This window comes from Thalia democratica, chromosome 1 (genome assembly GCF_965202585.1).
Source record: "Thalia democratica chromosome 1, ktThaDemo2.hap1.1, whole genome shotgun sequence".
Classification (NCBI taxonomy): Eukaryota; Metazoa; Chordata; class Thaliacea; order Salpida; family Salpidae; genus Thalia; species Thalia democratica.
In genome coordinates this window covers 47889471-48011366 of record NC_139165.1, presented here as the reverse complement: position 1 = coordinate 48011366, position 121896 = coordinate 47889471, and the positions used below count along the sequence as shown (strand labels likewise).

The window sequence follows — 121896 nt, the reverse complement described above, 5'->3', positions numbered from 1 at the left end:
AAAAGAAAAATTTTGATATTGTTAAAGTGTTTTTTTAAGACCTACATTATAATAAGTATCTAAATCTAACAAATGTAAGCAAAACTGTGTTTGATTTTTGTACTTACTTCAGTATAAAAATAACTTTATAGTACTATTAAAACTTGTTGTATTTCTACAGTTGGTCTATGTTAAACAATGTTTAAGAAAAATATCAAATTAGGATAAAAATTAACGTGTTTTTGTTATATTTATTAATGTTTAGAAAGAAAAAGAATGTTTTACAAACAAAATAAAAACAGTTCAAAAATATGCGTTTAGTAAAAATGGTCCTTATAAACGTTTAAGACAGCAACATGAAACTTAAATATATTTTTTGTTTTTATAACTTCCTTTCTTTCTTGTTTTCATCATCATCTGTAAAAAGTTTACTATAAAAACCCTCTTTAGTCATAATTTTTATATAGCATTTTTATATAATAAGTTTTATAAAGCAAAACTACACTGTTTCAGTATTAGAATATATAAAATACAAAGTCTGGACAAGGTAGTTTAAGTACTGCAAATAAAATTTAGTTTTGCAAATCTAAAAGTTAAGTTTTTTTCTAATTAAAATCTATAAACAGTAGTCTTTCTATTAAATTAGCTATTTGAACAATATAAAAAAGTCTGAACCAACGGGAAAATCGAACTAAAAATCATGATAAATTTTTTTTAACAAAGTGGCTTAAACATTTTGACAACTTTCAAATATTTTCAAAAACAACATATAAATAACAAAAGATGTCTGTCAGACCTAAAAATCAGGCTATTGTTACAGAAATGTTTTCTAAATCTACTTCAAATTAAATTTTACTTGTTGTTGTTTTTATTTCAAAACTAGTTTTCTTCATATTTCAAAAATAAATGATGCTAACATAAATCAAAATATTCTTTTTTGAATATATAAGTTTTATCAAGTGTTTTTTTAATATTGCTATTTACGCTTGACATGAAATATAAACTGCAATGTAATTCTTTTTTTCTGATTTTACTTCGTTGTATTAGAGTTTTTGAAAGTTTCAATTTTGTTTTTAGTATAATTTTACAAAGCATGAAAAAGCATAAGTATAAATATCTTTTGATTAACGCTTGCTTAATGATAGAGGTTTATTAAGTTGAATTCAAAATTTCATAGCATTGCAACCTTGAACACGACGTTTTTTTAGTAAAAATTGCGAACTCAAGAAGGAGACTACGGTATAATAAGCTAAGATTCTTTTAGGTAAACTATTCAAATATTTTGACAACAGTAGTTTAATATTTTCTAGAAAATTTGATATCAAAATGTAGAATAACACTAGATCTTTGTGAAATACTACTTTTATTATAAACTGAGTACAAAATGTTACATGTAAAATATACTACTAACCTTAACAAAGTTTACAAGTTTTCTTGCATGTTTTCTTGTAACTATCAAATTTGCAGAAACCTATAGTTTCTATATATAAACAATATGCGTCTGAGTAGTTATCATCACATGTACCTATTTTTTTTATTACAGTCGCATAAAAGTGATAAAACTTTTTATAATCTTGAAAGACTGTGAAGGTTGTATAAACTTTAAAGTTAAAAAAAAGTATCCTACGTGTTAATGCTGCTTTAAACAAGCTGGGTTAGAAATTTTCAATTGACTCTTTTCTATAACTTTAGTGTTTCAGCTTTAGACTTTATTAACGTTAACATGCAATTATTAAAAATAGTAAGTGTTTATGAATCTTTATATGGTTCTTTTTTAATGATAACATATGTGACAATAAAAATAAATAAACAGATCAAATCGGAAAAGAACAAATAGAACCAAATAATATTTTTACTTACCACCTTGGCAATACCCGCACGTTTTAGCACAGTATTTTTTCATAAACCAAGTATATGTTTTAGTGCAATATCCTTTTGTTTTCCATTTATTGCAGTTCCTCGTAGGTCTTATATCCTTACAGTCACCTAAATTTAATTAAAACATCGTTGCAAGTTAAAGAGTTTTTGATATTTTTTTCTTTATTACAACTAAAATACTTTGAGTTATTTCTTGTTTCAAAACGTAAAATCAGTTTTTTAATCATGTTTTGTAGTGTTTTTAGTAAATTCGTGTGTCTCGTCTAGCCTTGAAAATAACTTCGTTGTGATTTTTTCAATAGTAAATAAGTACCTTATACATTTATCTTTTAAATTGAACAACCTCATTTCATCGCTGTAATGAATATGATTAATTTTAAAAATATAGACTTAAAAAAGTAAAGCTATAAGGGATGCTTTTTATTAACAAAATTGATTTCTTAAAGTGTGAGTAAAAAAACAAATTAAAATACCTTGCTAGGTTTTATTAAAGCTTTGTAAATAAAGTTTAGTTATCTAAAACGTTTAATAATTTATAAATATTATTGCTTGAACTTTTACATTAAAAACAAATCGTAGTTATATAATGTAAAAAGATGTTTACTAAAGCTTTGAAAACCCTTACAATGGTTAATTTTATGTATCTTATTCAATTCGACTTTTACAGTTTAATTTAGCAGTAAAACTTAAGAAAATATTTTGTTAAACAGTTTTTTCGACAAAAACATTTTATATAGTTTTAAACACAACAGTTTATTTTAAACTGGTTAGAAAAAAAGAAGTAGTTTGATAAATTCAAAGGAAAATTCAAAACTTATATATTCAGTTAAATTAATGTCGTTACTAAACTAAAATTAAATATTTTTCTAATCAAACAAACTTACTTTGAGAGACTTCCTCACACGTGAATCGAGTAACACTGAACTTTTCATCTTTACGACAAATTGCTTCGTCTCGCGTTCCATACTTAACTTTGTAACCTTCTGAACATTCTACAGTGATTTTTTCACCGACTAAAAACGAATTTTTATTTTCCGGTAGTATTTTACCATTTCCATAAACGTTTGGAAGAGTGGTGCATCTTAAATCTAAAGCATGTTTTTAATTTGTTAAACAAAATTAATAATAATTGTTAAAATTGTAAACAAGGTTGTTAGTTTTGCAAATAGTTTAAACAATTAAAACTATTATGACAACATATGGTCATCTACCCATAGTAAAATGATTTGATCTCATTTTACTTGTTAATTTTTAAATGTTTCGACTAGAAGGTTCCGATTTATCAACTTTAAACTATTACAGTTTTAAATGCTAATAATACGAATCGTACACAACGCATTCTATTACTAGTTTATTTGTAGCATAATAATTAATGTTTTATAAATTTTTAAACAGTTTTATTTAATGTAAATTTAAATCATAAAACCATTAAAAACTTGGGAAACTTATTTTATATAAGTTAAGTTAACACTATTAGTCACTTTATTAAAGTACTTAAACTACTGACTTATTTCTGCTTTTTTGCCCAGAGGTTTAAACAGAAGTAAATGAAAAACTAAGTTTAATACTATAAATAAACAATATTCTAAAATAAGAAAACTTCAAATAACTGTCTTCTGTACCTTCAGGTCTAACACACACGAGTTGATCAACGGTGAACTTTCCACTGTCCGTACAAAATGCCTCATCTTCCGTTCCGTATTTCACTTCGGACCCGTCTGAACATTTCACAGTAACTTTATCGCCAATTGAGAATGAGTCTTTATTTTCGTGTGTTAGAGTGCCGTCTCCCACCAGACTAGGGAGAGTTGTACATTTGACTGTAAAAAAAAACTATAATTTTTTTCAAATTTAGTATAAGTTTATACAGTATCCCTTTGCAGGTAAAAAAATCAAGTAAGAAAAAACCAATATTTAAATTTACAACTGTATGAGTATTGTTTCTGTACGTATAGCGTTTCTTGTTTCTTTGATTTTATAAGTGCATTCTAAATTGACATTATATTACTTACCATTTTTACAATAGCCACACGTTTCATTACAGTTTCTTTTCATGTAAGGAACAAACGTTTTATAGCAGTATCCTCTTCTTTTCCAATTTTCACAGTTTCGCTTGCTTTTTACATTTCTGCAACCTATAAAAGTTTACATTACAAACTTTAAAATATTTTTATTTTAGACTGCTTAATATCTCACAAGATATTTTATTTTGAATTACTTAAGTTAATAATTTTTAAAATGCTTAGTTTAATGTTGTTTAAATTCTTATCTGTTTAAAAATATAAGGAAAAAAACATTTACAGAAAGAAATAAGTAAATTTTAAAATATTTGTTTTACTAGCGCTTTAAACAAACAATAAGCTAAAAAAAGCTGTACTATATGTTTTAATATATAACTGTTGCTTTTTTGTGTTAAAATTTTGTGCTTTTAATTTTATTCATAATTTAAATACAATTTTCTAACTTCGACTAGTTAATTCTAGGTAGTATAGGAAGTTTAAAAAATAATAACAGATTGTCTTAAACTTGTCTTAAATTGCGTTACATTTAAAATTAGTCATTTATACATCCTGTTTTACATGCATTGCATGCTTCTCAGTATTATATTTCATTATTCATTCAAATATAACTTTGATAAGCACAAATTTAACGGTACATGTTTGTAAGTCAGTTAAAAAAATAAAATTTCAATAAAAAAGAAAGAAAGAACCCTGTAAATTAAAAAAGTTCAATAGTTTGTAATTGTTGTTAAAGTACATAAAAAGTGTTAACAGACTAGTCCATTTAGTCACTTTTGTTTTCAAATTAAAGTTTTAATATAAAATAAAAGTTAATAGTACACTATGGCAAACGATATTTTTTTTTCTTAAGTTTAAAGCAATTAATTAAGTTTATTTTGTTTTAAGTTACAAACCTTGCTCACAATTCACTACTTCAGGGACAAATTTCTTCTGATCAGTGCATGTTGATGTTTCTATGGTCCCATTTGAGCACAGTACATTTACTTTTTCTCCAACATCATACTCTGTTTTTTTTATGTCAAATTCGCCAACTCCTAAAATTTTTGGAAGAGAAGAATTTGGACAACCGGTTTCTAAAAGGTATTTGTAAAATTTGAATGTTATGTTCACTTTTATTTTGTCTTAACTTATGTTTTAGTATATGAGTTTTAGACTTTTCAAAATATAAAATCTTGTTTCTAAATTTATTTAAAACTTAAACATTTTTGATGCTTCTAATAGTAAACACAAGTTAATTATATAAAAATTGTAAAATAGACAAAAAATAAACGTCATTGTTTTTACGCTTTAGAAATGTATTTTCTGAAAGCTATCAAACTATTACCATCTTCTACGCAAAGCAAAACAACTGGATCAAATGACCCGTCAGCTTTGCAAACTGAAGTTGATTTGTCATTAACAGAGTGTCCTTCTGTACATGTGACTCCAACTTGGTCATTTAATTTGTAACCATCAGTGTTTATGCCGTTCAGATTTCCTTGGCCAACTAACGTCGGTGGCTTAGTACAAACAACTGTAAAACAAAATAAGTTAGTGCAAAAAAAACGTAATAGAACAATAGTTTAAGCTCTAGTACAAAGTAAACATGTTTATTTCTATATAAATATCAGATTACCAATATAACTTACTATTATCATTTCCGTCATCATCGTCATTACCATCATCATCATTTCCGTCATTACCGTCATTACCATCATCATCATCATCATTATTATTTCCATCGTCATTTCCGTCATCACCATCATTATTTCCGTCATCATCAGAACATTTGAAATCAGCTTCAGAGAAAAAGCCATTTTGCTGACAAGTAGTAAATGATTCTCCTTCAGACTTCCCGCTGTTGCATTCAAAGTAGACTTTTTCATCAATTTCAAAATCATTTTTAGTAAAAGGATCCCCTCCATTACTCAGTTTTAGTACGCCGTTTTGAGGTACTTTTGGAAAGGTATTTGAAAAGCAGTAGTTTTTCAGATCTATATTAAAAGTTATTCTAGTTAATTGATAAAATAATTTATTTTCGATAAAAATATTACATCTAGTTATGGAACACTTTTTTTTTGTAAAAAAAAAAACATTTCTCATACAGTAAAAACAAGTTTAAATAAAGTAAAAGATACTTGGCATACAAGCTGACCTACAGTCAAATAAACGTTTTATTCATTTCTCTTCACCTTTTAAAATACTAATATAAGTTCACTAACTACCTAGGTTAGTACTGAACACATTTTTAAATAAAACTTAAAAAAAAATTGTTGACAATTATTCGACAGTTTCTATACATTTCAGTAGGATTAGGTTTGAAATTTAGAACCACCCTTGTTTTAAAAAACTATATACTTTTTACTTGTACTTTTAACTACTTTTAAGTTAAACAAACCTAGATCTTCGTTTGGTGTGCAATAGCCACATGTTTTTCCACAATATTGAGCATATTTCGTACATTTATTTCGGTCTAAAGCTTGAAGACAAAACATACTTTCCCAGTCATAGCAAGTTTTGTCTATATCTGTAAAAAACACAATAATTTTTAATAATAGGCTTCTGCTTTAAACTTGTTTTATAAGTTACTTTTTAGATTATTTAGTATACTTTATGTAGATTGTCAAACTACATTTTAAAACTCTGTTTAAAAGAGTTTTAATTTCCTACATGAGAAATATTCTAAAACAAAACTAGTTTTTAGTTATAGACTAATTGACATACATTTACAATACATACAAATACACTAGGAAAGAAAAAAGTAGGTTTTAGTTTAAGATGAATTTTTATATTTATTTACTATATATAGAATATAGATGAAAGTTACACAAAAATATCTAATTCTGCTTAAATCTTAAAGTACATAAACTTTCAAAAAGCTCTAAAATTGTTGACTTGGTTAGTTTAAGACATATATAATTACTCGGACAGTCTGTATTACTAAACCTAAATCGCTGTTTTTCTAAACTTTTGTTTATAAAATTATCAATTGAAAACCTTCTTGGCATTTTAGTGAAGATGGGAAGAAAACTCCATTTTCTTGACAAACAGCATAATCTGGACCAATTTTGTGATAGTGTTGGTAACAATTATGGTATACTTTAGAATTTACAGGCCAAAATGCGTCTCCCCAAATCTCTCCATTATTAACTGATGGCAAACTTTCGCACAACGTTTCTGTTTTTTTTTTTGTATATAAAAGTACACTTTAACCTTCTTAAGGAACACAAAGTTATCTATTAAGCTGTTTTGCAAAAAAAAAAATTGCTAAACAACTAATTTTATATCCTCTTTTAATTTAACAAATACAAAAACAATTCGTATAAGATAAGTTGCAAGTTTAACTTAACATAGCTTTTTACTACAACAATAACAAAAAAGTTATTTACTACAATACAGCTTACTTTACATTATAACTAAAGTAAATTTTAGTTTTTGAAAATGACCTGTAAGTGATGCATATTTCCTAAACAAAGTAAATATATTAACCTTTCTGTTTCAAAGCTGGACACTTGTACATTAAATTAACTTGTCTTATGTCTTCTTCTGACATCACTCGACCCTGTTAAATATTTCAATTTTTTTTTTTTATTAAAAGCTTATCTTAATACTACTAGTGATAAGTAATCTTAGGGCTGTAATGTTTTGTTAATAAAACTAGTTTTTTTTACAAAATATATTATATTGTTTATTGAACGACAAAAATAAAAACACTCAAAATATATGACCCTAGGACCTGGTGCACGAAAAAACGTTTCCGTTATCGAGTTGCACACCATGGATACCTTTAACGTCTTGTCCAGAACAAGTGTTAGAAAACAAAAAACAAAAGTAGTGAATAGAAAATAAAAACACATTGATAACGTTTTTTATATAATAAAGTTCTAAAACTAGCTAACAAAATTTAACTTTAGCTAAAAAATATTAGTTTCAAATAATTTTTGAATAATGAATATTTAATTTTCTTGCATAACTCTTGGATACCTTTTAATGTCTTGTCTAGGAACAATTATAACGGTTTTAAAGTGTCTGAGACTCTTAGAGTGTGTTGATAAATTAGCAAAAGTAAATATAAAACTTATGAGTATTATCTAGTTATAGTACGCCGATCAAAAGGTTTTTCTAAACACCAAGTCATTTAACCATGTTTTTTAGCTTGGATTTGTTTAAAGTGTACAGTAAAATTACTTGATTGACACAATACTTTTCGATATTGGGACCGTTATTTTTAATACTTCTTATTGAAAAAAAACAAGTATGTAGTAAAAACAACCGACTTGTCCGAGAGCTTCGTATGGTTCTACTATGTTAGTCATAGTGTCTTTACCGTTGATTGAAAAAATTCTCGAATTGTACTGTAAAATCGAGTTGATGTCATATGGTGAGTTTGCATTATGCCAGGTTGCTATAGACATTTTGTTAAAATTGTTTGCCATACCTGTTAAATATTATTTGAGAACCTAACAAAAGTAATACAGAATGATGTTTTATAAAAGTAAAATTAAAAACTACAAAAAGTTTACACCGTCAGTTTAATATATAGTATTACCAAGTTTTATTTAATAAAAACAACGCATGTGTTTTCAACATATCTATTTATAGAAATTATGTACTACTTTATTAATATTTGACCAGGTCGGAATATTTTTCCGCTAAAACCTAGTAATAAATAGAATATTTAATCTACATTTTTATTATTATTTAGAATTTATATGTCAACAAAATTTTTAGATTTATAATATCAACGACTTTAAAGCACATATACTAAAAACAAAAGATTAAAGTAATAATTGTATTTTAAACTAGTACCAAACAGTTTTACCGTAAACTTTTTACAACAAGTAACAAAAAAACTGAACTTTGGCTAATAACTTAACTTATTAAATTAAATCTTTAACTTTTACTAATAACAACGTATTATTTATAATTACTTAACTTTAAAGAGTTAGTCAATATCAAGTAGAATAAAGAACTAGCTATGGCATTAATAGTTATCAGTGTCTGCAAGTGTCCATTGTAAAGTGCATAGAAATTATCAGGGAGGAAAAAAAACCTCTAAATATCTATAACTTTATTTCAAAAAGTGATTTTTGAAGTTTTAAAATTGGCACGACATTAAAAAATATTAATAAGTAATTTTCGTAAATACAAAAATAGTAAACATCAAAAAATACTGTGCAGCATTTTAATTTTTTAAGGCCACTAACTTTCAGGAAACAAGTTTAAACAGTTTGTTAAAATCAAAGCAATTAAACACTTGAGTCGATGTTTTCGTAATTCACTTTAATGAAACTATCTCTGTCCGGTCGGCTTTGCTCATGGAAGAAGCCTAAAGCGTGAAGAAACTCGTGAATGGCGATATACTTCGAACCACATCCGCTTCCCATTCCCATCTAGACATTTAAAAACTTTACTCGTATCATCAAATTAAATTGGTTCAAATTTTAAACATCAACATGTAATTAACGCATTTAACATCTGAACTCAAATTCAAATCAACAGTGGGTAATTGAAACAGTTTAAATTATTAGAAACAGTTTTCTCATTTACCTCTTGTCCATTTTTAATTGCAAACCCGATATAGGACCAACAGCCACTTTTTCTTGCGGTAACATTGATGAAGTTCACCTCGTTTGCCCTCTCTTTTAGCCGTATGCACGTAAACTGCTCGAAATCTTTAGCTGCCTCTTTAATCGCAATACCAACTCTTGAGTCTTCTATTAAAAGTACGAATAGTTAGCTTCTTTACCTACTTTAAAGAACTCTAAAGTAAATAAAAGTAATCTATACGTTGATAAGAACAATTATGCAAACCAAAAATATGTTAAAAAAAAATTTAAACAAACCATGAAACTTTTTATGAAATTTTGTATTACTTATTTGCAATAAATAATATTTAGATTTAAAAACCAAAGCTAAGAAAAACAAAAATTCAATATTCTAAAACAATTCAATTTAAAAAATAACCAAAATACTAACTGACTGATTCGTGAATTTGGTATGGTACAACATTGTTACCATCAGCATCTTTATAAATGTTCCATATTCGAATGTTAATTGCAGCATCTCTTTTTTTGAGATGGTGCATTTTTTTAATCTCATTATCATCAACAATAAAGTCGCTCACTAAATATTTTTTTGATTAGAGAGTGAGGTTGTAATTAGTTATTTTTATTGTGAATTAATTAATTTCATACTCTATAACAAATTTTAAAGTCCCTTTTATTTTCAAACATAACTAGATGATAAAGAAGTTCTAGGCTATAACAAGTTTTAAGTTAATAAGCTGTAAATTAAATTTGCTTTTATATTATACTAAACTTATGAATTCATTTTGTATTTACTTTATATTTGTTATTTTATCTTTTAATTGTAAACAATTTTAAAAAACCTTTATAACTTGTATGCTTTTATTTTATTGTAAGGTGCCTAGAAGAGCTAATAGCTTAGATAACAATTTTAGAAGTGTTGTTATATAAATATAGAAATTTTTACTCACTAATACTAAATTAATGAGCTATCTGGTTTAGAAATTTGGTATAAGTTGTATCGCAATATTGTATCAACGTTATTAGTTTAATTATTTTAAGAATGTCTTTGGTTAAAATGGTTAAAAAAAATATAAATTGACTTTTCAAAACGGTTGTTTTATTGAGTTTATTAAACATTTTCTATTTACTTTTTGGTTCTGTAAAAGCATTGTGTTACTAAAAAATTTTGTATAGTATGTATATCAAATTTAAAAAACAATATTTTAAAGCTTAGTGTTTACATATACCTTAAGTATTGAGAAATAGAAATATTTTTCTATTATTCCAAATAGTTTTTAATTATTTAAGTTAATGTATGAACTTGGCGTAAAAAACTAAAATTTTATTTAAAAAACGTTTTTTACAATTACTGGCCGTACTATACTCGAATATATATTCATTAAAAAAACAATTAAAGTTATCAACTAAATCTATTATTATTTTTGTTCAAAAATTTGTTAACAACAAACTAAAGATATTAAATAAAGTATGTATAAATACTTGTTTTTTTCTGATACCTTCAACTTTTTAACTTATTTTGGTTATTTTTAGTTTTAAGTTTGTTTCACACAAAACTTATTAAAGAACACATTACAATACTTATCACAATAGTTCTATAGCCTATAGCTTTAGACGGTTTACAACACGTCGTTAGTTGAATAAAATAGTGACAATTGATTGTTCATAGACATAATATATAGGGTTAATATATAAGTAGTAAATATTATATGTATGAAAGGAATATTAAAATGATTATATAGCCCTTGTACAATTAGGCTAAACAAAGAGTTATCTTTGGCTCAGCATTGTTTTAGATTTAGATTTGAGAGACCAGAAATCCACTTTTAATAAAGTGTTAGTAATTTATGAGCCTAACTTTTTTCATGGAAAAGGTTATTTCGACTAGATAACTTGAATTTTAGAAAAAAAATGATGACCAGCTTCGTAAGTGCTTACTAACTCTTATAGAAAAAAATACATATTACAAAACAGAAACGTTAGAATTATTCTTAATTTCTTGATGTTTGGTAATATTAACCTGGAAAATAATAAAAGCTATGAACGAAAAAGTATTAAATATTACAACAGTGCGTTAATATGAGTAATTTAGTTAAAACGTTTCAAAACTCCTAAAGTAAACTAAATTGTCTAAACAAAATGGTTTTGATTATGATTTTACTTCATTTAAATAAACGTTGTACCATGTTATAACTTTTTATTATATTTTTTATTATAACTTGTCAATTAGTTTTTTAGTATTGTCTCTAATTAGTTACTTACGTAAACTTGTTTTCTGCTGTTTCATGTAAGACTTCAATGTATATAACTTTTTTAATACTTAAGTTCATTTTATTAAAAAATATTTCAATATAAAACTATTGTATATACTTTTTGTTGGAAACTGTTAAAGATAACTTTTTTAAACTTACCGGTTTTTGCTTTTTTATCATCTGAAAAAAAGTCTTCAGGTTCTAAAAAAAATTTATTTTATAAACAGTGTAATGTATAAATCAGGGTTTCCCAAACTTTTTTTAAGGCCCCATTAGAGAAACTAGAAAGCTATGGTCCCCTCTACCAAGACTACTCAAAAAACTACCATTAAAAACACTTAAGAACTTAGCCCACTTTGGGAAACCCTGGTATAAATAAATAGTTTGCTTAATGATTTTAATGTATATATTTTATACAATACTTTTATTTTAAAGAAGTGTTATGAGTTTTAGGTAAAGTAAGTATTAAAGTAAAAAAGTAGTAAAAGATAAAAGCATCTTCTCTTAAAAAACATGATTAGTTTTATTTTGTTTAGGAAAATATTTTTGAAAATGATTATAAACTCTGGTTTCTGAATATTTTTTTTGAGTATATATAACAAATCAGCAAATTATCTCAAAACTAGTTATAATTTTTTTTTTAATGAGTTTAATTAACTTGTCTAACAATTAACTTTTAGAAAGTTATAAACAGTTTTATGTACTTAAAAATAAAGTGTTCTAAAAACGAACATAAAATATTTGTTTAATTGCTTTAATTCTATTTTAGTATATAAATTTGATTTGTAACTACTTATAAAAGTATTTATTTTGTTTCAAAAAAGATGTAAGTGATAAAACAACTAAAAATAAAACAACTCATAATTAAATTTAAAAATGATAAAACATTAAAAACTATTTACATCTTTAATTTATATACAAATAATAATGAGATTAACGAAAAAAAAACTAAAGTGTTTTAACTACTTTTAAAACATTACTTTTAAACTTAGTTAGAAACTAGTAACGCATTTTTTATAATCCGACTAAATTAACACTTTTAGCTGCACATCATGAAAAAACTAAATTAGTTCATACTAGTTTTTATGTTAGTATTCGTATTTTCTTAACTGTATACTTATAAAATAAAAAGTATTTAAAATTGTCTAAACGTAATAAACAGAAGTTTAGTTTCTTTTATTTTACTTGTTTAAAGAAATTTGTTCGTTGTTAGTTGGTTTTTACTAATAATTTTTTAATATGCACAATACGTTTAGTAAAAATTAAAACCTAACACAAAGAGCTTATGAGAAGCTTACCAAAAATATATTCTTCAATATGTTGTTGCGGAATTCTTGAGTCTTTAATAGCCGTGACATTTTTTACAGCCACCAAAACTAAAAATAAATAAAATTATATATGTTCGTTTAAAACTATTATTTAGTTGCTTACCTGATATTGATAAAAAAACTGCTATAAATTGTGACATTTTTTGTAACATCGCTCACAATAGTTGTATGATATCTGTTAAAGTTTATTTTGTTTAACTTTTATAACATAGCAGTCGTGTGATTATAAATCATCAACAAGTTCGTTAAGGAAGATGATATTGACTATTAATCATATCATATACGTAAATCAATTACAAATATCTAAGTACGTAAGTTTTATAAAACTGCATTTAGAATAAAAAAAAAATTAGATAAAAAATTGTATTACAATCCAAATGTTAGTTATAGAATATTTAAAAAGTTATAAACGCAAGCAAAATCCTTAAAAATTTAGTAAATAGTATTAAACTATAGATAAAAATAAACAAAGTTGCTTAGAAACATAAAAATACTTAATTGCAAAAACTTTCAATGTTTTGAAAAGCAACGTAGCTCTAAAAAACTTTTTATAATATCTATTTTCTTCTTAATGTACAATTGAATTAAAAAAATTTCTAACATCTTCTAATTAAAGAACAACACTACTTTGTAGTAAATGTTTATAGAATTAAGAAATGATATTAGTTGAATGATAAAATTAATACATTCTGTATGAAGTTTTAAACGCAGAAAATTTCAAGTTTTTAGAATATTTCATAACCATACTTAAAAAAATGTTAAAATGCTTAATGTTTATTTACAATGTTGCTGAAAAAAATGTATATAAAAAATATTATAATTTTAAATTAAAAACAATCTTATTTGCGACATGGATACTAAATTACGAATAAAACCAAAAACTATGTTTTAGTGTTTTTCGCCGCATATATTTCTTTAATTTTGTTGAAATAACTAATAGTTATTATAGAAACATGGATTCCAGTCCAACAGGAGTTTGTGGTTTGTTAATCAAGGTGAATCAACTAAAATTTATTCGATTTTTGTTAATTATGACGCAACTAGTCTCTGACGTACATATAGTACAAACGTTTGTAACAGTGGAAAGTTTTTACTGCGTTTCTAATAAACTCAAATACTACATTTAGTCTTTTTTAAATAAATTTAAAGTAAATAAGCATAAACTATGTGTATATAACATGTATCTATAATCTAAACAGAATTAAACTATCTTCTGTGTGGCTATAAGATACAAAATAATTTCAAACTAAATCAAAAATTTAATACATATCGGTTTAAAAATCATTCAGAAAAAGTGTTTTTTGTATGTTTTTTTAAGTAATATTTCTTGAAATATATTCTCACAAACATAGCAAGTTAATTGATACAAGTTCATCTAAAAACAATAAGCTACATTAAAATAACTAAAGTCTTAGAATGCAAAGTTATTACTTAGTTCACTTGTTATTAAACCTTGTATACCTTGTTTTTTATTGACATTTTTAGTTTTTTTTTCTAACTGTTAGTCAAAAATTTTTTGAATAAAATTTAAATTTGTTTTACTAAATCGTTTTAAAGCAGTATAAACTATACAAAGGCTTAATTATAGTTATTATTACTTCAAAAAAAAATTGCAACTAAATTTTTTTTTGTTCTAAAAGATATTTAACACTAATCTTATGCAGTGGAGCGTTTTGACAGTTTTTCTGTTTCCATAGTGACCCTTAAGAAAACAAAATAAAACGGAAATAAAGCATAGATTATTAACTAAACATGTTGTTTATAGGTTTTGTTTTTATTTTTCGTTTAATTATCAAAAAAAAATGTTCAGTTTATTACATAAAAGACTAGCAAGTTTCACCTTTGCTTTTGCATCACCGAATAACAAATGAAATAGATTTAAAATTAAAATATAGTCGTGATTTCATAATTAATTAATTTTTTGAAAGAGCCTATATTAAAAAATAAATTATTTACTAAGTCATTTAAAGTTTGTTCAAGAAAATGGTACAAAATTTAAATAAGTGATGATTATGCATTGTTTGGGTTTAAACAAAAAAGTAAAACTTTACTGCAAAAAAGTTAAATATAAATACTAAATTTCTTTTACAATAAGTTGATCGTATAACTTTAGAATTGATTACACACAAAGATGTATATACTGGGAGCCGCTAAATTCCAACCCGCAATAATTTCCTACCCGCAATCGAGTTCCACCCAATCAAATCCCAGCCGGTCAATACCTAGAACCACTTACTGACCAAATTAAGGGTTAGGGGTAACAGTGATAGTAAAATTTATTAAATAACAAATAAAAATAAAACAAAATATCAAAAAATTAAGGAATAAATAAAGAAAACAAATAAAGAAAAAAATAGAGTGGAAATTGTGCGAGAGTAGGATTTAATCGGGTGGAAATTGTCAGTATACCATATGAATAAGTAGGTTGGCAAGTTTAAACGATTTAAATTACATTTAGTTTAGTAAAAATAAGAATTTTACAATTTTATTTTGTCTAAAAAAGTAGTATTCAATGCTTGTTTATTTTTACCATACTTAAAAAATTAAATTCTATTTTTTTGGTAGTGAAGGTACGTAAGGTTAAACTTTTAATTTTATCAAATTTTAAAGTAGAATAGTTACTACTATTTTGTATTATTCAAACATATTTTCATATTTTAACTTCTTGAAAATTAGTTTAATAATGAAAACTGATATATATATATTTCTTTTTTTGCAAAAGAATACATAAAAAGTACTTTACAGATAAAACTATTTTTTTATCAAAAAAATACAACCTTAAGTTTTATTTAATTAGTTTCAAAAAACACAACCTAAGGTAATACTTGTCATTATTAAAAGTGAACTAGCTGTTTAATCGAACGTTTTTATGTTTTTTTATTTTATTTAAACTTAATACGACTGACAGCAGTAAGCATTTTCATAAAAAAAATTAGGAGATAAGGTCAAAACAAATTAAAATTATTTTTTTCTTACAACTTTGCTTAGAAGCAATTTTCAAAGCCACAGTAGTTTTAGAAATAAAAAATTCATGAAATGTTCAGTGAAAATAAACACAAGATAACTCATAGAGGATCACTTTTATTTTTACACTTAAAAATTACTTGGTTTAAAAAAACACTCTTAAGGTATTAATAATACTATTTTAAGTTTTTGAACACTTATATAAAACAATAGTTCATATATACTGCTTTTTTTCAGCCTTTTCTTTGTAAATTTTTTAAAATATTCACGATACGAAACCTTTAAATGTCATAAAAATTAAAAAAAATAATACTAAGTAAAGATTATTTTTCTAATTTAGTTTTCTGTACATAAGTTTTACAACTGTAATTTTTAGTATTTTTTAGACTTAGTTGGTTTTAGTTTGTTGTTTTCGCCAATACTAATTTATAGAAATTGTTTAACTTATTACATTAAGTATTTTCTACTTATGTAATAAATTATAAAATTTTTAATCAAGTCAGTAACTTATTAAGAAATAAGCCTACTATTATCTAAAATAAAAAATATCAAAGCTCGATTTCTTAACATTATTGACTTATAATAACATTAAATAAATAATAAAGATTAAACTTCACCACTGGACCAACAAAAACAGTATCCAAGACAACCTACGACCAATTTCGTCCTTATTAGCATCAGCCAGGCAAAGTTGCGAGAAACCGCTGTTAACATCTAACCAAACGGGCTTAAGTACTTAAGTACTAACGCTTCAATTTTTTTGACTTTGCTCACAAACAGTGACGTCTGTAATTATTTTATCAATTATTAATAGCGTAAATTATCTCAACTTACTGGATTCAAATATTTGTTTGAAAAATTTAACAAGTAAGAAAATTTTCAAAACCTTACTAAAAAAGATGGTCCAGGGGCAGTGCTTAACTGAATTTCATGACCCTGAACTGCTCCTAAAAAAATAAGAGCAAAATGGAAAAAAAAAAGTTTAGCTAGATTATTTGTGGAACACGTTTTTTAATTAGAAACGTTGGCTATCTTAATAGGTTTGCTTGTACTAACTTAATTTATATTTTGAACGTGAGCAACCAAATGCTAAAGCAACATGTAAAAATTAGATGAGATATAACTTATTTTAAATTTTTTATGCACGATTTAGTCTAAATCATATACAAGTGCCACAGTATACGTACTACTTGGATGTTTTATTCTTGTTTTAAAAGATCAGTTTGTCCCACTTAATCAGGTAATAAAAAAACGGAGATAAATTTTCACTTATGTATTAGCTATATAACACTAAATTTAAAAAAAGTATCATGAGTTATGATTAAACAACGATCATGATTACATTTATGTTTTTATTTCAAACTTATAAGTAAATATAGTTACTGATCATTGTTTTTTGTACTATTACTATTTTGTAACCATAGAATGAAACAGTGTGTGTTTAAATAAACACTAACTGTAGAACTTTACTGTATTATCCTTTGACTAATTTTAGTAAATCTTTCCCTGTAGACAAAACCAACTTAGAAATTTACTTGGTATGACTAAATCAAAGCGCCTTGAAAAAGTTAATGGCAAATAAACTCGGCCTAAGTATTGCAGTGTTTTAGCTACCTACTAGAAAAGTGGCCTAATGCTATTATAAAAACTTTTAAGTATTGTACAAAGACTGATACATTAAAAAAAAACAAAATGAATTTATCAATGGTTTAAGCAATTTACAAAAAATACTTGTTTGACATAAAAAGACGGAAGAAAAATTACTATGAGTCGATCATTTCACATGTTTTGCTACAGTTAAAGTAAATACTTCCCAGTAAAAGAGCATGCAGAAAACTTATCTTTATTTTTTGTTTAATTTTGCGGGTTTTGTGAAACACAAAATGCTTATTGGTATTTGTAAATACAAAATACATCGGTTAGAATTTGTGAAAGAATCTAATTTTAAACTTGTTTGTGCTGGATGGTTCACTTGAGTCTTTTCTTGAAACGATCAGTTATAAATCTAATGTGGATGTTTTTTTATAAAAATAGCTTTTCATCAAAATAATGACTATAACTTATCAATAAACCTAGATTAGAATACGGATCTATTTCTTAAAATTGACATCCGGTAGAACTCAGATTTCAGCAAAAAAAAAAGGCTGGATCCGGTACATCACTAGTTTTAGCCAGTAAAATTTGTTTTGTATTTAATACTTTAATTAATAACTAAATCAACAACAAAAAATCAGTTGAAATGATAACAAATTTAAACTTAAAAGCTTATTTATGTCAATTTTTAAATATTTTGATAGTCAATTCAAATTATTTATCACCTAATAAACAGAGTAAACTTTTATAACACAAACTTATACTTTTTTAGTATAAAGTAAATAAACCTAGCACGTAATAAGTTTAATACGAACAAAACTTTAAAACTAGTAATTTTTAAACACAATATATACTTTTATAAAAAATTTTTAATTAAATTTGCAAAAATAAAATATGATTGTTAACGTTTTTTATTTTAATAATCTTGATGAAACCGTATACACTTAAGTTAAAAATTTTCTTAGCGTTCATAATAAATGAAAAAAAAAAATCAGTATTAAATACCAGTATATTATAGATCTATTTTCAAGTATGCTAATATAAAACTAGAAAACTATGTAAGAAACTAAATTAAAGACTAATGTACTTTTACACTAGAAATACAACCAAATTTTTCTTTCAAATTTTTCGAGACCATAAATCTTAACTAAAGTCGTAACAAAAGACTGATTTTGCAAAACCTTTGAAAACAAGTAACTTACACACGATCGTTATAACATTTACCACGTCAGAAAAGTCCCTCTCTGAAGAATTGAGGTCAATGAACTTTTTACAGATATTGTCAAAAGTTTCACAATCGTTTCGTTTATACCCAATAACAAACATTTTGTTTTTTACAATAAGTAGGTTGTGACTTTTTTTTGCTCTAACTATATTTGGCATTGGTGACCATTTATTAGTAAGAGCGTCATAAAATTCTACAGTGTTTAACGTATTATAAGAACAATCTTATACACTTGCAATTCTTCTTTCAAAAGCTCTCGAAGCTGCACGTCTTCTTGCTTGGTTAAATTTTGAAACTTCTTTCCATTTATAATCTGTTCTAAACTGCAAAAAAAGTTTTAGTAGTAGTTTGCAAGCCGCGGTAATCACCACCAGCTAGATGTACTACACCTATAAAGGCACAAGCACAAAAATGTAACAATAATAGTTTTTTGTTTTATTGTAAACTTTTTTCGCTGATTTTGCGAAAATTCTTGTATCTAGAATGAAATAAATGGAAATTGTACGAGAAAAAAAAAAAAAAAAATTGCTCGAAGAAAAATTTGTAAGGAGGGTCAATTTTGCACCAGAGTAAAAAAAAACAAAAAGATAAATTAATTAAACAACAAAATGAAAGGAAAAAAATTACTAACCTAGGATAAGGGTTAGGAGGGATTAGGGGTAACAGTGATAGTAAAATAAATATAAAAATAAGTATAAAAAAAAATAAAATAAATGAGAACTAATAAAGAAAATAAATAAAAAAATCAACCCGTGCAAAAATGTCTCCGTGCGAAACTGTCTGCTCGTGCAAAAGTCTCATTGTGCAAAAGTGACCTTTCGTGCAAAAGTGTCTTCGTGCAATTTTGTCTTCGAGCAATTTAGTCCCCTGGTGCAATTTTGTCCGCTCCTACAAATTTGACACCTACCAAGTTTTTGATGAGTTAAATTTTACCAGGAAATAAAGACCTTTTGGTAGGTTGAACTAATACAAACTCAATACAAATTAGTTATAAAAAGTAAGAAACACTTAGATAAGTAGTCTTATCAAGTCTATAACTTTTCAAATAAGTTGCTACAACAAACATTATTTAATAGACTTGATGATTACTATTTTATAATTTTTCAAGTTTTTTAATTTCTCTATTGCCTGATAATTTTTACCATTAAAAAAAATTCATGCTTAGTGTATGAGTTAAATTATACCCTAGCCATTAACTAATGTTTAGCTTGTGTTTAAATACAAATATTTAATATAAAGCATTTGGGGAAAAAATCATGGGATCACTCAGAATCTAACTCCCTGAAGTATTTCCTGAAATTTTAGGTCTTAAATTAATGAATGAAAAGTGATGAGATATTTTGTGAATTTTTTAGGGTTGCAAAAACACTGAAAATTTGGAAAAACCTGGAATTTGAGAAATTTTGAAAAAAATACCTGGGATTTTAAAGTAATGTATCTAATTAAATTTTTTAGTAATATTTGTTTAATATATAGTACATTTTTGGTATCTTATCAAAATTTGATAAAATACAAAAAATGTACCATATATTAAAAAAATATATCTAAAAAATTTGGTTATCTTTAGTTTTAAGTGCACAAATTTTAATTCAATATACAGGATTTTTTAGCTCTATTTTTAATAGTTTTTAATTTTATTCTTTTAATTTTTTAAGGTAGAAAAACTCAGAAGAACTCACTCTCCCCTCTGCAACAATAAACCTTTTCTGAAGTTCAAGTGAGAGAGTTTGAGCGAGCTCATCACGTGTTATTCCACCTGCCCTATATTCAAATTTACTAATAAATAATTTACATTTTAATTGAAAATAATACTAAATCTGTCTATAAACTGAAATAAATTCTTAACTATCCAAAATAAAAACTAATCCTAAAGCTTCATTCAAAAAAAAAAACCCTGGTGACATGCTATTTGACAAACACTCACAAGGCTAAAATCTCAACACAAAGTGTGGGAAAACAATAAAGCTCAAATCCCCAAGCAAGTATCAGTGACCCTACAACAAAAAACACATCAACAATCAAATCATGTGATCACTGCCACCAGTGTGAACTCACAATCAGCTGTTGCAAGTTCAAATAAACCAATATTTAACTTAAAGTAAGTTCTATAAAAACAAACTAGAACAAAGAAATACTGTAAGTAGGAAAAAAGAGATACTGTTTGTTTTTGAAAAAAAAAATCAACACTAAAATCAATGAAAAATACATATTTTAAAAATTTGTCAGTACTAAACTTAATATAAAACTCAAAAAAAAAAAGTATTTATATTACCTTTATACTTATACCTCTAATTTCTAATAAAAAATAAAAAATTAAATAGATAAAATGAACTATCTTCAATAACAAAATGATAAGAAATAAAATAAATTAACAACAAACAAAATTTATTTCAATAGTTTATAACAATCACTCTTTCATTACTAGGGCATTCATAAAATAAAGACCAACACATCACAATCTGATGCCCATTTAACAGGAATCAAATTTCAACACAAACAAAACATACATGCAGAGCTCATACTTTCCACTACTATCAATCCAAAATGCAGCAACATAATTACCTGGCCTAAAACACTTCAAATTCATTTTTTTTGCTTCTTTTTAGACAACTGTTCTTTGTTTAAGAAGTCTGTAATTGTAATAGATGTTTGTGAATGTGAGTTATCTAAGTATGAGATTATGTTTTTACCATACTCATCAGGCGTCAAGCTTTTTCCTGCCCTTTTAAGCCTGAAGATTGAAGAGCTTGGTTTTTATTATAAGCATGTTCTTTTTGCTAATCTGAATTCAATGTAAAGACGGTCATTCTTGACAGCATCATCAATATCACTGCCCAGTAACAAGAAAATTTATTAGATCTGGTAAAAGGGCCAGGAGGATTTTTAAATTTCCTTTGTACATATATTAAGCTCTTCCTTCTCACTGTACCCCTTTTCTTCATTGTTTTTTATTTTCACGTTCCATTCAGCACGAATGACTTGTATGTAATGTACAGGTTTTTGCCACTTCTTAGTATTTGCCAGTGCATCAGTAGGCAACAAGTCAAAACTTTTGTTTAATATTACATTCCGAGATGCAGTACTGAGATTATTTTTACGCCTAATTTGTAAACCATAGTTGACAAGTCTAACACTACGTTTCTCAGCTAAATTGTGTATAGGAACTTTATCTAGTTTTTCCATCATCTCATTTTTACTGTTGATATATTTATTAGTGATCCGGTATCAATATCAGCATTTGATCTAAAGCCAAATGTAGCTCCTTCTGAACTGCTAGACCATGAGAAAATGCTCTGAGTAAAAGTCTCAGGATAATTTCAACTTCAGTTTTGTACTTGTTGAAACATTCACTAAGAGAATTAATGATAACAACTTTTGGTGATGCTTGCTTAAATACCTTGGTTGGTACAAATGAAACAACACACTCTGAAGTCTGCAAGAAGTGGTAAGGTTTAAGAGTGATCATGTCTTTGTACAGTTTTTTAAAGACTGACATAACTGTGGAGTACTTAGAATTTGTATCAAGCAAGATTGCCATCAGTGGACTTGTTATATGCATACCCATCAAAGCTGTAGCACAAAATATTGGTTTTAAAACTTCCATATCTAAAAACCCTATATAAATGATAGATATTGCATTAAGAGTATGCTGATTTTGTTCAAGATAGTTCTTGATATCATCAAGGTGGTGTAAAAGAGCGGCAGAGCATAAATCTAAAAATGCAGTTCATATTGTGTTAACAAAAATTTATACTGTAGCTTTTTACTCAAACAAAGTTAAGTATTGTATTAGTGAGTTACTGTTAAATTTTGTTCAACTCAAATCTAATTCTGTATATATAATAAAAACAGTTTCAGTTTAAACGTAGTACTTACTAAAAAGTAAAACTCAACTGAAAAAATTACAGACAACTTAAGCATTTTTATAGCACCATTTAACTAGTTTACTGTTTTACCTTATATAGGTGCATTTAAGGCCATAGGGGGGGGGTCCGACTTTTTTTTTACAAAAAATAACTTTTGATTTTATATGAAAGCTTTAAATACAAACTACAAGCCTGTTTTTATAGAATTCGAAAATATTATTTAACTTTTGAGATATTTTATTTTTTGTAAAACGTTTCCGATACAAACGTATGGACCGCAAATTTTTCGGGGTCAATTTTCTCGGAAATTTAAAAATTCACTAAAAACCTATTTCCTCCTTCATTTTTTGACCTAGAGACTTCAAATTTTCAGGAAATGTTCCTTTTAATATTTTGAAGAATCTGAATGTTGGAATTTTTGAAATTTTGAAAAATAAAAATTTTATCCACAAAAAACTAAAAAAAAGGGTAGTTTTTTGACAATAATTTTTTTTTTACTCAAAATTAAAAAAATTTCTACAATAGATCTTTTTAAAGTTTAATGATACACATTCTGTAAAAATTTGAGAAAGATTACTCAAAAAATGAAGGAGGAAATAGATTTTTAGTGAAATAGTCTTTTTTCGCATTTTTAGTTTTTGCCTTCCATAAGGAACCTATTGAATGCCCTTTCTTTGATCGCTTATATCTCAAAAGTTACTTTGAGTTTTTTTAAGCGGTTAAAAGTGTCTGATAGCTCAGATTAAATTCTACAAAATAAGATCAAGTTGTAAAAAACAAAGTGGACCCCCCCCTATGGCCTTAATTGTTTTGTTATTGGTAGTATAATTAAACGTACAATAATTAAAGCTCAATACTAACATAAAAAATAATTAAAAGAATCTAAACAGTACTTAAACAGATAAAACAATTATTTTCAAACATTTTTTGCTAACTTTCGAACAATTTCTAGTTCAAAAGTTTTGCTGACTCAGCAAATTTTGGCCTTAAATTTTTGACAATTCTCAAACCTAAAATTTATGGTGGCTAGCTTTTGGTGTAAGACAACTCAACCAAATTTTTTTTGTGAGCTTTAAACACAAATTGGAACCTTTTTACAAGGTTAAAAAAAAACTTAACAAACCCCCCCCCCCCTAGTACTACTACTTAAATACTACTGAATAAAGGATGGCCAACTGTTATTGAGAAATTTCTTCCAGGTTTTTGAAAGTACACTTTTTGGGTCTATTTTTAATTTTTGTTTAAGGTAAAGACTTTGTCAAAAATTTTTTTTTGAAATGAAGCTGAAAAATTTCTGTAAGTTAATCAAAGTGAGTGCTCATAAAACTAAGAATCACTAAAAAATTTTTTATTAAAAACACATTTAAAATAGCTTTTTATTATCTTTTAAATATTGTTATACTGTTTAAGAAAATTTTTTCTTTTAATTTAATTCCAAAACTATATAAAAAAATTAACTTATAAAACTTGTTTTATCAAAAACTTGTATTTTTTGAAAACGTTAAAAAGGTCATACATTATATGGGAACAAGTGTAAATTACACGAAGCCAAATTTGCACAAAAACAACTTTGCACCAAGTGTCAATTTTGCACAAGTGACAGTTTTGCACGGAGGGTCAATTTTGCACAAAATAATACTAACTGAACATAACTAAATAAAAAATATACTAAAATCTATATAAGTATTATAAAAAAATTAATAATTAAAGTTTATTAGTATAATTCCTTTTAATTAAATTAGGTCTAAATTTATTAAGTTTTAAATTTATTCAGTTTTTTTTTTAATTGAAGTTAAATTAATGTGTTTAAAAGCTAATATAAAATTAAGTTTTATTTTAATAAAAATAAAAATAAAATTTTATTTTAATATAAATAACTCTTATTAAAGACTAAACATGTATTGATGTAAATTTAATTTAGATTAAAACTTAAATAAGAAATAAAACAATATTTAAAATAAAATAAAATAATATTTACATGAGTAAGTGTTAAAATTGCACAAGCATACGCACAAGGGGACAAAATTACACGAAGATACTTTTGCACAAAAAAAAACAGGAAAAAATTTAGTATCAAACAGATGAGTCGTGTGAAAATAGTGAGACAATTAGATAAATTTAGAAAGGAGAGAATCCGTCTTATGAAATTTTTATTGTGCATTGTATAGAAATTGTGGCTGTGTAGTTACATGAATTATACTTGAAATTGTTTTTGTTGTTTTATATTAAAGTTTCAATTTATATATTTTAGCTTTCTTTTAAGCAGGGTTGCCACACACTCAGGGAAACTCAGGGAATTTTCAAGTTTTAGAAAATCTCAGGGTAACTCAGGGAATTTTGACTCTTATTTTTAAACTCAGGGAAATTGAGGACAGTTTTGATTTTTTCTAAAAATTTCAGGGTAATTTTAAGATTAAAAAAAAATCTCTGGGAATTTTTTTTTTCTAGATCTAGAATGAGATTTAGTTAATTCAGTTTCAAAATTTTGTTCAATACAGTTAATTTTATTTATTTTTAAGTGCTTATTTGAAATTTTTTAACCCTTCAGCTAGTTCTTTAAATTCTTAGAATTATAATTGTAACTTTTAATAAATAATAAAATCTTTAAGGATTTCAAAAAAGCTCAGGGAAACTCAGGGAAGTTTCTAGTCACTCAAGGAAGGTTTTTTGACCCCAAGAGTGGCAACCCTGTTTAAGTGTTTTATAAATTAAAGTTTAAGTTTTAATATTCTTAAAATAAAATTATCTTATTTTTACTTAATGTTTTAATTTTTAAGATACACTTTCAATGCATCCAAAAGTGTTGTTTTTTAAAAATTGATGTGGGATAAAGTTGTGTTAGTTATAATAAAATACAATCACTCATTTTGCTGAGTTTGTACGAAGTAGAATTTATTATTTTCTAGGCTTGAATTTAGTTATGGTCAATGGTATTGATTTAATATACTACAAATATACTAATCTCTAAATTTTATTTGTATAATCTGATAGGTTTATATAGCAGGGGGGTGTTTTGATTGGTTTTCTGATTCCTGTGCAAACCTTGAAAAAAAAAGAACAAAAAGGGGAAAAAATATTTTAAATTAGGTTATTGATTACAAATAAGATTTATAGACTCGGTTTAGCTTATTTGCTAATTTTGAAAATAATGAATGTTGAAATTATTAAAAAAAGATTCACTTTTTGTGTACCACTATAAAGCAGCTTAAATGAATTAAAAATTAGATTTTAATTGTGGTATCACATTGTAATAGTTATTTAAAAGTTTTTCCTTTGATTGTTTTGTTTCTTTTTTTTTTAAGTTGCCTAAGTTTCCCTCAGAAAATGCTATTTAGTGTAAATAAAAGATCATTTTGCATTGTTTTTGATCTAGTTAGTACAAATTTATTCAAAAATGTTCAATGTCATTACTAAAGTTTAATTGCACTTAGTTAGTAGAATAAAATAAGTTTGTGTGAGTCTTTGTACTCTATTAGTTATTTTGTAAAGGTGTTGACTACTGGGTTTAAGCTTGAAATATTCTACATATTAAGTTTTAAGAATAATGATTTACCCTACATTACTAGGAAATATGTATAATTACCATTAAGTTGTGTTTTAATAAAATAACTTAAGTTTAATATTTTTTGTATATGTGTCCACCATAGGTTTTGAATTTATCATACAATTTATCATAGTAGTAGATAGTCATCAAAAAGTATTCTATTGATAATTAATAAAATGTGCAAGCCTACTGAAAAAAGTCAAGACATGCCCTTGTTATATAGCTATTCTTAATTGAAATAAATGGAAAATTTCAAAGTTTCTGTCATCACATCTTTTTGTAGCAAAATCATTAAATAAATTTTTAAGTTAATATATTTTCAAAAATCAAACATTACCTTAGTAACAGTAAGTTTTAAGTTATGAATCAAGAGAACTTAACTTTTACGGAGGTACCATCAAATGGTAAGCATAATAAAATTTTGTTTGATGGGCACTATCTTATTTATGACAGAACCAACACCAAATCAGGGAAAAAGTACTACAGGTGTAAGAGAAGTGACTGCAAGGTAATAAATTAAATTTTTATATCAAGTTTTAAGTTTAAATAACTAAGTTTAACTATAAGAACTTTATTCTAACAGTTTTTAAGCAATTTTTCTAAAACTACCTTGATCAACAGTTAATTATCCTATTACTGGAGTTTTTTGTATTTATAGAAATTTTTATTTTAAACTAAGTTTTGATGTTATATTTGGTAATAAATTTTTGAAAACTACAGGGTTGCCACTTTACCTGCAAACCTGGAATAACCTTGAAAAACCTGGCATTTGAGAAATTTTGATAAAAACCTGGAATTTTGAACAAAAATCAGTAAAAAACCTGGAATTTTAACAATTTTCATATGTTTAGTAGTAAAATTTTGTTTTGACTCAAAAAATCTATTATATAAAAGAAAATTTTTAGTCATCATCAAAATTTTTTTTTAAGAAAAAACATATCTAAAGTAGCTTCACAGAATGTTTTCAATGTTTTTGTACTATTTAACACAGTTTCTTACCTTAAATTAACTTTTTACTAAAAATAGGCCCAAAAATGTGTACTTTTAAAAACCTGGAAATAATTTTGAAAAAACGAGTGGCAACCCTGAAACTATCTTATTTTATAAATAATTATAGCCTTCATATATGTAAATTAACTGCTAATATTATTTAGCTGTTTAGTCTATTATTTTTAATAGGCAATTTATTTCTCATTTATTTTTACCTAGTTTTACAATGTTAAGTATAAAAACAGTAAAGGACCTCCTTATGCCTTAAGCATAATAGATTTCTATATTCTATACATATTTTAGTGCTTATTCAACTTTTTCCACAGTTTCGTTTGCATACAATAGGAACCCAAGTTGTGGAAGTTGTCAACTCACACAACCACTGTGCAGATCCTAAACATAATTATAGGACTGCAGTTATTCAGAACATCAAAAAAAATGCAGGTTTTTGTTTACTATAACTACCACTAAACAATTGTTTAGTAAAACAAATTTAGTTAGTATTAGATTTTTTATTTTATTATTACATTCTTAGCTTTAACTTTGGTTTTATTTTATAAGAAAATATAATATATTTATTTAATCTATGTGTGAACATATGCTAGTTTTTTCGTGCAAAGTTGTCACTCGTGCAAAAGTGACCTTTTGTGCAATTTTATCTTTGTGCTCAGGTGCAAATTAGTCTTCGTGCAAATTTTATGCTCTTGTACAATTTTGTACGCTTGTGCAATTTAGACAGGTACCCACATCATCATATGGTATTATATATATTAGTGTTACAAGTTTATATAACTGTAGTTAATAACAGACAAAAAGCAGAATAATTGTTCTATAGAAAAATGTTAGACTTAAATTAGAAAATAAGTTCTATTTTATTAGTTCTAAGTATTTTAATTTCTTAAGTAAAACAACCCAATAAAATTTATATTAGGGACAAATTGAAGTTTCCAAAATTTTTTTTCTTCGTAAGGCCCCATTAAAAGAAGTAAAAAAAAGCTATGGCCCCTTCTACAAGATTTCTCAGGAAAATTCTAAAAATACACTTAAGTCCTTTTTTTTTTGCTCTTCACCATTAACTCCAGAATAGTAAGTCACAAGTTTTGGATTCATGGCTACCCTTTTACAGCTTATGGCCCCTAAACTTCTTTAGTTTTCCCATAATATCCAGTATAAATTCCAAAATTAACCTTAAGTACATCAAAGACCTTTTTTTAGCTCTTCACCATCAACTCCTGTATATGTAGTATAAGTTTCAAATTAAAGCCTCATGGTTCCCCTGTGGTTCCTTTACTACTAATGGCCCCCCTTTAGCCCCTTTGCTGCTTATGGTCCCAAAAATTTCTATAATGTCCCCAAGAAAGACCAAATGGCTCAAATTGGGAAACCCTAAACTAGATTAATCAAAAATTATTTTGAAAAACACAATACCAATCTTGGTTAAAGTGTGACAAAATTGATCAAGTAGGTTTTACTATAATTTATGCAGAGGTGTTGTGAATTTGTTCAGCATATATGGGTCCTGTTATGAGCCACATCTGTCAAAAAAGAGCTGTTTTAAAGTGGCTTTAACTAACAGATACAATAGATATCCTAATACTTGTGGTACCTCTATGGCTTATATAATATTTTGCATTTTACTTATTCTGCTGTTATATCATTTTGTGAGTATTGAAAATAGTAAAATGCAAATGTAAAAAATAAAGTTATATAGTTATTTGTCTTAACTAAAATTTGTTGCTCGATATACTAAAATGTGAAGAGCTTATTTAAATATTGATGTGCAAATTAAATATTTTATTTGCTACCAGGTTTCGGTGACAAAAAATTATGACCTTTTCAAGTATAGTAAAATATCTGCTTACATAACTTAGTTTATTTATTATTGTTACAGTTATTGTTACAATTTTATCACACTGATGAAAATTTGTTTAAATATATTTGTGTTGAATAAAAGACCTTGTTTAAAGCTATATTGTTTTGTTTGTCTATAATTCATAGATAAAGTTGTTTGTCATGTTTTATAAATACTTGTTTTCAGTATTTTTTTAAATCTCAATTGTTATAAACTTTAAAACAATATTTTTATTAGTTTATCAAATTTTAAATGTAGAAGAATATATATAAGGTTTTCCTGTTTATTATTTAAAAGAAAAAGGAACATGAGGTATAAGTATGTATTAACAAAAGTAATTAAAATAAACAGGATAGTTTAAGATCACTCACAACAGTTTTTGGTAACTCATAGTTTCTTTTGACTCAAATAGTCGCAAATCTGATTTACACAAAGTAATTAAAAGTAAAATATCATTAAAATGATAACACTTTTATGGCCTATAATATGAGTAGTAATGTTTAATTTGTTTGTGTAACTTTTACTGTGTTTTATTTGTTCAGCATTAAGCAATATAAAACAATATTTCAGAAATATATTTTTTTCAGAAGATACTAGTATGAATAGATCAAAAGATTATTCAGTTGAAGCAGATAATTTGATGTTACGGTTAACAGAAATAATTAAGCTTCAGCAATTTGAAATTAGAACTCAAAAAGAAACAATACAAAATTTAGAAAACGAAAAGAAAAACCCGGGATGTAATATTAAAAACTCTAGTACAACTGAAAACAGTGATGGTGTTAGTCTTATGTAAGTTTTTAATATATTTATACTATGTTAATTTAAAATGTACGTTTAAAGAGTTCTAAATTATAAAGGGATATAAACAACATGAAGTTGGAAATTAAGTTTCTAAAAAAAAGTATTGAAAACTTGAAGAAAGAGAATGATATTTTGCGTAATGGTAGTAAGTCATGGACACAAAACCTAGATCAGTTAACTCAAGAAATTAGGTGAGATTTTTTTTGCATAATTATTCCAAATATATTATTCTATTGAATCTTTTTAATATGTAAAAAAATATTAGTTTGATGAAATACCTTTTATTCATATTAAATTTTTAACCTAGACCAACTTCGGTTAAAACAATATTTGTAGTTAGAATAAAAAATCATCTAATTAAAAAAAACAAATTTTGACGGTTTAGTTTTGTTAGGATCTTTATGCTCTTTTTCATGATATATAATCTTTAATTTATATAAATTGTGCTACAGCTTATTTAAAACTATTTGTAAGTAGTTTTTGATAGAAGTCTCATTTTAGTTTTTTGAAAATACATTTATAAAACTAACAAGATGTAACATAAAATTAGTAAAGCATCTTGCTCAAAAGATGGCTCAGATGGTACAGAAACAAAATATTTTATGTTGGATGACTCTGATGATGATGATAATGCTTCTTCACTTTTTCCTCAAGTTGAAGGTTAATAATTGTTAAGTTTTCTTATTTTACTTTCATTATAAATTTTATAAAATCTTTACCAACTACTAAATATAAAACTTTACTTAATAAATTTTTAGTTGTTTCGTGATTCTTTTTTTATTACTTACAAAGTAGTAATAAAACCATAAAATATTACACTGAAATAAATTTAACCTAAAAGTAAATTTTTTACAAAGTTTAGAAAATTTGTTTTAATTACTAAATATACCCCAGATAGAGTTAATATGTTGAATAATAAAAGTTTTATAACTAGAGTTTGAACTCATCACACATTGTTTTAACAAAAGTTGTACTTTTTACAAGTAAACATAAAAGTTAGATCATGCCAACTCCATCATCAGATCACAAGCCTTTGGTAGACCAGGGTTTCAGTCTACTGAAAGCTTGTGGTCTAATGATCAAATTAGTATGATCTAACCTTTGTGTTAATTTGAGCTTGTCTCATGGCATAATAAAGTCCAGGCTTAGGCTCAGCATACTTTCACCAATATTTTCTATGATCTTTACAAATAAGGTATTATTTATAATTTAGTTAAACTTTATTTATTTTTATAAGGAAATTTGTTCTACAAAATTTGTTGATCAATTTGACATTGTATAACTTTGATTTATAACCATTTTCGACCCTTTATTACTAAGTTAAGTAAATTGTTCTATGAATTAAAAGATTTTTTATTTCATTAGAAATGCAATAAAACTAAATATGTATCATAGAAAGCATAAATGTTTGTGTTTTTGTTTGAATTTTGCAATCAGTTTTTTGTTAAATGTTTATGTTATTGAATTTGTAAGTTTTTTGTTTTGAAAAATTAAGTTGGTAAAGTTTAAGGTTTCCTTATTGACCTTACTGTTTTTTAATGTTTTAAACCTTGTGTTGTTAAAGAAAAAACTTGTGAACGATATATTCTAATTTTCAATTAGTTATATAAAGCAAATAATTATTGAGTAGAAAAAAAAAACTGTAAATTTTTACCTGTTTACATTGACAAGTTATAGACATTTAATGTTTAGTTTATCTGTATAAACATTGATACACACAAATATTTTTTCAATAAGCTATAGCAGAGAAAAAAATAAGTTGAAAAAACCTAACATGTGAAAAATACTGACAGATATGTTTAATTTATAAATATCAGGGTGATCATTAAATCTGCAATGTCATGAAATTTAAAAATTAAAAATTTTCTGAAAACATTATAGTTTTGAATCATAGAAAAGTTCTGAAATTAAAAAACAAACTTTTCTAATTATTGAAAATTCTGTAATTTTTAACCTTTTTTTCATGTCTTACTATGTTTGAATTGCTATTAACATTGTGAACTAAGAATTTTTATATTTTAATAACTTTATGAACAAACAACTATCTGTAAGCATACATTTTATAGTTTACAAAATGCTTTTTTTTAACCTAAAATAAAATACTATACAAGCTTGATATTAATATGAGCCAATGTTTTATGTGTAAATAAAATTGTATAAAAACTATTTTAAACACACTATCAACTTCGAAAAGTAAGATAGGTACAAATATATAAAGCTGCTGATAAAGTATGATAATAACTAACAACTGTTATAGAAAGTCGTACTACATAGAAATAAAGAATTTTAATAAAAATATAACTAAATAAAAACTTAAAGTAAATTTCAAGGGTGGTGCAAATGTTTTCAACTTTTTTTTACTAAACTCTGGCTGACTTTGGTTAGTGTTTATTTTCAACTTAGTTTTTTTTACCTGAAAATTTGGAAATCATTTTAAAAACTGTGTATTTTGAAATTTCCGTTTATTATTTATCCACAAATAGGTACTTAAAAAATTCTAATAACAATACGAATAACGTACATAACTTTTATTTTCAAATTTCAGTTGGAAAGCCTGAAGATACCACTACTGTTGAAAATTGTTCTAGTGAAATGCAAGAAGAAAAATATAATTTTCAAAACTTTCCTCAGAAACTTTCCATAGCTAGTTACAACAATTCAGAGTTTGCTTTTCCAAATTTAAATTTTACTCCTAAAAACAATAAAACAGCAAAAAAATCAAGTGCTTCATCAGAAAGTAAGAAAGTTTCTTAAGAAGTTCAGTTATCAGTACTTGTAGTAGTATTATTGATTTAGTTTTTAATATTATTTGAAAAATATTTGAAATTTTGTTATTTATTAGAACTTATTTTTAAGCGGAAGTGGAAAATGGTAATGAAGCTACTGAAGTAGTCAAATCATCTAATAGTGAGAAAAGATCAAGCAGTCGAGCTATGGCTATATATAATAATCCAGAATTAACTTTTCCAAACTTAAGCTGCACAGACAACTTTGATAAATCAACAACTGACTCTCCATTAGAAGGTTGATTATTTTTATGTATAAAATGTAGTTTAAATTAGATTATGATAATCAGTAAATAGCACTACCTTAATTACTTAAGTTGAACTATTGCATTATATAAATATACATATCACAATTTAAACTATTATATGATAAAATTCTTTAATTAAATAACACAAAATTTAACTTTGTTTTTTAATAGTGGTGGGCTTTTAATATAATTATATATATATATATATATATACATATATAAGGCAATAGTTCAGTAATTAAGGTAATGCTATTTACTGATTATCATAATATAATTTATACTAAATTTTACACAGTAATATATATATCAAATTTTTTAATAGTTATAGGTATTCGATTAGAAAAAATTGTATCTAAATAAATATTTTTTGTGTAGTTATAAAATAAGAACTTTAACCATGCTTTTTTTTGTTAAACTATTTTCAATTGTTAGAAGATGTCTAATTTTTACGACCAGGAATTGAATCAACAAAAACGGTTACAATCCTAAAAAGTATGAATGGCAAAGCAAAAGCATACTCTGATGGGTTTATATATAATCATTTGGCACAGAGTAAAACTGATAGTAGTCTGTCATCTTGGAAGTGTGAACATTATTGGACTAAACTAAAATGCGGTGTTAGGGTAGGTATTATGTAACACTTTTTATACAAACTTTAAAGTTGAAATTCATGATATAAAACTGATACCTATTTCACATCTATGGTGTTTCCTGTGTTGTTATTTCGAATTTGCTTCTATATAATAAAATATTTTAGTATTTTTTTAATAAGCTTATATACCCCTTATAATCTCTTTCGTAGCTTTGAGCAGTTTAAAAGATGGTTATATTTAAAAAGAGGTTTCAAATTCAATTTTTTAATTTCTGTAGTTGGAAATTTATAAAGACTTATAGTTTAAAAGGTAGGTTTGTTATGCGTATATTATTTATAAGCATGATTATTTACTTTTAAGATTTGTTTTGTAAAAAAGTGTTGAGACTAAGTATATCTTAAATAAAATTTATAAGTGCCACATTACTGGTTTTGTAGATTAGTTAGAAATAAAAAAAAAACCTAAAAATGAAATCAAAATTTCTATTCTTTGGTTTTGTTTGCTTATGCTATTATGCATAAAACCTTAAACTCAAAATTTTTAGCAATGATTTTATTAAATTCTATCTGTAAGTAATAAGACAGTGCCTGATTTTTAAAGACTTGCCTTGAAAACAATCCTGGTTTGTTTAATTACTTAAGATGTTCACGGTGAATAATAATTATTGCAGTTTAAAAATATTTTATCTAATTTTTTAAAAACATTTGAAAAACTTACAGATTGAAGTAGTAAACAAGTTCAAGGTGAAGGCGCAATTCGGAGATCACATTCATCCTCCTGACCCGAGAAGAAAAGCGGTATGTATTTTGATAATAAATTTTAAATATTTATTATCAAAACTTTTAATTTTAATGCGAGTTATTCTATGTTTAGTGCCAAATTTTAAATGATGTTTGATTAGTTCTGCCAACTTTTGTTAATTCACATCCTAGAACTTTTTTTTTGGCATAGCATTTTTCTTGTATCCAGATAATATAGGTGTCAAGTTAACAAAAAGGTTTGTTATACCACCTCAGTAGACTCAGACCTCAACATAAAATCTTGCACAAACTCACGGCTCATGAAAGTTCATGCTTAGTCTCTGAACGTTTTCATAGATTTTTGTATTCAGATGTTTTCAGATTTAGAGATTTTCTTCAATTCTAAAAACAAAACAAGAATACGCATTCATGAAAAACAGATCCTGGAGATGAAATCTTCCGCGTACGAGGAAATTGAAACCAACAAGCACTTGACGCCGTACCAGATCGCCGAGAGCGCCATCAAGCGGCTGCCGATGACCGTGGCGTGCACCATGCAGCCGAACGAGGTGAAGGCGTTCAGGAGGAGCTGCTACCGCCACCGCACCAGGGTGGAGAACAAGAACATGAAGAGGTCAGTGCTCGCCCTGCAAGAAGAAACTTCCAGCAAGAAGGCAAAGACCGAAGAAGGGCTTCTGCAAACGATCGACAGCCCTGCGTCCGATAGTTACGATAGTTGATTGCTGAAGGAGAGATAGCTATGTTGTAATCATATTTGCCAATTATTTTCTTATTGAGTTTAAATGGATTACTGGTTAATTTGTGTATAGTTTAATAGTTAATGGTTTAAAGTTACAATTAAAGTTGACTATAACTTATACAAATTTAAAAAAAATTAAGCTTTTGATAAAAACTAAATTTTAAGTTTCCATCAAACATCGTTTTTAATAATTAAAAAAAAATTAAAACTTAAAAGATTTTTAAATATTATAAAAAAAAAAGTTATTATGCATAAAAATATTAACTAGTGAAACAAATTAAGTTCATTCTACGGTCTTTTAGGTAAAATTCTTAGCTTATTTTTAATAATTCTAGTTATTATTTTTTGTTACTTGTAGTTATAATCATGCTGCGTAAAAAACGTTTTGTTCACTTGTCTTTAAGATATTCTATAGAAAATTAAAGGTTAATAAGCTTTTAAATTTATGATAAAAGTTACTTACTACTTTAACACTTGCCTTCTATTCCTCATAAATTTAGTATACATTTTCGACTAACAATTAAAGTTGGCTGTTATTTTTTACCATCGTTCTTTAGAATTTCTAGAAGTAATTTAATGAGTATTAATGGCTTGATACTTACATCGCGTTGAGAAAAGAAAAATATTTATTTTCATTTTTTAAAAACTCTTCGATAGCTTAATTATCTTTTGTGACGATAGTTATCTAAACTTTTATTTGAATGATAGATTGAATGTTGAAATACCAATCATTTGTTTGTAAGACTTATACAATTTAAATTTTAAAAAACTAAAAGTATGAAAAAAATTAATAACTGTATTATAGTTTTTACTTCGTTCAGTTACAGATTAGTTTCTTTGAAACTTAAGGTCAAAAGATTAGATTTTTGATTAAGTTAAATTTTTGATTTTAAGTACAAGTAACAATTCCATAAAAAATTTAAATTTTATTCAGTATTATCTTCGAGTTGAATTTTATTGCATTTCTTTATTCCCTCGTAAATTCAGTGTGCTAATAAAAATGTAAACACTTCAATTTTTTGTGTAATTTTTAAACTTTATTGTGTAACTGCCAGAATGCAAGTATTGGAAAACGTGCTCAGCTTGTGCAAAACGCATTCGAAGCAAAAATGACATTATTGCAAGTTCGGCCATAATATGCTCAATGCTAAACCGTAAAGTTGTGGTTTTATCTAATAACTTTAAAACCATTCTTACTAAAATATATTTTAATGTTTTAAGTATGTACGCTTTTAACTGAGTAATGCTTTTCGGTCATTTTAAATACTTTTTAATCTTTTAAAACATTAATCGCAAGGCACTTTAAGTAAAAAAAAAATAATACGAACTTTTTATTATTAACAGCAGTTTTATGCATTGAAAACAGTTAGTCTTTAAAGAACTTTGATTTAGAGTTTTAAAAATTGAAAAATTTTCTGCACAACTTTTGTATCATGAATTGAACGTGCGTTTTCTACGTGTCTTCTGAATTACTGCTATAAAGCTTACTAAGTTAACTTATATTACAAAACAATAGTATAAAGACTTATATGTTTAAATTTACACAACTGAAAATGATTTCAAGACCATTCGGAGTTTCAAATTATTTTATACATCAAACTCCTCGAATTGAAAACCAATTTATTTTTACATACTTTATTGTGCCAAAGGATTTATACTACTTAGAAATGATGTAAAAGACTAGTTTGAGTAATAAATAAGTATTCAAATTATAAAAATGTTCATAAAGTAAAGCATATTAATCTTTATAAAACAAATATTTTACCTTTAAATTTATACAAGTCTCTTCAGGGTTTGACAGTTACAATTTAGCTAACTTTCTCTATAAGTTTTAACAAGTATCATGCTTACTATACTCTAACTGAATATCTGTGAATTAGAAATTTCCTTAATTTTTACTAAACAAAAAATATTCTATATCTACTAATTCTTTTTATTGGCTGTTGAAAAAGAAGTTGTTCTGAAAATGTATTTCTATATTAGGCTCTAATTTTGAATATATATGCCGTTATATTTTGTGCCAATTTAAATTTCCCAGATTTAGTTATCTTTACTTTAACTTTATACAGTAACCTGCCAACTTTTTGCGCACTCAATGGACAGTGAGTACCTAGGAAGTTCTGGTCTTTAAATACTTACATTAAGCTTAAAACAAACATGTTTGTATGTTTATATTCAACCAAGAATTCTTTTTAATTTATCTTGTATTTCCTTGTACCTTTAAAGTTTACATTGTATATATAACAAATTACTTAATTAGAAAAAAAAATACGAAAGAGTAGATCATGCTTTTATTAAATTATGTTTATTCAAAAAATTATAGTTTATGGTCATAAGTTTTACTGCTGCTTACTTGAGGTTAAATTTTTTTTGCATTTCAACTGGTAGTCTTGGTAAAAAACACAACAATAAAGAATAAAATGTTGTAGTGCTCATAGTAGACTTCCTTTAGTCAATAATTAATTGTTTTAAGAAAGAATGTTTAAATGTTTTATGAGATTACTTTTTACTTATTTTGTTTATATGTATTTACCGCAGTTACCACAACCACAGGTCATTATTGTTAATTGCACTGTTTATTTTTTCTCAGTTTTATTTGAATTATTAACTATTTCTTATTTCTATGCTTCAATCATGGGGCACGCAACATTAAATAGCACTGTTCTTTATTTTCGTTAAATAAATAAGCAGTAATATTTTTGTTTTAGACATTTATTCTATTGTACAATTTACAAGTTTGTAACTTATTATCTGCTTCTTAAGTTTTAGTTTATTAAAATTTAATGCAGTAAAGTTTATTTTAAAGTACAATAATTTTTATTATTACTTTAGGGTTTATTTGTTTTTTAATTTCAAAGTAAAACGAAAATGCACTTTTCAAATGAAAAGTGCGTACCATACCGGCAGAGAGTACCTAGTTTGCAGGTTATTGTACTTTTATTTTTCAAAAGTTTCTTAAGCAAGTTAAGTTTAGCTCAAAGAGCTCGTCAGTGCTTGAATTAATAGTTACATTAGTTCTTCTTAAACAGTATCGACCTCTAGTTGTTGTCAAACAATCAAATGTATAGTATTACTTTAATGTTATGTAAGAAATATAATAACTTAAGTGCTGCAAACATAATTATTTTGGTATTTTGAGCTAAAAAAATATTGGTCACTCTCAATACATTTCGATCATTACAAACTAAATTTTCCATATATGTAAACATAAAGTAATTAAAGTTTTGTTTACAGCTATAATTATTTTTTGTGAAACAGAAACTCTTTAAACATTTAGCACAGAATTACATTCAATACAAAGACTTTACAATAATTCTTTCTAAGTATTGATTATTTTTTTCTTTTTATCATCGTGTTATATTTCAAAATTTTCTGAAATCTCGTTTTCAATAAATAAATAAGTCATGTGTGTTATCGTTCTTAAAAAGAATATAAAGTAAAGTAAAATTATGTTTTTCTATAGTTTAATAAAAACAAGATTAATTTTTTAATAAATTGAAAAAAATTATTAACCAAACTATAAATGTCTATTATATATTTTTAAATACTGTAGAAACATTAGAAAACTGTTTTTAATGCATAAGAATTTTTTAAGCTTAAAAATTTATTACTTAATTTTTTTTTCATTCTTTTGCTTCTTTATATACTTTTGTATTGTTTTTAAATAATGATGTTAATGTAATTATGCGTTATCTGCAATTTTTTAAATGTTCACAGTGACTTTGATTTTTAAATATTTTCACATCCAACAACTTCTATATAAAATTCTAAAATAATTTCTATAACAATGCAGATAACTTTACCAAGTATTTTAAATGAGACTTAGTCTTTGCTTCACAAAAGTAAACAAATTATGTATTAACACCGGCCATGTTTCTTGTATTTATCTTGCAAAACTTAATAAATTTTTAAGGATATTTTTTCTTATTTTATTACTAACTAAAATAAACTTTTCCAAACTTCTACAGATTTTTGACTATTAAAACATAGTAATAAAATTTAAATTATAATATTTATTCACATTGTATTGAGAAATTTCGTTGTATCTCTTATACTGTACTTTTTTCTGTTAGTAAAATATAATATTAAAGTTTTAAACTACCATTATTATTGAAGGTTTATGCAGTTAGATAATTAATAATTAAAAAAGTCTATTTTATAGACAGCTAACATTTAATAACAAAGCTTAACTCTCTGTATAGCATACAAAACAAGCAATGTTAGTTTATTAATGTAATAATCTAAATTCATTCCAAAATAAATAGAATAATTAAAGTATAACATTTCACTGATTATTTTACTCGTATTTATAAAACCAAAAAAATTCTTCTAAGTTTTAGTGACATAAAAAACTGATTTTATAAATAAGTATTCAAAAATATATAAGTTTGCAACTATTTGCAAAAAAAAAACAATTTAATGAACAAAGACATGATCTTGGTTTAGCAGGACGAATTTGACCCACCCGTTGCAGTTTGCGGACACCTGTTTTAGATTATTGTGACAATTTTTGTTTTAATTAACATAACTTTTTTTTCAGTTATAAATGTTTAAAACAAAATTTAGTGTTTAAATAAATTATTCAGTTTTTAAATTATTTAAGTCATTTGTAGTATTATAACTAATTGTTTTTTTCATAAAAATTTAAAACACTATCAGTTTAGTGTTTCTTTTTTGCTTTTGTTTCTATTTTGTATTCTTTTTGATAGTGATAATTCCAGTTTTAGATGCACTGTTGTAAAAAGTTTACTTTACAGTTTTTACTTTTAAGTTCTGTTAAGCTATTATTCGGTTTTTTCTTGAACTTTTTTGCTGGTTTTAGACTAAATGCTTTTAAAACGCCTTAATATAGTTATAATTTTTTAAACCACTAGCTAGATTTATTAATTTCAAAATTGAATAACGTTTACTTCAATCCAGGTGGGATTATATCAAGTAATAGACTGAAGCCTAAGCAATTTAAACGTATAACAATTTTCTTTTGCAAGTATAAATACAATTAAGTTTTTGGTCTCAATTTGTAGAGTTATACGGCGAAATATAAGATTTTTTATTTTAAAAACAAACTGAGGAGTTTTTTCAAAAGACCACATTAAACTTACACTTAGGCAAAAAAAAAACTAATTAGTTTTGATTGATAAACAATTAAATTTATAAATTAAAATTTTGTAGGTTAGTATTTTTTTTCTACTGATTTTTTATTTACTATTTTTATTTGATAAACGTGTTTGTTTAAATTGATGGTTGTCTACTATTCCAGAACACAGTTATACATACTTTTTTTTTTGTTCTTCGTGAAAACTAGCTTTCTAAAATAAAACATTTAGCACTAAAGACCTTTTTATATCTCAATGCCTTTAAATTGGATTAAAGTATTTATTTTAGCAAATAAAACACTAAATACATAAATATTCCGTCTTAATTGATTTACGTTTAAATTAAACTTTAAGCAGGTTTCGATACTTATATTGTATGCTTTAAATTAATAAAAAAATAAAAACTTCAATCACTATAATTTCATCAAAACTAGGTTAACTATTAGCAATAAAAAACTTTTATTAATTTACTAAATAAAGTTCCGTATTTTCTTTTGTCTAGTTTTAAATAAAAAGTATACTGCTTTAACCTTTTAAAATGCATCAAGATTCTTTAAATTTTTACATTTTAGTAAGAATAAAGCGGTTTTTTAACTAACCGATGTACTAAGTATATCTCAAACAATGTGATGAGCTATTCTGACATCGCTTCTAAAGATGACAACTATATTATTTAAAAAAGTATTTTAGATTGATCAAATATTTTACAATTAAACTTTTGTTACAAACACGAAACTTGACAAAAACTTTATTCAAAATAATACTGCTTTCATATAAAATCATATGTTATATGTTTTGGTTTTAAGAAAACAAATAGAGAGATCTCAACTGCTGGAGGAGAAGTAATACATTTATTCTTTCAAAAAATTATTTTACAAACTAAGTTTCGGTCAAAGACCTCGTCAGTGCTTAAATAAATCTTATTCAAATAGAATCTATTCCATTCTTTGTGAATAAAATTTATTTAAGCACTGACGAGGTCTTTGACCGAAACTTAGTTTGTAAAATAAATTTTTGAAAGAATAAATATAAAATCATATATTGTATATAAACTTGTTTCTTCTGAAATTTCAATTCTAAAATTTTACTGATTTACTTTACTGATTTACTTAACTAATTTATTAATTACTTACTTACTTTACTGAATAATCCTGGAAATGATATTAAACTGTATCCTGGTGTATGACTCGAAAGCCAAAGGTTTTTTCGTACACCAGGCCCTTGGACAAAAATTTTGAGCGCTTTTTTTTCGTTCAATAAACAATACTAACCCACCTCAAATAAACTAATAATAATTTATAATTTTGATTAGTTAAGTAAAACTTAATTTAAACGAACTAAAAATAAACAAAAATAAAATTTAATTTAATTAAGCAGTATCAACGCAGCAAGTAGTTAAAATTATAGTTTTCTCCAGAGAAGAAAGCTATCGAAAAATTAATTTAGTACTTTTAAACATATCTTAACCCAAATGTTTTTTTTCGTTTCTGTATAATATAAACTACTGTGTTTTTGCACATTTAACACAATTATTAGGTAATTTAAACTTACTTAAAACTTAAAAATAAATAAATTATAAAAAAAAATAACTGATGTTTTTTCGTTATTTTCGCATAAAGTTTTCATTTTATGTTTTTCTTAAACTTTGATTATACAGAGTTTTCTAAATATGGCAAGGAACATTTCCTAGCCGTTTCAGGTAATTATCTCAAAAAACGTGGGAGAAAATAATTTTTTAGTGAAAATGTATTTTTCCCCTTTTTAAATATACCGATATAAAGCAAAATTTTTAAAAATAATTTGCTCCAACAGGCTTAAAGCTAGAAAGCTATTTTTTTTTGTGTTTTCTATTCATGTAATTTCCCAACGTCAAAAACTTACTCAGCCAAATTCCAAGGTCGGTGCAACAGATGCGTCCTAGTTCACATACCAAAACGCATTACAGAAATCAAATTTTAAACACAAACTGACTTATATGATAGATTTCAATAAACAGAAAAAGAAACGAAACAGGTCAACAAAAGTAATTTATTAAATCCGTCATTTTGCGAATAAATAAAGACAAATGTAGAAAAAGTATTTTTTGAATTAATAAACAAGCATTTTGAAGAAAACAACTGTTTAATAAATAAAAATGATTGTGATTTGTGGTACTGTTGATGAGTATTATAAAAAAAAATAGTTTAAGGGTACAATAAAAAAAACTTTAAGTAATATAGAAAAAACTGAAAGTATCAACACAGAATTAATAGAGTCACTCTGAAATTTCAAAATCTTATGCCCACTCAAAAACAAATACCTAACCAAGAACGTAATTTATAAGGCTACGGTGACAACAAGAAAAAAACAATACGTATGAAGAACTGAGGGACACTTTAAAACAAGTTAGTATGGCCATATAACAGATATGAAAGTCCACAAGGAAAACGGCACCGAACTGTCGAAATATTTTCAGAAATTAAAAAATAGTGATTACAACATTACCTAGAACATTTTAAATCACATCTGAGAAGTAAGGAATTCGCAGAAAATCTGCATGACCTGTACCTTCGAGAATATGGAAAGAGCGAACGCTTACGGGGAAACTTCTTTAAAATCAAGGAACGAGTTATAATGTTCATGTGTTAATTTAAAAAAAAATGATTTCAAAACTTAAGAAAATTTAATAAATACATTCCTAATTCTAGCTTGTACAAGCAAGTATTAAAACCGACAAAGTTTACCAATCTCAAAGTTCAAATTCATAGCGCAATTAGATTTTATAAGCCTAAATTATAATTATGTCACTATACGATAGCTAAAACTTTTCAAACAGTAAAAAAAAGTTATTCAGTCTAATCATAATGCCATAATTGGAGAAGTTGTTTTTTTTGTTTTTAACAAATTTTAAAAGCCTGCTAATTGTAAGTATATATATGTTTTTGTTTAAGTTTTTAAAAATATAATATTATTAAGTAGCTAAAATTTTTCAAACTTTATCTTTCATAAATTAAGCTGGTAACATTACAATTTTCCTAAACTGATAGCTTTAAACTATAAGTTTCATTTATATTATTTTTGCTTTGGTTTTTTTACACATAAATAACAATTTTATTTCAAGTTTAACTAATATCTTCTTGCATGTTTATACAAAGAAAATACAGATCTTATTCAACTGATAATATCATTTGGTTTAGTTTAAACGAGTGAAACATTGTTTTCTTAATAAAATTTATAAACTGGAATTCATCATTCTCCTTATCATTAAGTCGAGAACTTTTATTGTAATCTATAAAGTAAAAAGTACACAAAATCATTTTATTATAAAAAATTCATCTAATTTTTTTAATGAAAAAGTGTTTTTTGGCAACTAATGCAAACTTTTTAATTATGACGTTTGTGTTTTGTCAAACTTGACATTTTAATTATTTTTACATTATTATTTATACAACAGCAAAACTATTGGTGATAAAATATTAAAAATGCTTAGTTCAAAGAACACATCGGTAAGCTATGAAGATAAAATTCAAAAGTTGGAAAGAGAGGTGAAAGAATTGAGGGAGATGTACGAGAATAGTGAGAGGAGAAGCAGAAAAATTGAATTGAAGAATGACTTCTTGCTTAAAGATTGCAAGAAGTTTGAAAAGGAGAGTATGCGGGCGAAGAGTGAAGCTAGTAAGTTATTGAAGGAGAATGATCGGGTTGGGTTTATAAATAAGTTGTTGAATATAAAAGTTAAAAGTGTACTGAAATCTAAAATTAATATGAAAAAATTGATGGTTTCAATGGAGGAAGAAAGAGAAAAACAGATGGCTGTTGCTAAAAGTTTAAAGGAGGAAAATGAACTCTATAGAAAAGAATGCTGTCAAATGAAAAAGGAAATGGTAAATTTCAAACAACTAATGTCTGTTATCAATAAACAACAAGCAGATTTTGAAAAAAAGTTAAAACCTTTGACTAAGCTCAATAATGCGAACCTGGCCAAAGAGAATGATAAATTGAAGGAAAAAATTGATAACATGAGAGAAGAAAAAGAAAAACAAAGGGCTGTTGCAAAACATTTAATTGAAGAAAATGAACTCTACAAAGTAGACTGTGGCAAATTGCAAGAAGTCATTGAAAACCTCAATCAAAAAAACACTATTATTAATAAGGAGAAGACAGACTTCAGTAAAAAATTTGAGCTTTTAAGTTATAACTTTAAAAATAATTTGATTCAGAAACAAGGCCTGCTGGAAAGGTTAGAGAATTTGGAAGATGAAAATGACGGTTTGAAAAAAATTGTCAACGACAATGAAGCTAAAAACTCAATGTTGCAAGAGAAAATAGCAAATCAAGATGAAAGTTTTCAGCAAGTGTTGAAAGAGAACGAAGGGCTTAAAAACAAATTGGAGAGAAAGAAAAAGAGAAAATGCAAATTATTTTGCTTTTAAACAAAAATTCTGTGTAATAAAAATGCAAGCTAATCTAAAGTTGTATTTATCTATATATTTTAAAGTAGACTTAAAAAGCAGAGTACATTTTTATACCAAAACTTTCTAAACTGTATGTAGAGCCTTTAATACTTAAAATGAATAAATTAAAGTTTATTTTATATTACATTTTTGTAACAAGTTGATACTATAATACTTAAAAATGAATTTGTCTATATGGTTTAGTAACGCGAAGTTTATAAAGCGTTTTTAGAAAAACTAACTGCGACCACCTTTGAGCTTAATAGTACCTAATTATTATCATATATTTTAGCTTCAATCGACTTAACTTAATACTTTTCATCGTGACTCAGTTTTAAGTTTGTTGAGATACTCATTAAAAACTAAATACATAATCAACTAGTTAACCGTTAATAAGTATAATAAAAGATGAAATAGTACTAAAAATGTATTTTTTTGATTTTTGACTGGCTTTCTTCATAAATATTTTGGGATAAAAATTTACTCTTTTAATTCATTACAAGTTTAATGGCAAAATGTTAGTACAGAGTTCGGCAGCTTTTTATAAGTCGCTGGTCAGAATTTCTAGAAAAGGGTGCACGCAGGTTTCACTATATATAATAAATCTTCTGCGGGCTACATTTGTTTACAAGTACTGTAATAATCAGTATGAAAGTATAACTTTAAACCAGAAATGTTATAAACTAAGCTGAAATATAGTAGTAGCTAATAATTATTAATTATATGCGAAGCATAAACAGTTTGTTTGAATAAACTATTTACTATGAAGATAATTAAATCTAAGTCACAAAATATACTTTTATGATAATGCATGATGGAGCTAATTGATATATCTGTGGATATTTATTTGTATAAATTTTGAATAAAATTTTTGCTTAGTCAGAACCAATCAGTTAGAATAGGGTTGGACAATTTTTTTAGTCGGCTGGCCAGATGTAAAAAAAACTTAATGCTTAGCGGGCCATAGTATTTATATTTTATTTAATCTACAAAAATTGTTCAGTTATCTAGTTCACTTCGACAAAAAGTAAAGTGACCTAACTTTTTACTGTACCTAGTGTATATTTAAATCTTCCTGAGTTTTACAAAATTTGTTTTATTTTGCTTTGCATTTTAAATCTCAGAATATCTAGTGTAAGTTCAAAATTAACTTTAACGGGCCAGATTTTTTTGCTTGCGGGCCGGATTCCACTTTAAATATATAAACATGGTCATTTTCTCTTCGGGTTTGGCCCACGAGCCGTACTTTGCCCACCCCTAAGTTAGATTAAAACACTTAACAGAAAAAAAAACTTTGATACTTTATCATTTTACATAAATAAGTGTTTTTATTTATTTTAACATTAATTATCAACACAACAAATACCTGAATATGAATAAATAATATTTATAGTTAACTAAAACAAGTTTATGAAACTAATACATTGAATATTACTTGTTATATTAAAAGACTTCTAAAATATAAGTAAAAAAGATTCGAAAAATGTGATATTAATTTACAATTAAACTTGTAAGTTTAAACTTTTTATTTTTCTGTTTTATTTTTTAGGCAAAAATTGTTAAGATAACTAAAAAACTTTTTTACCTATTTAATAAAATGTAAATATATGTTACTGTTTTTGTTTCTTTTGTCAATTATTTTTTTTTTTTGAAAGTTGCATGAATAACATTAAACGATTTTAGGACTTTATATGCAAAGAAAAATTCGAAATCTATTAAAAGGTAAAGAACTGTATTACAGACGTTATTTATTTTTTAAATTTCATGGTACACGTAAAACTTTACAAAAATAAGTCACTCTCAGTAACAAATATTTTTTTATATAAATGGTAATCAATTATGAAAAATATGTGCTGCAAAAATAAGGTAACTCCTTTTAGTAAGATTTTATTTTAGCTTAAAAATCTCAGATATTTTACTTTTATATTTATTTATTTTAAATATAAGAAATTACTTTAAAATATCTTTTAATGAATCTATTATCAAGTGCTTGTATCTAGAGAAAATTTTGTTACCAATTCATTTCTTTTTGTATTTTTTTTTACTTTTAAAGTTTATAACTTAGTATCTTTATTTTGCTTATTATTTGGTTAAATTTTTTTGATACTTTTGTTCAAACTACAAAAAGTAAACTTTAACTAACTTAGTAAAAACTCGTATATACCAGTTATTATTACAATTATATTTACAGTCTTTTATTGACATTTATGAACAAAGATTTGTTTAAGTGAGTTTAAAAGTAAAATTTTTAATGATTAGAACGATTTTTTCTCTAAATTAATTGTAAAAAGATATTGTTAATTACGAACATAACCTGAAGACAAATAAGTAAGTTAAAAATAGCCTCAAATTAAATATATTAGGTTTAAGCAAAAAAATTAACTACTAACACAAACTTATTTAGTGGGTTACTACTTTTGATATTTGCTAGTATCATTTTCGCATCTGTAAACATTAGGTTTCTATTTCAGCATATATTGCTAGTCTATTTGCTTTAAATATGTTTTATTAATTCTTTAAGCACTAAAGGTAAAAAAATTTATAAATAATGAAACAGTGTTCGATAAGTGTTGCAACTTAATAAAATCTTGAAAATCTTTTATCTTTCCTGAAAACAGAACTTTGCTACTCATTAATTGAAAAGAATTTCAATTTTGACAAAAGATATTTAATGAATTTAGAATAACAAAAAATTATTTTTTAAAAGAGTACACTCTAGTTATATATGAAATATCTAATTAAAAAGTATAACTTTTGCTAAAATTTTGTATAATTAAATCTAGGTATTTATGATACCCATGGATCCGATTAGAGTTAAATAAAGTTTTTCAAGTAAGCCTAAAAAATCATCAGCATTTTATTAATCAAAGTTGCAGTAACTTAATAAATGCTACATAAAGTTAAAAACATATTTCATATAAAACTATATAGTAACTTAAAATTTTTAAATCTCATTTTATTCTACTAGGTAAATTAATTTTTTGAAAGCAAAATTTTTCTTAAAAAAAAAATAAATTCACCATACGTACTAACTTTGTTTTTTAAAATTTAATTTAATAATAAGGTTTTATGGTATCTTATATATCATAAAATGCTTCATATATAACAAATAACGAATCTTATTTATTTTTGAGAGTTTATTTAACTATTTTTGAATTTAACTAACAAAATATCTAATAGTTATATAGAAATAAAATAGTTTTTGTACAACACAATATACTAAAAAAATTATCTAAGGTTTTTTCAACAAGGATTTAGAATCACTATTCACTTAAAATTTAACAGTTTAAAGTAAAACATCTAAAAAGCATATTTAAAACATTTAAGTTCAGCAAATGTCTTAAATAAAATCAATAGTTTCTATTAGAACACCAGTTGATCATAAATTGTCTAAGTTTCAAAAATTAACTATAGTTAACAAATTTATAGATTTCTTCTTAGTAAAACATCAAAATATGTGTATATATAAACAATGCTTTAGACTTAATTCAATCCAGAAGTGATCTAAAAGTCATCAATATCAAATTCTTCAACTACGTCCTCCTCTTTCTTTAATTTTTCAAGCTTCTCATTTGAGATTGTTTTCACAGATTCTGTTAAATTTGTATCGTTAGTACAAACATCTCCCTTTAAAATACATTTATTTAAACAAGTAAATTTTTAACAAGGGTTGCTAAACACCCAGGCAAAAAAAGCCTAGATGACGAAAACTGGCCTTACTCGCTATGAACTAGGCTGAGTTTATTGTAAAACCTTGTAAATTATTTTCTGTCATGGTAAGCTTTACTTATGCATCTGAATACAAGACTATGTTTAAAATAACTAAAACTAACCCACGAATAAAATGCTAACCTTTCTTATTAATTAATAAAACTACTTAAGTCTAAATTTTTTTTAAACTAATACTTTTTCAATTTATTAAGTATAACTGAAGTATATTTTCTTTTAACTATCCAAAAGTAATTTGATACTTACTAACCTAGATTACTTTTAGATAAAGAAAAATTAGTATATATATTTCTAAAACTAAATCTTTAGAAAAAAAAGGTAACAAGTTAAATTAATGATTTAACACTTACTCCAACTTTTTTCATCTAGACCAGGGTTTTCAAAACTCATTTTCATAATCGCCCAATCAGCAAAAGTTTAAGAAATAATCACTAATCTTTACTAGTTATTTACTTATTTACTTTTTGGCATTTAACTAGTTATTGTCTATAATATTCGAAATCACCCCAAATGGGTGATACTGCGCACTTTGAGATACCTTGACCTAGATTCTAGAATGTCTATGTTTTCAATATGAGTTTTAAATTTAGCACTCAATTTAAACTTAAATGTTAAGACAAAAATTTTAATGGTAGAACATGAATTAAATAAAAAAATATAAAATGGAAATTGAATCTAGCACATCTACAAAATTCTTTAAACTAAACATAATTTCATAGAAAAAAATTAAACTCGATTTTAGCCAGAGTTTTTCAAACAAATTTTAAAGTTTTAAAAATAGCATTGGTTGATTTTATTATTAATAAATAAAAACTCTAAACTAGCCTAAGTTTAGCTGGAAATGTGGTAATTTCCTTAAAAACTAAATTCAACAGACCTTTAAATTTAAAGAAAAAAGTTTAACTGATACTTTTGTAACACCAAATAAAACAAATTAACAGTAAGGCTGTTTACAATTCTTGTAAAGTTTTGTTCTATTACGTTTTGTATAGAACATTTTTTTCTAAGTGTAAACTTGGGAAACACTAAAAGATAATACTATTTGATATTTAAACTTTTTTAAGTTAACCAAGCAACGTGTACTTAGATTATTGCGCTAGTTTGTTGATTTTCACAACAATCTTCTCATATTACATAATAAATAAAGTCATGTATCTTGTGTGTGAAATCTTAATTTTAAAATAGAAATAAAAACAAGTTACAAATATTGTAAACTTAAATTGATTTAAAGTATAGCTGAAATTTTGCATAACATCTTACTTAAAGTACTAAATTAGCCTTGGTAATTATTACTAGTGATCTATCAGACCTAGATATTCTTAATCAATTTATTGAAAAAAGCATTAATTCGAGCTTTATATAAAAAAAGCGGAAATCTGTAAGGAAAATTAAACGGCTATCGGAAGAAAACAACTAGTATGGTGACAAAAAAGTAAATGGGTAATAAACTAATAATAAACTAATCATTATTTGCTTTATTTCCGCAAATGGAGCGATATGATATGTAATTTTTATATCTTTTGTAAGTTTTCTTGAAATTCCAGTTTTTTAATTAAGAAACTCCATCATGAAACAATCTTTAAATTTTCTTAAGTTGTGCACAAATCGTTTTTGTGACAATTACCTGATGTAAAAAAATCAGCTAATCCAAGGTCGCATTTTGGGTTCTGCATCTGTCTTAGATCTCGCTATAATTTAATAAAGGGATCGGCAAACTGCGGCCCTTGAAGCTAAAATCTGCGGCCCGCGAGGTACTTTTTAGCTTAATTCATAGTTTTTTAAAGCAATAAAAATAAAAAGTTTCCTAATAAAAACTTGGAGTTAGACTCTCTTACTAGTGCTTTTTTATTGCTTATTTTATCATGTTGTTGCTTAAATATAGTATTTTTATATTGACTACAACAATTATTTTCAAAAAACTGCGGCCCTCAAAGAGTTTTTTTCTAAAAAGTGCTGCCCGCGAGCATAAAAGGCTGCCTGCCGACCCCTGATTTAATACATAAAAAATATGACTGAATATTGAAAAGTATAATCCAACTAGGTCTACATAAAGAATGCGTTATGTATATGTTTTAAATACAAAATTTTATAAATACAAAAATTTTACAACTAACTTTTAGTAGTCGGTTTCCTCTTTAAATCTTTCTTCGGCTGTTCTTTTGACGAGGCGCGTTTTACCTCGCTGCTTCCATCAGCTTTCTTGTCATCAGCTTCATTTTCAGATGCTTCTTCGTCCGAAGTCAGCGGGATGTCAGAGTCGCTGTAATCATCTGAACCAACTGAAGCTTCATCGTCTCCTTCGTCTTCTGATTCCTCTTCGGCTTCTGCTTTTTCGCCTAAGCATTTTAATTTGTTTAAATTAAATCTTTGTTACACAACAATCTATACTAAGAAGTAAAAACGTGTTAGACAAAATTATTTCAAAATGGATAATTTTTTGTTTAATAATTATACATAAACCTCTAAATTCATACTGATTACAATATTTATTTTTTAAATTAATTCCTCCTACTTTTAGCCTTCATCTTTTCAGGATCGCCTCTCTTCTTCATGGCACTTTCGAAACCGGCGTCGAAATCCTTCTGGTCTTCTTCGGTTGCCACCATGCAGTCTTCGAACACCTTGTTGAAATCGCCGGCCACTTGCTTCTGCTCTTCGTCCACCACAAACTTCGAACGCTCGATCTTCGGCAGCTTTTCGTCGAGAATCCTGGAGCAACAGAAATGAGTTTAAAAAATATTTTATATCTACGGTTAAAATTTTCAAAATTTTTCGTTTAAAGTACTATCAGTTAACACTACACAAACTAAATGCGAATTGGAAATTATCTTCGGATAAGTAAAAATAAAAAGAAAGCAGTTTAAGACTTGTTTAAGATAATGCTAGTTATAATAAGTAATTTAGTCTATCAGATACAATTATATCAGCTGGCAAAAACAGTAACAAATAATACATTTCTAGAACCTTATGTTTTTTACCATTTATCGAGTAATTGAAAACTGCAGTACAACAGATACAAATCAACATTATTAAATTTTATAACAAACAGCTTTTAATAAAAAACAACCTTTTTTAATCTTTTTAACGAATAAATTTTAAAAAATAACAAACTCTATTCTACACACTAATCGATTTTTTATATATTTGAGTTATATTGCTTTGTTGTTGTGGTTTAAAGTTCATTTCATAAGGTATATTACGTCATACACATTTACTAAATTAACCTAAAAGTTAATATACTAATACCATATATAACGTAGGCTGCAATTAATAATAGTTTACACAAGTTCTTTCAAAAATTAAATAAAGTTTGTTATATTGAGGTGATAAAACTTTTTAATATTTAATTAGGTGACGTATGGCATAAAACTTTTTTTTTTCAAGGGTGGCCGTGGGTGCAGTTTACTCTTGTATGCTTTTTTCATAATAACTGGTAACGTAATAATTATCACGGTAATAAAAACTAACCTATCCTGATCGGAGAGCTGCTGGCTAATTTCAATATTCCTCATTTCGACGTACTTCTTATGATGGTTGTTGAACGGAACACCAGCCTTCTTTACTTCAGCTTCCCACAAATCAACGCATGACGCATCAGTCACATTTTGTACGCTAGAACGCTTTTCTGTTGTTCAAATTAATTATCTATACACTGAATATATAGGTTGTGAATTTCTTTTAGTTTTCAGAAAATCTTTGACTTTTAACTTTATCCAAGAGAGGTATTTGTTCAACTTAACTGCTATCGTATAATTTTGACAATACAACATACAAACAAAAGAAATTGATATTTGCAGTTATTTAATTATTTATTTAAATTCAAATCAAAAACTGCTAACATAATGTTACAATTGTATTTATCATATTATTAGAGTTTTTTTTTTTTATTAATTTTGACAACATCTAATTATTTGTTCTTAACGCGTAAGTTTATACAGGGTTGCCAACATTTTTATGATTATTTTAAAGTTTTGAATGTACAAGTTTTTTTGTTTATTTTTAATACAAAATTAAGTTCAAGGTAAACAAAAACTGTCTTAAATAGTATAAAACTATTAAAAAGATACTGTAATGCTACTTTAAATGTGTTTTATAATAAATACAATTCTAAATGATACCAAATAAATTATTGTATATGATAGCTTTTTTGTACCTAATTGAAGTTTCATCACTTTACATATAAAAATTAAAAGTTTTTCCTAGTATTCAAATTTCTCAAAACCGAAGTTTTTTGCATAAATTGTCAATTTTCAAGATTATAGATTTTTGCAACCTTGTTTATATTGAAAGTTAATGTGTACAATAACCATCACAACACTTAAAATTTATTCTTTTTTAAGCTGTTCATAGATATTATGACAAATTTTTATAAAATAATTTCTTCTCAAATACTTTAACATCAAAACTTTACCAGCTTCAAGCTTTTAATAATAAATAAAGGTGGTTTTGTTTCAAATAAATGGATAAAGTATTATTATCACAACAAATTCATTAGTAACTAAGTTTAAAACGTTTTTAGTGAAAACAATTTATACTTTTTATATCGAAAAAATCAAAGCTGAAGAGCAACAAAAATAACGACAGTACATTTTTTAGTGTTATACAGAATACACGTACAGAATAAATTTATCACAGTCAACTGTTATATATACAGGGTTGCCACTCTTTGAGCCAAAAAATCTTCCCTGAGTAACCAAAAATTTCCCTGAGTAACCTTAAATTTCCCTGAGTTTCCCTGAGTATTTTTCAAATCTTAAAAAAAAAATTTCTCTTCTAACATAAATTATTAATACCTCATTCTCATTTTTCTTCTTTAATAATAAAAGGAAGGTTGTATGTGTATGCTTCTGCATTAAATTTATGAAAAAAACTGTTTTCAAAAACTTAATCTTAAAAGGTTTAAACCAATTAAAAATTAAAAACTAAATTTTTGCACAACTTTGTGTAAACTTGTTAGTTTACTTTCTACATAAAAGAATAAAGTTTAATTTGTTTGACATACATAATAACTTCATTATGACTTGTATGTCTTTCCTAGCAACTGTTCTGAATGCAGTAAATAATACTTAAAAGCTTAACATATTGTAAAAAAAACCTGCAAAAAGAAAGTTTAAAGAAATAGCTAAAGAAATATCTCATATCAAAGTACAACTTAATACCTAACAACTGATACAAAATAATCTAAAATAAAATTTTTTTTATGTCTTTTAGATGTTCATACACAATCTATTTTAAATAACTGAAAACATAATTTTGATTTTAAAACAATTTCACATTACCTAATAAAAAAATCTTAATACTGTTTTTTTAAGTATGCAATTTCTAAATCATTAGTTTTAATTTTATTTTCAAGTTTATTTGTGTTGTCCTTAGCAGCTATTCCTCTTGCTAATAATTCTTTCATTGCAAAAAAGTTGTAAAGTTTATTAAAACATTCACACTAAAAAATTAATTACCATTACTGCTACTACTTTTGAAATTATTATTTATAAACAAAAATTTAACCTCTATTTTTTTAACAAAAGTAATACAACACTAATCTGTATTCATTTTATTTTTTTTTACTGAAAACAAGTATGTAAACAAATAACTTTATTATTTAAAAAATAAGAACTAATAGTACAACATAGTGTTTTTTAAACTACATAAGTAACTAAAAATAAAAAGTTTATTAGAACTTTTCAATGAATAGCTAACAACAACTTTCATTTCTCTAAACTGTTTGATTTTACTTAAGTAAATATAAATTTAAAACTTAAAAAAACTACAATGTTAATACTAAGAATATTGAAGAACTAGCCGCAAGGCTAAAAAAATTCTAAATAACCACTTAAATAATAAAAATTACTACTTTTGAACAAAATATTGAAACTGGATTAACTAAACCTCATTCTAGATCTAGAAAAAAATTCCCTGAGATTTTCAAAAACTTCCCTGAAATTTAGAGAAAAAATCAAAACTTCCCTGAGTTTCCCTGAGTTAAAAGAAAAATGCCAAAATTCCCTGAGTTTCCCTGAGATTCTCTGAGTTTCCCTGAGATTTTCTACAGTTTGAAAATTCCCTGAGATTCCCTGAGTTCCCTGAGTGTGTGGCAACCCTGTATATAAACTATTTTCATGATCTAAAAACTACTTAATATAACGCAATTAAAATTATGTAGTTTAAGGATCTTGAAAATAATATTATATACATAGGATCATGAACATAATTTTCGTTGCCTTATAACACGTTTGTTTTTAGAATAAAAAATGAAAATAAAAGTTTTAAAACTTTTTTGAATAAATAAAAACAAGGTTCGATTATTTTTAAACAACATTTATACATTTTATTAAAAGATAAGATTTTTAGTCGAACTAATCTATCGCAGTTCTTCTCAAAAAACTGTGCACAGTAGATCTGTTCGCTACAGAATAATAAGGAAATAATTTTACCATACAAAACTGAAGTAATACATTTGACCATGAATAACAAAAGCCGTTTAAATCAAAGCAAATTTTTTTTGGTAAGTTTTACTACTACCTACTTATTGATATTAATAAAATAATAATACTACTGTGCACAGGTGCACACTTTAAGAAACATTGATCTAATGTATACAAGTAAAAGCGTTCAAACCATAATGATAATTGCAATAAAATTGCATTTATTAAAAGACAACATTTTTTTAAACTTTTTCCGAATACATCAAAAAGTTGTTGTTTAAAATATTCAATTTTTAATATACAAACCTTAATTCAACCTTTGCAAAAGACTTTGCAAGCATACTTGTTCAGGAATTAGTTTATTAGCTACTGAAAGTTTCGTTTAAAATAAAATGAGCAACTTTATTTTTTCAAACGTTAATTGATTATACAATTTAGAAATAAACTTAAGTACAAAACTTACCAGTAATAAATTTAGAATTTTCTTCAATTTTTTCAACTATTCTTTTCATCATCTTGGAAAATTCAGAAGCTTTGCTATCTTTTATAAACTTTCTCAACGTGTACAACATTCCAAATGTTGTTTCAGGAAAATCAATTGTGTGAGCTTTTAAGTTTAAGTAGTGCATCAGTAAATCATATATCTAAACAATTTGATACATTTGTCAATTTTTGATGGCTAGTAGTTAAGTATTAATACAAGTAAAAATACAATTAAAATTATGTGTTATAATATACAAAATTCAACTCTTTGAGGCCTAAATAACCAAAAACTAGCATAAGTTACATTAAACCAAACCAAGTGTGAGTTTAAGAGATAAAAAGTTTGAGCAAAAAATATAAAAAAATACACTGATCAAACTTAAATACCTTAAGCTACCATTAATAACAAAAGGATCTAATTAGAACATAGGGGGGTCCACCTTGATTTTTACAAGTTGATCTTATTTTATAGTTTTATTTGAGGTATCAGATATTTTTAACCGCTTGAAAAAATTCAAAGTAACTTTTAAGTTATAAGCAAACAAAGTCAGTGACCTCAATAGGTTCCTAATGGAAGGAGCAAACTAAAAACACGAAAAAAACCATTTCACAAAAAAATCTATCTCCTCCTTCATTTTTTTATCAATCTTCTTCAAATTTTCACAGATGTGTATTATTAAATTTTAAAAAGATTGAATGCAGGATTTTTTTAACTTTGAAAAATAAATTTGAAAAAAATAAAAAAAACACATATTTTTTTTGGATTTTTGATCTAAAAATTCTTTTAATATTTTTTAAATTCTAACATTCAAAGTCTTGTAGACTATAAAAGAAACGTTTCCTGAAAGTTTGAGGTCTTTAGCTCAAAAAATGAAGAAGATAGATTTTTAGTGATTTTTTAAATATTGAGAAATTGACCCAGAAAAACTTGCGGTCCATATGTTTTTATCGAAAAATTTTATAAAAGTGACAATATCTCAAAAGTTAAATAAGATGTTTTAATTATACAAAAATTTGCTTGTAGTTTGTATTTCAAACTTTCATATAAGATTCAATGTTATTTTTAGTAAAAAATAATGTCTTACCCCCCCCCCCCTTATATCCTTAAGTTAAATATTAAAACAAGCCCAAATTTTTCAAAAAAATCAAACATATCTGAGATTTTTAAACAAGTTCAAACTAGCCTGAGTTGGCCAGAGCTAGTCTATGTTATTCAAAAATTTCAAACTAGCATTATTCTGAGTAACCTGAGTATGTGGCAATCTTGAAATTACACTTTTAAGAGAAATATAAAAGGAAAAAAACTAAACTATTTCGAAATTTTAAAATTCACAAAAAAAATAAAAAATTTTGGTTATGTTTATATTTTTGTAATATGAAAACTTTATATTAAAATCATATAAACTATTTGAAGTATTTTTACTATCAAGCATCAAGGTAAAAAGAACTCAGTATGTTAAAATTTTATCAAAGCCTTTCATTTATCTCAAAAAATAAAGGCAATATACAATTTTTTTTATATTAAATCATTTATACTTAATCAGGAACATAACTTATTAGCTATGTTAATATATTTTTTTTAATTAAAGTATAACAAAATCTAGACAAAATTACATGTGTATATTACATAGTACACTTTTGAAAAATCTAATGCTAAAAAGCTCTGTTATATTTCTTAAAAAATTTGTCATCAAAATAAAATTAAAGCAGTTCCTAAAGATACTAAATATTCGTATGCACAACAATATGAAATTAACCTGGTCCATTGTGCCTTCAACATAGGTCTTGGATTTAAGCTGTGCTTCAGACAATCTTAACATAATGGCAAAATTGAGCTTTTTCATTGAACTACTTGCAGTCAACTGTTTTTTCTTGAACTCATTTGATTGCAAAGGATGTAAAATGTAGGAGTCAAGTGGAATATACAAATTGGTAGTCGATGCAAGTTTCATCAGTTGTCTTACAATATTGAAACGAAGCGGGTAATATCTTGCTGCAGACACTAATTCGATTGTTCCTTTAAAAATAAAAACATTAAATTATTTGTCCTATGTATTAAACTAATTATAATTATTAGTTCTACAGCTTAGTTTAACTAAAATGTAAAACCGATTTAGATTAATCATAATAAAATTGTGATTTGAAAAAATTAAAATTAATAAATATTTAATCAGGATTTTTAAATAATCTTAGTAAAAAAGTTTATAAATAACAATTAAGAACATTAACTTGAACTGAAAAAAGTCTCAAACAAAATTTGTCAGCATTAAAACAAAACTATTATAAAATCATTTTTACAAAACACTAGTAATTTTGATAAAGACAATGAAAAAGCTATTGGAGGACAAAAACTGAAACTAACCTCTTTATAATATTTTTATGGCTTAAGCCTAATAATCTATAAGATTCCTTAATTTTTCTTTCTAAATAAATTCAGAAATAATGTAAATAAAATACCTTGAGATATCATGATGAGTGGATACATGAGTGGCCTCACAGCATTGTTGTGTGAAAGAACAGAGGTGGATAAAACCTGACACCACATACCTATCATGTGCACAAATTTCCAAGAGTATACCTTGGACCTTGTTTCTTTATTTGACTCCGAAATCGCTTTGAATAATTCAAGCCCCATACGACGGATGAAAAAATAGCCAAGAGTGTACGTTTTTTCTGGGTTGATGCGACAAAATTCTGCATAACTTAACTGCATAAAGTGTATATTTGGAAGAAGGTTTATTGATGCTTTGTGTGAATTTTCGACATATTTTATGTAGCATTGCTTTAGTATCTTTTCAAGCCATCTTTTTTGATCCAACTGTAAAAGTTTATTCAAGCATATGAAAGCTCTCAATCTATTCTCTTGTAAGTCTGTTTTACTCCATCTATTTATTAAAAGCTCACAGAGTTTTTTACAAACTTTTGGTAAACTTATGTAGTAAGGCATCATTTGTTTAATATGAATTAAAAACATTCCTTCAGATTCTGGTCTGCTTGTAGCTAACAACATTGTCATGACATCATCTAGGTAAAACCGCAGAAAACTAACTATTTGTGACCATCTTTTACAAGACCCAGGAAATATTTTTCCTTTTTTAGTTTTTTTTTCATTATCTTTTAAATTAACAGTTTTACTATTGTAACCAAGACAGTTATCAAGAGCATTTGGAACAACACTCATGCAAAGTTCAATCAATGACTCATAAGCTTCTCCAGTTATAATTCTGTACTTGTAAAATGATTTTTTAACTTTTTTGTTTTTCTTTGCTTTTTCATTATTTCCTCCCCTATCAATGCGAACTAAACAAGCATGGAATGCTTGCAAAACTTCTTTCAATGTTTTGATAGAACTATTTTCTCCTTTGCTTAAAAGTTCTTTCCAACGCTGTATCATTTTTTCAGTGACAACAATTTGTGATTTTTTACTCAAGTCAGCTTCATCCAGCTCCTCTTCTTCTTCTTCATCAGAGGCACTCATGAGCTTGTCTGGGGCCTGATGAACGTCTTCTTCTTGTTCATCTCCAGATGAAAGATCACTGGCATCCTCAAAATCAAGCAAGTCTGGTTGTTCACTTTGAAGAAATTTAAAAAATTCTGGATCAGACTTTTCCAAATCTTTTGACCAATTACTCATAATTATGTATATATGATTACTGAAAAAAATTAAAATAACAATAATTTTATAAAATCTAGATTTACTAAAAGAGTTAATTTAAAATATCCAATTTAATACAGCCCATCCTTGATAATCTGCCATATTTGGCAAGCTTTTTTGTAATTATGACCAGTTTAGTCTTTGGCTGGATAAGGACAATAAAGTCTTTTTTAATTATGTAACTTGTAACTTTTTTATATACACAAAGCATATAATAAAAAGCACACTATTTTTTGCAAATCTTTTTTTATTTTTATCTTTTAGTGCTGTCTTGCAAGTAGCAATTGGTTTTATATTTAGTAAAAGAAATTGAAGTAGAATTTTTTTAATATCTAGCAAACAATTTTTATTACGGGATTTAAATTTATGTGAAAGCGATGATTTAAGCTGTATTAATCTATTTTTTTACTGAAACTAGCTGGACTAGTAAGGGACCAAATTAGCAGAGGTCAGACAAGTGAGGATGAACTGTACCTCATAAACAAAAACAAAAAGATTGTCAAATACAAAAGCTTTAAACTTATATTTTTAATTTCTATAGAATTAAGATGCCATAAAAGAAAGAAAAACATGCATTTACTTATCTTAATTTTGATTAAATAATCAATGATTGTTTGAAAAAAATTAAAAGTTTCAATACACATTAAGTTCGAAACCCTTTGTCAATAAGCTTTTAGAACTTTATTCAAGTTCTAAAAATTTATTGAAGTTTATTAAAAAAGATTTTTTGAACCTGAAAGCGTTCTAAACTTATATGTGTATTAAAAATTTGTAGATTTTTTAAACAATAATTTGATTATTTTATCTACTTGATGCCATAGAAAAATTACAAAACAATAGTGACAGTGTCCTAGACAGATTTTAGTGATATATCTGATATATAAATTCTGTCCAACTTTATTTTTATAAGGGTTTTTAAGAGCTGATTCAAATTCTTTTTGGGATATTTATTAAATACTTATAAAAATATTATTTTTATCTATGAAAATATTATTTTTATCTATTTATTGCAAAAATAATTTAATTTACAAGTATTTACTATAATTAATTTATTGATAAGATATTATACTATTTATTAATTTACAAAACGTTATTATTATTTTTTATATTTAAAAATTTGAATGTACAAGAAAAATTAATAAGCAAAAACATAGTAAACTCATGAGTCTATCATAACATAAGCAATTACATAAAAATCAAATATACAAAATTAGCTTCTATTTATTATAGCTTTTATCTATTTTAGTGTTTCTCAAAGTGTGGACAAAATTTTTTATTATGTCAGCAAAAAAATTTTTAACTACATTTTTATAACACTTTTTAATACTTAGTAACAAGCTTTTATAAAAAAAAAGAATAATTACAAACTTGAACAATTAAACAATACCAGAAGTTTTTGTAATAAAAAACTTACACTAAATAATGAAATTATAGTGTCTTTACATAAATTTATCCAAGGTAATCTACTATGGATATACTTTTAAATAATTTAAGTACTACTGCTGTAAACATTTCAAATTGAATTTTTGAGGTATAGGAATAAAATCTTGGTCAAAATTATGTTTTTCTTGCTTTTTCTTTGGCTAACATCTAAAGATAGTGAAAAATTATTAACCATGATCAAGTAAAGTTATAACCAATCAACCTTTCATTTTGTAAATTCTAATAACACTTACAAAAAATGGTCCATGTGAGTTAGCATTGACAATAATTATAATGAGGATATGTAAATAAACTTTTAAAACAAATTAATAAAAATATAAATACCATAAAAATAATATTGATTTATTATAAATTATTAAGATTTTTTATAAGAGTTGATAATTAAAGGCATAGGGGGGAAACGCTTTTTTTGAAATTTAATCTTATTTTATATAGTTTTTACTAAGCTACCATGCTTTTTACAGATTTAAAAATTTAAAGTATTTTTTTAGATATAGCCAGTCAAAATTGGAGGCAACAATAGGTTCCTTATGATAGACACAAACTAAAACAGTAAAAATAGATTATTTCACTAAAAATATATCTCCTCCTACGTTTTTTGAGATAACTACCTCAAATCTTCAGTAAATGTTCCTTGCAATATTTAGAAAAATATGTCAGAAAAATTTTAAAAAAATTAAAAAATAAAAATTTTATAACAATAAAAACAAAAAAAAACATTTTTTGTTAAATTTTTATATAATATAATATTTTATTTTTTCTTTAATTTTTTCTGACAGAATTTTTTAAATATGTCAAGGAACATTTCCTAAACGTTTGAGGTAGTTATCTCAAAAACCGTAGAAGAAGATAGATTTTTAGTGAAAAAGTCTATTTTTGTCATTTTAGTTTGCGCCTCCCATAAGGAACCTATTGTCGCCTCCGACTTTGACTGGCTATATCTCAAAAACTATTTTGAATTTTTCAAATCTGTAAAAAGCATCTTTAACTTAGTAAAAACTATACAAAATATGAATAAATTTGGAAAAAATGGTTTACCCCTCTATGCCCTTAATAGTATATAGCAGTTTTATTTATTGGAAACAACCACTGATAATATTATAAAACATAAAGACTAGATGTTTTTATATTTTTATATACTACACAGTGGCCATTAGTGTGCTTATTAAACCTTTTCAATATTTTTACTTAAAACAGAGTTAACACTTGCTTTTTCAAAAGTTTTTCCAGGTTTTTATAAGTACACATCTTTGGTCAATTTTTGGTTTAAAGTTAAGTTTAAGGTAAGAAAACTGTGTTAAATAGTAAAAAAACATTAAAAAGATACTGTAAAGCTACTTTAAACCTTTTTTTTATGAATTTTTTTTTTAACATTTAAAACAAAAGTCTACTACACTTTTAACCTATATAAAACAACAATCAATTTTTCACCAGAGCCTTTTTGATGATGACAAAAAAATTTTATCTATGCAATATTATATTTTTTGTGTCAAATCGAAATTTCACTACTGAACATCTTAATTATTCCAGGTTTTTTGTTTGAAATTCCAGGTTTTTTGATTTTTTTTCAAAACTTCTCAAATTCCATGTTTTTCAAGGTTTTTTTTGCCTAATTTGTCAAATTACAGGTTTTTTTAGGTTTCCAGGTAAAATGCAACCCTGTTAATACCTTTCTGAGTTGGATTTTTTTACATTTTACAAATACCACCAAAACACCATGTGCAAAATTTTAGCTGATTTGAAAAATCCAACATAGAGGATAGTTTTAATTTTCTGAAAACTACCCCAATGCAAACTGTATGGGACCCAAAAAATTCACCTTAGAATTTTTTTTAAACATAAGGCCAATTATTATACATAACTACATTGTGTACAATTCAAGACAGTTTAAAGTATGTTTTTTTAGGCAATTCTTGATTTTATGTAAATTTTATCAGTTTTTATAAGTTGTCTTTAATTTCCAGATTTTTTATCAAGAAGTGCCACCAATAAAATTAAATTAGTATATATTATACTTCTTGTAAAACATAAACTTATCTTAAATTATGACCTGATTAAAAACTACACAAAAGTACTAAAATACAAGGATCACACTAAAATTTCAAACAAAACCCAGGGTGTTTTTCAACCAAATTTTATCCAATATAAGACCCTAGTTTTTATGGAAGAAACTTATTTATCTTTTATACTAAGTAAAGGTAATATTAAAAATATTTTTTTTTAAATAAATATTCTATTAAAAAATCAGATGTGCAAATTTTTTTTCTTTATTTCAGGGCTGCTACTCTAGGAGGTAAAAATCAAGTCTGATAAATTAAAATCTAGCCTGGGTTAGATTGAGCTAGCTTGAGTTGACAATAAAACTTTATAATAATGTATATGAGTCAAAAACTGAAAAAAATAGTGCTAATCAAGCTTAAATAACTAAAAATATCATAATTTTGACAAACAAAATAAATTTATTATTCACAAAACTTTATCAAAGTAAAAAACTGTTCTGAATTTTGCAAAAAAAAAAATAAACAGTTTAGAGTTTTTTTATATAAAACTAGCCTGAGTTTCAAAAACCTTAAACTAGTCTTAGTTATCCTGAGTAGCCTGAGTGTATGGCAACCCTTATACACTGGTTTTTAAGAAATTTCTTCCATGTTTTCTGAGTTTTTTCCAGACTTATTAAAGTTAAAGCTCTTGGGTCTATTTTTAATTTTAAGTTAAGTTTAAGGTTAAAAACTGTGTTCAGTAGCAAAAAAACATAAAAAAGATACTAAAAAGCAATGTTATACATTATATGATGACAAAAAAACTTGATCCATATTATAGATTTTTTGTGTCAAATCAAAATTTTCCTTAACATGAAAAATTGTTTAAAAATCCAGGTTTTTTAGTGATTTTTTTTTACAATTCCAGTATTTTTAGGCTAAATTGTCAAATTTCAGGTTTTTCCAGGATTTCAGGTTTTGTGGTATTCCTGTTTATAGCACTTTTTTTTGAGACATCAAGAAAGTCAATTGTTGCTTTACCTCTCACTTTGTACTAATTCATTTACAAAACGTATTGGTTATAGCAATATCAAATTAACATTTTTGTATATTTCTAGCTTCTGTAAAAATGCTAAGATCAAAAATTCTGTATATTTGAATATTTTTATTAAAAAAATGGCTATTCTACTTATTGATTATTTTTTGTACTAGATTGATTATTGAAGTGACAAACTTCACATTTATTTATTTATTGTAAAACATAGAAAAAACAAGTGAAATGATTCAAGGATTTTAAATGGTTGTATACAAAAAATTGTTAAAAATTCAAGATTTCTTCCAAAATATCAAGTTCCAAAATTTATTGTCTCTAGATTTTCAAATTAAAAGTTAAATGGCAACCCTGACCTTTTAAGTTCCAGATTAAAGATACTTATTATTAACTTATAGCTGTACTCTCATTCGAGGCATAACTTTTTAGAATTTTTTGTATATTTAAGAATATTAACACGTAATCCGCGCAGTTACTTGTATGTTTGAAGTTTAATGCTTTTAAATTCCATAACATACCAATATTGTTTGTTTTGAATTCTAGCAGTTTTAATTCTAAGTTTTTTGCATTTAAATTCTTTTTAAGTTTAGTTTTAACAGATTAAGTGAAAATATATGAAGAACCAGTAGATTAATAGATAGTCTTAGGTCAATAGCTTTGGCTTTTATTTTAAATTAACCTTGATTTGAATTTGCAGATAAAAACTACTATACATAGTCCTTAACTTCTAATGTTTACTGATCAATAATAACTTTTGTAAGTTATGTTGACAAGTTCATTATTTAATTCTTCTTATTTCAGTAGATATTTAACCTAGAAATAAAAACTTAAAAAATACCTTATTTTGTTCTAAAACTACAAGGGCTAAAACTAATGTTTACTAGTTTCGTTTCAATTTCTTTAATTACCTTGTTATCCTAATTTAAATATGTCATTTGTTCAATACTTTTTGACTGTTAAACTTTAAAGTTAAAACTTTGCAAATTTTTTGTCTATCTTTTTCCTTTTGTCAATTTAAGTTCTAACAATTTTAAAAAATAATTAAATTTAAATTATTTAAAATAAATAGTCAAATGTAAAAAAAAGTAGTTTTCAAGGAAAAGTTGGGCACCACTTGTCAACCCTTTTCATATTATCTGTTTTATTTCATTTTTATTTAAGCCTTTAAATAAGAGAAGGTTTAGAACGGTTACTTGAAAAATAGTACAAAACTGTGACTCATGCAATATAAAAAACATAAAATCAGTATTTAATTTAGTAAGTTTCACTCAAACTGATATTAAAAACATTAACATTACTTTCCATTCAAATACATTTTAAACTATAGGATTTGTACATCATTTGAATGTCTATAACTGCAAATGATGTGTTACTTACTGTACAACAGTTTTAAGATTAAAAAACAAAAAGTTCTCTTTTTGCTATCTACCACTGAAATTTTAACACCTAAAACATTTTGGACTGATAATATATGTACATTAGCTTAATCTTTTTAAAATGTTTATAACTTAAAAAAAAACTTCAAACTGTAGCAACTTTCTCTAAATTATTGTATCAAAAACTACTAATCGTGCTGAATAATTTACATTGTAACTATTAATTATTTTAATTCATTGCTTGATTTGTAAAATTATGCATACTTTGTTTACTACTTAAGATTTCGGATGCAACCCCAAACAATGGTGATTTAAACTACTGATTTGAAGAGCTATTAAGGAATCCAATGATATATAAAATATTTAAACAAATTTGTTTGATTTTAGTTATAATTTAGTATTACAAACAGTAAATAAAAGTAAAGAGAATCAAATTTAGTAAAACTTTATAACAATAACAAAATAATTGTTGTTGCTAGGTCATTATAAAACTTATAAATTCTTCTGTCTTTAAATAAGGACTGGTAATTGTGTTTGATAAACACTAAACTAAGATATAACTTGCGTAAATCAAAAGCAGCCAAGTTAGAAAACATGGTTAAGCTTCGTAGACATTCGACATTAAAAAAAATTAAATTTCAAAGCTTTATAACTTTATTTCAGGGCTGTTTTTTAATTTATAAAGTTAATAAACTTTAACAGATTTAAAGCAATAATTTAAGAAACAACATTAAACCTTTTCTACATTTTATCAATAATTTTACTATTTTTTAGCAATATTAAGCTCCTAAAGCTGAAATCCATTACAATTAATACTTATTAAAGAATGTAACAACAAATTCTTTACTTGGAAAAAGTATAATATTTTAATGTAATCTACATTTTTATAATTTTAATGTCATACTTTTTATAATTATTACTTCTTTAAATGCAGTATATATAATCCATATGTTTCAAATTAGGAAAACAATTTTTTTTAAGTTTTAAATATTATTTTATTAATTAAATTCTTAAACAATTTATAACAGTCTAGCGTTTTTTTTTTAATTTAAGCTGTGCCATATTTGTCGATAAAAAACTAGTGCTAACTAAAATTATTAATTAAAAGCTACAGTTTTTTTTTTGTTTTTTTGTCTGTTATTTTAGAACTTAATAAAAGTAATGAAAAACAGTCTAAAAAATAAATGAGACAAAATAACTACTCATAAAATTTTCTTAATATTTATTAAAGTTTCTACTCACAGTAAGTTCGAGAAAGAACAGTTTACAAATGTAAAAAGCACCAAAAAACTTGACTTTTTTTTTCGAACAGTTTTCCAGTTTAGTTTTTTTCAACGTTTTGCATTAAGTTAAGTAATAAATAACATGAGATTTTGTTTAAAGTATTACAAACAGTTTAAGGATGTCTTTGTTTAATATTTTTTCATTTCGTTTTCAAGCATTAATATTTTAAGAGGGATAGTTTTAAGAATGGCGTCTCTTCAGCTTATATATACACTTTTATTAAATTAATGCTACAACTCTTATTCCTTCTAATAAAAGAAGAATTGTTTTACAATTTTTTTGCTATCTTATTAACCTTGTAAACTTAAGGTGTTTCTTAACACTAAAAATCTGCAAAAGTGCATAAAATTTTATAAAAAATAGACTTAAAATTTGATAATAATTTATCTGAATTATACCCTGACCAAACGTGTGATTGTGGGTTTTTTTTCAAATTGAAATTTATTGATGTTATGGATAACTAAGCTTAACTGGTTACCAATTGTTATTGGTCTAAGTAAAACAAACTGAACTTTTATCCTACTTAAGTTAAAATTTACGCTACATCAAAAGTGTAACATACAGTATAAATGTACTGACAACTAAAAATAATAAGAAAAATTTTACTCTGTCAATTATGATCTAAAATGTAAAACTATTTTAGAAATACTAATTAGAACTACAATATATGGCACCTTCCGCGTTCATAATTTTGTTTTAGAATTTACTAACTTTTCAATAATAAGATGCCAATTTTTTTTTTTTGCTAGAGTATCTATTTCATTATAAAATAAAGCAAAAACTAAATTATACTTAATTAAGGATGAATTTATGTTATTGAGTTAGGAAATAGTTAAAATTATTTTCACAAAAATTCACAGCAGGCAAGATTTGTGTTAAAATAAAAAAGCTAGGGTTATAAAATCTTTAGAACTTTCCATGTAAGAATTTAACTAAAGTTATCTACTGAATCGTCCACTTTCAAGTATAGAAATACTTTTCGCTCACCCTAGATATTAAATTTACGGGGAACCAACTATTTTTAGTATAACTAATTTACTTACATTTTTGATAGCAAATTTTAGTGCCGATATTATTTTTTACTACTAGTTTTTTTTTACAAGGCGTATAAAAAAAATTGGTTCTATCATATATACGAAAAAAACTTTCAGGAAATCTATTTATTTTCATAATGTTCAGGTATACAATTTTGACATGTCTAATTAGGTTATACGTAACGTGATCACTGGGTTAGATTACGCAAAACTAAGACAACGCACTGTGAACCTGGTAAAATAAAGGTTGAAGAAAAAAGAGTAAAATAATAACAAGTACATTTTATTTTATTTCTTGTTCATATTTTTAAGTCTTATAACTTTATTTTATCTCTACCAATCGACTTTTTTATCAAATTAGTTTGAATAGAAAAACAACTTACATGCAACACAAATGTTCATTAGATTATAACTGTTGCATTTCAATATACTTGTGGTTCATACGTTTAAAAAGAGCTAATTTAATACTAAACAGTTATGTTTTTAAAACTTTAAATAAACTTTTAAGCTTTTTAGTTCATCTAAGACAGTGCTACTCTGAAAAAATTTATAAAGTTATAATATCAAGAAAAACTTAAAACTTTTAAATCAAATTTGAAAACTAAATCGTATATTACTATCAGTAATGACGGAATTGATCAGCTAATCTACGTTTTAAGTACTTTAAAATTCATTTTATATCTTCAGTGCTTTTAAAATTTATCAGAACATTTAGTAATACTCCGCTCCCTAATACTATTTACTTATACAGAATTTTCCACAGTCAAATGACCAATTGATGAAATTGTTCGAAATAATAAATCGAGGATACCAGTTTAGTTAAATTTACTTATGATGATATATTTTGTAAGTATAGATTCATCTTAAAAACTTTGTTGAATTCCCGTAAACAAAGGCGAGGCTTGGTACGTTGCTGCAAAGAGTCACAATTGTATTAAATTTCCTTATTTATTTTTCATGGCTCTAATTTTTATGTCTTTAATAGACTTTGCTACTTGCGCAAAATACAAATATTAAAAATATCATATTATTTGGAATAGTGAGAGAAATTGATTCATTTTAGAACCATTTTGTTTCAAAAAGTTTAAAATTTCTTAATTCTAAACTTCCTCAATAGCTGCAATATGCTATTTTAAAAGCAAAAGATGTGAGAAAAAACAAAAGGAACCAGCAAAAAAGTTAAAAATAAGAGAAAAAAAGCAAATAAAAATTACATATAGACTAGAAGCTAATAATTATTTAAATCGTGGCTTTATATGAAGAATATATTAAAAACTTATAGTTCAATCAAAAAAAATGTTTTCTCTGAATACAACTGTGCTTAATTTTTATGTTTTTACTTTTTGAATAACATAGTATGTTACTGTAAAAAACAGCTTTTTGTTAAGTTTTAAGAAAAACTAACTAAATGTTGAGTAAAAATTTTATAAAAAATAACCGAAAAGTAGTTATTAAGAATAATAAAGCCATCGTCAGAAAACTCCGATAGAATGGAGGTTTAGCTACTTCTTAGGCAAGTTCGTTGCTCAAATTCCATAATGGCCCAGCATGGAGTCAAGCATTACTTGTTTTGATTATTGAAAGAATAAGAAACCTTAAACTGTAACCCTGGTCCTTGTAACACAGCTTATGTTTTACATAATGGATATGTTTTTTAAATGCTGTAATTAATTAAAAAAAAAGTTGAATTAATAAATTTGAAAATTTTCTTCAAAATCATTATGAAAATATAGAAAAAAACATGCGCTGTTTATCTTTGCAGAATTGTAAAATTCTTTCTAAACCACGTCCTCGGATTTGGCCATGCTAAAATTTTGAGTAGATTAATTCTGCTTTTACATACCATGTAAAAACTAATATAAAAAAAAAATTAAATAAATTTTTTTAACAATAGTAAACATTGGTAAAACGCTTTATTATTTCTAATTTAAGTGAAATTAAAAAAACTAAAGTAAATCACAAATCTATAATTACAATAAAAAAATGTCGGATCTAACATAAAATTAATTCATTCAATAAAAAGTGTCTGCATTTTTAATTCTAGACTATAAACAATGAACTTTACCGCACGATCAACAACAACAGCATCCGAAACAATCCTACGACCGGTTTCGTCCTTATTAGGACTCATCAGGCAGGAATAGTCGCGAGAAACCGCTGTTGTGATCTAACCAAGCGGGCTTAAGTACGAAGTACTAAAGCGACCGTTTGTGGGTAAAGTCCGAAAAATTGACGCAGGCAAATCTTCACAGCCCAACGTCTTAGACATTGTCAGCTTAATGTGAGATGAAACTCTCCACGCTCGTTTTATCAGTTTTAGCCAGTATTTATTTCGGCCATCGTCAACAAGTTGAGATGTTTTATGCCATCGAATATAAACAATGAACTTTACCGCACGATCAACAACAACAGCATCCGAGACAATCCTACGACTTATCCTAATAAGGACGAAACCGGTCGTAGGATTGTCTCGGATGCTGTTGTTGTTGATCGTGCGGTAAAGTTCATTGTTTATATTCGATGGCATAAAACATCTCAACTTGTTAACGATGGCCGAAATAAATACTGGCTAATTCTAGACTAAAATCTAAAATTTTAGAGTTTTTACTTAAAACAATTGTTCGACAAAAATTGATAAAATCTACATCTTATTTTTTAAAAGAGGCCACAAGTCTTTAAAACGTATTATTAACATTTAAAAAATAACACATAAAATATTAATTTGAAAAAAATGTAAAGTTAGAAAATAAGCTTAATATTTTAGTTTTGGAGTCGGAAAACTGCAATCCGCAAAGAAAAAGTTTGCAGCTATTGATACATTTTTCAGTTAAAATTTTACTTTTTGAAAACATAAAAAAAATTTTTTGAACACAGTTTATTTTATTTTTGGTTGAAAAGAATATTTTTTAAGTTTATACAACTATGTTCAATAACTGTGAAAAATTTTTCAACGTGCAGTGCGGCGCGCGAACAATTAAAACAATTGCCCGTTTAAAATAAAAGGCTACTGACCATATGTTTTAGTTTGTAAAGATGAATGAAAATAATAAATCAATGCTTGAAATACAAATACCAAGTAATAATTGATCTTTTCAGGCATAAACTGTTTAAATAGGGGTAGTCAACTATTTAGGAGAAAAGTTTAAGTCATAGTCCTGGACAAGACATTGAAAGGTACCCCTGGTGTGCAAATCGATAACCGAAAGGTTTTTTCGTACACCAGGTCTTAAGATAAAATATTTTGAGCATCTTTTTTTGTCATTCAATAAACAATATAATTTAAAACAGATCTTGAAAAAAAGTTAATAAAGCATACTAATTACAAAATAAGAGCTGATATGTTTTAATTACAGTAGTTTTTGATTTATTACTTCTGTGATTTGTTACCTGTTTAGGTAAAACTAATTTACTTAATGTAGTTCAATTCTTTTTTTTTCACAGATAAAATTGAAGTAATTAGTTTTTTATGAGTTCGTTACACTGAATGTTATCAATTGTTGTATGTTACTAAAATGCAATACATACAGAACTAGATTGGAAAATGTGAATTTTATTGAAAAGTAGCGTAGGTAGAGTTTTGTGTGTACTTTTGATTAGAGCATTACTGATACCTTCTTATTATGGCAGCTGTTAAAAAAGGATTTGTTAAAATAAAAAATACCTTTTATTCTAAAAGCTTAGTTTCTTATAACATAATACTTAATATACTGCGTTAAGTTTGATACAAACTAATTTTTCGTTCAAAAGGAAAAAGTGTTTGCTAAGCTTCAAATTATTAAAACCTTAACAAAAAATAAATGTTTTTATATCGTTAAATAAATATTTAATGTTACTTTTTCACAAAACTTTATATTTTAAGACTTCTCCATTATTTTTAACCAAAATCGCCTTTATGATAGCAGCTTTATGATAGCAGCTTTTGAATCATAAGTCCATACAAGAGTTAATAAATTAAAAAATTTAGTTACATAGAACTGGTAAACATAAGAATTTATAAAAAATAACTATACGTATAAACATGTTAGACAGTTTCTTGTTTTAATCTTGTGTTAATCATGAGTGAAAGTGGTAATAATAAAAGTTTTGCACTTCATCAAAATGGAGTCGTACCAGACGCGAGACTCGGTTTATACGAAAGAATCTGGAACGGCAATGAGACTGTTCATAGATGAAACAATGCAGTAAAATGAAGATGTACATTTGCACCACCAGTTTTATGGCAAATGAAATTAAATACTTCTAGTCGGTTTTAAGAACATATTTTAGAAGTTTTATGAAGTTTTATCGCTTGTAGACAAATTAATAAGTATTAATAACAGCTGATCTACCCAGATAGGAACAACGACACTGAATTCAGTATAATGCCGGAGTGACACGGGCGATTAATGCGAGTTGTTATGTATAACCGTGGTGACCAAAGAGACAGGGTATACTGCCATTTCGTATACTTCGACAATACTATTAGCAACGCAGACTTTAGCTTTTTTGTTATTAAATAATAACATCAATTTTAATTTTTAAAGTGTCCTTAAAACTATATTTGGTTTATATAAAACTAATTTAAATCAATAAAAAATAAAATTAGCCTTAAAAAAAATAGAGATCAGCAAAAAAGTTTTCACTTTTATTAAGTTTATCAAGACTTTCAGTTTTGAGTATTGTTAAAACGAAGCAAAAATAAAGTTATAACCCATTTAGGTATCAGTGTCTTGTTAGAATTTAAAACATTAATAAGCAGAAGTCTATCTAGTTTTTATAAATTCTTAACCATTAATTTATTTCTTTTTGAAACTGTAAGTATGTTAACAGCTGTTACTTTAAACGCTTCTTTTATCAAAAGTAGTTAAAGTATTAAAAGTATATGAAATTCTAGTACATTTTTTAATATATCTATAAAGTAATAAAGAAGTTATGGCTGTTAAAAACGGTCCTAACTTTTATTGTGTCAGTTAAAAAAAGTATACAACTAACAAATTCTATAAAAGTGTTTAACACTGTACTTAGACTAAAACTATTTCTAAAAATGCATTATACAATAAACAAAAAACTATTTTCTGTATTTTAATAAAGTTTAGCTTACATTAAAATAAGGTAAAATTATGGTGTAAGAAACAATAAAATAATTGCGAACAAACAGTTTAAAGATAAATTTGTCACTCTCAGAAACTACTTAACTTAATAACAAAGTTTTTTAAGTTATGGTAATTTATAATACTTTATAAAACGTAATTTTTCATACATTTTTTATATTTCTTTTTAATAAGTTTTCAAAGTTTTAGATAATATAGTTATTTTTTGTATTTCGATTGCTAGAATTTTATCTTAAATTTTAAAATATGAAAAAGTTTAATTAATTAATGAAATTTTATTAGTTTTTGCACCAGTGAAACAATTTTTAACAACAGTAGTAGTAAAAGTAATAACTATAGTTACTATAATATCTACAAAACTTGCATTGAATTTATTATTTAAGTTATAGTTAAAACCATTATTAATAACTATAGTAAGAATAATAATCAAGTATACTCAAATCAAATGTCTCGATACTATTTTACTTAAAAAATAACTTTTAGTTCTGTCATTTAAAAATTTTAGCTTTAACTCAAATAAACATATAAATAAATTTTAGTGATTTATTAATGACAGCTGAAATAAGTTTTTTTAAGCTCGTTCAAGAAATATTTTTTCATTTAACTTCTAAAAAATTGTAGATATACGATGAAATCAAGTTTAACAAAATAAAATCACTTGTAAAACAATTAAAAAAAAAAACTTTTTGTCACGAAATAGACTCTATGTTTTTTCTATTTCTATAGCATAGATAAAATAGATAGTAAAATATTGTACAAACATTAAAAAATCCAATATAAATTGAATAAAATAAATTCAAAACAGTATATTTGTTAGATGAACTGATGTTTTCGTTTTTTCAGTTTATATTAAAAGTAAAAATACGTTCTCTTACAATTATAAATTTTATTAAAACTAAAAAAGTCCAAAATGAACACACTTGTTTAAGCAGCTACAAATAGTGCGATTTTACTTCTTGCGAGGATGCTGCTATCAGTAAAAAGAATTTTGTTTAGGAATTCTTTTTATGCTAAATTTTAGGAGACAGAAATCAGTGATTTTTACATTTGAACAGCTTTTAACTAATATAGATTCAACAGTTTATTAATTCTATCATTTTATTACCATATCAAGTAATTCAACAATTATTAAAGCATTACACTTTAAAATTTGATTTATTAATGAAACTATGTCTATTTATTTAATTTTTCATCGAATCAACATAATTAAAAACATTTTCTAAGCGTTGAAAAATCAATTCTTATCTAAACTTAGCAGTATTTTTCGAAAGCTAGTTTTGAACGTCAAATAAAACATACTTACATGCAGAAAAGCGATAGGTACTCTACAATTAAAAAAGAAGAAAAAAACATTTGTATGTTTTAGTTAAGTAAAAGTTTTTACAAAAAGTTAAGTACACGTAAAAACGTAATAAATAATAAAAAAAGTAAATTATATCATTAAAAAAGTTAGATATCAAATTTACATCATAGAAAACTTATAAAACTAAAGCTATTTGTACTAGAAGACATTTAAGTTTTTACACTGATCAAAATAAAATTTTCTTTCTAATATGAAAAAAAAACATTTTGTACAAATTGTTTGTACTATACTAATTACATCTGATGTTATTCAAACTGTTTTTATCATTTAATTATTAATTTCAACCTGCTTGCTGTGTTTTTTCAATAAGTTATTTGAACTATATAAATGTCCCTTTAATTTTTTTTAACACTAAAAAGCTGTAGTATTACATATTTGTAAGTTAATTTTATTAGACACTTTTATTAAGATATGGGTTAAAAGATTAAAATGTAAATTATTAATAGTTACTAAACTACCATCATTTAATATTAAAGAACATCATTTTAAATGTTTTATCACTCTAAAGTATAATTACAATATTCTAACTTCTTATTTAATTAACTCAAGTGTTTATATATCTTAAAGCAATTCTCAAATTTTTTGGTAAGAATCAGAAAATTTAATCCATACATTAGCACTTTTCTAAATTTCAGTAAGCTTTTTACAACGCTTACAAGTGTTTTGAGTTATGATTGTACTAAGTTCAAAGTTTTACATACACTGTGGCTTTTTTAAACTTAAAGTACTTTTTCAGGGTCAACTAATAAGTAGATATGTCGTCTTACAAAATATCATTGGTGGCTGCAGTATTGTTTCTGCTGCTTGTTGCATCGAATGCAATGTCATTTAGCATGGTGAATCAAAATTGGCACAACGAAAATGAGTACGTTACTGATTGCTACTCAATTGAGAAGCTAGCTCTTAAGGCCAGTAACGCTTTCTCAGTTTTGGCAAGTGCCACCGAAATTATAAGTTTGTTCGAGTCAAATGACCTTGAAGTTAGAGCTGAGTTTTTTCTTATCAAAGGCCAATCTATTGAAAAGGTTCTGAGCCCGGAAAAAGCAGCTGATGATCCAAGTTTCATCCATCTTGCTATTATCTTGATTCAAGATCTTTTTAATTTTAGTGCTTACGATACAATTAAAACATACTGCTGGGATGCTGATTTGCACGCATTGTTAAACAGATGTCAACCAAGCACGATTATTGGATTCAATAGAATGGTTGCAACATATATAGCCACTATAAGATCTTACAAAATTAGTGTGGTTCGATTTTTCAATAATATTTGGGCAAAGTTACTAGTTGACAAGTTCCAAGGAGACCATTGCATGCTGAAACGCTACTTGAATCAGGACGTTGAGATGGAAATGTGTGAAGAAGGAAGTGATATTGTTGAATTTTTGCAAATTTCGAGGAAATCCTTCAACGAGCTCGAGGAAATGTCGATAACAGTTGAATTTTTCATGTGCCAGAAATCTGATCCCTCTCACTGCCATGTGTTCAGGATGTTATTTCCTCGCGATTCAGCCGATCCGAAGATCATCCGGTGGCGAAAACCAGTCATGGTGGCTTTGCTTGACCCATTTTACGGCATGAAGATTCTTGAAGCGAAAAAGTTCTAAAGCTAGCTTTTTTTTGGGTGAATTTTTTTTGATGTGTTAACTGTGTTACTTTGAACGTTTTTGTTTTTTGCTTAAATTTTTATGTTCGCTATCATTGCTTATTTACTGTTTTTATTGAGTTGAATAATAAATTAAGTTGAAACAAGCTATGATTATTTTTTAAGTAGACTAAATGTGGTAAGAACTAATTTTCAATGCAATACTTCATCTTTCTAAGTGAAAATTTACAGAACTAGTTATCATTCAATGTCAAAAAGTAACTAAATATAAAAAAAAATCTTTCAGATATTTAGTAGTTCTATACTTGGATACAATTCACCAGTTCATGTTAATATAGTTTTTACGTATAAAACATAAGTTTGAAAAAAGTTTAAATTAACTATTAATTGTGTAAAATATGCAAAAATACAGTAGTATATATTATAGTAAAATGAGAAAAAAAATTATGTTGAGTTATATTAAAAGGTACTTATCTTTTCGACAGCTCCCTTCTCTAGAGAAAAAGTTTGAAAGTCTAATTTGTTGACGTTTTCGGGTAAAACAAGTTGGAGATAGGTAATAGATATGGGTAGCTGTCAAATTTGCACGAGCGTACAAAATTACACGAGGGGACAATATTGCAGTAGTGCACAAAATTGAACGAAGATACTTATGCATGAGCAGACAATTTTGCATGGAGAAATTTTTGCACGGGTTAAATTTTTTTTGTTTTAATTTTTTAACTAGTTTCAATTTTTTTTTTTTAATTGTTTTTAAATTTTTTACTTTCACTGTTACCCCTAACCCTTACCATTGGTTTCTTACCTTATCATTTTCTTATTTAATTTATTTATTCAATTACTATTTTTTATTTTATTTTTTTTTTTTTCTGTTTTTTTTTTACTCTAGTGCAAAATTGACCAATGGTGGAAAACCGTCTTCGTGCAATTTTTTGCCCTTGTGCAGATTTGGCTTCGTGCAACTTTGGCTTCGTGCAATTTTGGCTTCGTGCAGTTATGTGCGCTCATGTAATTTTGTTTTCATGCAATTTAGTAATGTTGTACAATTTTGTCTTCGTGCAATTTAGACCTGTTCCCAGCTGTTATTACTGTACAGCTGTATTTTTACTGTTGTTCATTTGCGCATTTGTAAAGCAAGAAATCTAAAAATAAATCAATACGTAAAAATTTAAAAACAAGCTATCAATCTACGTAATATAGTTTAAGAATAACACCTAAGTCATCCTTAGTTATCTGCAAACTAAGTCAAAATATGCTGAGACTAAAATATATAAACAAAGAGTTAGTTATAAAGTAGTACTATACTTAAACATGCAGTTTTAAACAGTAAAAAAAATACATATCAACTAGGTCAGGGTTTGGTAAACTGCGACCCGCGCGACAAATGCAGCCCACAAAAAATAACTATTTTTATCCACAAAGTAATAACAGCTGTATTTTTACTGTTGTTCATATGAATGAAAAATACTTTTAAATGTTCAAGTCATTACTAATACATCCGACTCTTTTTTGATGCACTAAATTGCGTGTTTTAGACTAAAACATCCTAGAATTTTGTTATGAATAAGCTCTTTTATTTCAATGTGTTTTTTTATAAATATCAGAATTTTCTACATATTTAATACAAAATGCAAATTTATGTAGATTTATAACAAAAATAATAGTTAATTAACTTACCATAGATCAACAACAACAGAATCCAAGACAACCTACGACCAGTTTCGTTCTTATAACGACTAATCAGGTAGGCATAGTGGTGAAAAACCGCTGTTGAGATCTATCCAAGCGGGCTTAAGTACAAAGCACTGATAGTTGAAAATATGAGAAAGTTTTTACACGTATTACTATAACTTATCTGTTCAAAAACTATCTCACAGTTATAAAACTCATCAAAACTAGGCATGCAAATAGAAATAAGTTTTATTAAATGTTTAATTTTATACGATCAAAGAAAACATCGGCGAAAGTCTATCAGGCCAAAGCATGGACTCACATGTGCCGTTAGACAAGCTAAAAATAACATAAATGTCTGATCATACCATTTCGATAGTCAGACCACAAGCCTTCGGTATACTGAGACTTTGAAATCGTTCTTATTGAAACAGTTTTCTAACGAAACGGTTTCTTTCATCTAGTTTTGCACGTATCAAGTATCTGGGTATTACTATTTTACAATCCGCCACGTACTCGTCTTCTATGCCGTCCAAATCTCTAATATTTCTGTACCTCCTCCCGTGACGATCTCTTTTGTAGTCTTCTTCGCTCAAGGCTGTGCTCCCACTGCCCGCGTGCTTGGCAAACGCAAACTCGGTCGGATAATTCAAAAAATACTTGCTTGGATCGTGGGCGACCGTTTGTAAATTTTGCGACTGCAGCACTTCGTTGACGAAAATGTTCATGAGGCCGTCGTCCCTGCCGAAACCGCCCCAGTTGGCCGCTACGTCGGAGCAGTCCGTCATGTAAACGCCCGCCCCGAACTTTCCTCTGCGAGAATTGAAAAAGCCGTTTTGTAGAATTCCGGCCGCGCCATTTCCCCTTGTCGCGTGAAACAACATCAGGTTGTCACTGCTGCCACCGTGCGGCTCCTTTGCGTGCTGCTCGATGACTTTGTATATTTGAACGACTTCCACGTTTTTTTCGAAAATCGGAACACTCGTTTTAGTTGCCGTGAGGAATTGACGGATGAATTCAAACTCGTCCGACTTCGGCTCTAGCGCTCGAATGTCGTATTTCCAGCTTCCGTCGACTTCCATGTCTGGTTTCAAACATTTTTAGGTTGTGTAAATCTTGTTGGTGTTTAGAAATGTTCAACTGATATGCTATAACTTTAAAATTAGTCTAAACTGTATACTCCTAATTTTAGTAAAATTGTTAAACATTATATTTTAGTCGAAAGCAGATTTTTAACAAAAGATACAAAGTACGTCTTGATGACAATTTTCTACAGAACTCAGTTATGAGTGCTTTAGTTTATTTAGAAAAGATTACAGTATTTTAAAATTTAAAACTATTTTCAAGCTGATTTGTTAATTGTATATACATTTAGATTAAGTACCTTGTGCGGCTTAAGAATTAAATGTGTTATGTCAATGGAATACTAAGAAAACATTTTTGAGGCCTAAGGACATTTTTACATGACTATTCAAAAATTAAAAAAAAATTATTCAATAGGCTATATCTGAAAAGTAATATACATTTCAAAAGATAAAAATTGTTGGAAAGTTAATTGATATGATTATGATTAAAAAAAATGAAAAAGGGAACTTTTTTATTAGTTACCAACAACTACTATATTTTAAAACTTATTTCAGCCATAACTCGAAAGGTAGTTAAAGGTTAGCAAACACTAAAAAATACTTTAAGGGATTAATTAGACCAAAATTCACATTTTAAATTATTTTCAAATATATATTACTTATTTAGTTGTGGCCGATTAGAAAAAAAAATTTTTTTTAATTGTCGAAATTTGAGTAGTCGTGTACCGCACAAGCATAGACATTGTACAGAGCTTAAAAGTTTTAATTTACGACCTTTAACGTAAACATATACGATTAAATCAAAACTAATGCAGAAACCATCAGGTAAGCTATGATAACACAGTTCACTTTAAGTTTTATCTGCTTTTAAATTCAACAAAGGTTTTCTCTTATTATCAAATATTCGTACGATGTAAACGATAAATTTATGTATAAAACTAATTATACTATTTTAATTAAAGTTTTTTTTACCTACAGTTACCATAATTTTTACTAATATTAGATACAAACCTTTAAAAGATGGAAATGTAAGTTCTTTTCCACATACAGTAAGTATCATCAGGAAAAACAAAAACCAAACTTTTTTCATCTTTTTTTATATATGATCAAAATCTGAAAAAAACGTCATCTAAATTCTAAATACACCAATGAAAAATACCACTGACCTATAACCAAAACTTTTTTTCTCTAAAAAAAATTTTAGCCTAAAAAGTCCATACTACGTACATATTAATAACATTAAAAATCATCTTAAAAAAAATTATCAGTTAACCTAATACAATTTTAAATTTTGTATATAGTGTTAGTTTGAACTACAAAATACGATAAAAATATTTGGTCTTAGGACCTGGTGCACAAAGAACCTTTCGGTTATCGACTCGTATACCACGGATACCTTTTAACGTCTTATTTAGGACAATAATAAAAAATTTGTCTACAAATAATTTTAGTTAATCCACTTACTTTATCTTTGTATATTTATTTTTGTTTATTACTTTATTGTCTAAATTATAAAATAGAAAAGTTAATAACTATAGTTTCAAAACGTTTTATAATTATTTAAGAACTTTTAATTATCACTTTCACTATAATTTTCATTAAAAACTGCCTTACTGGTGTTAAAACGATACAACTTTATTTCAAGTAATTTTTATACTGTAAAGTTTAAGATAAATTTGTAGAAAACAAAATACAAAACAAGAAATACATCATCTAAAACCTTAAAAACTTACAAATAAAAAATACAAAATTAAATGAAAGATTGCATTTTGAAATTATGTAACGTTCAATGCAAGTTAAAAACTTTGTTATTAGGTTAAGAATAAGTTTTCCAAAAAACTTGGAGTACTAAAAAATCCTGGAATTTTGAACAAAAATCACTAAACAACCTGATATAATCTATCTACAATAAAGAGTAAAATTAAGGGATTCTTAGTAAAATAGTACATATGTACTTAAACTTTGTTAAACTGTGAAAATATACTCTACTTATAAATATCAGATCAGAGTTTAGCAAACTGCGGCCCGCGATGCATTATACATGTGGATAGATACGAGCGTCATTCTATTTACCATATAACTTTTATAGTTTTTGCTAAAGTTCTTTAGTTTTCACGCCAACTCGCATCCTTATTTTTACTTTTTCAATAATATTTTATACATAATCTTTTAGCTTAATTGTTTGCAAACTAATAATTGTTTTAATATTGGGCTATGTTTGTAAATGGTGCTGTAGCTTATAGAAAAAGAAGTCTTTTTGTTGATGTGACGGAAATCCCCCAATATTTGCTGAGTCAGCATTGAACATTATAAAAAAATTATGTTTTAATTGATATTTTATATGTTTAGGTAAAGTAAGTTAGGGTTACGGGTATTAATGATAAAAAATTAAAATATTTTGGGTAAAGTGGGTTAGGGTTAAGGGTATGAATAAAAAATAAAAAAGTTTTAATTGGTTATTCAGCAAATATTAGGGGAAACACCTTTGCTTTAAAATTGGACCTTAGAAAAAGTGGCACATTATGGATTTTTTCAGTTTTTTTAGAAAATCTGACGACAAACAAACAGTTTTAAATTATTATTTTTAATAGGTATAAAATAAAGTTATACATATTCCTTATGCACATTTTTTATATAACAAATTAATTACAAAGAAACTGTCGGTTTACTGTTTCTAGTATATATTTGTATATCTCATTAAACATTAAATGAAAATTTATGTGTTTAAAAATTACCACAAAACTAATTTATCTGCATTTAGCCCATGCACAGTTTTTTCTTGAACTAAATGGTTTTTTGAATATTAGGCATTGAATTTTTATCTATTTTAAATAAAATTAAGCTACTTTGTCTATGAAGTACTAAACAAATGCAAATGACTTGTTTTTAAATCACTGTCTTAAATAAAGCTAAAAAACATAAAACTAATTTAGTATGTAACTAGATCATATTTTTCATTATCATAACAGCTAAAATATAATTTAAGCAAAAAGTATACTTTTTAAAAGTAAAATAATTATGATAAAGTTACAATTTTTTATTTTTCTTTTTATGATAGAGTACTTTTAATTAAATAATAATCTGAAAATATAAACTACAATTTTAACAGATTTTACTAAAGTTCTTTATACTTCGTACTCAATAGCACCCTTTTTTTACTTCCTTAAAAATTTTTTTTAAACATCATCTTTTATTGTAATGTATGTTGATTTTTAACTTTTTTTTTAATATTGAGTCAGTATGAATGATGCTGTAGCCTATAGAAAAAGTGGTACATTTTATTTTTTTTTCTGTAAATGTAACTAGTCTAACAAAAACAAAAATCATTTATTCACTAGATTTTTTATAAATTCATCACAAAAAATTTAACAACTAAACAAAACAATAACTTCTGCATTTTTCATACTATTCTTATGAAATTACGTCTTAAGTTTTACATAAAAACACAAAAAAAGATTTTATTTAAAGACCTAAAACCTTGATTTTTTAATTACTATTTATCACACTATTTACATATTTTATAATCTTAAACAGTTGACAAAATATTTTTTTCAACTAAAAGTTTGTACAGCATAATTTAGAGTGCTGTATTTTGTTTATGAACTTTATGTATATTTTTATATTGGGTCAGCTTGAATGGTACTGTAGCCTGTAAAAAATTGGCTATACTCACGAATCATTGCCCACATTATTTAACTATACTCACAGATACTATTTCAGTTTTTATTTGATATTCAACATTTTTTTACTACCAGGTTTAAGCGTATACTATATGCTTATATTAATGTAAAGACATAAAAAAGGTACGCAATACGCACTTTAAAAGGTTTGCAACGCACCAACCTAACATACTCACTAAAAAAAAACATGAGTAGAGTAAATAATTTAAAACAAAAATGTACATCATTACTGCTTTAAGAATTTACTTGTTACAATTTTTTTTATTTTAACAATGCAAATCAATAAAAGATAAGATAACATTCTTTTGTAAAAGAGTTTGTTTTATAATAAATTGTGCACGAGAAATATGCATAATGTCATTTAATATCTTTTAATAAATATTATTAAGTTAATTCTGTTTGTTTACCGTCAGATTTTCTAAAAAAAACTGAAAAAAGCCATAATGTACCACTTCAAATTGAATTTACATCAAACTGAATTAAAATAAAATAATTTAATTAAATTTGTTGTATATTCACATTCTTATTAACTTTTTTTTTCCTTTTATCAATTTTTTATCTAGGAAATGGCCAAGGCAAATGATAGTGTAATATACTACATTTTGATTTTGGGCCAAATCGTAAAAGATATTAACATTATTTATAAAATAACTATTTACGAGTTTTAATAACATGCAAACTAAGGGAAATCAAAAAAAAAAATTAAAAAAAAATATTTATTTTTGGTTCTAATACCATTTGATGAAAAAAAACGAAAAAAAACCTTTATTTTTGGAGGGACCCCATGAAATAATTCCAACCCCAAATTAAATATTTTTTTTTTAAATTAAAGGCAAAGGTGCGTTCTCTTTAATAAAAAAAAAAATTTTTAGATAGCTTTTAAGATAAGGAAAATAATTGACATTAAAGTTTTATGTTTTTTGAAAAATTAATAAATTTTCCTATAACAATAACTTTATGCTCGTTTAAACATCACATTTAAATGAAAATGTTGCAGAACTAGATCTTTGGACATATGTTTACTAACACAAAATTATTTTTGTTCAAGTTAAATTTCATTTAATCGAACATAATTAAAAAAATTTTTGGATGTGTTATAACAGATTATTTTTAATTAGAATATATAACTTTAAATTTCTTATTTAGTTATTTATTTACAAAAAGAACTAAGTTTTGGTTAAGCTATTTCTATAAATTTTTGGGAAAACATTGGAAAAATTGAGTTACCTTATTTCTCATCATGACAAATGTATAATAAAATTTTTTGATATGCTTAATTTTAGGTGAGCACGCTTTGGTTCAATATACAGAAATTTTTTAGCTTTATTATCAATTATTTTAAATTTTATTTTGAAAATAAGTACAAGCTAAGCCCTGCTTATGTTTTTATGTTACTGAATGTATTTTTAACTGGCACTTTTGGTGACTCTTCAACTGTATATAATAGTGTCATTTCAACAATGCAACTTTTAAATTTTTTTGTATTCTTTTAGTATTATGGTTTATGTTACATATTGCTGTGAACTTAGTATAAAAATTAACTCGTTTTGTTCTAAAAATATTTATTGAATTTATCTAATAATGTAAAATATAATTTTAAATGACATTAAGTTAAAATGACACTTTTGTTAGAGTTAAAATAAAGCCTAACAAAAGAAGTTAATTTTTATACTAAATTCACACCAATATGTAACATACATAAACCATAATTCTAAAGGAATACAAAAAAGTTTAAAAGTTGCATTGTTGATATGACACTGTTATATGTAGTTGAAGAGTTAATTAAGGTGCCAGATAAATTTATATTCAGTAATACAAATATATAATATGAATAAACTTCAATATAAAATTGAAAATCATTGTAATAAAGCTTAAAAATTCCTTTTTATTGAACCAAAGCGTGCTCACCTAATGTTAAGCATAACCAAAATTTTTGTTTAATACTATTTTTGCTTAGTGCTAAACCAATTTTTTTATGTATACATTTCTTGAATGTGATTAATTTTTATAAGTTTTTATAGACTAAAAATATTTTTATCCCTCATTACACCATTTAGATGGCTATTTACATATATATACTTCAATGCTGCTCCTGCACTTAGTTTTATGGTGTTTACAGGAATTGATTTTTACTGGTTTCAATAGATAAATTATATAAACTATTCACCAAAAGTGTGTAAATACAATTTTTTTTATTAAAAGCAAGCTTTAAATCTACAGTCAAGAAATTACAATAATATCAACTGATAAACTTCTATTATAATTAAGTGAAAAATGGATGTGCTCCAAAAAAAAATGTTGTTACTGACAACCATGTTATCAAGCTATCTACCATTTGCCTGTAAACATGGGTGGCTTCAGATTTCCACTACTTTTTTTAAATAGCTTGAAAATTATGCAAATCTTTTGCATAAAAGTTGCAAAAAATAATTAATGATTCAGCAAAAAACTTTTTGTTTCATATAATTTTAAGTTTAAAGATTAAAATTTTTTTTTTTATTTTTTTTTTTATGTTTTGCTAAGGTGAGTTAGGGATAAGGGTATAAAAAAACTTTAAAGACATTTTGCTGACTCAGCAAATATTCAAATGATTTGCATGAGGTTCAAGCTACTCAAAAACAGTAGTAGAAATCTGAAGCTACCCTGTAAACACTTTTATGAAACTACAATATGATTATTATTATACAGGGTTGCCAAAAAACCTGGAGTTTCAAACAAAAATCTTTGAAATGCAAAAATATATAATTTTAAACTATTTTTACCTGTGAAGAATTGAAGTTTCAATTAGGTACAAAAAATCTATCATAAAGATATATATTTTTTGTATCATATAAATTTAATTAAAAAACACTTAAGTAGTTTTACTTTAAGCTTTCAATGTATTTATACTATTTAAGACAGTTTTTAAGATAAGTTTATATTTATACCAAAATTCAACCCTAAAAATGGTCTTTTTAAAACCTAAAAAAGTTCAGAAACCTGGAAAAAGTTTACAAAAAACCAAGGTATGCCTAGGCATATATTTTTAATGAATTAAACCAAGTACAGGGTTGCCACTCTTTGAGTTTAAAAACTGTCCTGATATACCTTAAACTGCCCTGAGTCATCCTGAATTCTTAAATGCTTAAAATTTTTTTTAAATACAAAAAAAATTAAGATCTTCTACAAAATTGGTTACAAAATGAAAAAAAATTGAATTAAATAAATTAAATCTCATTCATAATCTATTAATAACACAGGTGTTCAGTTATGTTCATTAGTCCAGCTAACTTTCACTCCTTGAGTGCAGATGTTTAGGTAAAAATAAATAAACAGTGAAATAAAACACTATAAACAAACAGATAGATTTGTAATTAGTAGTAATTAGTTATCAAACAAAAATAAATATTTTAAAATATTTGGTCAAAATAAATTAAGCATTTACAACAAAAAAGAACAAATCCCAAAAAATATAAACCACAAACACAATTTAAATAACAAAAACTAAGTTTGAATAGCTCAATTTGAAATGAGGGTATATGGTGGCTGATCTTAGATTTAATATTTTTTCTATGTTGTATCCAGAAATGGCATTTTTTTTACCAAATTACATAATGTAAACTTTTCTGGTTAAAAAAAAATTGTTCTGATATTTTCAGAAATCTTAGAATTTTCTAAATTTTTTATAAAAAACAAAACTATCCTGATACAGCAGGAACTAAAAAAATTCAAACTACACTGAATCATACTGAAATTTACAAAAATTTCAAAATACCCTGAGTGTTGGGCAACCCTGCAAGTAATAAAATTAAGTTTGTCAGTACCTGAATGAAGTCAAAACTTTACTCTAATTCTTAAAATTCTTTACACATTAGATAAGTAAAGGAATAGTTTTGTGCTCTCCAGATTAGAAAGTAAATAAATAGATTTCTGTTAGAAATATTAATTGTAAAATTAACTTTACTTTGTTTTATAATAACAAAATTTCTGAATTTATTATCAAAAAGTAATGAAAATAACTTCACATTGCAGTATTAATCAGGGTTTTACTAGTACATGTTTTTTTTTTCAAAAATCTAGTCTTAAATTTGGTTCTATAATCATTGGTTTTGTTTTTGAAGTTTTAGTAGGAACTTTGTCTCTGCATTAGATTTTAAGTTAATCAAGGCTGCCATAAAACCTCAAATTTGAGAAACTTCTTTAAAAAAAACTGTGGTTTTTAAACGATTTTTATAAGTAAAATAATGATTTATTAATTAGATACTTTAAATCTATCAAGTACAATAAAATTTTTTTCTATCATTTTGAATTTTATTTTGTATCTTTTTGTAATTTATTATACTATTAAAGATAGTTTTATGCCTTGAATTTAATTTTGTACTAAAATGGACCAAAAAACTTCTACTTTTGAAAACCTTTAATAAATTCAGACAATCTGCAAAAAAAAATCAAATGAACAGTTTCAACCCTGATCAATAAATGTTTATTATAAAAGCAAATCTTTTTTTTAGTTCATGTGAAAAATTTTAAGTTTTTCTAGCTAATAATAATGTTTTTAAAATAAAACTTAATGTTGTGTAAAATTTACTTTGAAATTTAATCAAATGTTTTTTCTAACTGGTTTTAGAAATTATAACATCACTTTTTAAAGAATATTAATATATTATGTCTTAATTCAACTAAACATTTACATGGTTGCCATGAATCAAGATAATTCAGGTTAAATTAAATTTTTGGAAAACTCAAATTTTTTTTCTTGATATTTTTTCTTAAGTTCATGCTGTTTTTATATTTTATTCTTTTTTTTAAATTTAGGAAAACTCAGGTTTTTTTTAATTTTTTTTTTAAAGTTTATGCTATTTTATTATTATAATCTTTATTTTATCTTTAATTTTTTTTTATTAAGTTTTTTATTATTTTAAAACAATTAGATATTTACGCTTGATTAAAAATAGTTTTTTTTTGGCTAATATTAGTATATTTTAAAAACCTTGCACTAAATCAGGCTGGAGTTAAGCTAGTTTGATGTGATTAAAAATGTTTTTGTCTTTTCAGGCTAGATTATTTCCACAGAAAGTGGCAACTCTGTGTTTAGTTCATTGGAACGCTACCTATCCATAAAAGTTTAAATACCTACATAAGATAAAGTTAAATTTGAATTAATTATTTTATACAATCCAGTTTCAATCTATACCATAAAAAAGGATTTGTCATTTAACAGCTGATAAGTACCTTTTTATTTTTCTCAACTAGCTAGCATAAAATAAAAATAAGCTAAAGAGTTATATAATTCAATTATATTCACATACTGTAATATAAAAATTATAAAATATATTCTATATGTTTAAATGCAAAACTATTTCAAAGGGATTTTTCAAAGATAAAATTTTAAAGGGATGGTTTCAAAGTTTTGGTCGCCAGTTACTTGCACTACTAGTGGCAAACTCTTGACTGCTTCTTATGCATGCAGTTTTTACCATTCATTTTTTTGGCCAAACTGATAGAGTTAAGCTTAGAGTGAGCATTTGGGTAAGCGTCAAAAGATAGTGTATAATATAGTTGCAATAATTACAATGAAATAAGTATTTAAAACAAATTGACTCAAGTTTAACTATTAAAAACTGCATGTATATGAAGAAGTCTTTTTTAGCTTATAGTGCAAGTCTGCTGCCAAAACTTTAAGCCTCTTTCTTAAAGATAAAAAAGGCCCATTTTATGTTTTACAATAAAAAAAAAAAAATACTCATTCAAAATACTCAAAATACCTAAGCAAACTCTAGTTAGTTTAAAATTTTTATAGAAACTAAGACAAGCTCAGACAAGTTTCAAGCTGATTTATTTTTTTAAATCCTGAAGCTAATTTTTAATTTATTTAATTTATATTTATACTATTAAATACATTAAAAAACTTTTTTTGAAATAAAAAAGATGTTGGAGTTATATAACTTATATCCAACATGCTATATTAAATTTGAGTTAAGATTGTATTATATGTGTGATAATTAATATTAATTTTTTGATAGTTTGTGTTAGGAAATAGGATGTTTAAGATAGTATTTGTATGGTCATTATAGTTATTGTATTTGGTATTAGTAAATATATTTAAAAATAAAATAACAGTACTTATAAAAACTTGAAAATTTTAGAAAAACTAAGAGAAGTTAAAACTTTTAAGCAGTTTGTTATTAAATTAGTTTAAGATCATTCATTTAGTTTTTCTGTATAATATATTATTAAATGTAAATGAAAAATTAGTTTCTCAAAAAGCAGCCCTACTCATCTTTAAAAAAAATTAGAGAACTAGTTAGTTTATTTTTTTAATATGTTGTGAAAGTTTTCACTATAAGTTGAAAAAAAAACTCTTATACACTTTGTATAAACTACAGCCCTTTAATATTTAGCTCAAGATGTAAAACTAAGTTAACAGAGAAGTTTTTATAACTAAACTATCAAATGCATGTGTTAAACTAGTTTTTCTATTGTAAAAGTTACTATCCAATTACACAACATCCAATAAAATATTTTTAGAAATGTTTTTTGATTAATTAAAAACTTTTTAAAACATTTTGCATCTTAAATATTAAAAATTTTTCTAGTGTTCCGATGATAAAGTTTTATATGCCAGTTTTGATTTAAATTTTTATACAATTAAACAAAGTCTAATAAGAGTCTTACTTAAAGTTAATTTAAAGGTAAGAAATATCCTAAATTATTATCATTTTAGCTAAATTTAGCAATATATTAGTACAGACTTTTCTTGGTTACTCAACCTAGTTAAAAATGGTAATCTTGCCTATACCCTTTGTTTTAAATAACTGTTTGAAATATGCATTTAAGTTTTAATGACTTAAGTAACAATAAGCTGTAGCAAATTAAATGAGGTAAAAATATCCTAGATAAATTAAATAAATAATCTACCAATGTCTGATTATAAACCACTGGAAGAAGTTGTAGGAACTTTTGCAACTAAAAACACAGATCCAAACTATATATATTGGAAGTTTAATGGAGTGAGTTTAGTTTTTAGAACACTGTCAAGATGATACTTTAAATTTTATATGAAGTATTTTTTTATTAAATTTTTGTATCTAACTTATTAAAAATTTATCTATACTAGAAAATTTTGAAGTTAAGTTTTTTATCTAAACTTGATTTTATATTGATATTATATAAGTACAAGTGAAAACTTTCTTTTTTCTTAATTATTATACTTTTAGTTTACTGAAGTATTAATATTGTATTTTTTTCAGCTTAATTATAGTTTTTTATATGAAAAATCTAAAAAATGTTTAAGCTGCTTTAAAGTATTAATGTTTTACTAATTGTTTTTAAGCTAAAATTTAAATTTTGAATTACTTTGTTAATTTTCAGTATATCTGTTAAGTTTAATTGAAGTTTGATTATTCTTATATAATTTAATAATTTAGTTTAAATTAGTTTATAGTTTTAAAGCACATAAAATACTACGTAGTCATACTGCAATGATTTTAAAATTAGTAATCAACATTTGCTTTTATTAAAAAAAAAACTTTTTTTTATTGGAAATACGATTGAGTTTTTATATTTTTTTTCGATTATAAAATTTGAAATATTTAAAATATTGAGCTTGAAAAGCTGTTTTGTAAAAACAGTTTTTAGTTACTATATATTCCTTTTAGTAATTATAAAAATATTTGCAAAAATAAGTTTTAGTTACTTTCGTTTAAAATTTTAAATATACTGGATAAATAGAATTATGTACTTATAAATCTTTAAAAGATCATGTAATTATTTATCACTACAGTAATATAATTTCAATTGTTTTACCCAGGATCCAACAACAATTCCTCAAAATGGGGCTGTTAATGATATAGCTTTCCAACCTGTAGCCCCATACAACTTTGCAATTGCTTCTTCGTTAAGAGTAAGTGTTAATTTTTAAAAAGAATTCAAACTATTTAAAACTTGTTTTTTCATTTATTTTAAATATTTTGTAATCATGTTTCAGTTAACAATTAATAATTTAATTCCTAAATTATTTTGTAAATGCTTATACCTATGAATAAGCTAAAAATACACATTGTATTAACAAAAAAAAATCAGTGTCATTTTCTGAAAGTTTTTTTTTTACTTGAATAAATCAACTGTTTTAATATTTTTTGATAAAAAATTGGTAATTATTTACAAAAAACTAAAAAAAAATCTCATTTACAGTATTAAGGTAAAAAAATATCATGTTAATATTTTGTTTTGCTTATGAGTTTTTAATTTCAATAGTGTTTAATAGTTTTTATTTTTGTGTAAAAATTTTTTTTGCCAAAAAGTAGTTATTTTAAATTTTTGTATTACAATACTCATAAATGTTATAGATAAAAACTAGCAGTATTTTTTTGACATAAAAACATTTTATCTCATATAGTACACTGTCAATTTAAGTTTGATCTTCATGAAACTTCAACCTTAGCATAATATTATGACACTGTTATTTGTAATGGTTTTTTAGCATAGTGTTTATTTATATCCTTTATAATATCAAGTTGAAGATTTTGAGTTTAATCTGACAGAATATGAAGTTATCCAGAGTTTAGACTTATGTAATTATTATAAGGATTCAAAGTATTAGCATTTTAAAAACTCAGAACATTTTTTATGAAGCAGAAACAGTTAAGAACTTCAATAAGGTGTTTTAAAAATCTTATAAAATTTAAAAAATATTATAATTTTATTTGTCTTTGATTAGATAATTTGTAAACAAATTTAATATTAAGAAAAAAAAAACTTTTTAGGTATTATGTACAAAATTTAAAATACAACTTCGATCATTAAACTGTAAATAGGGATTATTACCGTTAAAAAGCATGATGTTTATTTATTAAATTTGTAGGTGAAAGTATTCGATACTAATTGGCAAGAAAAACGATCCTACAACTTCAAAGACAAGATGTGGTCGGTGAACTACAATAAGGATGGCAAGTCTTTAGTGTGCGGTGGTGAGGACAGTCAAATTAAACTTCTGTTACCCGACATGAAGGCTATCAGCAGTGCTACAAAAATTTACAAAGGACATACGGGGTAAGTTACTAAAAAAAATTAAATATAGCTAAGTCTAATTTAACTTAATATTTAATTATCTGGCTTCTTTTGAAACAATGTTCATAGAAATACAGTATCAAACTAACAAAGCGGTAATAACAACATTTTTGAAATGGTTGTATTAAAGCTGAGTTAGCTTTTAGCTAAACATTTTTAAGCGTTTTCACGAGTTAAGTTGTACAGTTATAGATAAAAAAGTAAATTAATTTTTTTAAAACTGTTTAGAATCAGAACATTTATTTAAGGGCATAGGGGGGTAAATCACTTTTTTCACAATTTGATCTTATTTTATATAGTTTTTACTAAGCTACAGGATGCGTTTTACAGATTTTAAAAATTCAAAATAATTTTTGAGATATAGCTGGTCAAAATCGGAGGCAACAATAGTTACCTTACGGGAGGCTCAAACTAAAACGAATAACTAGAAATCACTAAAAATCTATCTCCTCTTACGTTTTTTGAGATAACTACCTTAAATTTTTAAGAAATGTTCCTTGCAATATTTAGAAAATTCTGTCGGAAAGAAATTTAAACATGCCCTTAATAAGTAATAATAATGTCTATCTAGCCTAAACTTTATTATTAAATTACAATTTTTCAAACATTGGAATCAAGTCTTTAGTTTTTGTGAATTAGTAAATGTTTAACATTGGAAGTTGACTACATGATTAGTTTAGTTTTAACAGTTTCATAATTTTTTTATATATTATTTTTTGTTAACTATTAAACTTGATCTTTAAAGTAAGCCTCAGTGCTCAGTTAAAAATAAATTAAGTTATCTTTATTATGGTTTCTCTACTTTATGTTACTAATATCAGGGTGCCCTTAAACTTGGAAATCTTGGAAAAACTTGAAATCTGGCAATTAAGGCTAAAATAACCTCGAATTTGAGAAAACTTAAAAAAAGGTGAAATTTTGAAAAAGATCACTAAAAAACCTGGAAATTTAAACAATCTTCACATGTTAAGCAGTAAAATTTCGATATGACACAAAAAATCTGTCATATAGATTAAAAAAATTCGCATCATCAAAAGTTTTTTTTTATTTTAAAACACATTTAAAGTAGCTCTTACAGTATCTTTAAATGTTGTTATACTACTAACACAGTTTTTAATTCTAACTTTAAACTAAAAATAGATCCAAAAAATGTGTTGAAAAACCTGGAAGAAATTTCTCAAAAACCAGTGCCTACCCTGTAATTTTAAAAATAAGTTAAAACTATTTTATAATTAAATACTAAATAGCAGCTTGAAGCGAACTATAAATACACCTTATATAATATTTACTTAACTTACTTACATAATATTTATTAACAGCACACTCTTTGTTTATTGCAGCTTGACTCCTAACTAAAAACCTCTTAAAAACTTAATCAATTTCAGTCTGTTTGTTTAGTATCAACATAATATGAGCACTTATCTGTTTTTAAACAAAATATTGTATTTTTAAAGACCTGTGAGGTATGCAAATTTTTGCAACAATGATGATTATATATTTTCTGCCTCTGATGACAAAGTAGTGAAAGTTTGGGACAAAGTTGATGAAAGATGTCTAAACACATTCAGAAGTCACACTGTTAGTAAATAAAAAATAATTAAGCCTAATGTTGAATGTTTAGTTTAAAGCTGGTATTTGAAAAAACTTTTTTTTTCGTATTTACAATCTAAATATTGCGTATAAATACATTAACAACTAAATTTAACAGGATAAAGTTCGATGTGGTACCGTGGCTAAAAACGATCCTTACTGCATCATCACAGGTATTTTTCACGTTTAATCGTTGCATTTGATATATATATATATATATATATATTACAATACTTTTTGTAATTGAAAATTAAATCAACACCAGGTTCGTACGACAACACTGCGCGCGTGTTCGACACGAGAAGCAACCAGGAAGTGTTCAAGGTCGACCACAAAACTCAGGTCGATTGCGTGCTCGCTTTTCCAAACAAGTCGTTGCTGTTTACTGCAGGTTATTTAAAAACTATTTTACTTTTTAGTTTGGTTGCACAAGAACAAATGTACTTGAATTTTTAGTACAGTGAAAGTTAATAAGTTAAATTTTGGAGTTATCGTAACTAATAATAGTAATAATGATAAAAATAATAATTGTAACAACTTTTAATTACTTCCAAGCTTATTATTAAATTTTTAATTTATATTTTTTAAAAGAGTTTCAATAAAAGGTTCTTGAATATTTAATGTTTATCATATTTTATCTTACCTTACAACTACCTGAATGAAAACATGAAAATTTAACACTTTTTTTTATAATTTTATTTACAATTGCTGTGATTTGTTAATTTTCAAGCTCACATAATTTAAAAATGACTAAACTTAAGTTAAGTATTTTTAGCTTGCCATCAAACTTAATATTACCAGCTCATTGAAGTTATCTGACTGTATAGAATATGTCCTCAAAAATTTTTCAAATAGTTTTTATTACAAAACGTAGATGTATAAAATTTATGTATTTTATGTCAATAGTTTTATCAAATGTATACTCTATTTTAACCTTTTTAATTTTTCTGATTCTTAATAATTTGAAATCTCATCTGCAACGTAACAATAATCAAACAGGAGATACATCTATCAAAGTGTGGGATATGGTGCTTTCGGGAAGGCTTCTGTATGAAATTAACAGCCATCACAAAAATATAATGAGCATCAAATTTAACAACGACTACACAAGACTTTTATCTGCTGGTCTCGACGGGTTATTATGCTGTTCACAATTTAAAACTATTTCAATTAATTATAAGTTGACAAACAGTTATTTTGCATATATGTTAAGTATGTAGTAGTTTTATGAACTATTAAGTAGATTAAATATTTTAGAGAAATCATAATCAATTTGTTGCTAGGCTATAGATAGGCCAAAGAGTTAGCAAACTATGGTCAGCTTTGCATATATCCCCATTTTAATTTTTGCCATAGGGATCTTACTTGTTTTTACAAGTCGGTCTTATTTAGTATATTTTTTATTCTATAACTTAATAAAATTAAAAGTAATTTTTGAGGTATAACAGCTCAAAGTTAATAATATTTTATAAAGTTGCTATATAAGCTCTGTATGGAAGATATAAATAAAAAAAGCAAATAGTATTTTTCGTTTTCTTTTTAATATTTTATCAATCTTTTTTAAGTTTATACATTTTTTTCTTTATTCTTTATAATTTAAAAGTATATTTTTATATAAAACTGTTTTTATTTTAAGTGTGTATTAGGTACTAGTTTTTAACAAAAACTTTTTATTTTTATTTGTGTTTTTATTACAGAATCAATGCATAACTGTTTATTACTGTTAATGCTATAGCTTCTGAAAATTAAAATCTCTAGCTCAAAAAAAAAGGCTTTCACTTATACTAATTTCTTAGTTTTAAAAGAAAATTGATATAAATATGCATTTGTGTACAAATTTTACATGATTGGTTTTATCTCAGAAATTTACTTACGTTATCTGATCCTTTTAAAAGTGACATATAGTTTCTACATTTATACGGGAGTCAATATTAACTTTAAAAAACTTGACCCTTCTGTGGCCTTTAAAAGACTTCACACCAGCTAAAGCTCACTAATATGCTGTTGATTTAATCTTGAAAGTGCAATGTTGCTAAATTTATAGATATTTCTCCAAGACATTAATGCTAAAATTATGTTTAAATTGTTATCTACACACAAAAATACTGCGTTCCGCAAAATATTAGTTTTTGAAATCAGGTATGATTCTATAGAAGGCTTCCGATCCCTGCTATAGGTTTAAAAAGCAGCATTTGTTTTTGAAGTATTAAATATTAATGCTTCTCTACTTTTGATAAACTCTATATATACCTCGTAATAGTTGTAAAATTATCAAATTTAAAAATCTTAGTAAAGTGCATTACGAATTGAGTTATTTTAAGCTAAAATAAATTAAATAAATGGCAATAAAAACAAACTGGTGTATTGGTTTTTTAAGACTAAGATTAATTAGTTTAATTGCAGAGTTCTTGTATCAGTTTAAGGGCATAGGGGAGTTAAATTACATTGACTCTTATATAAAAGCTTTAAGTACAAACTACAAAGCCAGTTTTTATGGAGTTAAAAAATCTTGTATAACTTTTGATATATTGTAATTTTTGTAAAAAGTTTTCGATACGAACGTATGGACCGCAAATTTTTTAGGTACAATTTGCTCTGAGTTTTAAAAATCACTAAAAATCTATCTTTTCTTTTATTTTTAAGCAAGAGACCACAAACTTTCAGGAAATGTTTTTTTATAGTTTAAAAGACTTTGATGTTGCGATTTAAAAGATATTTGAAAATAAAACTTAAATAAAAAAACAAAAAAATAGGTGGTTTTTTAATATAAATGTTAAATTTAAAAAAATATTACATTAAATCTTTTTCAAATTGACTTTTTGTGAAAATTTGAAGAATATTGGTAAAAAATAAAGGAGAAGATAAATTTTAAATGATATAGCTTTTTTTTGCGTTTTAGGTTTGCGCCTTCCATTAGAATCCTATTGAGGTCACCACCGAAATTGATCGTTTATATTTTGAAAGTTATTTTGAGTTTTTTTAAGTAAAATGTCTGGGGGCTCAGATAAAACTCTACAAAAGAAAATCAACTTGTAAAAATGAAGGTGGACCCCCTCCTCCCCAATGCCTTTAAGCTTAATTATAATTTTGATTTCACAAAGATTACAAAAGTTAACTTCAAGTTTTTAAAGATTTTTCAAAATTTTCAAATTAATTATAAGTTAAATAATTTTAACTTGAAGCTGTTAATACAATAAAAGAGGTCTTTTTATTTTTCATTATTTTAACTTTGTAAATTAGCTTTAGTTATTTCATATTTTCTTAAGTCAAAAACTGTACTGACCTTACTTTCTTTAGCTGGCTACTAATTATCAGGTTTTCTCACTATTAACCTCTATTTTTAAATAGTTTTGAAATATTTTCTTAAATCATATGAACTAACAGACATGTGAAAGTGTACGAACTCGAAACTTACCAAGCAGTCAACTACAAGAAGTACCCTGAAGAAATTTTGTGCATGGGTGTCTCGGTTAGTTACTATAAAAAAATTTTTGTTTCCTAAAAAATGATTGTCTGTTAAAGCACAATAAAAACTTCATATTGATAAAATGATTTTTATATCTCATGAATTTTATGAAGTATATTAAATTTTTATTATATACAGGGTTGCCACTTTACCTGGAAAAACCTGGAATTCGACAATTTAGGCAAAAAAAAACCTGGAAAAACCTAAAATTTTTAATAGTTTTAACATTTTCAGTACTAAAATTTCAATTTGACACAAAAAATCTATCATATAAATAAGATTTTTTTGTCATCATCAAAATATCATTTTTATTAAAAAACACATTTAAAGTAACTTTACAGCATCTTTTAAATGTTTTTGTACTATTTAACACAGTTTCTTTTATAGAAATTAACTTAAAACTAAAAATAGACCCAAAAATGTTTACTTTTAAAAACCTGAAAGAAATTTTGAAAACCTAAAGAATTTTTAGAAAAAACGAATGGTAACCCTGTATATACTTAAAAACTTGTAAGTTTTAAAAACTTAAAAACTTGTATACCACTTTTAAAAAATAATTAAACTGACATAACTTTTAACAGCCCGACGACGACAAGTACTTGGCTGTTGGTTGCAAAACGACGCTTTCCATTCGTGAGAGGAAAAAACCCGTGATGGAGAAGAAAGTGACTGAAGAGAGCAAGGCTTTGTTGAGAGCGGGCAAGGATAAGAGGAAGAGGGCAACCATCATTAGAAGTTTGTTTATTTGTATTGAAAACAAACTATGTTAAAACGCAAAAAAACAAGTAAAGAAAAAAAATAGTGTTAATTTTGCAAGATTAAACATGTCATTTTTTTTTCTTTTAACACTTTTTACAGCTTGAAACACTCTTGTTAGTTTTCAAAATTTTAATTATAAAGCGTTTTTAAAATTCTCGGTTTGTTCTAATAAATTACTTTAAAGTAAGTATAGTTTTAAATCATTTTTCCTTAAACTTGTTTATTCTTAAAGTTGAAGCACTCAGTTTTATTATTTAAAATCAGAAAAAGGGAGAGTTAAGTTAAATAATAGAATAAATAAGTATTCCGGAAACATTGACAGTAAAAAAAAACTGTCTTCTACACGTTTAAGCAGTTAACTCTGTAAAAAAACTTATTTTTATTCAGAATTAAATACATTTATATAAATGAAATTTATACTGAGTCTCAAATCTAATTTTATTAAAAGCCATGTAATTAATGTTTAATAAAATCACTTATAAACGCACTACTTTTCTAATTCATGTTTTCAAAAATTGTTCACTACTAACAAAACAAATAGTTTCATTCTAACCACAAGTTGTGGATGTGCAAGTACACGATTGCCATTCATGTAATTAGTAACATTATAATTATAATATAATATGTAACAATTTTAGTGTTGAGCTACAAAAACATTAAACTTGAAACTTTTTTTTTCCTTTGCTTTGAAAAACGGCAACACTCGCAAGATCAACGATATAGTTTTGTCGTTTCCAACATTAGGTGTTTATGCTTAATATCACGTCATAATATTTTTTCAGGCATGCAGTTTCCGGCGCACAAAGGCGACCACGTGATCAAGTACAACGAGCGCAACCAGCAGCAAGTTCACGACCAGCTCCTGCGCCAGTTCAAACACGGAAAGGCTTTCAAGCACGCGATGAAGGTTAGCTTTGATCAGATGGCGAACAAATTTTAACAAGCTTGTTCAATTTTTAAGTGATGTTATTACATTCAAAACAGCGTCATCAATGGACCAAAACGCCGGAAATGTCAATTTCAGTTTTGGAGGAACTTATAAGAAGAGATAGGCTGACCCAAGCTTTCAAAATTCTCGAAGAAGAGCGAAAGCCTCGGAACAATCTTTTGATTGAAACGTTAAAGTTCTTGACTAAGTTTGTTTGCGATTGATATATTTTGTTTTTAAATTTTATTTTATTTTTAAAAGAAAATATTTAAGTAAGTGATTTGAAGTTAAACTAATGTTTTATATTACTACAGGTATATAACCAATCCAAATTATACAAACACTCTCGAAAAGGTAGCCTCTAGTTTAATTGGTTAGTTTTTTTACAAAATGTTGATAACAAATAACTTTTTTACATTTAAAGTAGTATATATAACTTCTTAAATATATATAACTTTTGAAATATTTTTTGTATTAAACTAGTTGTATTCAAACTAAATTATGACTCTCGGTTTTACTTTTTTTTTACTAAATGTAAAACAAATTAAACTTCTTGGTACGATGAAAAATAAATTTGCAACTAGCCTTTATTTTTTTTTGATTAATGATTAGTCAGTTAAACATTTAAACTGTATTTGAGAAATTTTTGGAAAAGTAAAAATTTCATACTAAACATTTTCTGAATTCTCAAGCAGTACTTAAACTTTGTTTTTTTAGATTTCTACACATTTTATAAATACTTTTGAAACAAATGTTTGGTTTACGTTTAGATTTCTACGCTCCCATGTGGGAGGAACTGGAAGAAACTGAAATTCACCACTTCGATCTGCTGAAGTTAGCTGTGTGGAACAGCTTACAACTGTGCGGCGAAATGAGCTGCCTGATGGGCTGCATAGACCTCATCATGTCCAGCCACAACCTCATGACCCCGCCTAAATAGTTTATGAACACCCGTAGTGAACAGCTTATCTAGGAAATTAAGCATTGCGTTAGATTAATTGCTCATAAAAAAAGAAATAGTTTTTAGAAAATTTTATATAGACACAAAGTGTAGTTTAAATTCGAAAATACATGTACTTTAATTTATTTTTGTTGGATGTATTTTTTTTGGAGTTTTTTCTATAAATTTAGTTTTATGTGTAAAATTTTAAAATTGTTTTTAAAATAATTGTGTACTTCACTTAATTTTTTTGATGTAAAAACATCTTTTAACTTCTATTAAATTTTCTTTGATTTTAGCAGTTTTATTTTTAATAGTTTGTAAGTTTTTGACAAATTGTTTAAAAATATTTATTTAAGTAAACTTTTGATTATTAAAAAAAAATATTTTTTAAATTTAAGTTTTTGTGTTTTTAATTATAATTGAAGTTTATGTAACGTTAGACTAATAATAAAAAAGTTTTTAGAAAAAATATAATTCTTTACATGAAAAAAAGTTTTTTAATTATTCTATTTATTTTAATAAATTTTACTACCTAATTTAAAGTAGTTGTATTTACTGAACAAATTAGTAAAAATATAAAATATTTTATCTTAAATTAATTTTGAACAAAGCTGCTATAAGGTTTTAATATAAGTTATCGATACAACTTTCTAAATTTTTTAAAGTTAACTCTTTGAAATATAATTTAAACTTATTTTAGCCTAAGCCAATATTTTTCAATGCTTTTTTGAATGCATTAGAAAGCTTTTAAACTTCGTTGTTTGATGATATAAAATGAGCAATAAAGGGGCCATGAGGTGATAGTTTGAAACATACACTAGATATCTGGATTTGATGAGGAAGAGCAAAAAAAACAAAAAAGGTCTTAGGCATTTTTAATACTTGATATTATTGAAAAATTTAAAGAAAATTAGGGGGAGCCACAAGGCCATAATTTGAAACTTAAATTAGATATACTGTAGTTGATGATGAGGAGCAAAAAAAGTAAAAAAGTCTTAAGCGTTTTTAATGGTTGGTTTTTGAGTAATCTTGTTGTAGGGGGCCAAAGCTTTTTTAATTTTTTTTAAGAGGGGGCCTTATGCTTATAAAGTTTTGGAAACCCTGATTTAAACAGTTTGGTTTGAAATCCGAATAATTAAATTTCTTTTAAAACACGCACCTCTGCCTGGATTTAAAATTTGTACTTAATTGTTGTCAACTTGATTTGTTGGACCACCCGTGAGCAGACTCTTCCCTGGACTTAAAAAAAAAAATTAATGCTAAATTTATATAGATCCTTTAAAACAATAAGTAAGTTAACCAGTATTTATTCATGTTCTTTTCATACTTATACGTGCTTCACCAAAGGAGTTTTTAAATAGTGTGTCAAGTATTCTAATGATGTCAAAGACTGTAAAAATGTTATAAATACTTGATATTTTAAACCTAGATTGAACTTCTGGCCAAATGAAATTAGTTTTTAAAGCAGATGCGTTATGAATAAATTTTTATTTAACAAAGCGATTGCAAATTCGAAATTTCTTCGCACTTTATTTTTCAACACTAAACGCAAGACGAAATTAACATAGGAAATCAATATTTTTATTACAAAACTGATAAAAAGTAACACTATGGTGTCTATGCGTCAAAAAAATTTTGAATTAAACTTTTAATATAACTTATCTAAGCGTTTTTCTTTATCTCCTTTGACTTAATTTTTTTTAACTAAGAAAAAGTTAAGTATTATTAAATGTATACTGCCAAAGTTAGAAAAGCTTGGAAAGATTTTCAAGTAATAAGCTTGACGTATTCAACATTTTTTTGCGCTGTTTGTCCCGATCCTAGTAATATATATTATTAATTCAGACCATTTTTTAAAAAGTTTGTTTATTGTTCACTAAGTTAGGGTTATATGTTAAAATGTTAAGTTTATTGATCGTTAAAAAATATGCTTAAAGTATTTGGTCCTAGGACCTGGTGCACAAAAAAACCTTTCGGTTATCGAGTCGCACACCACTGATACTTTTTAACGTCTTGTCCAGGACATTTTTATAGAATATTTCTTTTTACAATTCAAAATTGCATGTATAATAAATTTTTGGTGAAATATAACTACTAGATTTTAATACTTTTTATTCATTTATCGACTAGACTTTAAAAAGACTATTATTGAATGATATGCCCTGCATAAAAGTCTAATAAAAAAAAACTTCTGTCACTGGATCAATTAACAAAAATTAAGTTATTCAAACATAACTAAAAAAAATGATATGAATTTTTAATAAGTGTCAATAAAATATATTTGATTTTTTTTAGCTATTAAATTTTTCATTAATTTATTTCTAAAACTAACCACATCAAGACTCATAAAAAAATTCTCAACATTAATTGTACTTTTTATTTTTAATAAGTATCCATACATTTTTTATTTATTAAACTTTTAATTTTATTAGTTTTATATAATTAGATTCATTATAGTTTTATCCAGTTTACGAGTTTTATGTACCGTTAAGCATCAAAAAACTCCATTTAAATAACTTTTATATTACTTATTTTTAACTGATTTCACTAGTATTTAGTTGTAAAGTTAAACACAAAAGTGTACATTTTTTTATTATTTGGAGCCTGTGCTCGTAGGCCGTTGGGTTAATTTAATCAATTTATCTAACGTTCAGAAAACATGTTCTTCACATAGAAATAAACTTTTAGTTCACATAACTGAAATTATAGAGCTCTAAATGTAATTGAAATTTATTTGCAGGACTTCAAATTTAAGTCCATTCGAGCAAGTTTTATTTCAAAAAAAAAAGATTTTATAAGAAAACTTTAAACTGTTTGTTGTTGTAAAATTTACAAAATTTAATAAAAAGTTCTAAAACAGACTAATTGTTATTGAGATGAGCAATAATTTTAAAAGATTTTAGAAAAAAACATCGTGGAAAGGCACTACTTTACATTTACGTTTTACTTGTTTAAATTTAGAATATATTTTTAGAATAAAATCATTTTTAATCCTTTTAATCCATAAATTAGAGTTAAAGTTTCTTTTTTAATGCTTTTGATTTGTCACAAAAAATAACAAGAAACTTAAACAAAACAGGATATCATAACAAAACTTATAATAATTAGTTGTTTAGTATAAAAATTAGCAAAACTTTTGATGTTTAATTATTCAAAAGTACAAACTAATATAAATTAAACAGTAAAATGATAAATAATTAAAAATAACGGGAACTTAATGTTATACTTTAATTATGATTTTTATAAAGACTAATTACCAATCTTAGTTTTAAGTTTAATGTTACTGTTTAAAATTAACAAAACAAAATGGGGATGATATTTATAAAGGATTTTTGAAAATGAAAACTTTATTTCTAAGGACATAGAAACAGTTTTGTATTTGAAAAGAATAGCTATTTGTATTTGTTTAAATTATATTTGTATTTATAATATAATTGAATAGTTATTTGTATTTTGTTACTGAATAAACTTATCAAAAAACTATTTTATTCTAACTTAACACTTAAGTAGTTTGTAGTTGTGAATTTTTTCAATATTGAAATGAGTTAAGCTGTTAGGTAGCTTATTCCGTAGATTTCAAAAAAAAAGATATACCACTGACTGCAGTTAAAATAACGCTTGCATGTTTTCTTTGGCGGTTTCCCTTCTGTCAATATTTTTGAAAAAGGTTTAAATTTATAAAAGAATACTGGAACTAAACAATTTTTAAAACTTTTTTTCTTTTAAATACTTAGATCCAAACTTAATTAGCAGTCTCTTATGTTAAGATGTGTTCGGTATATTACAGCAAATAAAAATGGATCGTTTTTAAAACCGACTTAGTGTATTAGTATATTTTATAAGACAAAATCTTAGTGTTTAATTTCAGTCTAAGACGATCACATATAGTATATAAATATATAAAAAAAAGTATTTTCTAGTCCTTGTCATGAGGTATTGTAAAAATCGTATGGTCGTAATTGAAATAGTGGTTTAATTTAAAACTTTATTTTAACAAACTTTAAGTTTTTTCAACATTTTATTAGAAACTAAAATAGTTATATTTGTTTTAAAGCCAGTTAAGATGTTATGAGTCTTTAGAACGTTAATTTTGTTACAAAAAACTATGGTCTTAGTTTTTAGCAACTGATATTTTCAATATAAACATAATTTAAAATATATTTGATTCATTAAGCACTTTTTTATTAAAACAAGTTTTATATCGCAGAGAATAACAATATCTAAGAAAGAGTTTCACAAACTTAAAGACTAAATTGTTACTTTTTAAGCTAAAAAATAAAAAAAACTTCTTTTAATTATATTTACTTTTAGTTTTTTTTTTCACATATTTTGGAAGTACTTTTTACACTATTGTTTATTGAACGAAAAAAAAAAGCGCTCAAATATTTGTTCCAAGGACCTGGTGTACGAAAAACCATTTGGTTATCGAGTCATACACCAGGATACAGTTTAAATTCATGTCCAGGACAAGTCTAATAATACATTTAAATTATGTAGTTCGGTGTAGATAAGTTTTAAGTGCTTAAAAAAACTATCTCATTTGAACTACTTATTACTACGCCATAGTTTTTCTACTTTTAAAGTATATACAACAGTTGTTACAACTAAACTGTTTTGTATAAAAGATGATAATACAGTAACCTGCCACTTAGGTACACATTCTGAAAACAGTGCAAAAGTGCGTACTGAACAGGCAGAGCGTACATAAGAACTTTTGGTCTATAATTACTTTCATTAAGCCTAATAAAAACATGTTGAATGCCACTAAAGCTTACAAATGACTATCACTCCAAAACCAAACAAAAATTTTAACCATAGTAACAAAAAAACGTTTGTTATAGGAATCATTAAAAGTCTTGAGTATTTTTATATGTATGTAAATTTATACTCAAACAACAGAGCTTTTAAGCCTAACTAGTATTTCCTTACACCTTTAGAATTTACTTAGTGTATACTCAGTTAATGATTTCTAATAATTAAGGCTTTTTAGAACATATATTATGCTTATACTAATTAAGGTTTAATCAAAAAAGCTAAATTAGGGTTATAAAGTTTTAGTCCTGCTCACTTATAGTTTAGCTTTATTTTTGTTTTTTAGCTTGTTGTATAGATAGAAAACACAACAGTTAAGAATAATGTTGACAGTAATAGATTTATATAGAGTACTTAAAATTTTAATTGATTTTAAAAGTTTACTTTTTATTTATTTTGTTTATATGTATTTATCATCGCTACCAAAATCTAAAGTCACTTAGGCGAACCCGGATTAGTGTCCGCTAAACCCAAACGATAAGTTAGACTAACAGACATGTTTTAAAAAGCATTTATTTCTTTATAAATTTCAGTCGTAAAATTCTTTATTTTCATTAATACCGCTTTTTACATTTATTTTCAATCATGGACTATGTTAATGTTAATTTACTGTTTATTACTTTCGCTTTTCTAAATTTTGTATGATCTTCTAAATATTTTTTATTCTTATGTTTTAATCATAAGGTATGCAAATTTAAATTGCACTATTTATTATTTTTGAATTTATAAATAAACTGTTATACGTTTGTTTTAAGTATTGGATTTGATACACATTTTGTAAATTTATATTTTTTGTCCTTTACATTTAACCTATTTAAACCTGCTGCAGTATGAATTGTTTTATAATATATAAATAATTTTTTATTACTACTTTTAGGTTGGTTTTTTCAATTAAAATAGTACCATTTTGAACACAGCGTTTTTCAGTTAAGAAGTTCGTACACAATAAGCAGTGCGTACATAAGAAACGTGTATCTAAAGGACAACTCGCTCTACTTACAATTACGAACTCATGAATTTATTTCATAGGGGTGTTAATTAAACCTAAAACTAAATGTTGGTTTAGTTTATATATACGAAAAACAGAATATTTTTAATAAAAGTTTAGTTGAGACAAGTTGTTTTTCGGTTGCATCACAGACTTATTATCAAATTAAACAAGATACCTAAGTTTTAACTAGCTTTTGCTTTTGAAATGATATTTGCATGTATATTTTCTATTATTACCTCTTAGTGAGTAATTATTTTTATAAGGTTTAAATAAAGTTTGAGAATCAATAGTAGTTTCATTGTTAATCAGTTTAAAAAAAGTAATAAGATCAAATTCATGTCTTCTGTACTCTAAAGTTTTTATATTAAGCTTTGTTAGTCTGTCTATGTAAGATGTAATGAAATGTTGCACCGATTAAAGATTGATCTCGTAAATTTTCTGTAAATAGATTCTAGTTGGTTGATGTCTTTCATAGAACATAGAGACCATAAAGATGTGTTGTATTCCATCTTAGGACGGATGTAAACTAGGTAAAAATTTTTAAGAATTACCAAATCCGTAGATATAAAGTTTTTTAGAATTTGAAAAGATAAAATTGATGCAGTACGGTAAATATAGTTAATGTGATGGTTCCATTTTAAATTATCTGAAATAAAAATTCCAAGGTCTTTAAATACTTCAGTTTTAGGTAAGATTACATTGTTTATTTTAAACCCAAACGTTGGAAATAGGTGTACTTCTGTGAATATTCAAAACATGACATTTGCTTGGATTTAGGTTTATCTCCTTTCTTTTAACCAATGGTAGATTTATATAAAGATTTTTGTAAAACTAAGTTAGATTGGCTAAATATTTTTGTGTCGTCTGCAAAAAGCTTAATGTTGCTATTAGAATCAACTTCTGAGACTAAATCATTTATATAAATTATAAATAAAAGTGGGTCAATAACTCATCATTGCGGAACTCCACTAAAAATTGGTAAGGATACTGAGAACGTGTTACCGATAACTACTCTTTGTGTTCTTTTCTGAAGAAATTCTTTAAACCAATCAACTAGATTTCTATTAATTTTGTTTTGAGGTAAGAGTCAAACGCTTTCAGAATGTCTGTATAAATTACATTGATAGATTTATTGGTAAAAAAAGATACTAACCATGAATGAAGGCAATCCAATAATTGAATACAGGAAGTTCGTTTAGGAAGAAAACCAAGTTGTTTCGGAGAAATAAGATTATTTAAGAAAAGATGATTAAGTATTTCTAATGAAATTATATGTTCAAAAGATCTGCAAAAGCTACTAGTTAGTGAAATTGGTCTGTAGTTTAATGGATTATTTTTGTTTCCTTTTTTGTATATTGGTATAGTATAAGATATTTTCCATTCCTTGGTATGAAAGATATAGCTAAAGAGCAAATAAAAATTAACGAGATTGGGAAAATGAGAGAGCAAATAATTTGTTTTAAAAAATACAAAGGTATATTTTCTGCTGTTCTGAGTATTCTATCTTTTAAATGATTTAGAGACTCAATTATTTCATTATTACTAATAAAAAAATCCTGCATTTCAGGACAACTTTTATCAATAAGTTTAAAATGTTCATCATCATAATCTTTACTAAATAATTTTTGGAATGATTTATTAAAATACGGACTTTATCAAAGTCAGAAGTTAATGGTAAGTTATTTTCATCAAGTAAAAGGGGAAAGGAAGGTGATAGATTTAGCTTTGATTTTACAAAAGAGTAATTTTTTTTTGAATTTGTTTTTTGACAAAAACTTTTTTCATGTTGTATTTCGAAATTTTTTACAGCTTTTTCGTATGCTTTTAAAACTAGCTTGTATTTGTCAGTAATCTGCTGATCTAACTTGCATTTTTTGTATAGTTTTTGCTTTTCTTTCAGTAGCCTTTTTAAATTAGAAGGATATATATTACGTTTTCTATTTTTCTTTTTCAAGGGTACAAATTTTTTGACTGTAAGATTATTAATGTTAACAAATGTATTATAAAACTCCTGTAATTTCTCTGGTTTATCATAAATAAATTTCCAATCTATACTTGACAAATATCCGTTAATACACTTAAAATCCGCTCTGGAAAAATCTGGGTAAAGTGTCACAGTAGCTGATTTTATGCTCTTATTAACTTTAGGTATGAAGTTTTTACTCTTATTTTTTATACTTAAGTAACGAAAACAGTTTTTACTGTTTTAACACAACAAATAAGTTTTATTCAAAATATTACTCAAAAAAACTACTTTATTATCATAATTAATTTTATAGCTGTAACAATAAGCAAACGCTATCACTTTGTTATACTAGCACGTTACAATTAAGTTTCATAATGTTCTTGTTTTGATTACTAGGTTCATGATGCAAAAAAATTAATATCATCTTAATTAGTATCTCACAACACAAATATAATGTAATATTTCCCACGAACGCAGCAGTAGAAAACATTTATGCGTTTACATACTTGAATTAAAAATTTTACCAACATATTAACATAAAAAGGTATATATGAATAGAATCAAGAGGACATTAATCAACGTAATTGAAAATGAACTTTGAGAACAGATTGTGAACCAATTGTTCGAGTTAATTTGCAGGAAAAGCTAATAAAGACAACAAACAAACTTAAATAAAAACAGTTTGCGCAACAATTAACAAGGATAAACGTTAATGGTAAACACTGAAAGCCAAAGCCTTGAAGAGTTAACTCTAGAAATACAAGTCAAAAATGACTAATCTTGTTTCAATGGTAGTTTGTTGTTCTAATTATTTATTAAAAATCTGTTAAATTGATCTTCCAACGATTACTATTAATACTAATTTGTTTTTAAGCTGACTTCAGTTAAAGATTGAAACTTAACTATAACCGTTTAGAAAAATGTAATCTACTACTTAGTTTTGAAAATATATAATCCATTTTAAACAATGTAAGTATAGATAAAATTTAAAGAGTTGAAATGCAGAATTAGTATTAATTTGTGTAAAAATATTTTTTTTGTGGAAACTTCGAAAAAAATATTATATATGTAAATTTTTTTTTCAACTGTTACACTTTATTAAAAAAAACTGAAATGCTAAAATAAAACGTTAGAATATGCATTTACTTTTGGTTAGTCTTGAGTAGTTGTTTTTTAATTTTAGAATTTTTGAAGAAAATAAAACTGGTAAATATTTTTATCAATTGTTTATAAGTTACAATGTTATCTTCGATTTTTTACAATGTTTTAGAATAAAATGTTAATACATTTAGTTTAAAATAAATAAATTTACAGGTTTTTACATCTAGACTACATCCTATTAAATTTTAAGTTAAAAAAATATAACAAAAAGCATATGTAAAAACATTAAGGTTTAAGTTTATTTCAAAGTTTTAAAAAACTTTAAGGTTTAAGTTTCGTTTCAAAGTTTTAAAAACTTAAAAAAACTAAAGTTCTTTTCTTTTAAATATTATAATTATACAATTAAACTTTAAAAAAAAGTTATAATAAAACTTTTAAAATTTTATTTCTAAAAATAAAATGTATCAAAAATTCATAGTTTTAAGTAGTTTAATAAAAACTACTAAACCAAATATTTAAAAAAAATAGTCAAAAAATAATTATTTATGTGTTTAAAAATAAAGTATCAGTAATGGAAGAAAAATTCTTATGTTTAAAGTAACTCAAGTAAATAAGGAACTAAAATATTTTAAGCTTTTAAACGATTGTTTAAGAATCATATTTTACTAAATCACAACGTTTTTAAGAAGTAAGTTTAATTTTCAAAGAAACTGAGTTAGTAAGTTTTGTCAAAATGTTTAAAAATAATTAAAATTCTGTAAGTCTTAATCAGTCAAAAACAAATGTCTTCTATAACACACAATTACCTACAAAACACCTAATTTACTGTAACACCAAAATTTCCTAAAATAAACACGAATGTTAAAATGACTAGTAATAATATCAACTATCTGAGTCTAATTTTTCGTTTTTGTTGCAGATAATAACAAAGCACCGAGGTGACAAAACTGGATCGAAAACACACTCTAACTTTGGGTGGAAACCTGTAAAATTGTAAAAAAAATATTTTAATAAACTTGATCACAGATTTTAGTTTTTTAAAAATAGAAAATGTAGTATAATCAGTGAATCTGCAATTTAATTTTTCAAGTATCTAAATGAATATATATTTTAACAAGAAATATAACTGTTTAATTTGCAGTCAAATGGTATCAATTGATTGTCATTTAAAGTTTATTTTCAGACTAAAGAAAAATTTAGTCTAAAAGTAGTCATTAAAAAAAGTAGTATGCTTGTTTTTAAATAAAACAAATACCAAATTAAATTTAAAAAAGGTATTATTTTTTTTTTAATTTATACAAGCATAAATCATAACAACGAAATAAAACTATTGAAATAATATATGCACAAACCCTGTTCAAACAAGTAGAGCATTCTGTCGAGCACGACAACAGTTTCGATGACGGGAGCAACCAGCAGTGACAAGGTGAAATAAGTCGTGACGTCATTCCACCTGGTCATCAGTGACTCGCACATTTTTATTTCCTCTGCGCTCGCTTCTTTCAAGCGCAGGTTTTTCAAAGCTCTGTTGACGTATCTGTAAGTATTTTCTAGTTTTAAAAGTTTAGTTATTTAATTTCAAGAAAAAAACTTGAAACAGCTATATGTTTGACAAGTATCAAATAATAACAAAAAAAAACATATATATATATATATATCAATTATGATCACTTAAATATTTAATATCTTTATACATAAAGTTTTCGATTAAAGTTTTTTTTTTAAAATTAAACTCGTTATTTAACATATTTATAGTAAAGTATGAATAATAAGAAATACACCTTACAATGGCGTTTTAAATTAATTAGTTTTCCGAGCTAGTCATATTAAATAGTTTTTAAATTTCATTTTATTTACTTAATAAACGCTAGTATTATAAAAATTTTGTACGAAGTAATAATTATTTAGAAACTTTATAAAATGTTATTACGAGCTTATAAAGCTTTAACTAAAAAAATAACTTTAAAAAATTCCAGGTACACAACTTTCAAAAAATTATTAAAACACTTGAAAACTGTTTTCTAACATACGTTTTTATTAAAACTTATAACCTTAACAAAACAAATTATTTAAATTAAATTTTACTTACTCAGTTGTACTTAATAAGTGAGAATTTCTACAACAAACTATTTTTGAACATTTAAGTTTTTCATCACGATTATCAACAATCAACTTTTCTAATGTCGCTCTCATGCAATGAACTTTTAATTTCTTTACATTCTCTAATAAAAATTAAATTTTGAAGTATTAGTACTAATTTTTAAGTTAAAAACATGATTCATTAAAATAACTGACAACAAAATATACAAATATTGAAACAGGCAAACTTAAAAAGTAGTTTCTTACATACCAGTAAACCTTAGTTGATAGTTTTCATTTGAGTGACAGGCTAGTTCAAGACTTTTATAACCGAGACTGGCATCCTTATTTTTCATATAATCAGAAATGGGAAAGCCACTTTTTTCCTGATCTTTATCTACCATCTTCATGTAGCAACATGCCACTGAAACCAAAGACTTTATTCTACTGTCTCTTGCAAAGTTTTTCACCATAAAAACACTCAGATTTCCGCAGGCATGAAGCCCAGTTAATAGATGTTTTTTGTTCAAATTTTCAATACTCAACTGCTCAAGTAAAAGTTTAGATTCTGACATGTCTATGTATTTGCTTACATGTCTGGCCTTTTTAAAACATGTTTGTTTAGATTCTTCTTTTTCTTTTATTCTTAAATGCTAGAAAAAATAGTTTTTGATTTTTTTAAACACAAAATATAAGATTAAGTCTTTTAAGTAGAAAAGAGATACAAAAGTACATTTTATGTAATTAAAAATACAAACCAACTTTCAATTTTTTAATAATCTGTTCATCAAGTTCATCTGCCTTGTGTACTAATTTTTCTTGACCTTCAACACCTATAACTTCTAAATCATAATTCAATGACAAATACCTCGACAAGTGGCCTCTACCTGAACCTACATCCTGAGTTTTTTAAGCTATTTTATAGATCTTTAAAAATTGAGCGTGATAGTGACATACTTTTTAAGAAGTGAAAAATTGTATCAGTTTCTATTTACTCTAAAAAAACTATAAGTTAGTTGAACTTTTTATTTTCAAGTTTTTGTAATTTGGAGAATTAGAATTTTTTAACAACAAATAAAAAAATTTTAAGGTTGTTTAGAAATAATTTTTAGGGTAAAAAATAACTTTAAATTACCTTTTCAAGATAGTTAAGTAAATTTTTTTGTTTTACTAAAAGAGAAGAAATATGTTTGATCCGTTTAAAAAAAAGAGTCTAAATACACTTTAAAATTTTTTAAACCTTACAAAAAAACTAGAATAATGAAGTTAAACTCAAAACTTACTATAACATTATTACAATTTCTTGTGTTGTAGTTTGAACTTATCAGCTGTAAAGTATTATTACTTTAGCCCAAAATGTTTGAAAACATTTTTATGAAATATTTTACTAATATATTTTAATATACTATAGTACTACAGAAAAATTACTACAACTGGTTTGGAAAAAAAATCAGCATTTGAATAATCTAATTATTAAAATATCAAACTAGTATAAAATTATTAAAAAAAATCTAATTTATTCAAACTAAACTCTTACAAAATAAAAACGATAATAACTATTATTTATCAAATACAAACTAAAGTTTATAATACTTAAAAATTGAGTTTACCTAAGCAATGTAAAATAACTTTATACAAAAAATATACTTATACGCATAAAACTAGTCCAATGAAACAAATTAAGGAGCTAAATCTTTACAACTTTTTAATATAAAAACAGTAAAGCAAATAACAAATTACAAGCTATGTTAAAGCTAGCTAAACTAAAAATGTTAAAAATGATAAAAAATATGAAAGAAAGAAAAATTTAAAAATAAAGAAAAATGCTACGATTTGTAAACTGCAATACTATAAACAAATTTATCAAGGTTTGTTATTTATACCAAAAGAAAATTTAATAATTAAGTTAAGTAAAAATTTTACGAAGATAACAAAAAATAAAATAGCTATAATAAAACTGGCAGAAATACTAAAAGAGTATTTATTGTGTACATGGTTGCCACTCATCTAGATGAGAAAAATTTCCTGACTTTTCCTGACTTTTTACCAAAATTTTCCTGACTTTTCTAAATCAAACTCTTAAATTAAACTTATTCTAAAATACATAATCGAACACTTGAAACTATATAAAGCTTTCAATCTAGTTTTAATACAGGTTAAAAACAACAGTTTTTTGCTGAATTCTATCATCAAACTTCCAGTACATCACTTAAACCATCTGTGTATGATTGATGTTTGTAATAAACAGCTCTATCAGCAAAATACTTGTATTATTACCTTAAAAACACAGCTTGTCTGAAAAAAGACACAAATTTTTAGCATTTACTAGCATGAATGTATCTAGGTAAACTAACAACATATAAGGAACTTTGTCATCTTTATATTTTTGAAAAAACTTGTTACATAAAATACTAAACTAACTGCTTAGTTATAAAGAACTCAATTATTTACTTAAACAAAAAACACTTTGATTCTAAAATTATGCTAGATAAACTTTTGTGTATATACCACAGTTTCACTATGGAAGTGTCCTTGCTACAGACCATCAATACTAAAAAGCTTACAAAATCTGCTTGTTCAAGTAGGGTACTTGTTTAATATGTTAATAGAAAATTATTGCAGTTTTATAAAGGATATTTTTCTAATTTATACCAGATGAAGGCATTGGAAATAAAATTAAATATTTTTGTAAATTTCTATGAAAATTTTGGAATTTTTTTTCTGACTTTAAAGGACTTTTAATTAATTTTTACCATTTGAAGGCTTTGGAAAACAAGGAATTTTGTAAATTAAAACAGACAAAATCTGACTTTCTTTTTTAAATTTTATTAAATTTCCTGACTTTTCCTGACTATTTTTCAAAACCCCCCATTTTTTCCTGACTTTTCCTGACTTATGTGATTTTTTTTAATTTTTCCTGACTTTTCCTGATTTCCTGACTTTTCCTGACCGAGTGGCAACCCTGTGTGTATTAACTATGGTAAACACAAACTTTATAGAGAAAAATATGTACCCTAGTTTCCTTATATTTTTCACTTCAAAACACATTCTTTAAAAAAAAACTATTATAAAAAAATTAATTGAGATTTTTTATTTAGAACAACAAACCCAAAAACTGTTAAATTTTAGTATTCCTAGAATAACAATATATATTTTTTTGTTTTAACTTTAATATCTTACACACCAATACAACAATATTAACATAAAAAATAAAATTTAGTATACAAGTAACATTATTAAACTAGAGTAAAATATTTAAATACCTTTAGTTAACTGGTCTATCATACTGAAAGCAAAACTAACTAAAGAAAGTTCTTGTATTTCATGCTGCTTCTTAGGTTTAACATTTTTGATGAAAGCTTTGTTGTACTTTTCTAATGATATAAGAGATTTGTCTGAAAACAATAATTACCTTGTGTAAAAAAAAGTACAATATTTAGCATAGTCTAAATTATAAAAAGGAAAAACTCAATTATTGAGTCATTTTTTATCTAAAACTTGCAGTAAAAAAACATTATCAACCTTACTTTCAAATAAAACATCTATGCAACTAAATTTTCAATATAATCGTATGTATATATAATGTAGTAGAAAATACGAATAAAAACTTTTATTAATATTTTTTTAAATAGACTTAATTAATTACTTTTTTAACTAATTCTGTTGCATTTTAAAAAATAAATTAGTAATAGAAAATATTTGACAAATAAAATCTTTTGAAATCTTGTATTGAGTATAACTTTAGTAAAATTTTCAAAATTATTAGAACTTATTCTTAAACTATTTTGAAGTAACTTTTTTTTTTCAATTTAGTGAGAATAAATTAATAAACATCACAGAACTTTATGTATATGTATATATAACTAAATAAAAAACCTCTTTTTAAAGAAAGTGATCTAGAAAGCTTTTTGAATTCAATAAAAGATGCAGGAAGAACAAGGTTTGAGTTCCTGAAATTTTTAAAAATAGGTGTAAGGTTGTTTATGTAACTTTTTTAGTGTTTTAAGTAAACTAACGTTTTTTCCTGCAAAATACTGCTTATTTTTTCAATAGGTAAACTTTTAAATGCTGTAGCCCACTCTGGTGGAATTTTCTCCCATAAAGACTCAGTGAAAAATTGCTAGGAAAAATAAATTCTAACTTTATAAAACATAAGTATATAGTTTTTCACATGTGTTAGCTGTATGAAAATTGTATTAAAATAAATATAATTAACCTTTGTAAAAAACAAGCTGTAAATTTAGTACCAAAGTATGATATATTTTTATTGAACGATCTAAAAAAATTGTATACTATGCTTACTTAAAAACTAAATTCACAAAACAATTTTAAGTTTTAAGCAGAAATAAACTATTACACAGAATTTACATCAAAACATTGTGATCATAAACTTTTGGACTATTAGAAATGTTTTTTTTTGTAATGATAGAAATTACTTATTATAAATACTAATTTAAAACTTACTATTATGTAGGATTCACTTAAATACTCATATTTTTTAATAAATTTCCAACATTCTGAAAGATGACTTTCAATTTCACACTTATTCAGCTTAGAATATTCCATTTATAATTACAAAAAAACTAAATGTATAAGTTGGAAATAATAGTTTTAAAATTAGTAATTCTTAAAAGAAGAATTAAAATAGGTTATAAAAAAAACTAATAATCGAAACAGTATAATAAATTAAAGTGAATAAGAACAAATAATATTACAAAGAATTTCTACGCTTTAAAGTAAAATTAATGTTCTGATTAAACATAAACTAGATAAAGTTTATTAGTAAAATATTTAAGGAAAAGTATTTAAAATTATTAAAAATATTGTGGTTCTTTATTACAAAACAAAACTTTTAAGTAGATTTAATCAGTCAAAAGTATGAAAAACTTAAAAATAAAAGTAATATTTTAGAAAATTAAAATAAAATGTTTTAAAAAATATGTGAAATAGCCACAATATTGCAAAAATTATAAAATGTAAACTAGCCTGAGCTTGTGTCAAATTTTATGTAAACTTAAAATAGTGTCAATCATCTTCTTCATATATAACAAGTAAGGATATAATTTTTTTTTTTTAATTCTTGTTTTTGATCATTTTTTAAGTTCTTTCAGAAACTACCTGCCTTCAAATAAATTTATAAATGGTCTTAGTTATATGAAATTTAAATGAGTCACTACAAATCAGTCCGAGACAGTTTAAGATTATGAATATACCTAAACACTTTTACCTTGTAAATGTTTGCTTTTACATTAAAATTGTATTAAACTAAACTTGTTTACTATTTATCTTATAAGAACTTGTAGTATGTGTTTAGCAAGAACATATGCAAAAATTTCAAAAATTAAAGAAAACCTGAAGTTATAACAATTCTGATAATATATTTTATTACTTTCACTTATGTTCAAAGTTGTTAGTATGACAATGAGCACATAGCAAAAAATTATATAATCATAATATTCCAAGTTAAAGCAAATTTATTAGGTACTTAGTACAAAATTATTTAATAGTGCATTCTGGCAACCTTTCTTGTACTTATTGGTCTACCTGTTCCAGATTTTGCTTAGATCTAGATCCATCAGGATCGGAAAGTTAAAAAAAAATTTCTGGACCCATATCCAATAATTCAAAAAATAAACTAAAACTATTTTTTATATAAACAAAACTAAAACTGTTTTTATAAAAGCAAGATTTTTTTAATAGATCCTAAAAACCACTAATGATAATAACTCAAAACCCTAAAAGTTTTAATTAGTTACTAAGCATAAATATTTACCTATCATAATTGATTTTACAGATTGTAATTATGTAGGTTTACAAACATTAAAAATTATTTTGAGTTGCTATAGAAGTCACAAAAGTCTTGATTCAAACTCTTATAACTTATGTTTTATTTGCTGTTTATTAGCATGTATTTTACTTATATGGAGTAGAAAAGATTGATTTGTTGTATATTATTATGCTTTTTACTTAACATTTTATATAAGTACTTACTTTTATTTTCATTTCATAATATCAAAAATAAAATTATTTGTTTTTAAGCTACACACTTTATAGCTTAAAAAAAAAGTAGCAGTAAAAAGTTTAGTACTTATTCGTATTAATATTCAGTTTAAACAATAAATTGACTTTAACTGCTTGAAAACAAACTAAACTTGACAATAAATAAAGAACACTTAATTGAGAAAGAGCTAACGTTAATTTAAGTTAAATAAAGCAAGTACAGTTTATGTTGGACATTAAAGCAAACATTACATGTAATTACAAAAGTGTTATAAGATAAAATTATAAATAAAATAATGCCTATTTTTTTCATGGTAAAAAAATATCAAAATTACTCTTCCCTCTTCAACAGTAAGCGTTTTTTGAAAGTCAAACAAGAAATTTGTCATCTACTGTATTTATACTTGTCCCTTTAAAATTTACACTAAACTAACCAAAAAATATAAAGTTAAAATAAAAACTGTCTATTTAACTAAATAAATTCCTTGGTGACATGCCATTTGGCAAACACTCATGAGGTTAAAATCTCAACACTAAAAACCACAAAGTGTGGGAAAAATCAATGAAGCTCAAATCTCCAAGCAAGTTTCTGCTGACGCTGCTACAAAAACACATCACAATCCAATATGGTTAACTTTTTTGACAAACTTTTCTGACAAACTTTTGCTAATTTGCATATATAAAACCAAACTTCAGACAAACTTTTTAAATTTGTTTATCTTTCTAGACTAACTTTTAAAAAGTTAAAACTTGAAAAACTAAAATATATAAGGCAATAAAACAGGGTAACCCTAAATAGCGACAGCTAGCGGATATTGTTTTTAAATTAATTTGATAAAACTAGATTATTGGTTAGTTATAAGTAATAAAAAAAACTTTATTAAATTCAAAAAACAATATTAAACAGAAAACAAATGTATAGAAAAACAGAAACAAAAAATATAAAAAATAAAAACTAGATTAATGACAAGCTTTAGTTATTCCAATTTAGTAAAATACTATTACTTCAATCTCGGAAAATAGTTTATAAACATTTCGTGATAGTAACGCAAACTTTACTAGTCATAAAATATTATGAAATATTAAAATAATTTTTTTAAATAGTAAATGCTCTAAAAGTTAGACGAATGAATAGTATTGTTTAGATAAACATAAATATACTTTCTTCATAAATGAAAAAGCTAGGCAACCTACTTATTTACATAATCAATTTTTTTATTAACTGTAACTTTTTAACTTCTTATAATTAAAAGTCAAAACTCTACTGTGCAGCAGTTCATGCATTTACAACAGCATACAAAACTTTCATTACTTTATGTCCGTGTTTGTGAGGCTCAATAAACGTTGAGTTAGAGTACAAGACGTTAGTTTTAAGCTTTGTAATTTTATACACAGTTTTGGATGGTACTCAACAACAGTACGTCAAAAAAAAAATTAATAAATTTGGGGTCAACAGGACCCCGTGAAATTTTGAATATTAAATTAAGGTACAAGATGTTAGTCTTTAGCTTTGTAATTTTATACACAGTTTTGGATGGTACTCAACAATAGTACGTCGAAATTTTTTTTTATAAATTTGGGGTCAACTGGACCCCGTGAAATTTCGAATGTTAAATTAAGGTACAAGACGTTAGTCTTTAGCTTTGACATTTTGTAGACAGTTTTGGATCGTACTCAACGATAGTACGTCGAAAAAAAAATTAATAAATTTGGGGTCAACCGGACCCCGTGAAATTTTGAATATTAAATTAAGGTACAAGACGTTAGTCTTTAGCTTTGTAATTTTATACACAGTTTTGGATGGTACTCAACAATAGTACGTCGAAATTTTTTTTAATAAATTTGGGGTCAACTGGACCCCGTGAAATTTCGAATGTTAAATTAAGGTACAAGACGTTAGTCTTTAGCTTTGACATTTTGTAGACAGTTTTGGATCGTACTCAACGATAGTACGTCGAAAAAAAAATTAATAAATTTGGGGTCAACCGGACCCCGTGAAATTTTGAATATTAAATTAAGGTACAAGACGTTAGTCTTTAGCTTTGTAATTTTATACACAGTTTTGGATGGTACTTAACAATAGTACGTCGAAATTTTTTTTAATAAATTTGGGGTCAACTGGACCCCGTGAAATTTCGAATGTTAAATTAAGGTACAAGACGTTAGTCTTTAGCTTTGATATTTTGTACACAGTTTTGGATCGTACTCAACGATAGTACGTCGAAAAAAAATTAATAAATTTGGGGTCAACCGGACCCCGTGAAATTTTGAATATTAAATTAAGGTCTAAGACGTTAGTCTTTAGCTTTGTAATTTTATACACAGATTGAGATCGTACTCAACAATAGTACGTCAAAAAAAAAATTAATAAATTTGGGGTCAACCGGACCCCGTGAAATTTTGAATGTTAAATTAAGGTACAATATATTAGTCTTTAGCTTTGTAATTTTATACACTGTTTTGGATGGTACTCAACAATAGTACGTCGAAAAAAAAATTAATAAATTTGGGGTCAACCGGACCCCGTGAAATTTTGAATATTAAATTAAGGTACAAGATGTTAGTCTTTAGCTTTGATATTTTATACACAGATTCGGATCGTACTCAACGATAGTACGTCGAAAAAAAATTCAAAAAATTTGGGGTCAAGCCGACCCCGTGAAATTTTGAAAGCTTAATTAAGGTACAGGACGTTAGTTTTTTGCATTGTAAATTTATACACAGATTTAGATCGTACTCAACAATAGTACGTCGAAAAAAAATCTAATAAATTTGGGGTCAACCGGACCCCGTGAAATTTTGAATATTAAATTAAGGTACAAGACGTTAGTCTTTAGCTTTGTAATTTTATACACAGTTTTGGATGGTACTCAACAATAGTACGTCGAAATTATTTTTTATAAATTTGGGGTCAACCGGACCCCGTGAAATTTTGAATGTTAAATTAAGGTACAAGATGTTAGTCTTTAACTTTGTAATTTTTTACACAGTTTTGGATGGTACTCAACAATAGTACGTCAAAAAAAAATTCAAAAAATTTGGGGTCAACCGGACCCCGTGAAATTTTGAATGTTAAGTTAAGGTACAAGACGTTAGTCTTTAGCTTTGATATTTTATACACAGATTCGGATCGTACTCAACGATAGTACGTCGAAAAAAAATTCAAAAAATTTGGGTTTAAGCCGACCCCGTGAAATTTTGAAAGCTTAATTAAGGTACAGGACGTTAGTTTTTTGCATTGTAAATTGATACACAGATTTATATCGTACTCAATAATAGTACGTCGAAAAAAAAATTAATAAATTTGGGGTCAACCGGACCCCGTGAAATTTTGAATGTTAAATTAAGGTACAAGACGTTAGTCTTTAGCTTTGATATTTTGTACACAGTTTTGGATCGTAATCAACGATAGCACGTTGAAAAAAAATTCAAAAAATTTGGGGTCAACTGGCCCCTGTAAAATTTTGAATGTTTAAATAAAGTACAAGACATTAGTTTTTTGCTTTGTAATTTTATACACAATTTTGATATCTTCATAATTTAAATAAAAACACTGTAGAGTTTTTCATTTTATTGAAACGCACAGAACGAAATATATTTCCTACTCACTATTCAAATTGCTCCTAATTTTTAAAGTTTTTATTAATTAGTCTACTTTGCACAATGGGCAAAAAAAAGCTTCATCTTCAGCTGGAACAACAGCTAAGTTCAAGCACGAAGTATGGTACCACCTTTTACACAGATTAGCGCTGCATCCTATCTGTTTTACACACCATATTTAAAAGTACTTCTTTTCGCATTTCTTACTTGCTTTTTACTAGTAAATCGAGAATTTTCTCCTTTAAAAATATTTATATATCTGTTACCAAACTAAAATATTTCTTATTCATAAAATACTAAAAATAAATGTCAATTGTATTTTTTTTGAAATAAAAACATTGTACAAGTTGCATAGTATTATCTAACCGTCATAATTTTCTGTGGTACAATTCTGCGACATTTTTCTAGCAACATAGCTGATATTGTCATTTATATCAAGTAAGTGAGCTATTTCATCTGTAGATAAGGTTATTTTTTAATTAATAACATTTGTAATAAAACACAAACAATAATTACTTATTTACCTCTATCGGATTTTGTCATTCTCGATAATGAAGTACCTGAACCTTCAGGATGGTTTGGAGTCTTTCTCCATTCTAATACTATTTGTGATCTTGACACATAAACCAACCACTTTGCTTTACACACTTGTTTACCATTAGGTTCCTTCGTTGTGCAATTAAATCTCAATCGAAATTCCTCGTTTTTGAAAGTAAAATAATTTTCTTTCATACAATTATTAATACACGACGGTGTTAGGTGAGCAACTTTTTTCCGAACAATCTATAACATTAGGGAGTTTCGTACTAAAGTGTGATACTAAAATGCAATAATACAGCTTCTACTACTATGTTTAGCAATTTTAGATTCAAACTTTTAAAAATATTGTTTTCAAACAAACCTCTAATCCATTACCGGTCATCATTAGATTTTTCTCTTTCTTTCTGTCAGTAACCACTTTGTTTGCATTGAAAATACTGAACCACTCTTGATCAGTAATTTTCACTTTTGCTTTGTTGTTCTATGAAAATGTAACTTAATTAAAATTTATTATAAAATTTGAAATATTTTTCTAGTAGTAGCAAAATCAATAGTTTTAAGTAAAACTAACTTTTTTTTCCGGCACTACAGAATTAGGTGGAGTATTTGTAAATTCATCTTCGCTTCCGTATAGTTTTTTTTTACTAATCTGTTAAATATTTGTTGCGTTTTTTATTTTTTTACTTTTCTTCACAAGTCAAAAATGAACTTTTAAACTTACAAGTGGGCTCTTTTTTCGCAAAGTTTTTGATACTTTCTTCATCTCAGCTAATTTTTTCTCTAATAATAAATTTTTCCTAGTAAGTTCTTCATAAATCTTTATTCTTGAATCATGTGTGATTTTCGATTTAATCAAACTGCGGTTAATAAGTTTTGATTGTTTCAACTTATTTTTTAGTTCTTCAACTTCTTTATCTTTATTTGCAATAATCTATAAAAAGTAAGTCACTATCAGTAAAACAGTACAGTAAAAAAAACCTTATTTGTTGTAGTACTTTAATAATTTTAATCAATATTAGCAACTATTCATTTTGTTCAACGACTCACTAACTTTTAAATATGAAGCTACTGTGTTGGTATTATGAACTGAGGGTGATACTTCTTCATGAACTGACAGTGATACTTCTTCATGAACTGATGGTGATGTTTCTTCATAAACTGAGGGTGATACTTCTTCATGAACTGAGAGTGATACTTCTTCATGAACTGATGGTGATGTTTCTTCATAAACTGAGGGTGATACTTCTTCATGAACTGACAGTGATACTTCTTCATGAACTGATGGTGATGTTTCTTCATAAACTGAGGGTGATACTTCTTCGTGAATTGACAGTGATACTTCTTCATGAACTGATGGTGATGTTTCTTCATAAACTGAGGGTGATACTTCTTCGTGAACTGACAGTGATACTTCTTCATGAACTGATAGTGGTACTTCTTCATGAACTGATGGTGATACTCTTTCATGAAGTGGTGGTGATACTTCTCCATGAACTGATGGTGATGTTTCTTCATGAACTGAGGGTGATACTTCTTCATGAACTGGTGGTGATACTTCTTCATGAACTGATAGTGGTATTTCTTCATGAACTGATAGTGGTATTTCTTCATGAACTGATGGTGATGTTTCTTCATGAACTGAGGGTGATACTTCTTCATGAACTGATGGTGATGTTTCTCCATGAACTAAGCAACCATTGATAGCTGGTTGTACTTCTTTTTCCACTGCTGATTGTACTATGTTAAACATGACTTAAAAATCAAAGGCATAAGTTCAAGTTTTCATTTTTCTAATTAAAAACAAATGTTATTTTATATTTTCCAATCTATTAAACTTTTAAAAAAACACTTCTAACAATAAACACAATAAATCATTTCTTACCAGTACCTTGCCCTGATCTCAGTTCTGTAATTTCTTTCTCTCTGCAAACTGTACCTACCTGGTTATAATAAGTCATTTCTAAAAACTTGCTGACTATGTTAACAAAATTTTACGAATATCACTATTATATAGGAAAGTAATATCATATAAATTGTCTCTTTGGTCTGTAAAAAATGTAGAACTACAAGGGCTTTTTTTCTGAAAAATGAAGTTAACTTATACTAGAGGTTGTAAAAGTAGATAAACAAATAATAGTTTCCTTTACTAAGAAATTGTTATAACACCACGTTTAGAAAGCTTTGTTTTATCATGGTTTTATATGTAAGGAAAGTCTCATAAAATTTAGCTCTAAGTAAAAAATAACTATTTTATCACACTAACCTTACTAGAATCACTTTTATTAATACTGCTACTTCTCTGCATAAATTAAACTGTGTTATGTTATTTAACTTTAAATGTTAGCTATTATTGTCTATTTTCTCATTTACAACATTAAAATAATAACTATTACTTAAACTCTAAAGCATTGAAAGTTTAAAGAATAAACAAAAACTCATTACTTTAAATTAAACAACTACAAAATTTATAAAACTATACTAAGTAATTGTACTTACATATTTTTGTTGTATCTCGTTTTTATATGTGTTCCAATACCTCTTTAGTCTTAAACAGTTTCTTTTATGTCTGTCCTTATTTGCTCGGGGAGCTGCTTTTTTTGATATTAACAAACAGGCTCTGTGTAAATTGTTATCCACTTCTT

At 25.6% G+C, this 121896-nt stretch overlaps 5 protein-coding genes across 7 annotated transcripts; 2 read left to right on the top strand and 3 right to left on the bottom strand.

Moving 5' to 3' along the window:
• Positions 1-210: 210 nt before the first annotated feature.
• On the bottom strand, positions 211-13180 carry LOC145832464 (uncharacterized). 2 transcript variants are annotated; one of them, XM_082939782.1, is made up of 19 exons: positions 13090-13180; positions 12957-13034; positions 11818-11859; positions 9837-9983; positions 9408-9574; positions 9115-9250; positions 8135-8295; positions 7347-7419; positions 6855-7034; positions 6256-6384; positions 5507-5851; positions 5203-5391; positions 4772-4951; positions 3870-3992; positions 3480-3677; positions 2742-2945; positions 1840-1965; positions 1391-1504; positions 211-396 (listed from the first exon to the last, which is right to left on the bottom strand). In XM_082939782.1, the coding sequence occupies exons 1-18, from the start codon at positions 13136-13138 to the stop codon at positions 1392-1394; spliced, it is 2640 nt and encodes an 879-aa protein (XP_082795908.1). In that variant the 5' UTR covers positions 13139-13180; the 3' UTR covers positions 211-396; position 1391. The 2 variants fall into 2 exon arrangements, with proteins under 2 accessions (XP_082795908.1, XP_082795915.1); XM_082939789.1 differs by lacking the exon at positions 11818-11859.
• A 13355-nt stretch (positions 13181-26535) lies between these two features.
• Positions 26536-35083, top strand: LOC145844560 (uncharacterized). 2 transcript variants are annotated; one of them, XM_082951968.1, is made up of 10 exons: positions 26536-26686; positions 27495-27612; positions 29611-29812; positions 29881-30015; positions 30375-30484; positions 32370-32561; positions 32681-32848; positions 33315-33481; positions 34171-34248; positions 34632-35083. In XM_082951968.1, exons 1-10 carry the CDS (start codon positions 26540-26542, stop codon positions 34929-34931), a joined length of 1617 nt encoding a protein of 538 aa, XP_082808094.1. In that variant the 5' UTR covers positions 26536-26539; the 3' UTR covers positions 34932-35083. The 2 variants fall into 2 exon arrangements, with proteins under 2 accessions (XP_082808094.1, XP_082808087.1); XM_082951961.1 differs by having other exon boundaries at positions 29608-29812.
• Positions 35084-47855: 12772 nt separating this feature from the next.
• LOC145831397 (nucleolar complex protein 2 homolog) lies at positions 47856-58763 on the bottom strand. Its single transcript, XM_082938653.1, has 7 exons — positions 57572-58763; positions 56872-57131; positions 55095-55275; positions 51678-51834; positions 50722-50918; positions 50324-50545; positions 47856-48073 (listed from the first exon to the last, which is right to left on the bottom strand). Exons 1-7 carry the CDS (start codon positions 58746-58748, stop codon positions 47985-47987), a joined length of 2283 nt encoding a protein of 760 aa, XP_082794779.1. The 5' UTR covers positions 58749-58763; the 3' UTR covers positions 47856-47984.
• A 29542-nt stretch (positions 58764-88305) lies between these two features.
• On the top strand, positions 88306-98395 carry LOC145844317 (U3 small nucleolar RNA-associated protein 15 homolog). The gene is made up of 13 exons (XM_082951710.1): positions 88306-88420; positions 89221-89313; positions 90274-90461; positions 91934-92057; positions 92188-92242; positions 92335-92460; positions 93069-93204; positions 95454-95538; positions 96117-96270; positions 97077-97201; positions 97279-97430; positions 97537-97595; positions 97993-98395. Exons 1-13 carry the CDS (start codon positions 88331-88333, stop codon positions 98160-98162), a joined length of 1557 nt encoding a protein of 518 aa, XP_082807836.1. The 5' UTR covers positions 88306-88330; the 3' UTR covers positions 98163-98395.
• A 9192-nt stretch (positions 98396-107587) lies between these two features.
• Positions 107588-113699, bottom strand: LOC145833591 (methyltransferase-like protein 25B). Its single transcript, XM_082940749.1, has 10 exons — positions 113579-113699; positions 113131-113234; positions 112991-113064; positions 112418-112509; positions 110398-110442; positions 109877-110014; positions 109386-109767; positions 109125-109257; positions 108388-108572; positions 107588-108018 (listed from the first exon to the last, which is right to left on the bottom strand). Exons 1-10 carry the CDS (start codon positions 113678-113680, stop codon positions 107918-107920), a joined length of 1356 nt encoding a protein of 451 aa, XP_082796875.1. The 5' UTR covers positions 113681-113699; the 3' UTR covers positions 107588-107917.
• Positions 113700-121896: the final 8197 nt, after the last annotated feature.

Excerpts from the sequence above, each read along its gene's own strand:
- LOC145832464 (XM_082939782.1), bottom strand. The coding sequence starts at position 13,138 with ATGTTACAAAAAATGTCACAATTTATAGCAGTTTTTTTATCAATATCA. Across the intron at positions 9,575-9,836 it reads CCAAATTCACGAATCAGTCA|AAGACTCAAGAGTTGGTATT; the intron begins GTTAGTATTTTG and ends TACTTTTAATAG. Across the intron at positions 4,952-5,202 it reads TTTGCTTTGCGTAGAAGATG|AAACCGGTTGTCCAAATTCT; the intron begins GTAATAGTTTGA and ends AATACCTTTTAG.
- LOC145844560 (XM_082951961.1), top strand. The coding sequence starts at position 26,540 with ATGAATCAAGAGAACTTAACTTTTACGGAGGTACCATCAAATGGTAAG. Across the intron at positions 32,562-32,680 it reads ATCAAGTGCTTCATCAGAAA|CGGAAGTGGAAAATGGTAAT; the intron begins GTAAGAAAGTTT and ends CTTATTTTTAAG. Across the intron at positions 32,849-33,314 it reads AACTGACTCTCCATTAGAAG|GAATTGAATCAACAAAAACG; the intron begins GTTGATTATTTT and ends TTTTACGACCAG.
- LOC145831397 (XM_082938653.1), bottom strand. The coding sequence starts at position 58,748 with ATGAGTAATTGGTCAAAAGATTTGGAAAAGTCTGATCCAGAATTTTTT. Across the intron at positions 55,276-56,871 it reads TTGAAGGCACAATGGACCAG|ATATATGATTTACTGATGCA; the intron begins GTTAATTTCATA and ends CAAATTGTTTAG. Across the intron at positions 51,835-55,094 it reads AAATTCTAAATTTATTACTG|AAAAGCGTTCTAGCGTACAA; the intron begins GTAAGTTTTGTA and ends TTTGAACAACAG.
- LOC145844317 (XM_082951710.1), top strand. The coding sequence starts at position 88,331 with ATGTCTGATTATAAACCACTGGAAGAAGTTGTAGGAACTTTTGCAACT. Across the intron at positions 92,461-93,068 it reads GTCGTTGCTGTTTACTGCAG|GAGATACATCTATCAAAGTG; the intron begins GTTATTTAAAAA and ends ATAATCAAACAG. Across the intron at positions 96,271-97,076 it reads GAGGGCAACCATCATTAGAA|GCATGCAGTTTCCGGCGCAC; the intron begins GTTTGTTTATTT and ends ATATTTTTTCAG.
- LOC145833591 (XM_082940749.1), bottom strand. The coding sequence starts at position 113,680 with ATGGAATATTCTAAGCTGAATAAGTGTGAAATTGAAAGTCATCTTTCA. Across the intron at positions 113,235-113,578 it reads TAAGTGAATCCTACATAATA|CAATTTTTCACTGAGTCTTT; the intron begins GTAAGTTTTAAA and ends TATTTTTCCTAG. Across the intron at positions 110,015-110,397 it reads GAAATTGTAATAATGTTATA|GATGTAGGTTCAGGTAGAGG; the intron begins GTAAGTTTTGAG and ends TAAAAAACTCAG.